At 41.9% G+C, this 139,053-nt stretch overlaps 17 protein-coding genes and 1 pseudogene across 21 annotated transcripts; 7 read left to right on the forward strand and 11 right to left on the reverse strand.

Annotated features, from left to right (window-relative positions):
- Positions 1–4,896: 4,896 nt before the first annotated feature.
- LOC115665860 (cytochrome P450 81Q32-like) lies at positions 4,897–7,488 on the reverse strand. Its single transcript, XM_030587683.1, has 3 exons — positions 7,028–7,488; positions 6,077–6,536; positions 4,897–5,532 (listed from the first exon to the last, which is right to left on the reverse strand). Exons 1-3 carry the CDS (start codon positions 7,486–7,488, stop codon positions 4,897–4,899), a joined length of 1,557 nt encoding a protein of 518 aa, XP_030443543.1.
- Positions 7,489–8,523: 1,035 nt separating this feature from the next.
- On the reverse strand, positions 8,524–31,984 carry LOC115686375 (cytochrome P450 81Q32-like; annotated as a pseudogene).
- A 288-nt stretch (positions 31,985–32,272) lies between these two features.
- Positions 32,273–34,907, reverse strand: LOC115686416 (cytochrome P450 81Q32-like). Its single transcript, XM_030611699.2, has 3 exons — positions 34,447–34,907; positions 33,665–34,124; positions 32,273–32,914 (listed from the first exon to the last, which is right to left on the reverse strand). The coding sequence occupies exons 1-3, from the start codon at positions 34,905–34,907 to the stop codon at positions 32,273–32,275; spliced, it is 1,563 nt and encodes a 520-aa protein (XP_030467559.1).
- Positions 34,908–37,852: 2,945 nt separating this feature from the next.
- Positions 37,853–40,590, forward strand: LOC115686376 (transcription factor bHLH91-like). Its single transcript, XM_030611644.2, has 3 exons — positions 37,853–38,838; positions 39,766–40,206; positions 40,314–40,590. The coding sequence occupies exons 1-3, from the start codon at positions 37,966–37,968 to the stop codon at positions 40,422–40,424; spliced, it is 1,425 nt and encodes a 474-aa protein (XP_030467504.1). The 5' UTR covers positions 37,853–37,965; the 3' UTR covers positions 40,425–40,590.
- Positions 40,591–48,684: 8,094 nt separating this feature from the next.
- On the forward strand, positions 48,685–51,210 carry LOC115686415 (transcription factor bHLH91-like). The gene is made up of 3 exons (XM_030611698.2): positions 48,685–49,828; positions 50,510–50,926; positions 51,079–51,210. Exons 1-3 carry the CDS (start codon positions 48,797–48,799, stop codon positions 51,184–51,186), a joined length of 1,557 nt encoding a protein of 518 aa, XP_030467558.2. The 5' UTR covers positions 48,685–48,796; the 3' UTR covers positions 51,187–51,210.
- A 2,009-nt stretch (positions 51,211–53,219) lies between these two features.
- LOC115686424 (transcription factor bHLH91-like) lies at positions 53,220–56,075 on the forward strand. Its single transcript, XM_030611711.2, has 3 exons — positions 53,220–54,484; positions 55,166–55,582; positions 55,740–56,075. The coding sequence occupies exons 1-3, from the start codon at positions 53,453–53,455 to the stop codon at positions 55,845–55,847; spliced, it is 1,557 nt and encodes a 518-aa protein (XP_030467571.2). The 5' UTR covers positions 53,220–53,452; the 3' UTR covers positions 55,848–56,075.
- Positions 56,076–56,836: 761 nt separating this feature from the next.
- On the reverse strand, positions 56,837–58,793 carry LOC115686350 (uncharacterized). Its single transcript, XM_030611607.2, has 3 exons — positions 58,614–58,793; positions 57,875–58,156; positions 56,837–57,040 (listed from the first exon to the last, which is right to left on the reverse strand). Exon 2 carries the CDS (start codon positions 58,145–58,147, stop codon positions 57,875–57,877), a length of 273 nt encoding a protein of 90 aa, XP_030467467.1. The 5' UTR covers positions 58,148–58,156; positions 58,614–58,793; the 3' UTR covers positions 56,837–57,040.
- A 1,729-nt stretch (positions 58,794–60,522) lies between these two features.
- Positions 60,523–62,936, forward strand: LOC115686419 (glycine cleavage system H protein 2, mitochondrial-like). Its single transcript, XM_030611703.2, has 3 exons — positions 60,523–60,773; positions 62,191–62,450; positions 62,680–62,936. The coding sequence occupies exons 1-3, from the start codon at positions 60,695–60,697 to the stop codon at positions 62,806–62,808; spliced, it is 468 nt and encodes a 155-aa protein (XP_030467563.1). The 5' UTR covers positions 60,523–60,694; the 3' UTR covers positions 62,809–62,936.
- Positions 62,937–63,475: 539 nt separating this feature from the next.
- LOC115686420 (sulfiredoxin, chloroplastic/mitochondrial) lies at positions 63,476–64,886 on the reverse strand. 2 transcript variants are annotated; one of them, XM_056307502.1, is made up of 5 exons: positions 64,747–64,886; positions 64,405–64,574; positions 63,978–64,011; positions 63,779–63,872; positions 63,476–63,633 (listed from the first exon to the last, which is right to left on the reverse strand). In XM_056307502.1, the coding sequence occupies exons 1-5, from the start codon at positions 64,829–64,831 to the stop codon at positions 63,630–63,632; spliced, it is 387 nt and encodes a 128-aa protein (XP_056163477.1). In that variant the 5' UTR covers positions 64,832–64,886; the 3' UTR covers positions 63,476–63,629. The 2 variants fall into 2 exon arrangements, with proteins under 2 accessions (XP_056163477.1, XP_030467564.1); XM_030611704.2 differs by having other exon boundaries at positions 63,476–63,682.
- A 512-nt stretch (positions 64,887–65,398) lies between these two features.
- LOC115686341 (14 kDa zinc-binding protein) lies at positions 65,399–68,147 on the forward strand. The gene is made up of 6 exons (XM_030611598.2): positions 65,399–65,547; positions 65,663–65,770; positions 66,263–66,346; positions 66,462–66,609; positions 67,569–67,686; positions 67,839–68,147. The coding sequence occupies exons 1-6, from the start codon at positions 65,513–65,515 to the stop codon at positions 67,904–67,906; spliced, it is 561 nt and encodes a 186-aa protein (XP_030467458.1). The 5' UTR covers positions 65,399–65,512; the 3' UTR covers positions 67,907–68,147.
- Positions 68,148–68,757: 610 nt separating this feature from the next.
- LOC115686417 (probable arabinosyltransferase ARAD1) lies at positions 68,758–72,490 on the reverse strand. Its single transcript, XM_030611700.2, has 3 exons — positions 71,505–72,490; positions 69,710–70,075; positions 68,758–69,336 (listed from the first exon to the last, which is right to left on the reverse strand). Exons 1-3 carry the CDS (start codon positions 72,450–72,452, stop codon positions 69,148–69,150), a joined length of 1,503 nt encoding a protein of 500 aa, XP_030467560.1. The 5' UTR covers positions 72,453–72,490; the 3' UTR covers positions 68,758–69,147.
- Positions 72,491–75,673: 3,183 nt separating this feature from the next.
- LOC115686349 (ankyrin repeat-containing protein NPR4-like) lies at positions 75,674–79,191 on the reverse strand. Its single transcript, XM_030611606.2, has 6 exons — positions 79,097–79,191; positions 78,562–78,718; positions 78,023–78,475; positions 77,652–77,801; positions 76,987–77,423; positions 75,674–76,550 (listed from the first exon to the last, which is right to left on the reverse strand). The coding sequence occupies exons 1-6, from the start codon at positions 79,133–79,135 to the stop codon at positions 76,077–76,079; spliced, it is 1,710 nt and encodes a 569-aa protein (XP_030467466.1). The 5' UTR covers positions 79,136–79,191; the 3' UTR covers positions 75,674–76,076.
- Positions 79,192–89,243: 10,052 nt separating this feature from the next.
- Positions 89,244–92,153, reverse strand: LOC115664486 (ankyrin repeat-containing protein At5g02620-like). The gene is made up of 6 exons (XM_056307480.1): positions 92,115–92,153; positions 91,588–91,735; positions 91,049–91,501; positions 90,685–90,834; positions 90,014–90,456; positions 89,244–89,858 (listed from the first exon to the last, which is right to left on the reverse strand). Exons 1-6 carry the CDS (start codon positions 92,151–92,153, stop codon positions 89,244–89,246), a joined length of 1,848 nt encoding a protein of 615 aa, XP_056163455.1.
- Positions 92,154–97,312: 5,159 nt separating this feature from the next.
- Positions 97,313–98,449, forward strand: LOC130136904 (UPF0481 protein At3g47200-like). The gene has a single exon (XM_056307481.1). It carries the CDS (start codon positions 97,313–97,315, stop codon positions 98,447–98,449), a length of 1,137 nt encoding a protein of 378 aa, XP_056163456.1.
- A 2,796-nt stretch (positions 98,450–101,245) lies between these two features.
- LOC115686436 (ankyrin repeat-containing protein NPR4-like) lies at positions 101,246–105,100 on the reverse strand. Of its 3 annotated transcripts, none has more exons than XM_056307500.1 (7): positions 104,595–105,100; positions 103,488–103,967; positions 103,253–103,402; positions 103,002–103,079; positions 102,820–102,867; positions 102,303–102,742; positions 101,246–101,997 (listed from the first exon to the last, which is right to left on the reverse strand). In XM_056307500.1, exons 1-7 carry the CDS (start codon positions 104,998–105,000, stop codon positions 101,380–101,382), a joined length of 2,220 nt encoding a protein of 739 aa, XP_056163475.1. In that variant the 5' UTR covers positions 105,001–105,100; the 3' UTR covers positions 101,246–101,379. The 3 variants fall into 3 exon arrangements, with proteins under 3 accessions (XP_056163475.1, XP_030467594.1, XP_030467595.1); XM_030611734.2 differs by having other exon boundaries at positions 102,303–102,748; XM_030611735.2 differs by having other exon boundaries at positions 102,303–102,748; positions 104,604–105,099.
- Positions 105,101–106,163: 1,063 nt separating this feature from the next.
- Positions 106,164–107,657, forward strand: LOC115686344 (UPF0481 protein At3g47200-like). Its single transcript, XM_056307482.1, has one exon. The coding sequence runs from the start codon at positions 106,164–106,166 to the stop codon at positions 107,655–107,657; it is 1,494 nt and encodes a 497-aa protein (XP_056163457.1).
- A 542-nt stretch (positions 107,658–108,199) lies between these two features.
- LOC115686393 (coatomer subunit delta) lies at positions 108,200–113,955 on the reverse strand. Its single transcript, XM_030611664.2, has 12 exons — positions 113,856–113,955; positions 113,350–113,414; positions 112,554–112,593; positions 112,115–112,338; positions 111,637–111,879; positions 111,365–111,539; positions 110,264–110,568; positions 109,399–109,597; positions 109,172–109,325; positions 108,892–108,954; positions 108,687–108,783; positions 108,200–108,563 (listed from the first exon to the last, which is right to left on the reverse strand). Exons 2-12 carry the CDS (start codon positions 113,350–113,352, stop codon positions 108,474–108,476), a joined length of 1,593 nt encoding a protein of 530 aa, XP_030467524.1. The 5' UTR covers positions 113,353–113,414; positions 113,856–113,955; the 3' UTR covers positions 108,200–108,473.
- Positions 113,956–134,614: 20,659 nt separating this feature from the next.
- Positions 134,615–138,392, reverse strand: LOC115686377 (MADS-box protein FBP24-like). 2 transcript variants are annotated; one of them, XM_056307517.1, is made up of 8 exons: positions 138,244–138,392; positions 137,658–137,949; positions 136,612–136,678; positions 136,351–136,509; positions 135,793–135,834; positions 135,635–135,676; positions 135,026–135,245; positions 134,615–134,915 (listed from the first exon to the last, which is right to left on the reverse strand). In XM_056307517.1, the coding sequence occupies exons 2-8, from the start codon at positions 137,843–137,845 to the stop codon at positions 134,911–134,913; spliced, it is 723 nt and encodes a 240-aa protein (XP_056163492.1). In that variant the 5' UTR covers positions 137,846–137,949; positions 138,244–138,392; the 3' UTR covers positions 134,615–134,910. The 2 variants fall into 2 exon arrangements, with proteins under 2 accessions (XP_056163492.1, XP_030467505.2); XM_030611645.2 differs by having other exon boundaries at positions 136,351–136,515; positions 138,244–138,391.
- Positions 138,393–139,053: the final 661 nt, after the last annotated feature.

Below are 139,053 nucleotides of genomic sequence, written 5' to 3' on the forward strand. Positions count from 1 at the left end.
ACATAGGCAAAGGGAGTGGCATGCACTGTTTTTTGTTATTTTGCCTTTGGGGTGGAGGGATACCGGGTTTGTATTGTTCACGTTGCATGAACTTTGGGCATAGGGTGCTCAATTCCTTAGGATCAGGGGACTTGTGGACATTGTCAACTATGACATCTTTACCCTTCTGGTTGACACTGGATGGCTCCATTTGAATCATCACCCCTGGTCTTGGATTGCGAAGCGGAGTCATGGTGAGTTGGTCTAAGCGGACCGACAGATGTTCCACTTGTTTTGAGAGTCGTTGAAGAAAGGCGAAGACCTGCTTCATTTCGGTTTCCATGTTATTGAGACGGACGTTTTCTTCGGCCATTTTTGTAACTACCTGAGAAAACGCTGATATGAATGAGTATAATGCCCAATAAAGAATCATTCTATGACTTATTCATATTATTATTGCATATTTTCTTTATTTGCAAAAAAAAAATAAGCAAAAAAGGTTTTTATTAATATTAACATTACAGGCGGCGTCCCCGGGGTTCGAACCCCGGTCGCCTCGGACCGTGACTGCTCATCCCCGGATACCACTGGGCCGAAGGCCGCGATGGTGTCATTAAGGGGCAAAAAATTTTATTTAAAGCATAAAAAACGGCCCGAGTTATATTAACATTTGTACAACCCAAAAACATTTTTACAGGAGATAACCAAAATCCCTGAACATAAATACAGGGAAATATAAAAGACGGGGTTTTTAACAAAAGGGTGTCTTTCCCGGATACTCATTTTATAAACGATGGGGAAATCACGGTCTCTCGGAGGCGCTTATTTTTACGGACAAGCTCCGCAATAAGCGTATCCCTGGTATATAGACTGCAATCAACGGGTGGCCTAACAGTAACAAATCAATTGAATAAGTAGGCCGTATATATATAAAAAAAATGAGAAGGGATAGAATATATACCTTTCCTTGAACCATGGCAATCACAACGACATACACATGAGGAGTGAGGTTCGATTTCTATCTAGACTGGCTTAGCAACATGAAGTTAAAAGAGTGCCTGACCGTCGCAGTCTCGCGTTGGTGTCAAGTCCTTTTAACCTCGGCCAAATCGAAAGGAATATCTTATAGTCACGCGAATAGCGGCTAAAGATACTTCTTTACGATTTTTTAGAAATAAATTTCGGGGAAAAGAAAGGCAACCTCTACATCGCGGGCTCGCGTTCGAGGTCGTATCTTTCTTAACACCATCCTAACATGCCCTATCGCGGCCCAGGTCCGGCAGCGTGGCTGTGTGTGCAACGGTGTAGTGCTAAATCATTAAAGCATGCACAACAAATTATAAACAATCAATTCGAACCTGCAAGCACAAATAACACCTTAATGTTAGTATCGTACCTGGAGTCCTTGCTGCCAAACAAAAATTATTTTGAACAGGATAAAATTTTTGGCCTAAGCCCACTTTTTTTTAAAAAACAACAAGTCCCCAGCGGAGTCGCCAGTCTGTCGCGACCGAACTCCCGAGCCCTTTTTTAAACAACATGCAAAAAAGGGGGGCTCGCCTGGTACGTGCTAAGTCTAGGTTCGGGACTTAACTCGGGCTCTCCCAAGCCCATACCATATCGCGACTTAGGGTTTAAGTGTTTAACATGCAAGTGGTTTATATCAAGGAGTCGCCACTAATCGATTTGGGGTGGGTCGATTAGAAACCCAAATAGGGTGATGGGAGAATCACCCTATTCCTACGAACCAGAGATTAAATGAGTTCGGGGACTTGGTTACACTAGTTGGATAACTAATGCCCTTTCGGTACCATTTTACCCTGTTCATTTCTGAAAACATTTGTCAGGCAATTTGGATTGATTTTAGGACCTTTCTCCTAACATGTGAGGTGATCAAGCGAGTGCATAATCAGGAACGATCAGCAGTCAGGAACACAACAATTCATGCAGCCTAAGGTTCTAACTTTAACTAAGTCAGATGACATTCAAAAACACAACGCTCATGCAATTGTATTAAAAACATGCATAACAATACAGCGATAATAAACATAACATGCAAAATATTACCGCGCAATCTCAGGTTTGTCTAATTTAAACAAGACAAAAATATGCATAACAATACAGCGATAATAAACATAACATGCAAAATATTACCGCGCAATCTCAGGTTTGTCTAATTTAAATAAGACAAAAATATGCATAATAATACTACAATAAATTAAGCATTTAGAATATATCACACAAATTTTTAAAAAAAAAATTTTGGAATTTTTTTTTTAAAAAAATAATAATAAATAAATAAATACGGAGAAAAAAAAAGAAAAATTTTTTTTTTAAAAAAAAATTTTTTTTGGGAAAAAAAATAATATAATAATAACCGGGTCGGGTCGGGTCCGACCGGGTCATGATCCGACCCGGGCGTTGACCGGGTTGGATCGATCAATCCGGTCGGTCATAACCGACCGGGTCAACGGATCGACCCGGGCGTTGACCGGGTCGGGCTGATATCCGGGTCGGTCGGAACCGCACCCGGGTCAACGGATCCGGCCGGGCGTTGACCGGGTCGGATCTGTTGATTGGGTCGAATCCGACCCAGAACAAACGGACCCGTGGGGAGGCGCCGCGAGGCCAAAATTGGCCGTCCGCCGGCTGACCCAGGCCAGCGCCGCCCCCAAGTCGCCCGACTAGGACCGCCTGTGGGCTGTGCCACTCACCTGAGCCGCCGTCGGACCACCGTTCGCCGGCCGGCGATGAAACAAAAACCGGCGTGGTTGAGGCATTTCGTCGAACGCTTGGCGGGCGCGTGAAAAACGGGGGATTCCGGCCTCCTCCGGCGATCCCGGTCGACTCCGGCGGCTTGGGTTCACCTCAGAGACGGCGACTAGGAGTTGGGACCGACGACGGTATGGGCCGGGATTCGCGCGAAACGGCCGGCGCGGGTCTCGGCCAAACCGAGCCAAAAATCAGGGGAAAACAGGGGAGCTTCGCGGCCGAGGGGGGCTCACCGGTCGACGGCGCGTCTGGGCGGCTTCCGGCAGGTCTGGCGGCGTCGACGACCGCTGCTGGTTCTTCTTTAGCTCCGGCGGACCTCGGTTTACTCTCTCTCCCTCTCTATTCTCTCTCTCCTCTCTTGGTTTCTCCGTTTTCTCTCTCAAAATTGGTCGACCCACTCTCTCTCTCTCTGTGTCGTCGCTGTCGGCTCGGCGATGGGGTTGGATGGCTGAGGCGCGGTGGCTGCCGGAGGCTTCCTGTTTCTGCCGGCTCACGCTCTCACGCTCTCTCTGTGTTTTCCTCTAAAATGGCCGACCGTCTCTGTTTTTTTGAAAAATCACCGACCTCGGCTCTCTCTCTCTCTGGCTTTTATAGGCGGCGACGACGTGTCTCTCTGCCTCTCTGTGTCGGCGTGACGACGGCCTGCACCGGCCTACGCCACGCCACGACTTTCGTGGCCATTATAGGCCGGTGCAGAGCAGAGCAGAGCAGGGGGGCCGGTTCAACACAAACGCAGAGAGGAAGGAGGAGAGGATAAGGGAGCCGGGGAAACGGGGAGGACGGGACTGGCAATTAATGCCAGTCCCGTCGGCGTGCTCCTTCGGCCTTCCTCTGGCCGGACAGCGACGGCGAGAAGCGGCGCCGCCGTGCGTCACGCTTCCGTCGAGCACAGAGGCGAACAAGGGCGGCGAGAGCGATGGGGGGGGAAGAAGGAAGGAGGAGGGCCGGGCCGGGCCAGGCCCAACCGGCGTGGGGAGAAGGAGAAAAGGAGAAGAAGGCGGGCCGGGCCCTCGTGGGGGGAAAAAACGAAAAGAAAAAGGGCCGGGCCCGGGGGGAAAAAGGAAAAAGGAAATGGGCCGGGTCGGCCCAGCTCCGACCCGGCCCGACTCGAAATTTTTTTTTTTTTTAAATTTTTGTTTAAAATATAAGAAAATATGCTCTAATAGGCCATATTAATGCACATATGCCTAATGTCTATATGCAATGCATTTAAATAGAAATATTTTTGTTTTAGGAATTAAAGAAAATTAATTCCTAAATTTTGTGCAATTAATTTTGGGCAAATTAAAAATAGGTGTCAACACTGAGCTTTTTCTTGTAGTTGTGCTCGAGCTTCTGAAGATTTTGCTCCCTATAATCTATCATTTTCTAAGATAATAGTTCTTATATGTTAAGACTTTCTTGGGTCTCAATTTAGATATCTTCTTTGGTTATGTAGCTGTTTGTGATTTAGCTCAGCAGAATGGAGAGGTTAAGCGGGAAACAATTGCTTATTAGCTGGTTAAGGGAATAAATACTAGATGGAGGTATAGGAAGAGCTAACTATTTCCTTCAATATGGTCAGGCAGATTGGAGAGATGCCCTATTGGAGGCGCCAATAGCACATTGAACTTAGTATTGTTTGCCATTCATGTACATATAAGCGAGATAACTTTAGAGGACAATCAAGAAAACCAATCAAATTAGCCAAAATCGATTAATGGGTAAAAAACCATGAATTTTCTTCGCTTTGTATCCTTAGACAAAGTGCTAATTCTGAAATAACACCTTACATCCTAAAACGAAACCTTATTTCTAAAACTATTGCTTTGCACCCTGAGCCAAAAACTCCGTGGGGACGTCGTACAGCCTCAGGTTGTTATGGCGGACGATGATAACGGTGGCTGCAACCACTTCGACTTTTGTGGCTGAAGCTTCGGTTAGCTAATTCTTTTAATTGGTATCCAATATCGAAAGTTAGGATGCAAACTTGTGATTAGAAACAGAGGATGCAAAAAAAGTAGTAGAAGTAAAAAGTGAGGACTTGCTTTTTGTTATGTTCTCAAAGGTATATATCAACGGTCAACCGCTTTATTTAATTGCTTTAACCCTTGTACATTTTATTCGATAAAGAATCAAGTTTAAGTGAATCTTACATCCATAGAATCAACTCTCATACATTCTGGAGAGCACATGAGTCATGGATTCACTCGATCTGCAGAGAACCTCAAGAGGATCCTTTTTCGGCATCGAGAGCCCTGTCCCTCCATCCATGTTGATCTCCTCTTCCCCAATCCTCTTCCACTCAAAGCACTGGATCAATGCCCCCAATCCCAGTTCAATCATTCTTCTTCCCAAATTAGCTCCAGGGCAGGCTCTCCTTCCGGAACCGAATGGAAGAAACTTGAACGTACCATTGTAACCTTCTCCTTGATCACCTCCAAATCTCTCTGGTATAAATATTGTTGGCTCCTCCCACAGCTTAGGGTCTCTCTGAATAGTCCACAGGTTCACCAGTAACATGGTGCCTTTGGGCACGTGATACCCCAGAACATTGCAATCACTTGATGATAGATGGGGTACTAAAAGTGGCGTTGGTGGAAACAACCGCAATGTCTCATGGAGAATGTTTTGGAGGTAACTAAGGTTTGGTAGGTCTTGTTCGGTGATAAGGTGGTCTGGTTGGACGTGAGCTTTAATCTCATCTTGAGCTTTTTCAAGTTTTTCTGGGTTGTTCGCGAGAAGAGACATTGCCCATTCAAGGGTGGCTGATGAAGTCTCGGTGCCGGCAACAAGCAATTCCTGCATACTTATAGAAATTGAATCTTTAAGACGACCTGTATCTCTATGATACATTACTCTATAGAATCGCAAAGTCCGATATTCAACAATAAAATGAACAACACGAATCACAATCTAAAAAAGGCTTTTGAAAATTTCTTATGTATCGTTAATCCACAATATTAGTTAGTAGACTGAGCTGACCTTGGTTAGGCAGAATTCACTATGTACTTCTCACCTAGGAAGTGCAAATCATATGCACTGATTTTCAATAAGAAACTGAAGTTTCATTATAGCATCTGGTTGGAAAAGGAAAAATCAAAAGTTAACCTTAACTAGACTCATCTATCGACTTCGTGATACGTGTTGCAACGTAATAGCAATTGATAGTTGTTTAAAAAGTACAGTTTGTTTTGCTTCTGATAATGAAGCAGTACCTTGAAAAAGAAACCTAAAATGAAGTTAATTATCTGCCATTTAAATATTATTTAGCTTATGCAATGGAGATGCCTTTATAAAACATATGCTACCAAATTGCAGACAATGGAAAGGAAGCATGTATTACCACTATGGCACCCTTTAATATTTGGTCAGTGTAGATATGCGGTTCCTTCTCTTGCAAGGATAACATAACATCAATCAATGTGGTCATCTTCCTGTCTTTCTGGGTACACTCTTTCATTTTTCCTCTACCTTCGTCAACCAAATACTGGCAAAATCGATCCATTCGCTTCGCCACTTTGATCACCCGCTTCTCCAAACCCTGACAATCTATCCATTGGAAGATTGGCAAATAGTCGCCAATGTTCGCGCTGCCTTGAAGCTCCAGGGAATCTGACATGATACGGCGAAATTCTGTGGCTTCTTCGCTGATGACATCTTTCCCGCAGTACCTCTTTCCTGCGATCATTCTCATCATGATATTAAAGGTGAATGAGCTTAATTTTGTTTTCATTTCCACCTTCGTCCACCTTTGCTTCGACTCTTGAAATAGTTCTTTCACCAATCTGCTAACTTCATCATGCCTGACAAGATGAGTTTTGTGAATAACCGTATCTATTAATCAATCAGTACTTACCATAGATTATAAACTCATCATGTACTAGAAATGGGCGAAGAATACACTCCATATCTGCATTTGCATGGCCGTGTGAATATTTAAGAGAAAGACGTGGAGTTTTAGGCATCAGCCCCGTTAGGTGTTTTGCTTCACCGTCTCTTATGAGTGAAAAAAGGAAGAAAAAGCACTGTGGCATGAATTTCATGTAAGGGGTGAGACATGCGCTTATGGCATTTAGTTCGTAATGCTTGTTTCAAGTTGTGAAATCGATTTTCTTTTTTCGTCTCAATGATGGAAAAAAGATTATGGATTTGTGAATTGGAGCTCAATGGTCATGCTGCATTTCACAAAATCACAATTACCCCGTATCCAATTCATTCAATCTAAATTTAAAACCTTTTATAGCATTCCAAATGATCTGGAAAAGCTCGCTCCAATTCCTCAAATTTATCATACCTAACATGGGACAACATCGCGACACGGGCCGAGGAGAACATTTCCATTGTGGTGAAACGTCGGAGGTTGCGCCAGTGGTTGCCGTAAGACGAAAACCCCATGGTGGTCCAATTGTAGTTCAAGTGTTTCGCAGCGATGGTGCGAGGGCGGTTGGCAAAGATGATGTCGTTCTTCGTGAAACACTCTTCGGCTGCCAATGGGTTGGAGACCAGGAGGACGTTGCGCACGCCAAATTTGAGGAGCAAGACGGCGCCGTACTTCTCCGAGAGGTTGTGCAGGGTGAGGTGAAGTGGTTCTTTGAGTAGGTGGAGATGACCTAAAATGGGAAGAGAAGGAGGAGTTGGTGGGAGTTTCCGGCTTTTAGGGCTTGCATGGTTTCGAGCGACTAACTTCAAGATGAAGAGAAGGAGAAAAGCGAAGGAACAGAAGAGCAACGCTCGGAAACTTATTGACTCCTCCATGGATTATGTCTTTTGCTCTTGATTATTGTGTAAGCCTGATATTTATATTGCTCTTGGACGGAAGCTAATCATGCATCGCGTTGATGTGGTCCCTTTGCCTCTTCTTTCACGTATCCCATTTAATTAAGCTTTTCCACATAACATGCTAAAATTAAGAGAAATAAACACTATAAGTGTCATAACTTTCGTACAACGTTCACTTTAGTGTCATAATTCTTTTTTCTGATCACTTAAGTGCTATCATTTATGCATGTCGCTCACTCAAGTGTCATAACTTCTTTTTTTTTTTTGATCACTTGAGTGTCATATAATTTTTCAATCGTTCCCTTGAATGCCATAAGTTTTGAAAAACGTTTTTCACAAGTACCATGCCATGTCGGATTTCCAGCACTTGGGCGAACGTTCTTAAAAAGTGATGGCACTCGGGTGATCGATTAAATATTTTGACACTCGGATGAACGTTTTTTAGAAGTTGTAGCACTCAAGTGGTAGAAAAATTGCTCAATTACACCTCAAACTCTCCATTGTTTTCTTCAAGCTTCAGCCATGGGGGAGGGTTTGAGTTAGTCTCACCCTCCCCTCCCTCTCTTGTTGATTTTGTTTGAGCATTCTTGTTTTTTTTTTTTAATTTTTCTTCTCTATCTAAATCTGGCAGCTCTCTTCTCCTGGTCTAGTTCTAGATATAAGAGTTTGAACTCTCCTAATTTAATTCTAGATCTAGGAGTTCTCTTGATTTAAATTTGGGAGTTTAATAATAATTTCGGAGATTTGATACCGTCGTGCGCTGCTTGTGTACAGGTTCTCTGCCTCCAGTTTCAATGGTGACCGCTAAATTTTTGACGACTCGCTTAACTATGATGATTTGCTCTTCCAAAAGTTAGATTTGTGTTTATTTAACTTGTTTTGGTTGCCTTTGTACGACGATGGTGTAGAGGAAGCCGAACCTAGACGTGCGCCGCCACTACCAACACCGTAGTTATTGGATAAAAAACTTTCGACATGTGCTCATCACTGATGATGATATGAGATTAATGATCAGCCGTTGATTATTTTGGTTAACATACTTGTTTTTAAGGAACGTGTATGTACACCAAACAAAAGAAACTCGAAATTATTATTATACTTTTCTCTTTGATCACCCCCATTTTCAAATCGCTCTGGTATGAATTTAGTTGGTTCCTCCCAAAGCTTAGGGTCCCTATGGATGGTCCATGAATTCACTAATAACGTGGTGCCTTTGGCCACATGATACCCAGGAACATTGCAATCACTTCATTATTCATACGCAAAATTTAACGTGCGATGAAACACGATATGATGTTCGGGGATAGTAAGTTTGCACTACATTGAATCATTCGAAGTTCCTAATGATTATTCTAATTAATGTCTTGGTCTCCTGGTGGAACCTATGCAGTTCACTTTGCATCTTAAAGGTTATAGTTGAGATTAATATTAATAAATTGCTTCCAAGTTTCTTGCTTGTTTTGTTGGCAAAAGAACCCCTTAAAATATGACTTCTAAGCTAATTCGGGTCTCGACGATTAATTAGCATATAGAATCACTTGTTCGACATTCAAAAGTAACGTGAGCTATACATCATTCTGAACCAATAAAAAGACTTTTATAAGTTCATGTCCTTGTTTATTAGTCAAGTTGACCTTATTATATTAAGATATTTAAGGAGAAAAGCAACCATGGGTACCGGTATGATACCCTTGGGCCATGTTTGGTAGCCGGGATAAAAGTCGGAATATAATATAATTTATCCTATCCCGTATTTGGTTCCTGTCCAAGATAGGTTAAAGTAGGATATAAGCAGGATATAGCATGAATAAAAATATCCCATGGGGAGGTGGGATAAATGTGAATATGATTTCTTATATTCATGGCATAAAATCTATTTATCTCGAATAACAAACTTTTTAAATTTAAAAAAATTAAAATAATAATTAAATATAAAATAAGAAATTCTTACCATAGTTTTTTGTTCACGTCAAAGATTCCACGAAAACGACGAGAGAGTTGAAGTTCCTTTTCACGCCAAATATCCACAAAAGCAGCAAAAGAGTCGAAATGCCTCTTTTCCATAATTTTGTGGTTCATGTTGAAGTTTAATGAAAGTGACGAGAGAGACAAAGCATTGAACTTTTTGGAATCGTGAAGGTGAATAATCATGTTTTCTCTCTTTTACTAGATTTGGTTCATTAGTTGATTTACCTTGTCAATGTTGGTATAACCCGTTTACATTTCTCGTCATCGTCGAACTTGTTTAACATGTAGATTGTACAATAATTATGAATTTATTGATTGAGGTTGTTTCCATTTGTGCATTTGTAATTTCTTAAGCACTAAATCATAAGAAATTCTAACCATCTCCGTTTTGCATTTTCGAATCCATTTACATCGATATGTCGTTCATACCGAATAATGGATATGATAAAAAATATGAAAATATCCGGCTTAATTACTTCGATTCATCAAACAGTCGATATAGTATAACAAAATCCCTAAATTTCATATCATATCATTTCCATTCCTATCCTGACTAGAAATTCATATGACCAAACGTAGCTCTCAAGATTTGGTCGGTATAACATTGCGATTCCTTCTCTTGAAGGGAGAACATAACCGTTGAATAAATGACCCATTTTTGTGTAGACTTCTCTAATCTCACGTGAAAAGCAAGAAATGACAGCCGTAAAAAGTCTTAGGCGGTGAAGGGAAGACGAGAAACGAAACCTTTCAAGTTAAGGAAAGCTGCAAGTTGTGAGTAAACATTTCGAAGTCAGAAACTTGATCAAGAAGAATATCCAGCAAGCTTGTACTGTAGTGAAAGAGATGACCAACTTAAATAACTAGAGTCTACTTGTCAAAGTCCGTCAGTCATGCTTGTCTTCGAATTCATAGGCAGTGGATCATGCCGGTAATTAGGCTTCTTTGCATCATACATGATCCATGGAATTGTACGGATAACTAGAAACTCCAACCACAAGTACGAAGAAAGCTTCTCCGCTCTCTATAAACTATCCTATAAGATCCCCTTTCTTCTCCACTTTGTCTGTCGTTTGCCATTTCTCATCTCCTTGCCGTGATAGCACACGTATAATTCACATCCACTTGCACACATGCTTCCGCAAAATCCGACATGATCTACCCAATAGGATCAAGGGTTCTTTCTTTTGTTCTTTTTCCTACAACTCTTAGAATAGAGGACAAGTAACATTGAGTTTGTCACTGATGTATATAACAACATGGGGATTGCGCATCTATCTTTTTTCCACCCTATGACCAAAGAAAAACACACTTCTAATTGTGTAAAAGACTCAAAAACCCTAACCTCACACCATCTACACATGCAAACTTTCAATCCAAGTGAGCGGTCGCCTTCCCCTGCTGTGGCCACCACCTCCACCAACTTGGACAGCCTGTCCAACGCCAATTCGATGCCCACTCACAGCCAATTCCCAACGCCTCAGCCCCTCTCTTCTTCCTCAGGTCAAGAGGAGATGGATCATGGATTCGCGTGGTCTATACAAAACCTCTAAGGGCTCCATTTTCGGCATCGAAAGTCGCGTCCCTCCTTCATGTTGATCGCCTCTTCTCCATCCCTTTTTCCGCTCAAAGCACCGAATCATCGCCCCTAACCCTAATTCAATCACTCATCTTCAATTCATCTGGGTTGTTTAGGAGAACAGACATTGCCCATTCTAGGGAAGTTGCTGTAGCCTCCGTGCCAGCACTAACCGATGCCTGTATAAACATGTGAACATGAATTGGACATAGTCATGTAAAATTCGAAAAATTTAAGGTAGAATGAAACATGATATGATGTTCGCACATAATGAACTTAGTACTATTCTGAATCATTTGAAGTCCTAATGATAATTGTATTTAATGTTTTGATTTCCGGGTGGAACCTATGCAGTTCACTTTGCATTAGAAAGGTTATAACTGAGATTAAGGGTGCGTTTATTTCACGGAAAACGTAACTTTTTTGAAAAATACTTTTCGGAAAATCATTTTTCAGGAAAATAGTTCGTTTTCCTTTATTTGGTGATATGTGATCGACAACGTTTTCTGGTGTTTGGATCTTATTTGGAAAATGATTTCAATCTCATGATTTTATCTCGGGCAAAAAAATAATTTCGAATTTTTTAATATTTTTATTTTAAAAATAAAAAAGAAAAGAAAAGAAGAAAGAAAAGAAAGAAAATAATAAAATATTAAAAAAAGTCAAGGGAAGTAATTCCGAAAAGTGTTTTCACCTTCTTAGATTAGGAAATTCACTTTCCTAATTTTATACATGAATGTTTTCCTTAATCGAAAAGTGTTTTCAATTGACTAATTATTTTCGGTGAACCAAATGGGTGAAAGTCCGGAAAACGGATTCCCGAAAAATATTTTCCCTCAACCAAACGCACCTTAATATTGACATATTACTAAGAAGTTGGTTGCTTGTTTTATTGGCAAAAGAACCTCTTCAAATTTGACTTAAGATAACCCGTGTCACTACGATTAATTAGCATATAGAATTAAGTGTTTGGCATTGAATAGTAACGTGAGTTATACATTATTCTAAACCAACAAAAAGACTTTTATAAGGGTGCGTTTGGTACAGCATTTGGAATGCTACTTTGGGAATGCAAATGCCTTTGGGTGGAAGCCCTTTAGGAAAAATGCAAATGGCGTTTGGTAAAAACTCATTTGCAAAGCTATTTTGACCCAAGTGGTGTTTGGTTAATTTTTTTTACAAATGGGCTTTGAGGGGGTTTTTTTAAAAAAAAGGCAAAAATACCCTTCGCCGGCTCCGGCGAAGGGCTACGGCTCCGGCGAAGGGCTACGGCCGCCGGCGAGCCAGATCTGGCGCCGGCAGCCGTCGCCCGTCGCCGAGCGACCCCCGGCGAGGGACGCCGACCTCGGGCGACGAGGCCCGAGGTCGCACGACCTACCAGCCGACGGCCGCCCGGGTCGCGCGACCCAGCCGACGGGCCGCCGGGTCGCGCGACCCTGTGCCGACGGCTCACCGGGTCGCATGCGACCCAAGCCGACGGCCGCCCGGGTCGCGCGACCCCAGCCGACGGCCGCCCGGGTCGCGCGACCTCAGCCGACGGCCGCCGGGTCGCGCGACCCCAGCCGACGGCCGCCGGGTCGCGCGACCCCAGCCGACGGCCGCCCTGGTCGCGCGACCCAGCCGACGGCCGCCCGGGTCAGCTGACCCCAGCCGACGGCCGCCTGGTCGCTGCGACCTCAGCCGACGGCCAGCTGGGTCGCGCGACCCCAGCCGACGGCCAACCGGGTCGCGCGACCCCAGCCGACGCCGCCCTGGGTCGCGCGACCCCAGCCGACGGCCGCCCGGGTCGCGCGACCCCAGCCGACGGCCCCGGGTCGCGCGACCCAGCCGACGGCCGCCCGTGGTCGCGGGACCTGTGCGGCCGCACCTAAGGCGGTCGCCCAGACCCCGAGCGGCCGCGCCTCGGGCGATCGCTCGACCCCGGGCGGCCGTCGCCTGGGTCGGGCGACCTCGCCGGACCTCGTCGCTAGCTGCCCTTTGCTTCCGCCGTGAGTCCCTTTGGTGAAGAAGATGGACAGTAACGAGAGGGCAAAGCCGGAATATTGAAATTTGAGTGAGGGTAGTTTGGGAAGTATAAAAATGATTTTGGCATTTGGTTCAAAGGTGAAAGTCCAAAGCTAGTCCCGATCAAGCATTGGGCTTTCAAGCATTGAAAATGCTAGTTTTGAGCATTTTCAATGCTCAATGCTAACCGTTTGGTTCAGCATTTTTGGGAAGGGGCTTTCGGGGCTGAAAGCCCCTTCCCAATGCTGTACCAAACGCAGCCTAAGTTCAAGTCCTCGTTTATTAGTCAAGTTGACCTCATTATATTATGACATTTATGGAGAAAACCAAGCATGAGTACCAGTATGTTATGACCATTTAACATAGAGACTAAGGCCGCGCATGACAACTTGCCAAATAGTGTTTGATTCTGTTCTTTTGTTCCCAGAATCAGTTTGAGAATAGAAATCCGTTTGTTTAATTTTTTGATTCTAGGCACAAATTCTTCCAAATTTGTGCCCAGAATCAGTTTTGGAGCAGAATCAAGAATAAAAAAACAATAGCTTCTTGATTCTGGGAACAAAAATGAGAATCAGTTTTTTTTTTCTTCTTCTTTTTCTTGGTTTTTAATATAGCTTCTAATGTCCGGGGCGAGGGCCACCCTCGCCGTATCTGGCGAGATTAAAATATTTTAATAAAAAAATTTTACCGGCCATGGCCAGCGACCAGGCCATGGCGAAAAAAATAAAAAAAATATTATTAATAAAATTTTTTTTTACCTGCCATGGCGAAAAAAATATTATTAATAAAAAAATTTACCGTCCATGGCCAGCGACCAGGCCATGGCGAAAAAAATAAAAAAATATTTTCAATAAAAATATTTTTTATTAAAATTTTATTAATAAAAAAATTATTTTACCGGCCATGACCAGCGATCAGGCCATAGCAAAAAAATAAAAAAATAATTTCATAAAAATATTTTTTATTAAAATATTATTAATAAAAAAATATTTATAATAAAAATATTTTACTGGCCTTGGCCAGCGACTAGGCCATGGCGAAAAAAATGAAAAAATAAAAATATTTTTTAGTAAAATATTTTTTTTAAAAATTATTAATAAAAAAATTATTTATAAGAAATTTTTTTACCGGCCATGGCCAAAAAAAATAAAAAAATTTATTTTTAATAAAAGTATTATTAATTAAAAAATATTTTACCGCCCATGGCCAAGGAGGAAAAGAAAAAAAGAAAAGAAAGAAATATTAAAATATTTAAAATGTTATTAAAATATTATTAATAAAAAGAAATTTTATGCCGTTACCAAACGCATTTATGTTCTTTTACTATTTTAGGAATAGAAATTTTGGGTCGTTACCAAACACCTTAAAATGCTCAGAATGAGTTCCCGGGCATAAAATAAAAAAGAATCATTTCTGACCAGAATCTGTTCCCGGGCACAGAATGGTTGCCATGCGCAGCCTAAACTTGCGTGGTTTCCTGAACACTCGGTTATAGGCTCTTTCTATTTATTTTCTCAGGAGCCTAAACTTGTCATACCTAATATCTGAAAACATGGCCATGCGGGTTGAGGAGAAACATTACAACGTCACGAGACGCCACAGATTGCGCCAGTGATCACCATATGAGGCATGTTCCATGGTGGTGGAGTTGTAGTTGAGGTGCTTCCCTGCAGAGGTGCACCGGCGGTTGGTGAAAATAATGTCGTTCAATCCTCGACTGTATATGGGTTCGAGATCACAAAGACTTTACGCATGCTGAATTCAAGGAACAAGACATCGCTGTAACTCTCCGTGAGACTTTGTAGGGTTCGGTGAACGGTGAACCGGTTCTTTAAGTAGATGGAGATGACCTAAAATAGGAAGACCACGAGGACTTAATGGAAGGTGGTTCTTGCTTTTACAGCTTACATGCTTTTGAATAGTTATTTCTGTAAGAATTTCCTAATGTGGGCTTCATTAATTGAAATTTACTGAATTAGTTTGGTCTAATAAAGATAAGATATATGGGTTTTTAATAAGTCTAATATGGGGCTGGCTGGTGTGGGCCGAGTACGGCCCGGCCCGTAATGAGAGGGCCCGTGGTCGAAGACTCTATAAATAACGCTCAAGTCCCTCCCCTAACTTGATGATACACAATTTGACTCACATACGGATTTAGAGAGAACTTTCTTCTCGTGAGTGGCAATCTCATTAGGCCAATGTTCTAACGAAGGGTATAGGGGAGAAGCACTTGAGTTCGTGTTCGGAAACCGTCGCAAATTCTGCATCAAGTTCGATGGATTCCAAACCAGATACGTGAATCGATAATTTCTCCATTAGTGTGTTTCGATTTTTGATTATGGTGATCCTGGGCGTGCCATTTTCGTAGCCAACATGTGGTATCATAGCCTGCCATAGATTAGAACTAAAATATGCGGATTAGGATCATTTTCGTTATCTCCGAGAGGTTTTTCCCATTTTCGGAATTTTTTGTCGGATGAATGTAAAATTTTATTACATATTCGGAATCTACTCGTCGAGACGAGAAGATTGATGGGCGTCATGTCACCGGACGAGGCCACACGCGCCCTCACACGCCGTGGGCGTGGTGGCGCGTGACGGCCACGTGCGGTCGTGCCGAACCGGCGCGTTTTTCCGCCAGTAACCGCAGGCTGACGTCAGCATGACATCAGCGAGGGCGCGGATCCGGGTTGACCTGACTCGGTTGTTGACCCGATTCGGATCCTAACCCAACTCGGTCGTTGACCCGACCCAACCGTTGACCCGACCCGAGTTTCGACCCGACCCGATTGTTGACCCAACCGGTCAACTGGTCGGACCGGTCCGTTGACCGTTGACCAGTCGGATCGGTCAACCGGTCGGACCAGCTGTTCAGACCAGTTTGACCGGCTAAACATGCGCGCACGCGCTGCGCCTTCCGGCGGCGCGTGAGGGCGCGTCCGACGTCCGTTTTGGACGTTCTTGGTACCGACGCGCTCGTATCGAGATTCTCTACATTGTAGTGTATTTATTTTACATGTTCGAAGCTTTTACAGATGTGAAAATACGTATAGAACCCTATATACACGTATTTTTAGGGTATTTTTACGTATTTTCTTGTATTTCTCTATGGTTTCAAAAATACATATGGTAGCTCACATGTATATCACCACATAAGGATTGTGTAGAGTATAATTCATTGTCTATCAATGAATGGAATAGTATAATTAGCATGACATGTAATTTCAGAGACATACGCCCCTGTCTTTACGTCTAACATTACATATATATATAGTGAATGTGATACATAAAGCTCATATCCCTGGTATGAGAGATTTTCAAAGATTCAGTTGAGTAGTGACCGCCAAAGCGGCACACTTGACTGGGTTTGAGAAATATCGATCTCATATTGTGGTTGGATGTCTCATGTTCTATTGCGTGATCATACTCCCAAAGGAGGTGATCTTGTATTGGTTCATGGAGGGGCACATGTATAGCATGTGCTTGAGAAATGACTGATCTTAGTGGTTCATACACCCAAAGGTGGTGATTTCACGAAAGATTCGAATATGTTCTCATGGCCGCTGTCATGTGGAGAGTGTACAATTGCATGTTATATTTTCTGCCCAAAGGTGATTATGTGATGATGTATGTAACTCTCTGAATAAGTACTCACATAATGCTGATTATATTGTTTGTTTGTCAAACTAGTCATTTTTTCTGTAAATGGCAATTTCATTTCCATTGAGGTCCTTACTGGGTTGAACTTTAAGAAATGGAAAGAGGATTTTTTTATTTGGAATGGAGCTGGCGGATGTTCACATTGCTCTTACAAAGGATATGCCGGCTGATATCATGACCACCAGTACTGAAGCTGAGAAAACGGACTATGCTGCCTGGGAAAAGAGCAATCGAATTTGCTTATTGACAATGAAGAAATCCATTCAAGAACACTTGAAAAGTGGTTTACCAGCTGACTGTACTACTAAGGAAATGATGGCAGCCTTAGAAGCTAGAAACCGCATTTCATCTAATGCTGAGGTTGGTACACTTCTTCAAAAGCTCTTCAATATGAAGTATGATGGTACTGCTGGGGTTAGAGATTATGTCCTTAGCATGGTAGATCTAAAGACGAAGCTTCAAGCTCTTAATGTTTCCATTCTTGATGCTTGTATTGTGCATCAAGCCCTGAACACCCTTCCACCTGATTTTGGGATTATAAAGATAAATTATAATTCCCAAGATGAAACTTGATCAGTTAGGCTGCACATGACAACTTGCCAAATAGTGTTTGATTATGTTCTTTTATTCCCAAAATCAGTTTGGGAATAGAAATCCGTTTGTTTAATTTTTTTATTCTAGGCACAAATTCTTAAATTCTTGCAAATTTGTGCCCAAAATCAGTTTTGGAGCAGAATCAAGAATAAAAAAAAGTAGCTTTTTGATTCTGGGAAAAAAAATGAGAATCAGTTTTTTTTTCTTCTTCTTTTTCTCGGTTTTTAATATAGTTTCTAATGTCCGGCGCGAGGGCCACCCTCGCAGTATCTGGCGAGATTAAAATATTATTAATAAAAAAATTTTACGGGCCATGGCGAAAAAAATATTATTAATAAAAAAAAATTTACCGGTCGTGGCTAGCGACTAGGCCATGGCGAAAAAAATATTATTAATAAAAAAATTTACCGGCCATGGCAAAAAAAATAAAAAAATATTTTCAATAAAAATATTTTTTATTAAAATATTATTAATAAAAAAATTATTTTACTGGCCATGGCCAGCGACCAAGCCATGGTAAAAAAAGAAAAAAATAATTTCAATAAAAATATTTTTTATTAAAATATTATTAATAAAAAAATATTTATGATAAAAATATTTTACTGGCCATGGCCAGCGACCAGGCCATGGCGAAAAAAAAGAAAAAAAGTATTTTCAATAAAAATATTTTTTAGTAAAATATTTTTTTTAAAAATTATTAATAAAAAAATTATTTATAAGAAAATTTTTTACCTGCCATGGCAAAAAAAAATAAAAAAATTATTTTTAATAAAATTATTATTAATTAAAAAATATTTTACCGGCCATAGCCAAGAAGGAGGAGAAGAAAAAAAGAAAAGAAAGAAATATTTAAATATTTAAAATGTTATTAAAATATTATTAATAAAAAGAAATTTTATGCCGTTACCAAACACATTTCTATTCTTTTACTATTTCAGGAATAGAAATTTTGGGCCGTTACTAAACGCCTTCAAATGCTCAGAATTAGTTCCCGGGCACAGAATAAAAAAGAATCATTTCTGACCAGAATCTGTTCCCGGGCACAGAATGGTTGCCATGCGCAGCCTTAATGACTTGATAGCAAGGGTGGTGGCAGAGGAAGAGAAACTTAAGAAAAAAAAAGGGCATCTAGCCTTATATGTTTCTGGTTCCCACAAAAGGAAGGATAAGAAGACCAGAAATCGTACTCATAAAGGTACTCATGACACTACTGGTCACTTTGACAATATGGATCTAAAGAAAACATCCTTCAAAAGGGATGGTGACTGCTGCTTCTTTTGTAAGAAGAAAGGTCACATAAAGAAGGACTGTGAATAGTTTAAAGCTTGGTTGTCCAAACGTGAGCCTACAGGTAATGATTATTTGACACTTATTTGTGAATCCAACCTATCAGAAGCACCATCCAGTTTTTGGTGGCTCGATAGCGGTGCAACTAATCATGTTGCGTTTACCATATAGGGATTCATAAACCTGAGGAAGCCAAATCAGGATGAGTCAAGACTCATTGTGGAAAACAACGAGAAAGTCGATGTTGTGTTTCTGGGAGATGTTATCTTGATTCTAGACTCTGGTTTTAGATTGATGTTGAAAGACACCTTTTATGTACCTTCTTTTAGACGGAACTTAGTTTCCGTATCGTGTTTGGACATGTATGGCTACTCTTTTGAAATCAAGAACAGTGTTATTTCTTTGTTTCTTAATTCAAATAAGGTTGGGTGCTGTAATATGTCCAACGGATTGTACAGATTGTGTTTGTCTCCCAATGACATATACGTCGCTTATACGGCTGAAAATGTTATTTCCAAGAGACCACTACCTAAGGAACAGTCTTATGCATTGTGGCATAAACGGCTTGGTCATATCTCTAAGGATAGAGTAGAAAGGCTGATAAAGACTAACATCCTGCATACTCTTAAAAATGACCTAGAGACATGCGTAAACTATTGTAGAGGTAAAATGACCAAGACAAGGAAGAAAACTGCAGTTCGAAGTTCTGACCTGTTAGAGGTCATTTACACTGATATAAGTGGACCCTATACAGCAACCTTGTGTATAAATTTTTATTTCATCACATTTATTGATGACTATTCTCGATATGGCTATCTGTACTTGATTAAAGAAAAGTCTGAGTCTCTTGACAATTCAAGATTTTTCAGACTGAAGTCGAGAAACAGTTGGGAAAAGTCATAAAGGTTGTTAGATCTGACCGAGGTGGAGAGTATTATGGCAAGCATGTCGATGCTGGACAGCTTAAGGGGCCATTTGCCAAATACTTAGAGGATTCTGGGATAGTGACTCAGTTTACTATGCTTGGAAGTCCTAAGCAAAATGGTGTAGCCAAAAGGCGCAATCGCACCCTTATGGAAATGGTGAGGAGTATGATTAGTAGGACAAATTTACCTAATTTTCTGTGGGATGAAGCTTTGAAAATAGCTTTGTACATTTTGAATCATGTACCTACTAAAGCTATTCCATTGACTCCTTTTGAGTTATGGACTGGACGTAAGTCTAGCATGCTTTTCGGCCTCTACTCAGGCAATTTGGCTCCGGAACCTCATTAACGAGTTGACCGTATTTGATTTTGTGGATAGGCCCATACAGTTGTATTGTGACAATAACTCTGCAGTGTTGTTTGTTAACAACAACAGAGGTCTCAATGGGTCTAAGCATATGGAGGTCAAGTACCTGATTATAAAGGAAAAAGTTCAAACTGGTGACATTGCAGTAGAGCACATTTCAACAGATGATATGATTGCAGATCCGATAACTAAAGGCCTTCGCCCTTGTGTATTTGATCGACATGTCATGAACATGGGCTCAGGAGTATCATGAGATACTGTTAATTAGTGGGAGCTGTTTAGTTTTATGTTGCTCTTATGAAGTTTGTATCTGATTTTGTTACATTTTGTAATATTTGAATATGTATCAACTCTTTTGCATTCAATGAGGTATTTGTGAATATAGATTTATCAAGTTGAGTACACATATTTGATGAGAATCTCGAGGCATTATGTAAACCTTGATTACAGGCTATGGGGCATTCTTGGTATTAGCCTTAACGATAAATCTTGTTACACATAAAGTACAGTTAACTATCAAGGTAAGACATATGAAGGTTCGTTGGAACCATGAAGGACATTCTCTGGTGGCACATTAGGTTTTGTGACACTTAAGGAGAGAGAATTTGGACTAATAAAATGGATAACACATGAAGTATCACTCATTATGAGGTATTATCCATTTGACACACTACCATATTGAATTCATATCAGTAAAGTTGAAAGCACTCGTGACCATGAAAGGCTCTGCGTGAGTACATGCAGTTACCGCCATGATTCAGTGTTCGAGACTTTATGGGATCGGATTGACTATTAAGAATAATCTCTAGACCAATATAAGGGTGTGCACATAGTTCTGTTTCAATTAATATCGCCCAAGTGGGAAAATGTAAGAATTTCCTAATGTGGGCTTCATTAATTGAAATTAACTGAATTAGTTTGGTCTAATAAAGGTAAGATATATGGATTCTTAATAAGTCTAATATGGGGCTGGCTGGTGTGGGCCGAGTATGGCTCGGCCCGTAATGAGAGGGCCCGTGGTCGAAAACTCTATAAATAGCGCTCAAGTCTCTCCCCTAACCTGATGATGCACAATTTGACTCACATACGGATTTAGAGAGAACTTTCTTCTCGTGATTGGCAATCTCATTAGGCCAGTGTTATAACGAAGGGTATAGGGGAGAAGCACTTGAGTTCGTGTTCGGAAACCGTTGCAAATTCCGCATCAAGTTCGATGAATTCCAAACCATGTACGCGAATCGATAATTTCTCCATTAACGTGTTTCGATTTCTAATTATGGTGATCCTGGGCGTGCCATTTTCGTGGCCAACAATTTCAAGATAAAATAGAAGGATGAAAGAAAAGAAAAAGAAGAACACGAATTTGAAACTACTCCTCCATGATGTATTTTGGAAATGCTCTGGTCCCAAAGATTTATATTGCTCTCCGAACACAACCTCTTATCGGAAATTTGTCATATCTTCGTTAGTCGCAAAGCATTTGGGCTTGTAAGAGTATATCCGACCGGTTGTCTTTGTACTTGCTTCACTGCCAACATATATCATCCTTATTATGGGTGCCTTCAATTGAATGATTGTATTTTTAGTAAATACAGACTGATGTTGATAGGATGTAATGTGGGGATAATGCTGTGCTTAACTTTTGTTTCCTTCTTGTTTTTGGTGTTCATAAAACATGAACAATTTAAAGATTCAACCAAACTTAGGTGGCCATTAAAGTATTGCTTGTTGAGAGCGCACAGTAGAAGCTCAATACCTTCATATGGGGAAATCGCTAAGAGGGAGCTCAAGTCCAAGCCCGTCAACATATCTAGTTGGACCTACTTTTATTCAAAAGCTTAAGCCAATAATTTATGAGCCAACTAGGATATATTATCTGTTATGCTCCACAACACACAAATTCTCCAATGTGGGTTTTTCTAACATAACTCGCACGTGCAATTCAATACCATTTCAATCACGGAGCAGCATAATATATATCGGTAAGAGGTTAAGTACTTTATGTTGAAGAAAGCACCGTCCTCTCTCTCTTCCAAAATCCTCTCTCTCATTCCTAGAATCCATGTGCAGATTTTTCCAAAGAAAAATCAACCAACAAGTTATAAAGAATACTTCTATGCCACTCTAGAGTTCTCTAAAGATAAAATGAGCCAAAGCAAGTTGTAATGTAATGATTACTTTAGGAGATATTTAGAAGAGTGTGGACCTCGCACTAGTGTAAATAGGCAACAAACTCTCCCATTTGTATTAGGTATAGAGGGCGTTGTAATAAGTGGTGTGAGCAAAGAGTGGTGTGCGTATAAAGTAAAGAGTATGCAGTTATGAATAGAGCGAATTGTGCATTATAAAGTAGTGGGTGTAAGTTTAAGAGTGGTGTTATGTATTTGCTCTTGTAATAATAAAAGATAGCGTTTATTGTAATTGGCAATTACTTGATTATCAACAAGAGGCATGATAACCCAAGGGATCGGGGACGGTGTAATATTTATACTTTGACTGGTCTAAAAGAAGAAAAAAGTGCTGACTAGTCAACAAAGAAGAAAGAGGAACGCTCAGGTTGTTATGAGACCGAGAGCACATAGGAACGAAAAAGAAAAAGAGAAAGAAGAAAATAAAGGAAATGGAAAGAAGTGAAAGAAAGGAAAAGAGGGCTTTGCGTGGATATGCAACGGGGGCCTCGCCAATCCAGATTTTCGCCAATCCAGATTTACTTTGATTCGCAATGCTCGGTAAGAATTTAAATGATTTATTCGTTTAATCGGCATAGTTTTTGGAATTAGGGGACAAATTCAAAATTACGCGAAATTGAAATTGTAGAGTCCGATTTAGGAGTTGTTAGGCTGAGAAATTATGAGGGATTGCTAGTTTAGGGTCGTGGAGCTGAAGGATTTTACAGACCTTGATTCGAGTTTACGATTTGTGTTAAACAAATTTTCGAAATTGGGTGCACGTGCTAGACAAAAACGACCAGCAGTTTTTGCCGAATTTTGTCAGTTGCCCACTAGATTTTGGGTTAGCCAAGCTATGGGTTTTCTAGTACTTCGAAATGGCTTTCTTTGACAGTAAGCACACTTGATTTAGAGTTCGGTAGAGAGAGTTATGGCGTGAGAAAGTTTGTCGTGTGAGTGATTATTCTTTGCATTAGTGGTTTTTTGCCATGGTTGGCTGTTCTTGAGGTCTTTTGTCGACCCGTAGTGAGCGTTTTGACTATGAAATAGCGTAGTTTAGTTGAGTCATTAGTTAAAGTGGTGTTTTACTTGGTTTTGACGTTGATTCTTTTTTAATTGATAGGATTACGGATCATCGGCTCGTATAACTATGTCGATTGGTTTTGGGCAATCCCAGATGAGTGGTGATGATCTCTTCTTTGGCTTTGTAAAACTCATGTTTAAGAAAAATATGTTTGTTGCATAAAGCTAGATCTAGCGTTTACTTTTTTTTGGTTATTGTGAGATTGTTTGATAAACCTTTCTTAAAAGGTTATGTGTATTATTTTGTGCATTTGATTTATGAGATAATTTTTGAAAATATTTGAGAAATATTTTACAGAAGGGGATTCTGGCAATGAACTGAGTTGCAAAAGATTATATATTTTGATTTGTGAAACCTATTGTGATATGGACTAGTCAAGAAATAAGTGCTACACGGTGATACGAGTCTCGTGGGAACCACCTGTAGGGGCTTTGTACTATTGAAATATGTTAGTTAAGGGCTAAGTGTTATATGGTGATACGAGTTTCGTGAGAGCTACCTCTAATACTTTGTATTATTGATATATGTTGGTCAAGGACTAAGTGCTACACAATAACGTAAATATTGTGAGAATCACTTTTAGGGCTTTGAACTATTGATATGTATTGGTCAAAGGCTAAGTGGTACAAAGTGATGCGACTCTCATGGAATCTACCTCTAGAACTTTGTATTATTGATATATGTTGGTCAAGGACTAAGTATTACATGATAACGTAAGTTTCGTGGGAACCACCTCTAGAGCCTTGAGTTGGATATTGAGCATGGAATTGATCATTGATGTGTGTTTTGAAATTTGTTAATGGATTAACATGTGATTTGATGAGATCGATCAATAGACTTCATCATTGATGTTTGAATTGTGGTGATGGATTAAATGAGTATTTGTATAAAAGTTTGTTGAAATGAAACAACTTATTTTTTATTTGATATATGTTGGGAAAACATCCCTATAGAATTTTGATGATCCCAACACTATCTTTGGTACTAACGTTTACTATGATGGGTGTAGATTGTTAAGTTTGAGAACATCGCCAATGATCCTCTTATATCAACAAGGACGAAAAACTAGGTTTTGACATTTAGGAGAATAAGTACGAAATAAGTGGTATCTCATGATAGCTTGGAAGGACTAGTTGAGTTAGTGTTCTTGATGGTTCTTGATACTGATAAAGATAGAAAAATCGTTGACTATACCATCACGTGTCATTTAGTTGGTACCATCACTGAAGATTGTCAACCATATCACTCATAATTTGCACTAGTGATAATGTGTATTGGATCGTGATGGTGATGCATTGGAAGGGGCGATCGGTTCCCGGTCCGATCCGGTCCCACCTAAGAATCGAGAACTAGTTCCTAGAAACTAGGAACCGAGGACAGGACCGACCGGTCCTGTCCAGTATGATGGAATTAGTGACTATAACGTTCTCATTCCAAACAAAAGTACAATACAAAGCAGAAGAAATCTAGATAGGAGAAGCTCTGATATGCAAAAGGTAAACACCAACAATTGCAAAGCTTAACACTATGGATGACATGGTGAGATAAGAAAGAGAAGTCTGAAGAATAGAGATTACTCATATTACGGTTTACTTTAGGTTATTCTTTGAGAAATTAAACAAATTTTAACAAAATGTAACCGATCTGGTTTGTCGATCCGATTCCCACCTTAGAATCGGGAACTAGACTGATAACCTCTGAAATCGTCCAGAATCGGCTGGTCAGGTTTGATCCAATCTGGTGTAGGCAGTTTCCAATTCAAGTGGTTCCCGTTGCACACCCTTATGCATTAGCTTTGATGATGGTGAGATATACTCTAGAAGATGTCTATTGATGGTATAGAAAATAGCCGTTGCAAGACTGGACTCCGTCTTTGGAAAACCAGGGAAGAAATAAAAAAAAATAGCAAACAATTTTTCTACTAGGATAGTGCAGTAGACTCAATTTTAGGAAACCTGTGACAATCAAACAAAGGGACTACAAGAGCAGTCCCGATTCTATCAAAAGGTCTCCAACGACTCTCAAACGGCTAGTTGAGTGTCTTTGAAGGTCTCCAACGGATATATTGTAGACTTCAGTATATAAGGAGCAGCATAAGTGAAGAAGAGGGTTAGACACATTGAATACTGCTTGTACAATCTAAGTTAGAAGTCGTCTATGATATTGTTCTGCATTTTTCTCTATATCTGTTTAGTACTGTAATAGCTGATAGTCAAATGTATAAGTGTAAGTGCAGTGAGTATGTCCTGATAACGTGATCCATCAAGTGAAAAGAACATCACTAGCCAATTGTAACTTGCTTTACTAATTACTAGTGGAATCCAGCCGCTATTAAGGTTGTTAGTTGGAAAGTGGACGTAGGTTTGAGTGTAAAGCCGAACTACTATATATTGCTGTGTGATCTTCGTACTACACTTCATTTACGTACTAGCATCACAGATGTTGACCTATATCTGTCACTATCTTAAGCGGTGATTGCTTGATATTCTATGAAACTTTTTTGTATCACCACACACAACCTATTTAACTCCCATTTTAGGTTGTATTGTTAGCCCTAATAATATAATATATTATATCTTAGGCTTGGAGTATGAGTTTCTAGTATTGCTTTATATATATGCATGGTGGTTGTTTAATCTACTTAAAAGAGATGTATTACTCATTCGGTTGCCATTGCTCATACCATTTGCCTTAAATGCTTTTCAGGTTCGTCAGTTAGTAACAAATGGAACGAGAGTGTTCATGTTATCGCCGAGGCATTTTGATTGAGGGATTTTTGGCTAGGAGCTTAGTTAGTTATACAACTCACTAGGCTGTCGTTATTGATACCATTCATCTTAAATGCTTTTTAGGATGGAATGAGAGTGTTCGCGTTATCACTAAGGCAATTTGATAGAGGAATTTTTGGTTAGGAGCTTAGTAAGTTGTATATTTCTAAGCTGTATATGACTGATGACTGAGATGAGTTTGCTAGGTTTATTTGTTAGTTAGAGATGTATATATTCTTTTTTATGAATTATAGAAAATTTGATGTTATAACCAACCTGTTGGTTTATCATATAGATATATATGTGGATATTATTATATATTTTGATAACATGTTGTTGGTTTTTGTTTAAAACTACGTCTTTTGGGTGGAAAGATGGCTGTGCCATCCCCTATTCTTGTTGCTTTTGGGTTGTGACAGACCATATCAAAGCAAGGTGGTCGAGGACCGTGAACCTAGTGATCCGAAGCATGGTACGCAAAGACAGTGGTTATTGCACGTGAGCAGGTGGTCAAGGACTAGAGAGTACGCTAAAATTCTGCCAATGTGTAGTTAGAAACTGTGATCGATTGTTTTGGGACCAAGCTTACTTGGTGTAGTGTCAGACATTATATTCAAGTTAGATGGGAGACATTTCAAGTTCAGTGAATGGTGCCAAGAAGCTCAACAACTCAAATTATAATAATTGGAGTATTCGCAAGCAATTTTACTTGATGGGTCAAGATGTGGGATATTGCTAGCGGTAGCAACACCACAGCACCCATGAACGATGGCGAGTTAAGTAAATGGAACATCAAAATGGGTAAGGCTCTTTACGTTCTTGCTGTGATTGTTGAAAATGAGTTGTTATAGCACATCAAGAGCGCGAACGCCCTAAAGGTGGCATGGGATAACTTGGGGGCATTGTTCGCGAGGACAAATGATGCCAAGTTGCAAAGGTTGGAAAACGAGCTATTGTCGGTGTCGTAACAAAATATGACAGTGAGTCAATACTTTTCTAAAGTTAAATCTATTTATGAAGAATTTCAAAGTTAGTCTCAAAATGCCATCTTCGAGACATGGATGAGAAGAATTATCATTTAAGGCTTAAAGTCGGAATATAATGGCATTGTTATGACCACCTGTGTATGGGCAAAATAGCCAACTCTGACTGAGTAGGAGAATATATTGACCAACCAAAAGGCTTTAAACAGAAAAATGTCTAAGGTTAATAACAAAAGAGGGTTCAAGGGTCAGAGGAGAAATTGTACAAGCATTAAAGATGGCAAATTGGAAAAGTCATGAAGAGTAGCAAAAGAGACCAAAAGGGACGACCCTTCGACCAGGTGGAGCTCTGCGAGATTGTGACGAGGACGACGATGGAGATGAGAGCAATAAAAGGTGTAGTAGACGATGCTACATATGTGGCAAGGTAGGACACATTGCTAGAGTTTATTAGTTTAGGCGGGAAGAAGGAAATGTTGTAACTTGCTTAAAGAAGGAGATTGAAAACAAAGAACAATTGGACTTCCAAGCTCCTGTTGTAGTGAATGAACAAGAAGAGCTTGCAACTGCTTGTATAATTGAGTCAAATTATTCGACAGCTCCTGTCGCGTCCCAGAAGAAGAGCAAGCCAAGGAAAAACTCGAAGAAGCAAGTAACAACACCAACAAGCAATCGTGTGCAAGAGATGTTAAAGTAGAGGGACAGGTAGAAGGACAACGAGCTCAAGATCAAAGAAAGAGAGAAGGAGAAGCTCCAATATGAGCTCAAGAAGTTGCAAAAGTTCAAAGATTTCGAGCAACGGAGAGACAAGAAAAATGATTAAAAGAAAAAGAAATGTTGCTTAAAGAAAAATTACCATTAGTATAAGGGTCAATGGAATGAGATTAAGAAGAAAAACCAGGAAGTAGCAATTAAAGAGGCCTCAAACATCTTGGAAGCAAAATGGAAGAGTAAGGAGAAGAAGCCCAAAGAGAGGAAGGACCAAGGTCTTTACATCAAAGTGCTTCAGATGGACTTAAATCAGTTGAAACACGAAATGAAAATCACAAACGAGAGGTTTGACCACATGAGTTGCAATCTCAGAACTCCTACAAGAGATTTGAGTATGGAAACTGAGACAAAGGAAAAGAAGACCAAAGCACAAGACAGACTGGCGTTGCCCAAATCCAAGCTTCACAAAGTTCAGACAAAAGTCGTAGCCACAGAGGCATCAAAAGTTAGAGCATATAGTGCTAAATCGGGTACCCATCTTGCACTTCCTCAGTCGGCACTAGAAGTGGCGAAGCCAAGGAGGAGTACGAGAGATTAAAGGAAGAAGATGACAAGGCAGCCAACGGAAAGCAACCTGGCATGGTTGCTAGATCCGCATTGAGAGAGAGTAGTCGGTGAGGAAGAATGTTGAAGAAAGTGCCGCCTTCTCTCTCTTCCAGAATCCTCTCTCTCATTCCCAGTAGCCATGTGTAGATTCTTCCAAAGAAAAATCAACCAAAAAGTTGTTAAGAAGACTTTTACGCCACTCTAGAGTTCTCTAAAAATAAAATCAGCCAAAACAAGTTACAATGTAATGATTGCTTTAGAAGATATTTAGAATAGTGTGGAGACTTCCTCCACCGACCTAGCGCTAGTATAAATAGGCAAGACCCTCTCCCATTTGTATCAAACGTGGAGTGTGGTGTAGTTACTGGCGTGAGCAAAGAGTTAGCGTGTGCGTAGAGTAATGAGTGTAGTTAGTAGGCAGTTGTATATTTGCTCTAGTAATAATAAAAGATGGTACCTATTGTAATCGGCAATCCCTTGATTCTCAACACTTCCGTTTTATATAATGGTCTTGCTGTTCTCAACCCTTAGAAAGGAAGCATATGTATCATATCCTTGTCCTCAATTAAGCATATCGTTGATGCTCACCTAAAAAACTGTCCATATTATAATTATTTTTCCGGGATTTGGATCCTCCCAGTTCGAAGGATTTGGTTCCACGTCCAATTAGAGCATATAAAAAAAACCAATGAAAACATGCTGAGAATCATGTCATAATCAAACAGAAAAATCGAGTCATATTCTCAGCATTTCATGTTCTACAATGCTTATTTTTAACATCAGTAGATCATTCAATTGTCCATCAATCATGTCTCCGTCATTTTCGAGAGGGGATGGATCATGGATTCACGTGATTTATATAAAACCTCTAGAGGCTCCATTTTCGGCATCGAAAGTCCCGTCCCTTCATTCATGTCGATCTCCTCTTCTCCATCCCTTTTCCACTCAAAGCACTGGGCACTTGATACCCAAGAACATTGCAATCACCTGATGATTCATGTGGTACTAAATGTGGGGTTGGTGGAAACAACCCCATTGTCTCACTGACAATTTCTTGGAAGTAACCCAGGTTCGGTAGGTCTTGTTCGGTGATGAGGCGGTCTTACTCGATGTTGGCCTCGATCTCGACTTGACCTTTCTTCAATTTATCTGGGTTGTTTAGGAGAACAGACATTGCCCGTTCTAGGGCAGTTGCTGTAGCCTCCAGGCCAGCACTAACTAATGCCTATATGGACATGTGAGCATGAATTGGACATAGTTATGTAAAACTCAAAAAATGTAGATGTAGAACGAAACACGATATGATGTTCGCAGATAATAAGCTTAGAACTATTCTGAATCATTCAAAGTTCCTAATGATAATTGTAATTAATGTCCTGATCTTCGTGTGGAACCTATGCAGTTCACTTTGCATCAGCAAGGTTGTAACTGAGATTAATAATAATAAATTGCTAAGAAGTTTCTTGCTTGTTTTATCGGCAAAAGAACCTCTTAAAATTTGACTTGAAAGATAATTCGCATGTTCGACATTCAATTGCTACGTGAGTTATACATCATTCCGAACTAATACAAAGACTTGTATAAGTTCATGTCCTCGTTTATTAGTCAAGTTGACCTAATTATATTGAGACATTTAAGGAGAAAGCAAGAATGAGTACCAGTATAATACCCTTGAGGGTTTGGTCAGTATAAGATTCTGGTTCCTTCGCTTGCAGGGATAACATAACAGGGTTAATTCCAAAAAAAAGCACCAACTTTAGGTCAAGGGACAATTTTGGCCCGAACTTTTTTTTGTTCCATAAAAAAGCATCAACTTTAGGTCGAGGGACAATTATGGCCCGAACTTTTTTTTGTCCCGTAAAAAAGCACCAACTTTAGGTCGAGGGACAATTCTGGCCCGAACTTTTTTTTGTCTCGTAAAAAAGCACCAACTTTCACTTAAATCCCAAATCTGGCCCTTATTGACTTAAAATAATTAATTTTCCAATTTGACTATTCCACCTTAGCAATAAATCCAAGTGACTTGCTGACTGGATTTAAAGCATTATTCATTGTCTTATTCTCTGAACCACAGCTTGAAGAATAACAGTGAAACTGTTCGTCTCCTTCACTTCACGGGCAAGTAAAAAATATCTCCAGATTGAATCTTTCTGGCCAAACTTCGTCGTTTTGTTGTAATCTGAAGCTGTAGACCACCGTCCGTCGACAGACGCCATGGAAGAGATTCGCCAGGCTCACCACCATAACTTTTTTTCTCAAACAAGGGTAACTTTCAGACAGAAAGTCAATGGGGGGCCAAATTTGGGATTCAAATGAAAGTTTGTGCTTTTTTCGAGACAAAAAAAAATTCGGGCCAGAATTGTCCCTCGACCTAAAGTTGATGCTTTTTTATGGAACAAAAAAAAGTTCGGGCCAGAATTGTTCATCGACCTAAAGTTGGTACTTTTTTATTGAACAAAAAAAAGTTCGGGCACAGAATTGTCCATCGACCAAAAGTTGGTGCTTTTTTTTGGAATTAACCCTAACATAACATCAGTCAGTGTCATCATCTTCCCGTTTTTCCAGGTCAACTCCTTTCTCATTCCTCTAATTTCATCAATCAAATTCTGGCAGAATCGGTCCGTTTTCCTCTTCAGCCTAACCAACCTCTTCTCCACGCCTGAAAATCGACCCACTGTAAGATTGGTAAATAATCACCTAAATTTACAATCCCGTGAAGCTCCCCGTGCTCTTTGATGATGCGGCAAAATTCTGCGGCTTCTTCGCCGACAGCATATTCACCGCAGTACCTCTTTCCTGAGATCATTCTCATCACAATGTTAAAGGATAGTTCTCTGAGCTTTGAGCTCATTTCGATCTTAGTCCACCTTCGGTTCAATTCATGAAATAGTCCTTTTCGCAGCAACCTCGCTTCATCTTGCCTGACAATAGGAACGTATATTGTGAATAATAGTGCATGTCGGATAGACCGGCTAGGTAAGCGCCAGTATAAATTGAATTATTCAAGCTCTACATACGCAAGTGCTATCTATTCAATCCAGATCTCATAATGACACCCTCTTTTCGTATAAGTGAGACAATAGATTTGTTCATTGTACTTGTTCTGAGTTGTGACATGTGGCTTAGTAGGTATCCAATTCTACTCTTAATTAACTTGAAGAGCAACATCTAGTAGTTTCCTGCCATATGGAATTAACAAAGAAACTCCCCACAAGCTTGCGTGGGGTAATCACTTCTTAGATTTTCCTGAACATCGGTGATAGGCTCTTTCTATTTATTTTCCTAGAAGCCTATAACTTGTCATACCTTACATCTGATAACATGGCCATGCAGGTTGAGGAGAACAATTCCAATGTCACGAGGCGCCAGAGATTGCGCCAGTGATCTCCATACGAGGCGTGTCCCATGGTGGTGGAATTGTAGTTGAGGTGCTTCCCCGCAAGGGTATGTGGGCGGTTGGCAAAAATAATGTCGTTCCTCTTGAAACATTCCTCGACTGCAGATGAGTTCAAGATCACTAGGACTTTACACACGCCGATTTTAAGGAAAAAGACATGGCCGTATCTCTCCGTGAGACTGTAGGGTTCAGTGAACTGATTCTTTAAGTAGATGGAGATGATCTAATACTATAGGAAGACCAGGAGGATTTAGTGGAAGATGGTTCTTGCTTTTACGGTTTACATGCTTTTGAATGATTAGTTTCAAGATAAAGAGAAGGATGAAAGAAAAGAAAAGGAAGAGCGCGACTTTGAAACTAAACTCCTCCATGATGTATTTTGGAAATACTCTCATCCCAAAGATTTATATTGGTCTACGAACCCAACCTCTTATATGAAATTTGTCATAAATTCTATTGTCGCAAACCATTTTGGCCTGCAAGAGTATATTCGGCCGGTTGATTTTGTATTTGCTTCACTGCCAACATATATTTTCAGACTGATGTTGACAGAATGTTATGTTGGGACAATCAAACAGAAAAACAGAATCATATTCTCAGCATTTCATGTTTTACAATGCATATATTTAACATCACTAGATCATTAATTTGTCGACCGATCATGTCTCCATCATTTTCGAGAGCGGGTGGATCATGGATTCACGTGGTTTACACAAAACCTCTAGAGGCTCCAATTTCGGCATCGAAAGTCCCGTCCCTTCATTCATATCGATCTCCTCTTCTCCATCCCTTTTCCACTCAAAGCACTGAATCAACGCCCCTAGCCCTAGTTCAATCACTCTTCTTCCCAGATTAGCCCCGGGACAAGCTCTCCTTCCAGCACCAAAAGGAAGGAACTTGAAATTATCATCCTTCTCTTCTCTTTGATCACCTCTGTTTCCAAATCTCTCTGGTATGAATTTTGTTGGTTCCTCCCAAAGCTTAGGGTCCCTATGGATGCTCCATAAGTTAACTAATAACATGGTGCCTCTGGGCACATGATACCCAAGAACATTGCAATCACTTGATGACTCATGCGGTACCAAAAGTGGGGTTGGTGGAAACAACCTCAATGTCTCATTGACAATTGCTTGGAGGTAATTCAGGTTCGGTAGGTCGTGCTCGGTGATGAGGCGGTCTTGCTCAACGTTGGCCTCGATCTCAATTTGAGCTTTCTTCAATGTATCTAGATTGTTTACAAGAAGAGACATTGCCCATTCTAGGGTAGTTGATGCAGTCTCCGTGCCAGCACCAAGCAATGTCTACATTACCACGTGAACATCAATTGGACGTAGTTATGTAAAATTCGAAAAAAGTTAAAGTAGAATAAAACCCGATATGACGTTCGCAGATAGTAAAGCTTCGTATTATAATGAATCATTCAAAATTCCTGATGAGGGTTGTAATTAATGTCATGATCTACTGGTGAAACCTATGCAATTCATCTGTCCATCAGAAAGGATATAATTGGGTTTAATCTTAAATAAAGACAAGAATACCCATCTTAAATAAAGACAAGAATACCCTAGAATTTCTTGCTTGTTTTATGGGCAAGTCACGATTCTAAACCTATAAAACGGCTTTTATAAGATCGTATCCTTCTTTATTAGTCTGAGTTGACCTAATTACATTAAGGCATTTACCCCTTCAGCTATTGTCATAACTTATTCAATTTGCTCTGCTTGCTTGTTAGATGCTAGTCAATGATGGCATGCCTGCACCTTCCAATATAATATATCAAAATTTAATATGGAATCCAATGTCTAAACGGTTCTTGGCAGAAAGGAACAATCATAAGTTTCCCATTAGTTAGATTCCATCAATCGGCTTCACAGTTTATACTGAAAGTGAAAATACACGTAATCGCTTGTCTTATTTAATATGCAGCATGCTTTATCTAAGAAAAGTCAAGCGATAGGTGACGTGAAGTAGTTCATTGATGAAATGAAGATGACCTCGATAAACACTAATATATTCCTGCTTAATGTAAGGACAAAAGCAAGCAAGAGTACCATGATGACACCCTTGAGGGTCTGGTCAGTATAAGATTCTGGTTCCTTCTCTTGCAAGGATAACATAACATCGATCAATGTCATCATCTTCCTTTCTTTCCGGGTCAACTCCTTCCTCATTCCTCTGATCTCATCAATCAAATTCTGGCAAAACCTATCCATTTTCCCCATCAACCTTATCATCCTCTTCTCGACGCCCTGAAAATCAACCCACTGAAAGATCGGCAAGTAATCGCCTAAGTTTGCAGTTCCGTGAAGCTCCACAACCTCTTTGATGATGCGGCGGAACTCCGCAGCTTCTTCACCAACGGCGTCCTTGCCGTAGTACCTCTTTCCCGCGATCATTCTTATCACAATGTTAAATGAAAGTTCTCTGAATTTCGATCTCATTTCGATCTTTGTCCACCGTTCGTTCGATTCATGAAATAGTCCTTTCAGTAGCAACCTCACTTCGTCGTGCCTAACAATAGTGAAACACATGGTGAATACACGTATATATCCGATAAGCCGACTAGTTAAGCACCGCCATAAATTGAACTCTTCAATATTTACCTACAAAAAGCCTCTAACATTTAGTATGTGTCCAATTCTACTTGTAATTAATTCGAAGAGAAACATCTAATAGTTTCATGCCATACAAAAATAACAATATGACCCCCTACAAGCTTGTGTGGGTAATCACATCTTAAGCTTTCCTGAATACAATAACGAAATTTGTATGTTTGATAGTCGGCGAGATGCTCTTTTTATTTATAGTCCCAAAAGCCTAAGACTTGTCATACCTAACATCCGATAACATGGCCATGCGGGTTGAGGAGAACATTTCCACTGTCGTGAGACGCCGGAGATTGCGCCAGTGATCGCCATACGAGGCGAGTCCCATGGTGGTGGAGTTGTAGTTGAGGTGTTTCCCGGCAAGGGTGTGCGGCCGGTTGGCGAAAATAATGTCGTTCCTCGTGAAACATTCCTCGACCGCAGATGGGTTGGAGGTCACGAGGATTTTACGCACGCCGAATTTGAGCAACAAGACGTCGCCGTATCTCTCCATGAGACCGTGCAGGGTCCGGTGAACCGGCTCTTTAAGCAGATGAAGATGGCCTAAGATTGGAAGACCAGGAGGACTTGGTGGAAGCCGGTTCTTGCTTTTAGGGTTTGCATGCTTTTGGATGATTAGTTTCAAGATAAAGAGAAGGGAAAAAGTAAAGAAAGAGAAGAGCACCACTTTGAAACTTAACTCCTCCATGATGTACTTTGGATGCGCTCATTTCCCAAAGATTTATATTGCTCTCCGAGCACAACCTCCTGTATAGAAATCGTCATAAATTTGTGTTTATTATAGCTATTGTCGGGTAGCATTTTGGCCGGCAAGAGTATATTCGACCGGTTGATTTTGTATTCGTTGGTGATTGTTATTGGTGCTCATAAGGATCGCCATATGACATAAGATAGAAAGAAACCCAATAAAGAGTATATTCGACCGGTTGATTTTGTATTCGGTGGTGATTGTTATTGGTGTTCATAAGGATCGCTATATGACATGAGATAGAAAGAAACCAAATAAATACGAACATTTCAAAGAGTCAACCGAACTCAGGTGACAAGGTCAAAAGAATGTGTGCACATCAAGGGACCACACCAGTGAAGGCACCGTTTCACTCTTGGAGCAGCAGAAACTATTCCATTACATGGATGCTATAGAAGGCACCATTCTTGTGTTTCGCTAGACCTGCAAAAGTGGGACATATACCAAAATCTTAACCCATATATAATGGACTGAATTGTTACATGAGTTAGTTCTATTCAATAAATAGGTCGTAAATATGTTTAAACATAATATAGGTATTAAATGGATCATAAACGGGTGATAAATGGGTTTACAACTTACTTAGATCCAACCCACTTCTTTGACTCTCTTCTCATTCTCTGTCGCCCTCACTTCATCTCATGCTCATTCACCTCGCAATCTCACCTCAGTTTGGATATAAGTTTTCGTAAATTGAGTTGGATATGAAAGTATTTTAACAATATGAGTCGGATAAGGTACGAATCGAATTGTGTATGGGTCAGTAGATTTGCATTGCATAGAAATTGATCTATTTCGGTCAGACCATATTCTACCCGATCCATCCGTTTGACGGGTCCATGTTTCACCAAGCCATTGATTTGCTATTCTAGACCAAACCCTTCATGATGAAAGGCAGAACATGTATAGGCAACAGGTTAGGTATATAACGGCCTTGCTCATATCCTTTTCCTCAATTTACATTAATGCTCACCTCAATAATTGTCCATATCATTGTTAGTTTCCTGGGGTTTGGATCCACTCAATTTAAAAGGAGGGCTTCAAATTCTTTTACGAGCATATGCCATGACAAGAAAAATCTTGTAACCCTGTTCATCTGGAGTGGATCACGGTGTTCCCGTCGGTGTGCAAGGCAGAGGATCCACGTCTGCTTTTATGGCGAGCTCTTTACAGCGTCGATACATCAAATAAAAGTCCATAAATTAAAAGACAGACGAAATTCTTAATGATTTCAGTGTGTTTTAGTTCCTATTCTCCGATGATTGTATTGTTTAGAAAGTACAAGAAGAAATTGTGTGCAGCACTCAATCGTCAAGCGAGCGGTTAACCGCTTGATATGCATGTGACAGACCATGTATTAGCTTCTTTCTTTGGCTAGCTTCGACCTCGAAACATTCTCAGTAAAACTATAATAATATGACACCAGACGAAAGACAAAATTGTAATTTAGAAGTAAACTGAATTTCTAGCACTTTAAATCCCGCATAATTTCTTAAATGTTTAGCACTTTCCAAACTTGAATTTTTCTATTTCTTATTTTTGTAAGTCAGTCTTTCATGTTTTACAAAAAATCTAAATCCATTTTCCAAATTAGACCAATTTTTTAATACATAAAAAAACCTAGACCAAAAGGCTTAGACTGCTTATTAGTTTGGCAATATTACATGAAAATTCTTATTTTTTCTAGTGAAATTCGATGTCAATTTTTTTTCTCCTTAAAATGTCATCAATTATTACACGATTACTTCTCTTGGTTAGGTGGGAGTGGGAGTGGGAGTTTCCATGGAGAGAGATTTAATGAAGAAGTGGGGACCTCCAAATTACAAGAAAGAAAGTATGCATCTCCAACCTAATCTAACCACCCAAGTCCCACGAAGAGAAACCTCAGATTGCGTGAGTGCATGAGACTCTGTCCTAAATTACACCTCAATTACCACTCCCATCTTTGCATTTTGGTTGAATTCTTGGTAAGGCTGTGGAAGCTTATTGCATTTGCGCATTTTCTTAGAACCGCCTCGGGAGCAAACGACATCGAAACGAAAAAAAAAATAACCACACCCAATAGATATTAGTCAAAATGTATGTATTCTATGAATTTCAAGAATTTCATTGACGAAAGAGAAAGACGGAGAGAAACTAAGAGAGTAGAGTAAGGTAAGTTGTAGTTGGGAAACAATCTCACCTCATGTGGAAAATTATGTTCAATATCGGTGAAGTAATTCTTTGTGGAAGGGGCGAGTACGACAGCCGTGGGGAGGCGAGGGGTTTGACGACGACGATGTAGGGGCGGCGCGACTGAGGCGGGTCTAGGGAGGGGAAGAGAGAGAGGGGGAGGGGTCTAAGGTTGGGTGTGGTTTTTCTGTAAATTCCTTCACAAAACAAGGACATTTTGGTTTAGAGTTAATAATATCGCCAAAAACCTCAAATTATACTCACTGTGGCACCAATACCAAAAACTTTTTTTGTGTCACTAAAACCCTAAACTTGCAGATTGTATATTTGCTTTCTAAAAATTTGTATTAATGGTTGAAACTACATATGTAATTTACATATATGATTGTATATGATTTTTCACCCAACCCATGTTCATCTCACTGATTGGGGTCATATTTTTGTAAAATTGACGAAGTATCCATATCAATGTAATATATATGAGTTATGTATATGAAACAAAAAACTTACACAAAATTTTACCTTTTGTCCTCCTTTCTCTCTCCTAATTTCTAACTACAAACTCTCTCTCTCTCTCTCTCTCTCTCTCTCTCTCTCTGTGAAAGATTAAGTTCATCATCCACGGCTTCGGTAGATAGATTTTTCATGATGTACAGTCTCATATGTGCACGCACATTACATGAGTCACCTGTCTCCATGTCTTCTTAAATGGGAACTGGTTCGCCAATTTGCATGTTTTAGCCCTTCACTCAATAGTTACTTAGTTCATCTCGCTTCTCTTCTCTGTTTTTTGCATTACTTGATCAGGTCTGACGGAGATCGAGGAATGATCATCGACCTGGATACCTCGCGCTTCGACCCGAACACCATCGCCGTACCAGAAGGTCCAGATGCCGAGTTTGCTCAAACCCAAAATCATCCTCACAATTATCATCCTCACCATCAAATGCAAGAGAACGTTCCAGCTTATTTCACCAACGAAAACATCTACAGCTGCAACACCAACAACAATCACATGACTGTAGAAGAAGCCATTGATGGAGATCCCAGCAATACTGACAATAATCAGGTGATGCCTTGTTACGGTAATAGTCAAGCTTCAAATTGGAATAGTAATCAACCTGGACTACTGCAAGATATGTTCGAGCAACTCGTTGCCGACCACGCGCAAACGCAGAATGGCATCACTGCCCAAAATTCGAGCGATGAAGTCCTCCCGATGCCGCCTCCAGATCACCTAGGCTTCTTCCATCTATTCGACTTGGCCAGATCCTCCTCATCCTCCTCGTTGCCGTGGCCTTCGTCCTCCTTGCTCCCAAAACCGCCGCTCTCATACACAAACCCTAACGCATCCACAACATCGTCGGTGCTGTATGACCCGCTCTTCCACCTGAGAAACTTGCAACCAAAACCTCCACCAATGGGCGAACTATTGTTCCCGTACGTGGGCTTGCCCAATGAGGATGACGGAGGGGAAATCATCGTCGACGGAGAAGGAGGGACGACGGCAGCGATGATGATGATGTATGGGGAGGATGAAGGGGTGTTGGAGATGATGGAGGGTGGCAATAGGGTTAAGATTGGCAAGAGAAGGGGAGGGAATAAGTTGACCAAGCACTTTGCCACTGAGAGGGACAGGAGGACTCAGTTGAATGAGAAGTATGCCGCTTTGAGGGACTTGATCCCCAACCCCACCAAGGTAACGCATATATTGATTGTATATTTACTTTCTAATACCTTGCATTAATGATTTGAACTCCATCTAAAATGTACGTGTATGTATATAAGGCGAAAAAAGTTCATTTCACTAGCTTAATCAAGTTTGCTGATTTTCATGGATGAACCCTCATTGCAAAAGCTTTAATTCATTGATGAGTTGAGATGATCTTTTCTTCTACCAGTTTCATTGTCTTCTTTCTCTAGCCCCTACCTTTACGAACAAGTCACACAGCCTTATACATTTCATTTTTATGACTTATAGCTGCAAGAAATATCTTGCATTTTTCTCCCTTCACAAATGGGAGCTTTGTGATATACATTCCTTGGCATTAGTTAAGACCAAAGATATCCATTTCCCATGTAGTAATCGTAATCGAATCATATTATCTCATCTTTCTGTATAGCACTGATCAAGTGATCATGAAGCTTAGACTTACTCTTTCCCATTAATGGGCACATAATCTTCGTTTCAAATGATTGTTGAGTAATGCTAGGTCTAGCTCCTTTTGGTCCTTCATAAACAGGATCTAGTAGTTGTAATCAGCTGTATACATACATAGTCTTCATTCTATGTGACACTGCTTATGGGACTTAGCATTTTTACTGGCGATACACATGCTTTGTTGCAAATGATGCTTGTTGAGTAATGTCAGGCTTATTTAGACTGATTTACACATTTGGTATACACCAGATAGTGATGGACAAGCTACAAATGGGCATAGTAAGACATATTCAACACCCACTAAGAGTCTATATCGCATTTCTCAGTAAAACTGATTTATCTCAGTATACCTAACATTATCTTCAATTGTACTGGAAAGGATGGCATTTAATACCTTAATAATATATGTTTATATTGACTATTTCTTGGTGGCGAAAACGAATTGTTTGTTCTGTGTATGTGAAGTTTGATCGGGCATCCATTGTGGGAGATGCCATTGAGTACATCAAGGAGCTCTTGATAACTGTGAGCGAGCTGAACCTACTCTTGGAGAGGAAAAGATGGGGAAGAGAGAGGAAATGGAGACAAAGGGTTGCCGTCGACGAAGACAACAATGATGAGGCTGTAGATGGAGAGAGCTCCGTAACCGCGGTCACTCCATCGGGCGACCCGGCCAATCGGTCCTTCAGTGGGACACTGAGGAACTCTTGTCTCCAGAGGAAGTCGAAGGCGACCGAGGTCGATGTGCGCATTGTCAACGACGAGGTCGTGATCAAGCTCGTGCAGCGGAAGAAGATCAATTGCTTGCTGCATGTGACGCGGCTCCTCGACAAGCTTCAGTTGGACCTCCAACACATTTCGGGCGGCCACATTGGTGAACACTACAGCTTCTTGCTCAACTCCAAGGTTGTGAACTTAGATTTGATGCTCTCTCTTAGAAAATTCTCAAAGCTCTTTCTATTTATTTGATTTCAATACTATACCTAACTAACTCGATCATTGCTGCATTTCAGATCTGTGAAGGTTCGACGGTGTACGCGAGCGGGATCGCAAGCAAGGTCATAGAGGTTGTGGACAGGCAGTACTATGCTGCCACACCACCACCGAGTTGCTGCAGCTACTAGGGCTTGAGGAGGAGATGGAGGAGGAGACGATGATGAAGCCCCTTTAGTCCCTTTATTTCTAGTCATTTAAATTTTCACTACCTAGATATGGAAAAATAATTAAAGTCTATATAGCTACATTATGTCACCTTATTCCAAATGCAGACATGTTCTTCGGTATTGCTTCTTTGAATGCCTCTCGAGATGATAACGTGATGTGTGCTTTCCAAGTCATTTAATTAACGCAGTGAGCCAATAGGCATGCGGTCCTACTGGTAAATGGATTGAGGGTTGGGGACGCTAGTATCATAAGTACGGGATTCGAGTCCCGCGCTCTGCAAGAAGCAGAGTAAAAAGTCAACGAGTGAGAAGAGTTAGAGATAGGATAGATAAAAAAAAATAACGCAATGATGCTATGGAGAAATATTTAGAACGTCTCTTTCGGATGGGGATTAAAGTTCCACCCACATTTTCTATGTGCCTAAGTAATTTTTCAAAGTTCAAATATGCCATTCAAAATGTCATTCCACGTGAATGGAGTGACATTTCTGGATCAGTTCACTCGAGGTATTGTTCATCAGATTCGTTCAACACCTTGTCCCCACGAGGTCCTCATCCCAATAGTGCTCTCAACTAAGAGAGCACTCTTAAAATTGAAGTTCAAATGTTAAATGTCGTCGTTACGTGAAAATGCGCCTCTTCGTCGTTCGGTATGTAATTCAGGAACGTAATGTAACAGCCCGAATTTCGATGTAATTCCGGGATCAATAAAATTGACAATATTTCGCATTTCATTTTTGTAAGTCTCGCTCGGAGCTGGTCACTCTTGGGATACTAACCAATGGGGTATGGCTAACTAGGAAACGGTACGTGGACCAGGGACTCGATAGTGAACAGGACACCGATCTCGAGATATGATGAGGGAATATTTTGGGCCAACGTGGGCCGATCTTAGGAAAGGTGATGGATTTGGTTTGGCCAAGGCCAACGATGTACAATCGGATCACAGGTGATTCTGCAAGACCGAAAGTGCACGTGACCAACCAGTCCTGAACCTAAACCGAACGATCGCGACCTCTGGAACTAGTGATGATTTCTCATTCTCTCAATGATCGGAACCGTCGTAAGTCGAATAACCCTAGGTCGATACGCGTAGATCCTAAACAGCCACCCGTTAGTGAGAAACCCTGAAATTGAAAGTTTAGCGAGTTTTGTTCACGGAATTGGGCCCGGATTTCGATGCCGATTTTCGAAGGCTTAAGAGACTATTTTTGGGAATCTGACGTCGTATTACGCTGGCCACACACGTTTGGAGTTAGTACGAGTAAAAATTGGAATTTCGGTCCGGGGGTGAAAAATTACGATTTTGCCCATCGGGATGCCAGCGTTGCTTTTCGAGGCCAAATAAGGTTATTTTTCGAGGCCGACGCCATTTTTTGGTGGCCACGCATACCAGGAGTAGTTATGGCAAAAAATTGGAATTTCGACAAAAATTGGAAAATAATATTATTTTATTCCCGAAACTTCGCAGTCGATTTTCGAGGGCTTAGAAAGTGAATTTCGCGAATCCAACGCCATATTATGTTGGCCACGCACATATGAAACACGTATGTGCGAAAATTGGAATTTCGCCCCGAGACCGGAAAAATGACGATTTTGCCCCTGGGCTATTTTCGGGTCCGAATTTTTGGGAAAGTATTTGGGACAGTTAAAGATAATTATCAGCTGCATTATTGGCCCCATTTACCCTTTTGCCCCTCAATTATTTGGATAGGATTGTTTAGAAACCGTTAGATTAGCGGTATTTTCGTCAAAACCGCCGGATTTACGACATGTGTCGCCCTAGGCTGCCTTTTTTTGACCAGGTCTGACCTTTATCTCTCTCCTCACTCACCCTCATGCCAGAACTCCCCGAGAACAGCAGCCCCTTCAGTTTTCTCCCCCATTTTTCTCTCTTTTCCTCTCTTGTTTGGCTCGCCGGAGCTCGTCGCCGGCCACCGGAGCGCCGCCGCCGGCCACCGTGCCTCCCCGTCGACCACCACAGCCCCCAGCCTCAGTCTTGCCCCTGTCCGACCCCTTTCTCTCTCCCTTTCTCTCTCTTTCTCCCTCTTTTTCTCTTTCCCGTCCGGCAAAAAGGGCCGCCGGAGCTTCGCCGAAGCTCGGATCGCTGTTCCGTCACCACCCAGCCGTCCAGCCTCGCCGTACGACGCCGGCCGTACCCATCCGTACAGTGTCCGTACGGAAGTACTGTTCATCTCGTCCCCGTACGCGTCACTGTTCACGCCGTCGCCGGGAATTCCGCCGCCGGTTTTACTGTTCATCAGTGATCGGTCGCCGTTCCCCGTCGTCGTGACCTTGGATTAAGTGAGTAAAATTTCTAAACCCGGATTAGGACTGATAGTGCATTTTTCTGGACTGGTTTAGGAATGCTAGTACTGGCAGAGGAAAATTAGTATACTGTTTGATAGAAATTGTTATCAGGAAAAATGTAGTAGATCAATGAGAAATTATTGGGGAGGATAATAGGGTTTAATGACCAATTTAGGAGCTCGTTAGTGAAATTGCCGGGTATGCCCGGGTTGACTGATTGTACGTCAATTGTGCTTAATTGTGGTTGATTTCGTACTGCTATGTCGTATGTGGTGTGGCTGATTTTATGGAGTGCGATTGGCCATTGTTTGGTTTACAATGAATTACTGATTTGTGAATCGCACGTTAGGCCACACGGTATTAATTGGGCCAATTAAGCACGTGTTGTGACATTGGGTGTCTGAATTATATTGGTGCTCGTGGTGCATTGCATTGCATAACATGGACACGCATTGCGTATGCCAAGAGTGAGGCATGTGATGAAATTGTGCAAGAATGCGTGTCTGCCATGAGCATGTGATCACCTAAAATACCCTGAAGTGTTATACGCTGGGTTTAGATAATAATAAGTTGTGTGATCACCTAAGGACCTTCGGGTCGATACCGTCCTCATGTACTTTGAAGCAGGACGATGCCCGGTACGTCCGGAAGGCGACCATCCTCATGCACTTTGAAGCAGGCTCTGGTTCGCAAGGAGAACAGTGTTGCGCCTCATGCACTTTGAAGCAGGCTAGAGACACTGGGCCAGATCGGTTGCTGCGCCTCATGCACTTTGAAGCAGGCTAGACGCACCGGGCCGTGAAAAATTGATGACTCGAGTCGTAATAATAATTAATTGGGCAAGTGTGCCAGTGTGGGCCGGGAAATACACGTGACATGTCGACGACATTTGCATGCATGAACATGCATGGACTGGCATGCGAGTGAGTGAGACTCGGTGCATGAGCATGTGATTGGCGTACGTGTGATAATGTGTGCCACGTACGTGCCGTGATTATTATATATCGAACTGCCTAACCTGCAGGGTCAGAGAATTATTTGATTGTTGTTGCATTATGGTTTCAAATATTCATTTCCGGTCAGGAGATTGCATGCTAGCCTAGCCTAGGTTTAGGGGTTGAACTCATTGAGATTCGTCTCACAGTTGTGTAAACCGAAACATTTCACACCCATAGCCGTAGAATGCCGAGGGCATCACCTCTTTTTGGGATACCGCACAATATTCAGCGGTCGTCAAGCGTGCACCCCTGTGGTGATGGAGCAGCCTATGTGAGATATTATGCTGTTTTGTTTGTAAATGTGGGAGAGGCGTACTACCACACCCAAGAATATGTGGCTTGGTGCTATAGAGGAGCCGATGGAGTAATCGGACCCCCGCTCAGGACCTTTGATGTCCCGGTAGACGTGAATAATGTCATGATCCCACAGATGGTAAGTGGTGAGATTTCCGATCCTCCAACTACGCCTGATTGGAGCAGCCAGGGCGAAACCGTGGACGGACCTGCTGCTATGGTCGAGGAGGCTGAGGAACCTGAAGTGTTGTATGCTGATCCGGAACCCTTGGACCACCAGAATGAAGAAGAGCCGGTAGCCATGGAAGTAGATCACGAACATGATGGAGAGGTTGAGGAACTGGGATCCGATCAAGAAATAGGAGCCGAGGACGAGCTGGGATTATACTTAGACCCTGAGTTAGAACCGGATTCGGAGGACGAGAGTGATGCAGTAGAGGACATGGATTCCGAGGAGTCCGAGTCCCAGGAGAGCTCGATAGAGGAGTCCTCAGGGTCCGACCCGGACTGGGGTCCCTAGGTTAGCAATACTCCTAAGTAAAGCGGGTTACACCTTTTTGACTGAAGCTCGTCTTAGTCCCGTCCAGTACCCCTAGCCACTGACCCTTTTGACCTAGAGGCTGCTATTATGAGTGTTGACTACTGTTGTTGTATAAACGAATATTGTAAAAAGGTTTTTATAGTAATGTAAGTATGTACCTATTTTCTGCTGCGATCGTGTTTATTGCTTGGCTATCCTTGGCTCGTATTTTATAATTGTCAGGATTGTTTATTTAATCGCTTCCGCTTGTGCTTGTTCTCTGTTGGGCGTTGGGTCGGCGACGCTTCCTGGAAGCTTGCACCATAATCGACCGCGACGGGATGTTGCGTTCCAGTGGGGTACGGGGCGTGACACGTAATGCAGCTCATTTTTGCCCCCATTCGCCGTTCTAAAACCCTGTCGAAACCCGTTTCTTGTTTGGGCCCATCTCGCCCTGACGATCATTTCTCGCCCTCTTTGGACTAGGTCGTTACAAACATACATATACAAACATACATATATATATATATGTATATATATACACTAAATTCCTATGAACTTTGTCCATATGTACGTGCATCGATGACTCCTTTTCAGTTTCGAGACTTGGTAAGCCGTCAAAGGTGAGCAAGTGATGGGACCACATCTTCATAGAGAGAGAGAGAGAGAGAGAGAGAGAGAGAGAGAGAGAGAGAGAGAGAGAGAGAGAGAGAGAAGGTACGACTCCAAGAATAACAGCAGACAATCTGCACATATGCAAGCACACAACATGATTGTCAGCCGTGCCAGCATTTGCTATTTCAGACCAGGCATTCTTCAGGACTGTGCTTATCCCGTACGTTCTTGCTGTTTCTGTCAACTTTTATGATTGTTTCGGACCACCCTCCTTATGCAGATGCCATTATTAACACCGAAAAGGATGATACTCATTCGATTGGACAGGAGCATCAAATGATTATCAATGGAAGTTACATATGGTCAGGTTTTTACTTATCCTGCCTGCATGCTGTATCGTGGATTTCAGCATACGGTGCTGTTGTCACAATGCAAGAATGCAAAAGGTGCCACTGGACTGTTTTAATGATAGAAAGATGTATATTGTTTCTTTCGTATCGCCTGGCCGATTCAATCTGGAATCATTCCGAGCTGAGCTATAATGAAAAGTATCAAAAAGGTACTAAACCTATTGGATTGGTCTAATTCAGTTCTAAACCTTTCAATTGAACCAATTTAGTCCTAAATATTTTCCACATTTGTACCAATTGAGTCCATTCGACCAATTTAAGTCGAAAATTACTGACGTGGATGCCGGTCGACCGTCCGTCTTACGTGGCACGATCGGCGCTGACGTGGACATTTTTTTAGTATCTAAATACATTTTTGAAATTTTTTTTCTTTTTCTATTTATTTTTCTTCAACGGGTTGGCACAGGGCAGTTGAACTCAACGTCAGCTGTGCCATGTAGGACGACTAGCACTTCAGTATTTCCGGCCTAAATTGGCCGGTTGAACTCAATTGGTACCAATGTAAAAAATTTTATGACTAAATTGATATAATTGAAAGGTTTATTACTGAATCAGTATAATGCAATTAGGTTTATTATTCTCTTGAGTTATGTAATGCAAACCAAAGGTATATATATATTCGGAATGGCAAAACAATAGCATAGCTCAATTCTTACTCTTTGTGGACTTTTTTTATTTATTTACTTTCTCGGTAACTTCGTCGCCCATGATTCCATATGCTTTTCCCAGGATTCGAACATTAGACCTCGCCCAAATCCCTTCCCTCCTTTCTATTACATCATTCGGGATCGCAACTTCGCAGGTACACAGGACTACGTCCTCTTTTCGGATAAATAGTAAATGCCATCATATTAACGAGCTTGCAGCTTGAAATCGTCGAAGGAGAACTTATAATCCCATAATTCGTATGGAAGGAAAGATCGGCAATCAAATATCGATTTCGGTATAAAATACTAAATTTGGTCGATTATATCATGAGACCTTTGCAAAATAATCCATAACCGCTCATTGAATCATTCTAGGGCCTCACTGCCGATGGAATAGGATGGCAACTCGCTTTGCATGACCTCTCTTACATTAGTGAATCTCTTCCCATGCAAACTAACGTTAAACAAAAAATAAAAAAAAAAACCTAATTCTTGGGGTCTGTGCCGAAGCATCACCGAACTTTGTCAACTTTTTTTCTTTGGGATAACGGCGCGAATGATCCCTAAACTTTAACCCAATAAACAATATGGTCCATGAACTTTTTAATTTATTTAATTTGGTCCATGAACTTTACCCTGATGTTCAATGTAGTTTCTAAACTTTTAATTTGTTCGATGGGATCCCTGGACTTTTGGTACATGTTCAGTTTGGTCCCTGAATTATATGAAAAGGTCCAACACTGTCCTTCCTTTAATTCAGGTTCAGGGACAACACTGAACATTTTCCATATAGTCCGGGGATCAGATTGTTAAGGGACCATATCGAACAATTCAAAAGTCCGGGGATCGCATTGCACGTTGAGCTTAAAGTTCAGGACCACATCGAATTGAAAGATCGGGAATCACATTACACATTCGACTAAAGTTCGAGGATCGTTTGTATCGGTTTTTCCTTTTCTCTTCTTACCTTTCCAATTGAATGTATGGTAACGTGAAATTGAAGGGGGTGTGTGCGCGCGCGCGCGTACGGTTTGCATGAGGTTCCGGGCGGTTTGCATGGGGAGAATATCGGTGGTGAAGTGGGGCCCACGGAGAGGTAGAGGAAGAGGAAGGGAGGTCTTCTTCTTTTAACTACTTCAAAAAAAAGACGAAAAAAAAGAAAGAAAGAAAAAGAAAAGGGAGGGGGTTAAAAAGGGGAATTCGCAATCTCCGACCTAAACTGCCGTTCTTGGAGAACCGCCCCAATTCGCATGACTTCACCAAAGCTCCCTCCCCCCCAATTTTTTACACATTGTGCCACTCCCCCTCCCCCATTCTTAAACATAGTAAGAATTTTTTTTTTTTATAAAAAAAAAATTCTTACTATATACTTTTTGCAATTTGATTTCCATTTCCATAACTATTTCCATCCCTTATATAGCTAAGCTAATCGATCTTCTTCTTCTTCTTCTTCTTTTCTCGAGACTACACGTGTAAAAAAAAAAAGAAAACGAAAGAGGTTTCTCGTGCCGGAATCCACGATAAACATGAGCACAAGAGGGTGGTACTTTTGTTATGCTGAGAAATCGAGGTTTACGTGTCGACGTCGGCTGCTCGAGTAGGGGATTCTTCGGCCTACCTACCGATCCGGGGCCTTCTCTTTTGAGGTCATGGTTCGGGAGGAAGGTTTGTTGGTATCTCGTTGTGCATACTAGGGTTTTGTACGTTGGTTAATCCTAGATACCAGTCTCTATGAACATTTTATATGCTCTTGCATTTTCTCAGCAAGGTGAGTAACAAAATTTAGAAGATTTTCCTAAACTTTTTACCCCTCAATGATTCTCTTGACAGAGAAAAAATAAAAGTGCGAGAGAGAGAAGGAATTCGATCCAAATACGGAGATTATGAGCGGGGCCCACATGACGGGAATCTCAGTAACAACCAACCTCCTCTCCCCCAATTGCAATCTCATTCAAGAAAAATGGGCAAAAAAAAAAATATTTTCTTCTTCTCGAGAACCCAAAATAAAAATAAATGAAAATAATCTTTAAATATGTCGAGATCAGTCTACTAAATTGAAAGGAAAAGAACAAGGTGATAACGAGCTTTCTCAAGATATTAAATCAAGACTCAATACCCAATAAAAAAATATGCGAAATTTCTCGTATAACTATTTTAAAAATATCAGCGTTGAATTTTTGAATTTTTCCTATTTTTCTCTCTCTGTCTTTTCTCCATCATTTCCTTTTCTTACAACACATATCTTCCTGCGCAGCTTTTGTCCCTCCTAACCTCCCACTGCAACTCCCCCCCCATCTCTCTCTCTCTCTCTCTCGGAGCTGATCAAGAAGAGTTCGGACGATCACAGTAAGCTCTCCCTCGCCATCGCCATAGCTAACGTGTAGCTCCATGTCCAACATCACTTCCCACTCTTCTTCCTCCTCATCCTCCTCCTCTTCTCCTTCTCCTCCTTCTTTGGCTTGAGCTGTTCATGTTGCATATGCATTCACGTGCGGTTCTCGCTTCCTGACGAGTCTCTGCGAGGTCTAGTCTTGATTACATGCTGTTCTTGCTTCTGTTCATGGCAGCCGGACAATACCCACCTGAGGAAATGATGGGGGAGACGACCCAGTGCTTCGATCCGAACGGGGTACCCGTGGAGGCGGAGGGCGTGGCGTTTCCGCAGGCGGGCCACCGTCTTCGGCCGCAGAACGTCGCGGCGGAAGATGTCGATCTCCATGGTCATTATCAACAGCAGCAGCAGGAGCTGATGGGGTTCGCGGCCGGAGAGGACGACGGCGGGTTTCATCGGGTCGGCTCGGGCGACGGTGGCTATGGCAATACGAATCAGGTGTTGCCTTACGATGGTAGTCACTCTTCCTCGGACTGGAACTACGCTGCTCCTGGAGCGGAGGGTTTGAGTCACCATCATGACGGCGGCCACCATGGCATCATCGGCCAGCAAGTCGCCGATCCCTTGCAATTCCTGCAGAGCCAAGCCCCTCTGAGCTTCGGCGATGACGGCGCTTCCGACATCTTCGCTCCGGCGGCGCCGCCGGACCTCCTCAATCTCTTCCGCTTGGCCCGATGCTCCTCGTCCTCTTTGCTCCCCAGCTCGTCGCTGTCCTTCGCGAGCCCTAACTCGCCCGCGCCGCCCCTTCTCCTCGATCCGCTCGTCCATCTGACCAATCTGCAGCCGCAGCCCCCGTTCATGAGGGAGTTGTTCCAGTCTCTGCCGAGCGGGGGAGTCTGTGGGTACGACAACTTGCCCATTGCCGGCTCGTCGTCATTGTTCGGCAGCGGCAACGACATTGAGAGAGGGGAGACTGAAGGAGATGAGGGAAACAATCTAGGGATGACGATGATGTACTGCGATGAGGACGGGGGTCATCAGTTCGTGGAGAACGATAATGGGGTTTTCAAGTTTGGGAGCGAAATGATGGCGGACATGGAGGGTTGCCATGGCAAGGTTAAGATGGGGAAGAGGAGGAGAGGGAAGGTGACCAAGCCTTACACCACTGAGAGGGACAGGAGGTCCCAGATCAATCACAAGTACGACGCCTTGAAGGAGCTGATCCCAAGCCCCACCAAGGTATTGTGCTCATTCGAATGCTTTGCTTCTTTGTTTGATTGCCATTTATAGATACGGTATCGAATTCGGTTGTTGCTGTCTTTGTCGTTCTTACATTCTATGCCTGAAAATGTTGTGGAACTTGGGAGTTCAACTTGTGGGTCGAAATGGGGGAAAGTGATGGCTGATCATGGAACTGAAATGGAGCTCTCTCACTAGCTCAAGTTTCCGGTTCTGTGGGTGGACCCTAACGCTGAAATCTTACTAAAGAAGGGGGAGAAGGGAATGACAAAAAGAGCATGCTTCTTTCTTGATTTTGGACTTTTGCTGGAGAAGATGGTTTGGCCCTATCTTGCCGTGCTCTTCTCCTCTTCAGTTTTTTTCCCCTATCATCTTCAGTCCATTCCAAACCAGGCCCACAGCAAATGTACCTGTTACCTTTTATAGCTGTCATATTGTACCCAGAATCATTCTCTCCTCTCTTTAAATGGGATATTTTTAGTACTTGTTATGCCCTATTTAGTTAGCTTGTCCTATTTAATTTATCGTGTATCCTGTGTAGAGTGTTAATCATGATTATTTAGGTCTAAACTATAAGAGTGCTTATGGAAGTTAGTTTTCCTCCCAATGCAAAATTGTTTATGCTTGCTTTTTTGGCAAATTTATTGTGTTGTGCCATTGCTTGTGTTTGTGTACATGAAGGGTGATAGGGCATCCATTGTGGGAGATGCCATTGAGTACATCAAGGAGCTCTTGAGAACTGTCAACGAGCTGAAACTGCTTGTGGAGAAGAAAAGATGGGGTACAGAGAGAAGCAAGAGGCAGAAGGCCGATGAGGAAGGCTTTGATGGGGAGATCTCCATAACCCGACCCCTGGGCAACCCGGCGGATCAGTCCTGCAACGGGACTCTGAGGAGCTCTTGGCTCCAGAGGAAGTCGAAGGTGACCGAGGTGGATGTCCGCATAATCGACGACGAGGTCACGATCAAGCTCGTGCAGCGTAAGAAGATTAATTGCCTGCTGCATGTGTCTAGGGTTCTTGATGAGCTCCAGTTGGATCTCCATCATGTTGCTGGTGGCCACATTGGTGAACACTACAGCTTCCTGCTCAATACCAAGGTCGGTGGGGATTTCCTTTGTCCGAACAAATTCTCAAAGCTACTTTTTTTTTTTTTTCAATTTGACAAGAAAAAGTTAACTTTGGAAGGATCTCCTCCACGTTTAGCCGGTGTAACACAAATCTTTGTCCCCTTCTAATGTTCAAATTTCAGATCTATGAAGGTTCAACTGTGTATGCGAGCGCGATTGCGAGCAAGCTCATAGAGGTTGTTGACCGGCAGTATGCAGCCACGCCGCCGCCACCGTGCAGCAGCTACTAGGGTTTGACGAGGCGGAGAGGAGAAGGAGATAATGGTATTTGATGAATGATGCTGCTTTGTTATCTTTAGATACTTAACACTAATACGTAATTCTGGAATAAATATAGTAGGAATCAAGTACTGCTGTTCGGCCATAAAAATACAAGCATTGCTGCGATGTCCCTTCCCTGTCTCTTGTGGTGATTTCTTATTAGATACTTGCTGGATTGCTTTGTCGACTATTTTCTGAAATCTTATTTGGGTCATTTTCATTTCGTTAGCATCCACTGATCTTGGAGTTTACAGTTTACACTAGCTGCGGTGGTCATATTCATAAAAAACAGCTAGGTTTCATGACTTTGCTCGGATTTGGACTCGCTTTTTTCTGTTCAATCCATCGTCGAAATTAGATTTCATGGGCACATACGATGAGATCTTTTCGCCTATATAGGCGGCTGCGTCTGAAGTTGCAAAAATGAGATGGAAGTAATCTTATAAAACCCTAGACACATGAGTTGGATAATGCCGAGTCTGTCCTCCTAAGCTGCAGCCTAAGTATTGAGGTTTACGCAACCTTCTATGTTTCTTCGACTATGAATATGGGGAGAGAGATTTGCGCCAATAAAATTGTTAACAGAAGAAAGTTTAATGAACCCCCAAATCGTTTACAGTTGTTAATTTGTTTTATGTCGGTGGCCCTATCAGCATTTCGATCAATTACGTATCAGCAGATTCTCTTGAACTCGGCCAATCTACCACGAACAAGCCTGCTTCATCATTTTCTTGACCAAAGCTGGTTTCATCCTTTAGCCAGGCTCGAATGGAACGTGTTGTTTGCTGATCCACACAATCCCGAGTCTCGTGTGATCATCTTTAATTCGCCAACTGAATGTTAACGAAAACAAAATTCCTTGACTACCTATGTAGGCGATGAACCGAATAGGCGAAGGTAAAGTTAATCAATCTGACGAGACACAGAGGAACAAAGATAGAGCGTGTAGAGCTCATCGCCACGCCAGTTTCAAAAGACTAGTCGAGTGGTCGTGGGAAGTAGGCGAATGCGACCCTTGCGATTGATTCTGTCCAATACAGTGAAAGGAGTTCCTTTATTAATGAGAACTTAGAGATGTGAAAAGAGGATTTCTCGCGATTTTATCAATTTAAGCACAGAGTCGGGTACACTATTAAGACTTCAATTACAAATCCCCATCGATCGCTTAAACCCTTCTAAGGAAACAGTCGCACCTAATGCCTAACAAATGATGTCGAGCATACAAAGTAATCACAGAGACTCGACCCAAAATCTTATAAAATCATATAATTACTTATCGCGCTCGACGTAAATTATTAATAAATAATATTCGACTTATATATATATATGTAATCCTAGATACCAGTCTCTATGAACATTTTGTATGCTCTTGCATTTTCTCAGCAAGGTGAGTAACAAAATCTAGAAGATTTTCCTAAACTTTTTTACCCCTCAATGATTCTCTTGACAGAGAAAAAATAAAAGTGCAAGAGAGGGAAGGAATTCGATCCAAATACGGAGATTATGAGCGGGGCCCACATGACGGGAATCTCAGTAACAACCAACCTCCTCTCCCCCAATTGCAATCTCATTCAAGAAAAATGGGCAAAAAAAATAAATAAATATTTTCTTCTTCTCGAGAACCCAAAAATAAAAATAAATGAGAATAATCTTTAAATATGTCGAAATCAGTCTACTAAATTGAAATGAAAAGAACAAGGTGATAACGAGCTTTCTCAAGATATTAAATCAATACTCAATACCCAATAAAAAAATATGCGAAATTTCTCGTATAACTATTTTAAAAATATCAGCGTTAATATACGGAAATATCAATGATAAAATGAATTTTTGAATTTTTTCTATTTTTCTCTCTCTGTCTTTTCTCCATCATTTCCTTTTCTTACAACAACATATCTTCCTGCGCAGCTTTTGTCCCTCCTAACCTCCCACTGCAACTCCCCCCTCTCTCTCTCTCTCTCTCTCTCTCTCTCTCTCTCTCTCTCTCTCTCTCTCTCTCTCTCTCTCTCTCTCGGAGCTGATCAAGAAGAGTTCGGACGATCACAGTAAGCTCTCCCTCGCCATCGCCATAGCTAACGTGTAGCTCCATGTCCAACATCACTTCCCACTCTTCTTCTTCCTCATCCTCCTCTTCTCCTTCTCCTCCTTCTTTGGCTTGAGCTGTTCATGTTGCATATGCATTCACGTGCGGTTCTCGCTTCCTGACGAATCTCTGCGAGGTCTAGTCTTGATTACATGCTGTTCTTGCTTCTGTTCATGGCAGCCGGACAATACCCACCTGAGGAAATGATGGGGGAGACGACCCAGTGCTTCGGTCCGAGCGGGGTACCCGTGGAGGCGGAGGGCGTGGCGTTTGCGCAGGCGGGCCACCGTCTTCGGCCGCAGAACGTCGCGGCAGAAGAGGTCGATCTCCATGGCCATTATCAAGAGCAGCAGCAGGAGCTGATGGGGTTCGCGGCCGGAGAGGACGACGGCGGGTTTCATCGGGTCGGCTCGGGCGACGGTGGCTATGGCAATACGAATCAGGTGTTGCCTTACGATGGTAGTCACTCTTCCTCGGACTGGAACTATGCTGCTCCTGGAGCGGAGGGTTTGAGTCACCATCATGACGGCGGCCACCATGGCATCATCGGCCAGCAAGTCGCCGATCCCTTGCAATTCCTGCAGAGCCAAGCCCCTCTGAGCTTCGGCGATGACGGCCCTTCCGACATCTTCGCTCCGGCGGCGCCGCCGGACCTCCTCAATCTCTTCCGCTTGGCCCGATGCTCCTCGTCCTCTTTGCTCCCCAGCTCGTCGCTGTCCTTCGCGAGCCCTAACTCGCCCGCGCCGCCCCTTCTCCTCGATCCGCTCGTCCATCTGAGCAATCTGCAGCCGCAGCCCCCGTTCATGAGGGAGTTGTTCCAGTCTCTGCCGAGCGGGGGAGTCTGTGGGTACGACAACTTGCCCATTGCCGGCTCGTCGTCATTGTTCGGCAGCGGCAACGACATTGAGAGAGGGGAGACTGAAGGAGATGAGGGAAACAATCTAGGGATGACGATGATGTACTGCGATGAGGACGGGGGTCATCAGTTCGTGGAGAACGATAATGGGGTTTTCAAGTTTGGGAGCGAAATGATGGCGGACATGGAGGGTTGCCATGGCAAGGTTAAGATGGGGAAGAGGAGGAGAGGGAAGATGACCAAGCCTTACACCACTGAGAGGGACAGGAGGTCCCAGATCAATCACAAGTACGACGCCTTGAAGGAGCTGATCCCAAGCCCCACCAAGGTATTGTGCTCATTCGAATGCTTTGCTTCTTTGTTTGATTGCCATTTATAGATACGGTATCGAATTGGGTTGTTGCTGTCTTTGTCGTTCTTACATTCTATGCCTGAAAATGTTGTGGAACTTGGGAGTTCAACTTGTGGGTCGAAATGGGGGAAAGTGATGGCTGATCATGGAACTGAAATGGAGCTCTCTCACTAGCTCAAGTTTCCGATTCTGTGGGTGGACCCTAACGCTGAAATCTTACTAAAGAAGGGGGAGAAGGGAATGACAAAAAGAGCATGCTTCTTTCTTGATTTTGGACTTTTGCTGGAGAAGATGGTTTGGCCCTATCTTGCCGTGCTCTTCTCCTCTTCAGTTTTTTTCCCCTATCATCTTCAGTCCATTCCAAACCAGGCCCACAGCAAATGTACCTGTTACCTTTTATAGCTGTCATATTGTACCCAGAATCATTTTCTCCTCTCTTTAAATGGGATATTTTTAGTACTTGTTATGCCCTATTTAATTAGCTTGTCCTATTTAATTTATCGTGTATCCTGTGTAGAGAGTTAATCATGATTATTTAGGTCTAAACTATAAGAGTGCTTATGGAAGTTAGTTTTCCTCCCAATGCAAAATTGTTTATGCTTGCTTTTTTGGCAAATTTATTGTGTTGTGCCATTGCTTGTGTTTGTGTACATGAAGGGTGATAGGGCATCCATTGTGGGAGATGCCATTGAGTACATCAAGGAGCTCTTGAGAACCGTCAACGAGCTGAAACTGCTTGTGGAGAAGAAAAGATGGGGGACAGAGAGAAGCAAGAGGCAGAAGGCCGACGAGGAAGGCTTTGATGGGGAGATCTCCATAACCCGACCCCTGGGCAACCCGGCGGGTCAGTCCTGCAACGGGACTCTGAGGAGCTCTTGGCTCCAGAGGAAATCAAAGGTGACCGAGGTGGATGTCCGCATAATCGACGACGAGGTCACGATCAAGCTCGTGCAGCGTAAGAAGATTAATTGCTTGCTGCATGTGTCTAGGGTTCTTGATGAGCTCCAGTTGGATCTCCACCATGTTGCTGGTGGCCACATTGGTGAACACTACAGCTTCCTGCTCAATACCAAGGTCGGTGGGGCTTTCCTTTGTCCGAACAAATTCTCAAAGCTACTTTTTTTTTTTTTTTTTTTCAATTTGACAGGAAAAAGTTAACTTTTGAAGGATCTCCTCCGCGTTTAGCCGGTGTAACACAAATCTTTGTCTCCTTCTAATGTTCAAATTTCAGATCTATGACGGTTCAACTGTGTATGCGAGCGCGATTGCGAGCAAGCTCATAGAGGTTGTTGACCGGCAGTATGCAGCCACGCCGCCCCCACCGTGCAGCAGCTACTAGGGTTTGACGAGGCGGAGAGGAGAAGAAGATAATGGTATTTGATGAATGATGCTGCTTTGTTATCTTTAGATACTTAACACTAATACGTAATTCTGGAATAAATATAGTAGGAATCAAGTACTGCTGTTCGGCCATAAAAAAACAAGTATTGCTGCGATGTCCCTTCCCAGTCTCTTGTGGTGATTTCTTTGATACTTGCTGGATTGCTTTGTCGACTATTTTCTGAAATCTTATTTGGGTCATTTTCATTTCGTTAGCATCCACTGATCTTGGAGTTTACAGTTTACACTAGCTGCGGTGGTCATATTCATAAAAAACAACTAGGTTTCATGACTTTGCTCGGATTTGGACTCGCTTTTTTCTGTTCAATCCATCGTCGGAATTAGATTTCATGGGCACATACGATGAGATCTTTTCGCCTATATAAGCGGCTGCGTCTGAAGTTGCAAAAATGAGATGGAAGTAATCTTATAAAACCCTAGACACATGAGTTGGATAATGCCGAGTCTGTCCTCCTAAGCTGCAGCCTAAGTATTGAGGTTTACGCAACCTTCTATGTTTCTTCGACTATGAATATGGGGAGAGAGATTTGCGCCAATAAAATTGTTAACAGAAGAAAGTTCAATGAACCCCGAATCGTTTACAGCAGTTAATTTGTTTTATGTCGGTGGCCCTATCAGCATTTCGATCAATTACGTATCAGCAGATTCTCTTGAACTTGGCCAATCTACCACGAACAAGCCTGCTTCATCATTTTCTTGACCAAAGCTGGTTTCATCATTTAGCCACGCTCAAATGGAACCTGTTGTTTGCTGATCCACACAGTCCCGAGTCTCGTGTGATCATCTTTAATTCTCGTGTGATCATCTTTAATTCGCCAACCGAATGTTAAAGAAAACAAAATTCCTTGACTACCTATGTAGGCGATGAACCGAACAAAGATAAAGAAGAATGGCTTCTGTGTTTAAGCTTCATCAGGAACCTGATCGTGAAGAATCTTCTTTTCGTGCTAATAATAATGTTTAAAAGCAAGTAACAAGACGTCAATACAACCATCCTATTCCAGCTGTTTCAAGAAAGCGGAACCAACTTCTCTATTATCTAAATTGCCCTCTAACCACCCAGAGACAACAACTTGAGAAAGTTGCGTCACGGGCATTCGATACTTGTCCCATTTACTTGCAGCATGTTTTCTGCCAGAAAGGAGAAAGATATTAGACAAACGTGTTTGGACAAGTAAAAGATAGCTAGATGAACTTAAATCAAGGACACCAAAATGGCAAAGCACGTCCTTTTGTTTTATATACTTTCAGTTCTACTCACGGCTTCAACCCTATTGACTGCTTATGGAGAGGAAAATCTATGTGAAATTCTAGTAGTATAAACTAACACAAGATGCATGTTACAAGCAATCAAAGCAGTGTGAAACCCAGACCCCATCTGTCAAAGCATCAGAAATCACTTGAAACTGCATTGAGGAAATTCAAAAACTGGCAAAAGACTGCCTTGCAAAAAAACTAATAATAATCAAGCATATCTTGTTTGGCATAGTTTGCGAAAGAGATGTTGGAACGCTCTGAGAATGGTTAAAGCTCCCTTTGTATCAGCCTACAATGATACTTTCCTTCTGTTGTCTCCAATTATCTCATCTGATTAAATTGTGAGAAATCCTAAGGAAGGCAGAACTCCTTCACTTCTCTGCCCCTTCACATTTTGAATGCCCCACCCAACTATAGAAACAGTCTGTAGTCATCGAACACCCACTCAAAACATTTCCTCAAGTAGTGATTTCTTGGAATACCCATAAATAATCACTTCCTTGAACATATTAAGTCACCCATTTATGCCTGTGCAAGGAATTTCGCTAACTACAAATTATCATCGTCACACTGATTTAGATGGGCAAGAGCAAAATTTAAGATGACTACAATGTGCATCCCATAAAAAAGACCTAAATGCATCAAGCGAGAAAACAAACGAGGATAAGAAAGAGCATCTGAGTCATAGCAGCTGGACAAGTAGCTCACCTATTGTATGTATTTGGGGATTTCACCTTTTTGCAACAGGGAGAGAGAATACTCCGCAACATCTATGAGGTCTTCAATGTTGTGAAGGGATCTCTCTTCGGCAGCCAGCATGAAGATGGCTTTCGCCTCGGCCTTCTTGGATAGCCTAGCAGCTAAAGTAAGAGGCAGGTTCGACGAATTCAGGCTCCGCAAGATTTGGCGATAAAGAGAGAGAACCCGTCCCCTGTTCCTCGCAAGATCCTCAGCCGTCGCCCATATTAGACCTTTCGCCATTTCTCAGCACTGACCAACAAACAAAGAGAAAATAAGAACACTCAATGCTTGTGGGTGAGGCAACAAGTTCTTGTCAAAACACCAACAAACTCTCAATTACTAATCACTAGATGCAAACGACATGACCATCCAATTGGACACGTTCCAGCGATCATTTCAGTGATGAAAGACACAACCTTTCCGAAGAAAGCGATAAAGTAACTCCTTCAACTATGAACCAATAATACCGGTAAGAATTGTCTCACGGGACTTTTGTCGAACACTTGTCAGACAGCAAATTCATTACGGCGTCCACATCTACAGGACAACCACCCACGAAACCGAAGGGTACGAGGAAATGGGTTCAAGAAAGCCGACGAGGAAAAGATAACAATGAGACTTCACGATCAATATCATGTCGAATTCAGTAAAGAAAGTATGAGAAATTGCGAAACTGTAAAGAGCAGCATTGGGCGAAGTGATTTACGCGAAAAGCAAGAAGGTGCCGGTTCGGGAGCGATCGCCGGACTTCAATCGCCGGTGAGCGACGCGGCGGGCTGCTCGCGGCGGCCGGCGACGGAGCTGCGACCGGCAGTTGGTGCACCGGAAAAATTCTAGAGCTGCCCGGTCCAGGATTTTAGGAGGAGGTTCCTATAAAGTGTATATTAGTCTTCATGACTCTTGATTATAATTGCACAAATTTTAAAAGTTATTTTCTAGCAAGAACTTTTCCATTAATATATTCAATTAATGTTGGCTTCATCCATATTTTTTAATGATGGAATATTTATCTAAATATATAGATTGCCATTTGAGACGTGTAAATAATGCCACTATCATAATTTCTTTAAAAAGTTACAAAAAAAAGGAGATAATGGACGAGAATTGTCAACATATATAAGGTAAGATCTAGAAGAATATAGTATCAAATGAATACTTTATCAGACACATAAATATAATTTAAGTTCATTTTTAATTTGCATCTTTCAAATTAAATACAAGCGTATCTTTTCATAACTTCTAAATTGAGCATATATATATATATATATATATATATATATATATACATAGGAAACATTTGTTCTAGTTATTAGTATCTTCATCCACTCAAAAATCGACGAAGAAGCAAGCACCCTATGGATGCAATGAAGATGAAATAACAAAAACATTTATGCAGTAATTTAGAGGAAGAAAATCTATGAATTTCGATCTTTACTTTTTTATGGATGAGAGAGCTCTCATTGTGTTTTAGATTTGAGAGATTTTTATTCTTATTTAATCAATTGCCATCTTTGTTCATTGAATAAAACTCCTAATTGTTATTCACCAAAAGTAAATTGGCATGAACTTTAATCGAATGCTTTGAAAAAAAATTGAATTTAAAACTAAAGGTGAGATTACTCTCTATATAAAGATATTAATATTCTTTTGGGGGAGGGGGCCGATTCACTCATAACTAATCTTTTACCCTATACTAATTAGCAACGACAACAGTGCTATCACTAACTAATAAGCATACACCGGTCCTTAGATCGACTTGACCAATGTAGATTATAAAGCCATTGTAGAGCATGCTTATTGCTAATTGTCACCCAAATCACTACCTATCAATCTCGACTTGACAACCCACTAAGAAAAACGCCTTATAGGGGAAGGATATAATCAAGTAAGGATTGGATTTTCTTGAACCCAAATTCGTACTCTTCGTCTCTTCAAATTAATGGCTTAAAGCTCGAATGATTGTTTCAGATCCTAAGCCTGAGCGTCTTAACATGGATTTTGTATTGCAGATTAACTCTTGAAGTTAAGCTTCGGTTGCAAGGCGATCCCTAAGTTGAAGATAGCGATCACTAGATAGAGTAGGGATCACTAAATAGAGTAGGTATATATGTATTTGGTTCGACTAATCTAAAAGATTTTATATCCTATTCAATTCAAAAGTTCGGAAGACTAAATTAACATTTATGTCTTCTTCTTTTTTTCGGGAATTGAGTTCCTATCCTCAACATCATCACGGTGATTAGATCATATTGTAATGAAATATGAGGATTTTGTCATTGTCACTAATGGCTATGATTGATATAGATCAAATTCACCTCGAGCATAGAGTGATGAACACATCAACATCACCTTGAAAACACGAAGGGACCAAATTCTTTTTTACTGCCCACTTTCTCCGAAAACAATCATAGGTTGGCAAACGTAGCCACCAATGGCCACGTGACATGACATGACTAGCACAAGCCACCACCAACTTCTACACCGACAACCCTGTATTGACCCAACACCTCCACCTCGGCCTCCTCCTCCTCGCGCCTTTCTTGAACCCTCTCTCTCTCTGTCTCTCTCTCTCTCTCTCTCTCTCTCTCTCTCCCCTTTTCAATACCAACAAGCCCCGAATTGTCGTGGTGTTAGGGGGGTATTTAACAAAAAGAAAACAAACCCACCAACCCTCGTCCCCACCCACTGAATCCCTGCGCTTGAACAGCACTAAATAACTCATAAAGGCGTGTCCCTTGACGTCCGTGAGCACCGTAAAGGTCCAGCCTTTGTTGGGTTTCGCGAGTAATGGCTTCGAGGTTGTTGTGGGCTTCCAGGGCTGCTTCTCATCTCAGGATCTCTGTTTCCCACAGGGGATTCGCTACCGGTGAGATGATGACACTTTCTGTCTTCTTTTGATCCTCTGTTGTTATTATGTTCTGGACATAAGCTGATTCGTAGATCCGAAAAGAGGTGGTTTTGATTGTGCGTGGCAGTGAAGATCTTGTTTTCTGAAATATTGAGAATGATGATGGTTCTGCCTGTGTTTTTCTTTGTGAAAAAGGACCGATTTTGAGGAGGATCTCGTGTCGTGCTTGATTTGATTTGCTGTGTTGTTGGGTTTTTTCACTGCAGAGACCTGTAGATTCTGGGTTAAATTTGTTGAGTTATCTCTGAATGAGATTCATAATAGTCATGTCATGCTTATTTGCAAGATGTATGGACAAGCAAAGCATTGGCAGATCCCAACATTCGAAAAGTGGTTTCCTTTCTAATGACATTTGGTTTAGTATGTTGGAAGATAACAATTTTTGGTGTTTATTAATTGGGCTTTGATTTTATCTTCTTTTTTTAAGGAAAAGTATTGAGGAGCACTCTCCCTTATTGTGATAGGCAATGTTTGATCCTGAAGGATTGTCAATGGTTAATTAAGATGAGCAATGTTGGATCCTGGAGGTGATTGTCAATGGTCGGTAGTTATCAAACAATAATTGGCATAAGAAGATGCTTATGGTTTTATGTATAGCAAAATCAATCCAATCGATGGGCATTAAAATTGAAAAAAAGGTGATAGTTGGCGCGAACACGTTAATTGATATCAATATATGGGATATAACCCTGGTTTAGATCAGGATCATCCTAAGGGTGATGATCTGCTCGTAGCCTACTTGATGAGCAGTTTCAGCAGATACAGAATCACAGATTAGTCACGACTGCATAGTAGTTGTGGATCAAGGTAAATTAGTTTTTTTTTTTTTAAATCACGAGGTTGTTCTAAAAACCGATTCATTTTAGAAGCACCATAGTGCTTTGTGTAATTTAAGTTCAATTGATTGACATACTAGGAAGGCTATACCGTTATTTTTACTCTTTGTAAATGCCCTTTCTTTGCCAGTTGTTTTTGCAATGGAATGCAGGCTTTTCATACTACTATTGACTTGGCAACTTGCAGAATGTAGATTTCTGTTTTTGTCTTTTGGTAGACTATTAACGTGCACCTGCCTTGACAAAGTTCAAATAAATGCTTTTGGTCTGAACTTTTAACATCATTTATGTGTATGCTGGGAGTGCTCGCACAAATTTGATACTCCAACATTTCATGGCTTCCTATTTACTGAATTCTTTTCTGCCCTATTCCAGCTTGTTTTACAATTTCCCAAAAAAAATTCTTAAGGTCAAATGTGAGAGAAAGTGCAATTCATGTTTTGATCATCTTGTGGCAACAATGACAATCTTTGCCGGATTCTTTATGGTGGTTCTTCACTTCCTAGTTCTGTCACTCATCCATTTTCCTTGTACACCAGTTCTGAAAGATCTGAAGTATTGTGACTCCCATGAGTGGGTGAAAGTTGAAGGCAGTTCTGCGACAGTTGGCATCACCGATCATGCTCAAGATCATTTGGGTGATGTCGTGTACGTCGAATTACCTGAAGTTGGGGCACCTGTGACCCAAGGTGAAGGCTTTGGCGCGGTTGAAAGTGTGAAGGCCACCAGTGATATAAACTCCCCCGTTTCAGGGAAAGTTGTTGAAGTCAATGAAGAACTCAGCAATTCTCCTGGCTTGGTAAGTCTTCTAATGCTCTTCCTCTACTCATGACACTCTGGAGTTTCGAAACTCCCTCGTTCTATAAGATGGAATGCTAGTTGGACATAAAGGTCGAACTAAATTTAATTTCTCTCTGTTTATATGTCTTCCGAGTTCTACATCTGTTTACACTCCATGGAAGTTCTGACCTTTCTCATTAGTAATTCTGTTTTGACCTCTTTGCTGATGCGAGTTTACTGACCTTTAGGTTAACTCGAGCCCATATGAGCAAGGATGGATCATAAAGGTTGAAATAAGCGACGCAGGCGAACTAAACAACCTGATGGATGCTGACAAGTACTCCAAGTTCTGTGAAGAGGAGGATGCGAAGCACTGAGCAAATTCTTGACCCAAGTTGTGTACTGATGTCAAGTTCCGCAATGACTTGTTTTTCGTCCGACGCCTTTTCGTTTCTTTCCTGACATTTACATCTGAATGCATCTTTTCTTGAGTTTCTTTAACGCATCTATTCTGAGAGATTTATTAGTCTAATTTGGATTTCAATTTGGGCTAAGCAGGTAGAGTCCATTCACTTCATGCCAAAAGTCTTGCTAATTGGAGAGAGAGACATTAGCTTATGCTGCAAATGAGTACTATCGATATGAATTACGAGCTTGTCACTAACTTAATACTTCGAGTATGAAATGACTGATCCGGTTCGAGAAATAACCAAAAAAAGGATTCTATCTTTGATAAAAAAAAATCTTCAGTGTGTCGATGCTGCAGACTTGATCTAGTTCTGAGAGGTCCTGGGAGCGAAATTGGCATGTCCATTGCCTTCTTCTTTTAAGGTGCATCCTCAGTTGATGAAGCACAGAACACAATAGGCTATCTGCGAGTGCAGCGTCATCGTGTCGTGTTGGTTATTCGCGCAATTCCATATCAATGTTCCCAGTCATGTCATTTCTGTATTAATTGTAGGTTTTCTCAAATCGTGTTCTCCTGTTACCGATCACAATATAAACATTGTAATGTTATAGGTAGATGAAAGGGAACTTCTGAGGTAAACTTAATCAAGACCCGTTTCTTTATTATTCAAATGCTTGTAATACAAGAGAGCTAAAAGCCTCATTACATCCAAAGGGACTTGAGGCAATCATTACAAAGGCAGTATCTCGTATCCATTAACTGCAACGCCACACTCATTGAGCTGAGAAATCATCTGTCCAACCCAGAAAATGGCTTTATTGCGAACTCAGCGAAGATGATGCCTGGTAAAATATAAACAGGTCCTTCTGTGAGTGACAGGGAGATGCAGTAGAAGCAAACAGAGAAGTGACTCAGCATGAAGGATGACATGAATAAACCTTAGTGTTTCTTTCGTCGCTTTCCGAACTTTACAGCGGATCGTTGGTAGGCCGAGGCGCTGATGAGCTTCGTAGCGATGACAACCGGAGAAGCCTGCAAAGATGCATGCAGAGAGCAAAATAATCTTTCCAACCGAAACAACAGCCCTTATAGTTCATGTATGCCAAAAGTGCGAGGATGATGAAATTAGCTACGCACCATAGTAAACTCCATCGACATCGAGCACATCAATCTGCAATGAAATTTCGGCGGAAACATCACAAAGTAGTAAATGAAGGTGCGAAATATCTTTTAACAACAAAACATGCCGGGGGCGACATCGATGGCGATTAATTCAGCACGGCGATGTGCTAATGCAGCTAGTTCTCCAAACACATGAAAACTCCACGTCAATCGGAGCTTCTACTTCGGTCAGATTACTTCTGTACTGGTCCGATTGGTCCAGGATCACATATGCTAAAACAGAGTAGACACGCGCACACGCACATTGGATCAATGAAATTTCCCATAATGTCTTCACCCTGATCAATCTTGTCCACCCCCAGAGTCTATGCTGCATAGATTCTCCGGAAGAACACGAAATCTCAAAAGAAAGGAAAACGAGCGGTGTCGGATCATTACGTACAGGGACTTGGAGGCCGATCTCTTGGATGCTGTCCATGAGGTCCTTCACTTTGACCGGATCATTCGCCCTCGTTCGCATCAGTGGCCTCCTGATCTTGTCCAGCGGCAGCTCCACTATCACCGGCCCGCCTTTCCCTTGGCCAACGCTTTGACTCTGACCCGGAGCAGCCCCTTCAAAATCCCAACACACCCAGAAGAGAAAAATCGACACTTTCAGCATAAACACACTGACCCAGTTCAATTCACGGGCTCAAACCAATCAAAAACTCGTCCACAAGAGTCTGTAATCCATCTCAGCAGAAGCAGACGGCGGCCCGAGAGAGGGCGATGATCGCAGATTTACCGTTCGAGGAGGCGGAGGCGGAGACGGAGAAGCTTCTCCATCTGCTCGTCGTCGTCGTCGGGAGCTGAAGCACGAAGCTCGCCATTCAACACTGCACTGAACCTGACCAAGAAGACACTCTGTACTTAAAATATCATACAAAGACGAGAGGACTAGGATTAGGCAAACAAAATTTGTGTAGGACTCGTGGGTCTTCTCACGTGTGCAATGTTGGACTTGCGGGAGTGTCGTGCGCGCACGTGAAAGTTGTGGACAGAGTGATCTTGTCCTGGGCAATCATTCTTGACATTGTTCGAGAACACGATTCGAAAGTGAAGTAAGGATCTATCGAGTGAAATCGGAATTCGACTTGGTACGATTTGATAACTTCGAAATCGACCCAAATATGCACGCTTCTCACTCACGTTTTTGGTAAATGGTATACTTTTTTCTTGTCACGCTAGAACATTTTGACGATGAGGCAAAATGATGCGAGCACCTCTGCATCAAGTTGAGTTCGAGCTAGGTACTGAGAAATCAAGCTCGAGCTTTCCCTCGTCTTTATATGGGTTTGGGACTAGCTGTGTATGATAAAAAACGCCCTATTTGAGCCTTAGTTAAAATTTGAGGGACTAAAGTGATACAAAATTTTCTTCAGGGGGCGAGAAATAAGAAGTAGATGAAACTTCAAGGGGCCTAAAAAAATTAACCGACGCCGATATCGGCCATTGCTGGTGAAGCCGCTACAGTTACAAACACCTCCACGGCCTCGCACACCAGTCCATCAATGGCCGCCGCTCTCTACTCCTTAGCTCTGCTTCGGTACTCTCTCTCTCTCTCTCTATACCCTTTTCAATCTCCATTGCAATGATGAGGAAGCTCCTCTTGTTCTCTGCTTCTGAATGCGATGGTTTCTCTGCAACTTTTTCCGTTTCAGGAGCTGTGGAGCTGGCGGCGTCAGGGCATTTGCGATTCCCAGGAGCTCCTCACGAGCTCTCGCTTCCGTCAAGTTCGTTCCTCCGCTTCGGTTTCAGCCCCGTCGCAGGTACTCTCGTCGTTCTTGGTATTGGGTGCCGCGAAATTTCTGCCGTTTCTTCCCTTGTTTCTTGGTTCTTGGCTGTGTGTGGGAAGCGGCAAAGATGGCTGCTTTTTGAAAAGTTAGGGGTAGAGGCATGATCGTCCTTAGAAATTCTTTTAATTGGGTTGTTTCTCGTATTGTTATGATAATTCGGTCTGGCAAGAGGACTCACGAGGAAAAAAAAGACGATCTTGTCGTGTCTGTTGGGCTTTTCTGGAGAAGCATGTTGCTCTGTCCTCAGCTGAGACTTCAAGAAATCTATGTTGTTTTACTTTTCCATTTCAATTTGCCGAGGCGATTTTTCCCATTGCGGGTCGATAGGATTTTATCTCGTGGCAATCCTGTCTTTGCTTAAGCTGTAGACTGTAGTCTCTTGCTTGTCCCGGGTGTCGGAAAATTTGTTTCTTGCTACTGATGGAAATACCCTTGCTGACCCTCTCAAATGGGCTGTATTCCTAGATCTTTTTGCGTCAAAGCGACAAGCAGCGAAGAAGATGCTGCCAAAGCAGCTGCTGCGGTTGCTGACACAGGAGCTCCGACCATGTATGATGTGCTCTGTGCTGACTGATTCAAATTGGTTTATTTTGATATTTATGATAACTTTTTCATGCTTAATTTGGGAGCCGATCCTGAGTTTGCCTCTACCTTTCTTTTTTAGATTCGACAAGATCATAGCTAAGGAGATTCCGTCAACCATTGTGTATGAGGATGAAAAAGTCCTAGCTTTTCGAGACGTTAGTCCTCAGGCTCCGGTTCATGTTCTTGTTATTCCAAAACTCAGAGATGGCCTTACGCAACTCGGAAAGGTTAGCTATGGTTCTGTTGTTTACCTATGGCTATCTCTGATGTTATCTGTGCATATTGGGACGTGTGCTTACTTAGCTTACATGGACTTACAGTATCCAACATAAGATGTCCGGCAATCGCATCAATAGGAACTTTTGCCATCTTGGGATTTCACCCAGAGTTATGAAGTAGATTCTGTCTCAAGGCATTCTAATAGTAAGATCACCAAAAGTTCCAGTCTAGAGAGGGAGAGGGAGAGGGAGAGGGAGATGCTAGAAGACACTTTATATCATTTGAGATGGTAGGGCTATTCTTGAGATAAATCGTGATTCATATCGAAGGCATGTCTACGGGTCTCTCCGCATGTTTCAATTATTGTGCTAAATGTTAATCATTCTTTTATCATTGGTTCTTATAAATATTGTTAATCTGCATCAGTTTATTCATGTTGCCAGCCTAGTGATCTTTCAACATAGGATAGATGAGGCAGCCTGCTGCTGAGATTGATTCTGTTGGTATAGATCCTATAGAAGGTGAATAGACACAGAAACATAACCAGTTCGATCATGGCTTAATTACTCTCAATACTGCTAGGTAGTGTGGGGCTGTGAGTTTAACATAAACCTAAGCGAAAGTTTTATAGCTGATGAAGTTACCTGACTCAACGAGAATCTCTCACATTTTCCTTCTGATTTTCTTATGAAGTGAACAATTGGTCTACTCACTCATACGGTGCCTTCAAGAACATCAAAGATTTAAGTTTGAGATTTTCTCCTCGAAGAATCATCAAATTTCATGTTGAGAGGCTTTATTTCTCCTTTGTCCTCTATAACCCATTTATGCATGTAAAAGGTCAATTAATACGTTCCAATGGTGCAACCTGCTACGTCATAGCTGCACAATACATCCTACTTAGTTTAGTTTGTTTCTTCTTTTTTAGGAGATTGTGAGGTTTTGATTTTCCATTGCTTCTCTGCAGGCTGAAGAAAAGCATTCTGAGATACTGGGTCATCTTCTCTATGCTGCCAAAGTGGTGGCTGAAAAAGAAGGCATTCTCGATGGATTTCGTGTTGTCATCAACAGCGGACCAAGTGCCTGTAAGTTTTTCGTCATTCCCTTTTCTGTTGGATAAAACATTTTCATCTTATGTTGATTATCTGTGCAACCTTAAGTTACTTAAGAAAGCATGTAAACCCTCTCTCTCTCTCTCTCTCTCTCTCTCTCTCTCTCTCTCTCTCTCTCTCTCCAGGTCAATCTGTTTATCATCTTCACTTACATGTCCTGGGTGGTAGACAAATGAAGTGGCCTCCTGGTTGAAGTTGAACTACGCCCTATATATCATCACCATTTTGTGACCTATTGAGATGTATTCTCACGATGATTCTGTTCTTTTTTGGCTCACTCATCATGTAACTATGCTTTCGAGGTTTTCCTTTGATCAAAAAAATTGTTGCTGGATCCGTATCTTAATGTTGTCATGTTTATGTCCATCTGAGCAACATGTGGCTTATTGATGCTATGAAAGGATGGACAGTATTACAATCTCCTCGTTTTTGTGGATATGACTATCTGGCTCGTGTTAAGCTTTAGTTGTATCAGCTTAACAGAAGGCGCATAAACATCAGCTGATTGTGCCACTAAAAGAATTACTGAAACTATGATGGAGAGGAAAGGAGAGGAGATGAGAACCCACGCAAAACTAGAACGTAGACAAAATCCTTTCTTTTGGGTTTAAATCTAGGGTTGGTAATTCATATTAGCGTGTCATAATCAATTTGAGTTGGACTAAAACATCTTGACTTTAATTCTATATGGAAAATAATTTAATTACGGTTAAAACATGTAAATTTCTGTCGAATCGTGTCAACATATAAAGCTAACATGTCACGACAGATTTGGGGTTTCTCTCTGTAATTCGTGTTTTACTTCATTGTCGGGTTCATTCGTGCAAAAAGGTCGTGTTAATCATTGCCAATCCTATTGAAATCCCATCAAATCATTAGCGAATGATTAGGTGAAGCATAATAACCATGGGAATGTATGATCTCCAAACAAAGGAAGGAAAAATTAGACGGTAGACACATCTGAAAGAATAGAAAAAACGTACAGAACTTAGCTAATTTTTGTAAGAAGCAGCCTAGAAAGATGTCAACTTTAAGCATCCAACATATGAAAAAGAATAAGGTATACTCTCAGATCTTCTGTACAATGTATATTAAGTGAAAACAATTACAGGCAGTAATCAATAACTTAATTTTCCTTTTCTACATCATCACAAGTACCAGAATCTTTAATGATCTACCCCCTACACTGCCTATCAAACCCTGAAAAATCCTCTGCCAAGGGCGTGGTATAAAGGGGGAGTGTCAATTGGTGTTCTAGCAAGAAATGAGGATGAATTAAATGCACCAACGCTCATGAATATTTCTAAGCTCAGCCTTGAAGGGTGTCGTACAGATCATGGTATAGTTGCTGAATCCAACACGAGCAATTCCAACACCAACTGGCCAGCACCCAAGCAGGCATATCGGAGATCAAAGTTACAAATAGTGCTCACGTCATAGAGTAGAAATGACCCCGGTCTGGTTCGTACACATACAGGAACAGTCCGGTTCACTCATGTCCCTCTTGACAATCCTCTTGTCACGGTTAATCATCAATTTAATAAGGGGTAGCTTCTGCGAAATTTGCCGCCAAATTTCATTGACTGTTCCGTTTGGATCACCATATTCGAAAAATCGCTTCACCTGGTTAAATATGAAACAAATAGGAAGAAAATCAGTGTAATCCAACTTTTCTCAGCTTTAAGCATTTAATGATCTGTCACAAGTTCAATCATCAATGCGACCACAGCACATAGATAGAACATGTGCTACACCACTAAATTTTTCTAAATGCAAATTGAAGTGAGGGAAATTAGCAACAAAGCACATTGATACAGCAGCATAACCAAATCTAACAAAAGTGATGCCAAAAGTCACTGCTGAGGATGAGGCATAATCTGTCCTGTTCAACAATGATTAAAATAACAAATTCACCATATAGCATTGTCAAGGAAGTTAGGCATAGCTACAACAGAAGAATCATGAAAAGTTATGAGATTGTGCAAGAGGAGCTTACCTCTTTTATCTCTTTCTGATATTCCAGAATCCTTTCTGTCGGTACTTGTCTCAGAAGTTTCACCAAAAACCCTCGCTTCAGTGAAGAGGCAGTATCTACAAATATTGCAATTTTCCGATAGTCTATGACATCTTCAAATGGCAACTCAATGCTGTCACTGACGATAACAGGTACACACAAGCTAACTATAGCATCAAACAGACGGCAGGCTGATGGGGTATCACCAGCAGGGTTGAGGCAGAACTTGGATGTATGCATCCCCTGTGATGCTGCACGTCGACTCTCTCTAGATTGTGCACCATGTTTCATTACGACATCCTCTTCATCTTCAAGTAGTTGAAACAGCAAATCACGAATTTTTCCTCCCTATAAATCATAAAGAAATCAACAAAGGGTCCAAAGATTTAAAAGATAAAAAGAACATACTAAGCTGATCCCAATTAGTGGGAAAAGGTTGAGTTCATTTTAATGATTCAAATTGATTGTCATCAGGATGAATCTCAATATCTGAGTGATAAGATGAAAACCACCAAATTAACTAGACTTCGTGGATGTTGCTAGGGTTTTGTAGGTTAAGTATGTGCTTCGTGTTCTAGACTTGGATCCTAAATGAATTCGGTAGCATGTGTTTACGGATTGTTCATTGTTGTAGAGCTACAAAATATGTCTCAGAGATCGAGCTCCAAAAGCAAGTCATGGTAGCTTTCCAAAGGCTGCCATAGGGTGCTTGTATTTTGAGTTGCTCTAAGATGCTTGCCAACGCTGTATGGAAGCTGAAGCACCTCTTTTGAATGCAGCACTCTCAAACTCTCATCAAGTTTCTCTTAGAGGGGATCAAGAATTGTGAAGAAATTATGCAGCAGTCGTGAACTAGGATCCTTGTGAGAAGGTAAACTATTACAAGAGATAAGGTTGATCAGAGCGGTTTTAAGAAGAAACAATTGATCTAACCATTGGGAAGGAATCAGAAGCCTCTCTAAAAGAATCCTTCAACATGTAAATCCCACAAAACTGCCAATTCGATGTGAAGGTGAAAGAGCCTAGACCCTAGACTCAAGAAATGTCCTATCTGTGAAACTAAGAATAGAAACATTCATCAGATCAATCAATATCTGAGAATTAAACAAGGCAGCCTTTGTGTTTATCTATATAATCATATTTAAGGAAGTGTTGCGACAAAAACCAACTCTTATTCCATTTAGTGATTGGAACAATAATGAGGGAAGGCAGAAGGAAACCTGATGCACATGAATTTTGTTTGGAAATCTAAAGTAAAGACTGAAACAATCCAGAGATTTGAAAAACTGTCCATCATTCGTGTTACATGACAATCAATTCTTGTCAAGAGGAGAGTGGTGCAACCTTACAGTGATTTAAGACATTGCAGCATTCAAACATGAGAGACGCAAAATGAGCACAGATGTTTAAAACTACAAAAACACGCACAGCAGAAGGTTTGGCAAGATGTTCACAGCGAATTGGACCCAATTAATTTAAGTACTGCAATGCTCACTGATACAGAAGCTAAACTAACACTTAACATTCAACCGATAGCTCCAACATTTGATAATTAACTGAATACTAAAATTCCCTGTATCGAATTTGCTAACAAATCTTTAACATGTACTTAGCTAGCTTTGCTAACACATACAACAGCATCAGCACCGACAGATTCTACTTGAGTAAAATTCCCAAAGAGAATGTGCAGATTTCCAATTCCTGAATGGACAATCTAATTTTCACAACTAAACAATCCATTCAATTGCGAAACTGATCGACAAAACTTCAAATTTACCTCTTTCCGGAAACGGTTTCCCATAAAGAACAACAAAGTCTTGCGTTTCTCAATCCCAATATCACCATTGTAAGTGTTGATCCGATGCGAATACGGCAATATCACATCCTTCACCAGTGAGGCCTGGTCCGGCTTCAACCGCCCAAAATCCGACACCAACAGAATCGCATTCTTAATGCGATCCACAACTCGGTACAGCGCATTCGGGTCCTGAGCAATGATAACGTGATCCCGCCCATTGTTCCTCTTCCAATACGCCTGACCCTCCAACCACTTCACCAGCTCCTCCTGCATCTCCTCGTCGCTGTACACCGGATCCGTCCCCGGGGGCCTGCCCTGATTCACAATCAAGCTCAACGAGGAGAACACGGGCAGGTAGAAGAGATCGGCCTCCTCGGGATCAGTCACCCGGGCGATCGGCGAGCTGGCCCGAGCCCTCTCCTGCTCGGGCCGCCTCAGGTCCGCGAAGAGGTACCACTCCGCCATGTGCTGGTGACCCGGGTACTTGAGGGCCGACACGTCGGCGGCGGGGGCACCGCCGCGCGCGGCCGAGTGCTCCCGGATGACCCCATAGGTGAACCTCTCCGGGAGCTCGTACAAGAAGACCTTGGCAGGTAAAGGCGGCGACTTTCCGGTCGAATCCGATGGGTTTTCCCCGGAAAGGCGGTGACTTCGGAAGGAGGGGTCGGTTTTGGGATCTGGGTTGTTGAGGAAGGAGGTGAAGAAGGCGTAGAGGGCGAGGAGGAGGAGGACGAAGATCAGGGCTTGCTTGAGGAGGGACGACTTGCGGGCCATGGGGATCAAGAGGGAGGATGGTTGGGGAGGGAAGATCGCATTGGCGGGAGGCGAAGCGGGTCTGGGTTTTCTTGATTTCGCGGATCGCTCGCTCATCGGCTCAGCAGCTGAATTGCAGAGACGGACGGACGGACGGACAGACACCACCACCATACGAGGACGCAGACGACGAGGAAGAAGAAGAAGGAGATGGAGTGTCGTTGGCGTTGTGTGTCATTATATACGTTTGGAAGGACATTCATTGGGAATTATGGGAAGGTAGATTGTGAGCCTTTTTGTCTCTTTCATTCGTGCAAATAAAATATGGCATTTTGATCTTTTTTTGAATGTTATTTTTTTTCCTTTTTTTGGCTTGGAGTTGATTTATTTACATCAATTAGTGACGTAGCTGAATTCAAATTGTATAATTAGAAAATCACTGTCCGATGACCAACGAACTCAATGATCGGATATCGATATCATTACTCACTAGTCATTCTTCGAATTTTTCTTATTCATCTAGTTAATATATTTCTAACGACATTGGGAAATCGATACGAATTGAAATAGACAAATTTGTTTTGAATATAAAAAGTTACTAACTTCAGTGATAAAATAGTTAATATATCACTAACTTACATTATGTGAAAAGTTACTTTCCATGTAGAGAAGTTATTCACCACTTTGAGTAGTTAACTAATTTGTAACACTTCAATGAGATTTACTAATTGTTTGAAAAAAAAAATTTTGGTCGAGAATTTGTTTGAAAAGTTTATCAAGTGCAAAATCATGGGGAGTAGACTATGGCAAAGGAAACCACAGAGGTTGATGACTCTGAAAGTTCAGTGGCAAATGCAGTCAATGCCATTCTCTCTTCTTCATGCCTCATTGATTGTCTCCTTTTCTCCATTTTTGTTCCTCATGCCAAAACAAAACAGGAGAATCTATCGTTAGCCAAGAGACATCCTTCATTCCTACAAAACCATGACCCAGAAAACATCATAGTCCTCTCCTAACTTGTGTTCTTTCCAAATATTCATCTCTCAAGAAGGAGAAGAAGTCAGCTCAAGAAACGCCGAGCGCTTGCTGTCTCTGTCTCTCTCCGCTCGTGCTGAAACCATCTGCCGTCGCTATCCAGATTGATTTCAGAGCCTCACAAGACCAAACAATGTCATCACCACAAACTGATAAACTCAAAATCCAAAGCTCCAGAAGGGAAGTATCTGTCAGGTTGCTAGTTTTCTACTGGTAGTTAGGAATGTGCTGTTGATGACAGTTGGATCGAATGCAGATCAGATGAAATTTGCTTGAATTCACTTGAGATTTGGAAGTGGGTTCATGTGTGAGAGCCCAGCATCGCGCACGAGATCATCCCGAGAGATCAAGTCACATATCTTCTACTCTCCCAATTCTCCTCCTCTGTTCTTCCACTGTTGTGCCACTGCTCCAATTTGAATTCTTCCCCTATTACTTACTTTTGAATTCTGTTAGGATTGGCCACACATCACCTCTTTCTAAAGCTACATTTTTCCTCACTCTTGTAGCCTCCTTGCTCTCTGCTTTGCTTTCCCTTTCTCGTATATTACCGTCAAAACTGCGTAGCACTCTGCAAGTGGTATTGAGTCTAAATGGACGAATTGAGGAGAATCCATCAATACACAGTCTAAGACCGTGAAGGTGGTTGGTCAGGGACCAAACTTGGTTGAAAAAGGATAAGGCGTCGTCGAGTCACCATGGCGGATAACGATGTCAAAAAGCTCAACCACAGCAACTATAACAATGGGAGCAGAGTGTTGCAATTGTGCTTACTCTGGAGGACATCATTGGCGGTAGTAACACTACACCTCAAGCTAATGACGATGAGTTTTGAGAAGTGGAAAGTTATGTTGGGATTTTGGAACCAAAATCCCATAGAATTGAATGAGAAGTGTGTGGGTGAAAGTGTCCCACATAGGGTAGAAGAGAGATGGGAGATGGGTTCAAATAGTTGAGCCTCACAAATGGGTTTGGGCCCCAAGGGGTACCCCACTTTTGTGGAAGAGAGAGGACCTACGTCAAGCTAGGTCGGTCCACCTCCCGCGCGCGCCGCCGCCGCCGTCCGTCCGGGTCCACTCTCTATCGGTTTTTATTTTTTTCGAACAGACACGTTGTTTAGAATTTATTTATTTATTTATTTATTTTTGGACAAATAAACATGTATGTTCGTGAGGTTCGGTTCGCCCGAACAGAAAACCGAAGCCCTTCTCGCGACTGTTCATGAACCGAACCGGTTCAAGCGAACCTTCGCTACTATTCACGAAAACTCGCGACTCTTCATTTTTCGTCACTTGAATAAGACCGAACAGTTTAGTTCGGAATATAAATATCACTTCGTGGCATTCATTTTTTCCCGACGCACTCTACGCATATTCACTTCATCATTGTCATTTGGTGCGATTGTTCCGCAAAATTGCGTTCGTTGGAGTCCTCCGAATACGTACCGCCGGAGGAACGAGATCCGTTCTATCCTGGGAGACGATTGTCCAATATCCTCAGTGCGATTGAGGGCCAAATTCGTCTTAAGGACACGACGTTAATTCGTTGGGCTCGGATCAACATTCTGCTTATTTGGTTGTACTGCTTTCAGGTTAGTTTTTTCCTAACGTTTGATTTTAATTTCTGATATACGAACTTAGCCGACTACAAGTTAAAGCCGACAAATTTTGAGAATGAGTTCCTGCATCGCATTAAGACTGCAAAAGTACAGAACGATGCATGGAACACCCTCACAGATCTCATTGGCTCATTGCACACGCGAATGATGCAAAGTTCCAGAGGTTAGAAGATGAGCTCATATCCATCCCCCAGCTGGATATGATGGTGAGTCTTTGCAAAGCCTAAAATAAACCGTACTTTGAAATTACAAAAGTAGATCCTCCACATCCTAGAAAAGCACAAGTTGAGAGGATTATTGTGCATAGCCCAAGTCCAGAATACAACGGTCTTTATTACCGCTGTAGGAGGATGGGCCACGGGAAAAAGAAAAACTTGCAATTTTCTGAAGCTCCTAGACTTCCCTTAGATCGCTCTCTAGTGCTAGTATTTCTACACTGAGATGTTCATCTTTCCATCAAAATGTCTGCTCCATAAGCAAATTACTTCACTGAAATTGTGGAAGAATCTAAGGATTTTGAGGATTTATGTTTGTAATATTTATGCAGAAAGCCAGTACTATGGCGTTATAACTCTTCACTTTTGCCCACCTTGGTGTTTGATGTTTGTTTTATGGTAGTAAATGCTGTCAATGCTTTTTGTTTCGCAGTAATATTACTCAATACACGAGATAGTAGAAAAAGGAATCCGTACTATTTTGCGATTCAATCCTTACAACACTGAGCGATGAGAATTGCGCCAACACAAGCATTCCTTCAACATAACACTTCTCTTTCCAAGTTGGAAAGGTCACCAAGTTGTAACTTGAGCTATTTGCTTGACTAGACAAAAATTTGCACTTCACTAGCAGTTAAAAGCGTAAGATACAATCATATAAAAAGGCTCCATTAGATTCAACGCACAATACAAACAAAAGTTCAGCTCAATCATCTGTTCCAGCTAGCAAAATGGTTTGTGTTGATGCAATGCAAACTTCCAGCAAGTCTCATGTGCTGGTCGTTAATGGTCGGAACAACGGACAGTCTTCTGGATGAGAAAGCAAACCGTGGATGTATAAGTGTTCGATCATATCAGATAAAAGGGAAATTGGAGCAAAGCAAAAAAGGTCACGGTCACAGAAGCAAAAGCACCAATTGGAATAGTGATTCAAGCATAATCGTCACCATGACGGATAAAAAGGGTGGCCCCAAAGACCACTGCCGTGGTGGCTAAGGAGACAAAGAGGCTTCCGCGTCCTAACACCAGCCTGTTTGGCAAGGAATGCAGAAAATCTTCCTCCGCAAAGCGTGATGTCAAGATGGAAAGGAACATCAAGATTGAAGTTGCAGAGGAAAAGATACCCAACGCAGTTGATAAGGCAAAAACCATGAACGACTTGTGATGTAGGAAAATAGGCTTCCCCGTGTCATTATTATTGCCACCGAGAACAGTAAAGATGGCAGCAAACATCACAGTTGCAATGAGTGTCGCAACAACCATGCAAGTAGACGCCGTGTCCTTCAGCCATTTTTCTTCTTCTTGTCTGAGTTCTTTGTGCTCCTCGGTGAAAAGAAGATAAGGTGTTTTTCCCTCGGAATTTTTCATTTCTCGATAAGAAGGTTGCACAACCTTTTCTACCTCCTATACCATTAAACAGATATTATCATTCTGAAAATGGTACACTAAATTGACTTATCTAAGTTTTACCAGTGCCAGTCATTGACTCATGTCATGATTGGGATGGAATTTTCTACATCTCCTTCTTTCTTGGACAGACCAGGATGCGACATGCATGGTTCATTCCTGATGATTCTCATTTCTTTCCTTTTAGTCCATATAATATTACTACAGCTATTTCGCAGAAAAAACATGAAAGATAAAAGGAAAACTTCAACTCAGACAAGCTAGACATGCCTACAAGTTGGTGATAGTAAAACTAGTGAGACCCCAATCTGCAAAACATTTGGAGATTAAGCATGTAGATAAAAGTCGTGCAATGGCCCAGGAATGCTGCTAGCAAACTTTAAACTGTAGAATCCAAATTATGTAGCATGCAAAAATTTAAGATCTAACTAACCTTGAACATCGATAGCTCTCGCCGCATTAGTAGATCTTCCCGGGAGTCAATTTTGAGTAGACTTGGAGGACCCCTTCCAGCCAAATGCAATATGTTATTGTCATTTTCATCTTTGTAAGCTGCAATCATATCTTTGTGAGCACCAATATCATATATTAGTCTAAAGATCTTCTCGTGACGATGTGCAACTGCAACATGAAATATGCTCTGCTTCGGATCATCAAATTTCCAAAGTTCAGGATGGAGACGGATCAGCACAGTTAAGAAGCCGTAGTTTCCTAATTCTGCAGCAGTTAACAGCAGTCGCGATGGTTCCCTGAGAAGTTCTCCGATACCTCCATCATCGAGCAAAGAAACCTCTCTCCATATAAGCTCCAACAGCTTAACTGCTGGCATATGCGCCCATTTCAGATCGCGCATCTCCTGCGTACCTGTAACTGTATTTTCTGTCAGCCCAACTTGTGAAGGAGCTGTGGATGAACTTCAGTTTGGACTAACTACAACTTAAAATGTTAAAGTTTCCTTCACAATATTCCAGAACCGATGTCAACTGCATCTTAAGGTGAATCCATAAACAAGAAATGAAGATAATATCAACATACTGAGCAAGCTGAGAACCTCAACAACCATTGCCAAAAGAAAATGGCTACGAGAGTGATACCTACATGAAAAGAGGCACCTCAGCCGGATCGCTAGCTGACTCCCACTCGAGAATGCCAAGGGCATCTGCGCTAGCACATGGAGAGCCGTTTCTCCGTTTCGCATCCGAGCCAAAGCTAAATTGGGATGTTGACCAATCAGTCTCAAAGCCACATCTGGCAAAAGGGAATGACAATTAACAATAATAATGAAAACACTTTGTCCAGAAATAATCTAGCTACGGATTCTTTCTGAGATGCGCAGAAAACAGAACAGAAAACAGATAGTTTTGTTTTGGGAAATATATATATGTATATATTGTTGGTCTGGATTTGAGCTGACAATAGTAGTAGTATCCATGGTACATTCACATTAGAACTAGAGTGGATGCACTAACCAAAGAAATTGGAACTGATGGTGGCACCAAGGATGTCAATGCGATCCAAGTCAGTTAGATATCTGTCATCTGTGACTGACAACAGATACCGCACCATGTCTTGTTTCCCTAACAGGGCTGCAATGTACAAGGGCGTTGCCTCATTGTTGCCCCGAATCAGCGGAAGCCGAGGATTCTTATCGACCAGCGCCTTGGCTATCTCTCTATCTCCGGATGCAGCGGCAAAGTAGAGAGCAGTGTCCCCATCCTTGTTCTGCAATTCCAAGTCCTCGGGCAACATCATCTTCACCAGTTCCTCAACAAATTCCCTGTGTCCCTCGCCTACCGCAATATGGAGAGCGGTCTCCATATTTCTCGTGATCCTGGCACGTACAGCTGATGGATTGCCATATAGGAATTCCTTTCCTGCTTTCCAGTTGCCTCTCAGTACCGCATCAAGCAATGCAATGCACCCTGTCAATTATATACAATTGAAGATCAGCAGGAGAGGAGGACAGAGGACTAAGTGACCAGGACAACGCTTCATATTTTTCAGATACCGTGTGGGAACTGTTTGTCTATGGAAACCTCCGGTGCACAGAAGCATGCTTGATATGTTTCCACAGAAAGCACCGGTGCAGGGAAACATGCTTCGAAGGAGACGGTGCTCATGGACGGACGAGGAGAAATCTCGCCTCTCATTATGTTCTCTGAAGACTACAATGTTCAAAACTTTTGTAAGTAGAATTCACACATTAACAATAGTCATGCAATGTATTTTATGACAAGTTTCATGAGCCTGGGACTTGGCATTTCCTCAACAGTAAGAAGAAGCAACACTTGCATAATTAGTAGGCGCGGAAGTCTAAGTGTCAAAGTCCAAATCACTGAACTGAACAATTACAAAATTCCATCATTCATTAGCAGGGGTGATATAATTATCAATCATATTGGAATGAGAATAGTATTAGTTTAGACTGTAGGTACTGCATGATGTATGTGAACTAATTCAACCTTCACCGTAATGCGGGACAGTTTCTTTGATCAGTCCGATTTTAAAAACATTTGAGGAAAGGGTTTGGTCTCTTCACAAACCTGCGCCAAAGTGGATCTTGGCTCGTACTCCTGCGACATTCTCGATTTGGAAAGTGTTTGAATTCTAATACGTTTGCGGGTCGAGCTCTCCAACGAGTTCTGGTTTTGGGCCACAAGGTATGAACAACAGAATCAGAAAGATGAAGTTCCACAGTGGTTCAACTAGATTTTCACAACTCGACCAATAAAAGAAAACTACATTTTCACAGGAAGAAAATACATATAACTAATGGAGACTTGATTTTAACGAAGAAAGAGAGAACGAGAAGCTGCCCTTTGAATCAAAACACTCACATTGTGAAAGAACTACCAAACTTTCCCTTATCAGCAGAATGTCCCGAAGGCGCACAAAGTTCTTACCATGTTGAAAGACATGACGATAGGTGCCAACATTTATAGTACGATTAGCATTAAATTGGCAAAATGTTAAAATCAAAATGGACAAGACAAACCCTCCAAGCAATGTTGTTGCATTGACTTGTATGCCTCGAAAGGGAAATTCATGAGAAACTGGCCAAGTACACGAACAAAAATCGATGGCTCATTAGTACAACGGTGCTTTTGTTCTTTACCCCAACCAAAAATTCTTAGTCTTATAGTCCAAAGTTACTCATGAACTCGTTTGATTTGTCCACACAACAACACCGGAGAAACTGTACAAGCTTTGTTTCTTTCATCATACAATGCTAGTCTAGGATACAATGAAAACATAGATACTGTATCAAGAGTTATATACAAATAAATATCACAATATAATCTGGTTTGGATGGACTTGCACACATAGTTTTTCGAAAAAGAATAGACCAGATTCAAGTAATAATCTATATGGGATTTTCCCAAGTTATTAATAGAAGGCAAGATGCGAAGTATCGAGGAATTACACATAGATGTACAAAAAGAACTTGTTTGTGTGAATCAAAAACTCCATATTCCGATTACAAGAATCACAAACACTTGTGGACACCTTGATATTCTTGCAGCATCCATAGCCGGACAATTCAAGAATAGTCTCATTTCAAAAGTGATGGAAAAAAGGGAATTGAATTAACGGAACATATAGACACAAAAAGGGATTTAAATGCACGTTGCAGGTCATGTCGACGGAAAAGAAATTGCACGTGTTGAATGGATTAGAGAAGGTAAGGTTCCTCTACAAACCATTCAAGCTAAAATTGCTTATTGTTCCTATGTGTCACAACCCTCCCGACGTGCATGTTGGGGAATGACAGTTTTAAAGGCAATATCGAGTTGGGGACCAAGGGTCCTCAATCGGCGTGAGTTCTCCTAAACCATACCTCAGGAATAAATTTATCTATGAAATTCAACTTAACCAGGAGCTGCCACTAGCCTATCAAAGGTCGGCTAGAAACCAAGTGAAGTACGAGAGCAAAGCAAAGCATACTTCACTTCCTTTGCAACCAGAGATGTAGGGTCGGAGACTTGATTATACTAATTGTCTAACTAGTGCCCTTTCGGTACCCTAACTTGATTGATTTGCTATCTAAATGATTCAGGCAATCTTTGACCATTTTATTAACCCAAGCCACTAAATGATGTCCATGCATGAGTGCGCAATCAAGGAAAAGTAGACAATCACAAACAATACAATAAAAGTAAAGTGCAAGACAGTAAACCCAATTGCGTTTCAAGCAAATGATACACATGGCCTCGTTATTAAACCCCAAGACAGCAACTCCCATGAGCTAACTTCAAGCTGAGTTTAATTTCTTTTCTAAAAGATCAATTTATCTAAACCTAAGCTATATCAAAGGTCACCACTAAAACCCCTAAACTAAAGGTTATGCTAACTAAATAAAACTAAACTACATCTAGTGCTAATAATAAAAAAATATTTTTTATTTTTTTTTTATATTTCAGAAACCGGACACGGGCTGGGCTGCTGAGGCCAGTCCGAATATGGGTCACACAAACGCCATATGGGTCTGGACCCAGGTTGGGCTCTTATCACAAGCCTATTCAAAACAAAGCTAAATGAAACCCAATCTAATTAAATCGAATTAAGACCAACTTCATCTAAAACAAATCTGGCCCAAACTAACCTAGACCAAGCAAGTCTGAATCCCCTAGAGCTAAAGCAATCCCAGACTCATCAAACCAAATAAAACCCAAATTCACTAAACCTATTCAAGCCCAAAGTTCACCAAGCCTAAATAAGCCCAATTGAACTAAAGTCCAGTACACTACAACCACTCTAAACCATTTTCTGATGTAACCAATACTGAGTCCATTTTTCATCATCATAATATCATCCTCCTCCTTCTTCTTTTTCATCATTTTTTATGGTCTTCCCCAGATGCCCAGAAACCAACATTAAAGTATGAATTTTGTATACTCCACCATTAATCCACACATATTCATCACTATAATCACCGCCGCCGTTTGCCTCAAGTCAGCGGGCTACACCACCGTCGGCCACCACCTCGAATCACCGGTTACAACCAACATTCCAAACATTCACAGCGCACCAGTAACGGAAACAGACAGAAGCAAACCGATGCGAACACCCCAAAGGATCAACGCCACCCAAATCCAGAAATCCGAATCCATTCGTTCTCCTTAAACAGCCATTGACCACCGCAACGAGGGTGCACATGACGATTCGAAAGCGCAGCGGAAAAACAGAGCGTGTTGATTCGAAAAGACATTTTTCAAAACGCGAGCGCAGTTTCGCATTCAGGCATTTGTACAAACACCGGGTGGCCAGTTCAGAACACACTGCACAGAAGCATCAGCGAAGCACCCATTTCAGTCCATATACTCACGACAACATCCACACACACATCCTCCATTGTTGACAGGTTCTTAGCCATCGTTTGATCCTCGTTCGAGCGCTTTTTTACTCAAGACTTTCCAATGTTTCTCAAACTAAAACAGAGCAAGGAGGTTCGTACCTCGACAGAAGGGGGAGAATGTGGTGATTCCGGCGACGGGAAGACACTCCTGGAGACCTCTCTTCTCTTCTCTGTGACGTGCTTCTGCTCCTCCTCCATGAACGTCCCCAAAAAAATAACACTCCCTCTGCCGTAAAGGAGGGACCTTTACTTTTCTTACCTTGGTGCCGCTTGATATTTTCACCCCCGGAAGAGATGAGTTAAAAAAAAAAAAGGTGAGGGTTTTGTTTTTGGGTTAATACTACCAAAAACCCTAAACTAGTACGTGCGTGACAATTTTCCCCCGAACTTTTTTTTTTACCATAAAAAACCCCAAACTGATACACCTGTGATAATTTTACCCCAAACTTTTTTTTTTACCACCAAAAACCCCAAACTAGTACACCCGTGACAATTTTACTCAAAACTGATAAACCCGTGACAAATTTACCCTAAATTATTTTTTTGACCACAAAAAACCTCAAACTAGTACACCTGTGACAATTTTATCCCGAACTAATACTTTTTTAATTTTATTTTTTATTTTTTCGAACTTTTTTATTTTTTCTTTTCTTTTTTTTTCTTTATCTTCAACTTTTGGCCGGTCGCCCTCGCCTAGGCAGGGGAGGACAACTCTCGCCCGATGCCGGCGAGGGCCGCCCGATGCCGGCGAGGGCCGCCCGATGCCGGCATCGAGCGAGGGCTGTCCTCGCCCGCCCAGGCGAGGGCTGGCCTCGCCCGACGCCGGCAAGGGCAACCCTCGCCCGACGCAGGTGAGGGTCGCCCTCGCCAGATCCGGCGAGGGCAGCCCTCGCCCGACTCAGGCGAGGGCAGCCCTCGCCCGACTCAGGCGAGGGCAGCCCTCGCTCGACGCCGGCGAGGGCGGCCCTCGCCAGCAGCCGACAAGGCCGACCTCGCCGGCTTCCGCCTTTGGCCGGTTGCTGGTCCGGCGACCGGCCAGAGGTTGAAGATGAAAAAAAAAAAACAAAAAAACAATATTAAAATTTTAGTTCAGGGTAAAATTGTCACATGTATACTAGTTTGGGGTTTTTTGTGGTATGATCAAGGTAAAATTGTCACAAGTGTACCAGTTTGGGGTTTTTTGGGGTATGTTCGGAGTAAAATTGTCACATGTGTACCAGTTTGGGGTTTTCGGTGGTATTAACCCTTTGTTTTTTGCCTATTTTACCTTTCAGGGTTTTATGTTGTCGCGCCAAGTGGCGCGATCTTGAGGGGTGTGAGATTAAAAGTAAACCCAAATTCTACCGTGCCAAGTATGTGTTGCTCTAAATGGTTGATCCCTCCATGGGTTGGAATTTCTTTTACCGGGTGTCTAAATTTTACAGTCTCTTAATCAAATATTTGACAAAAAAAATTAAAGACTAATGAAATTCTAATCTATCCACCAAAGGATTTGGCCAAAAAGTCAAACCATTTTTATGAAAATTCGAAACCGAAATGCATTCTACACGCCTATGCTAAATGGAAACATATACGCGATATCTTTTTTACGTTTTTTTGGTCACTTTTGATCTAGAAGTTAAAGTCAACCCAAAACGTGAACTCTCAGTTTAAAATGATGCCTAATTACTAAAGAAATACAATACTCTTCGTTTCTACAAGCAATTGACATAATAAGGACGCTTAGCTTAGCTGATTTTTTTTTCAAGAAACAATACTCGCCGCGATTTGGGATCTTGAATTTTCTATCTTAATCCGTCTAGGAAAATTTAGATATCATCACTATGGAGTTTAAATGATCTCAAAGGAGGAAAGATAAAGCTGACAATTTTTACGTTGAGTTATTGCATCAACATCAAAAGATGCAAAAGTACATAACGATGCATGAAATAATTAGCTCATTGCAAACGCAATTCATGGAAAGTCCTAGAGGTTAGAAGATGAACTCTTATCGGTGCCTCAACGAGATATGACGGTGATTGGTATTTCGCAAAGCGGTATAAAAAAAAAAAGTTCGATGCAATTACAACACTAGATCTTTGAAATCCTATAAAAACGCAAGTTGAGAGGATTATAGTTCATGGGTCAAGACCAGAATATAATGGTCTTCTTACTGTGACGGGAGGATGGGCCATGGAATAGAAAAACTTAGCAATTTTCTAAAGCTCCCAGACTTCCCTTGAATCTGAACCCGAACAGGTCCTTAGAAAGCTCAATCTCGAAGGTCTCTCCCTTGGGCTTTTAGGGATGTAAGACCTTTAAGGGATATTCCCTCCAGGTGGGGAAGAAAAATAACCAGGTGAAACTTAGAGAAGCTAAACGTACGTGAACCGGCATATTGAAATAAGGAAAATGGTCATGTCAGCTTACCAGGTATATACACCTAGACAGGCAAAGCAGCCTCAGTCGGAAGTTTCGGCACCAAGAATCCAAAGCAGGCATCTGGTATTACCGAGGCTAGTATTTCTCCACTGGGAGGTGTTCATCTTACTATCGAAATGCCTGCTCCACGAGGAAATGACTTCACTGAAAATGTGGAAGAACCGGAGGATTTAGGCTTGTAATTTTTCTGCAAAGATGTTTTACCTTTGCAAAATTGTAACTTGCGGTCATTATCATAATCCCATTCGTCAATCTTTGGAGCTTCGTACCAATGTTTGCGAAGAGGATGTGAGTGTGTCCCATGCGTCCTTCGGTCCTTCTGCATCCTCTATGTGATCCCATAGCTCATCCTCGATTGTTACCACCAACATACGTAGCTTTTCCGGCTTTGACTTTCCACTTCTTGAACTTTTCATGTTTGGTTGGAGGTGCGGTGTCACTAGATCCATTGATGTCCTACATCTTCCGCAAGCGAGTATAACCGTAACCAGATGCTCCTATTGTTAAGGAAACTTCCTAATAGACTTTGAAGTCGGCAAAACTGTAACGTCCTTACCTCGAGGTTATTAGTGCGACATCCCGTTCGGTATTATCTTTGACTAAGCACAAGCGGACGCAATTAATTCGGGACAATCACAATCAGAACAAACAACGGGGTTATGACAAGCATCATGAGCAAACCTTATATTAATATGTAACATCCTTATCTTACCCTCGGAAACCAGGGAAAACATAACCGGCAAGATACAATATTGCCATTTTACTTAGACATATTTTACAAGCCTTTTTCTACGGACCGCTCCTACGTACAAATCATATCACAAGTGAAGGCTGAGGTTAATCCTAGCTCCTCTATGTCATCCTCCATCTTACGGACCTGAAAAGGAAAAGCAACGGGGAATAAGTCGGGGAGACTCAATGAGTAAATTCACTAATACTCGTGCAGGATGATGCCTCGCCGCTGTACTAAGGCATACAAATACTTTCCCACCTTATGTCAATGGCAAATCAATAGCAAAGACTTTGACCTTGCCCTTGCTATGTTCACATGGAAACTCACATTTATCCGGTCACATAATTGCGGCTTATCAATAAACACATATACCGGCACACATATAAGATTCATGTATCATCATCCTGGCTCAACCAGGGCATCCAGCTTCATGCTAGGCATCCTGGCTCAACTAAAGCATCCCGGCTCAACCGAGGCATCTCGGGGCTAGCTCACCCGAGGCATCCGAGTTCAACCAAGGCATCCTAGCTCAACTAGGGCATCCCGGCACTAGTTTACCGAGGCATCCGGGCTCAACTCAGGTATCCTAGCTCAACTATGGCATCTTGGTGCTAGTTTATCGAGGCATCGCCGCCAATGTTATGTGACGACTGTCTTCTTCTTTCATTTAATGATCACACATCATGGGTCACACAAGCTGGTTTATTATCTTGATTTCATTAGTCTATGCAATCAAGCCCAAAGGCATGCCGTGCTTGTGTAATCATAATCTCTAGAACATTCGCCTGATATGCGGGTCGCGGTTAAGGTCACGTGGTTCGATCCGCCATGTCGAGCGCCGGCTCGGAGCCGAACTTGGTCTGAATCTACATATCCCAATGTAAACTCGCACCAAGCTGAACTCGTCCCGTGACGCCACAACATGAGTACGAGACTATATGACACCCCATTTCGTGACTCATACGTGCCTTGACTTACGATTATGAAGCAAAACAAAAAGCATTCATGCAAACATTGAGCATCACAGTCACGGTCACTACTCGAGCCAAACTCGTAGCACCACGTCCTATCCTCTTACAACAAGCATGGATGAGAACATCAAGCATGGTAACAAGCGATGTGTGCAACATCGAGACAAACAACAACATGCAAGTCTCAACAAAGGGTCGAGTGAGAACTCAAGCCAACAACGTATCATAACTTCCTATCCCGAAATTAGGGAATCCACTTACATGCCACGTTCCAATCACGTAACACACCGCCCTATCCAAGTGTTAGGGAATTCACTCACCTATAAGCTCAAGACAATAAAACGTCTACAGCGGTCGGCGGGGGTCAACGGCGAGAGAGAGAGATGATTGGAGTGATGGTGAGGGAGAGAGAGAGACGTGAGAGTGAGAGATGAGAGGAAGAAGAGGTGAGGTGTGGAAGCTAAAGGGAGGAACTAAGCCTATTTATAGGCAAGCCAACTTGTTCCCCAAGTTCTTGCTCCCCAAGCTTTGACCACTTGCTCACCAAGCTTTGCCAACTTGTTCACCAAGCTTTGACTTTCTAGAACCCTCCTTTTTGTCTCTCGGCTTCCTCTCGGTTTCCTCCTTCGTGTGACCTCCAATCAAAGCTTAGAATAGCTCATTTGAAAGCTCAGAATGAGCACATTAAATCACCAGAAGACATCAAGTCAAGATTCAAACGTTCTCATATAGAAAAAGATGAATCTTTAAAATCTGACAAAACCGGCAGTTTTTGCACTGTTCTAGAAGTCCGACTTAAAAACATAGTAAATGAACTCAGAAAATTCCCAAATTTTAATATGTCATAAAGAAGACCATAAAAAAACATTTTTCATGAAGAACACGAAATTTGAATCTTTCTGTAAACACAACTTTTAATAGCTCAAAGACAGACTAAAAACAATTCGCTGGAACAGAATTCTTGCTTCTCAAAAGTAAGCTCTTTCCAGAATCCAAATCATTTTCAAAAATTCCCAAATTTTTATATATTATAGAGAAAGAAATTCTCAACAAATTTTATGAAGGAATTTTGTTCAAAATTTGCCCACAAAATTTTGTAGAAAATCAAGAAAGCGTGAATGTCACAGAAATACCCATTCCGGGCAGTTTTACATGGTCCGAAATTAGGCTATTGTACTAATCATATCAAGTCCAAAAATTATGAAATTAAAGTATGTAAAACTTCAAGATGTTTGGAGAAACTTTTAATAAGGAAGTGTTTGGAAATTCGGAACACAAAAGTCTCCACAAAAATAACAAAACGAAGGGGTACCGAGGATCCGAATCTAGGTTTTCCAGAACAAGACTAAAATTAGTTTCGATTGGGGAAAACCTCCAAACTTAACCCATAGCCATTTCCCTGGGACTGAAATTGAGGAAATTACAAAAACTATCCATGTGAATTTTGTAAGTCTGGTGCATGCTCTGAAATTTTTTGATCCAGGTAGATATATTATGGAAATGGCAATTCCAATACTTCGAGAGAATTAGACTTTCTTGATACTCAGACTTTACGAGGACCAGAAGGAAGGCTTCAGACTTTACTGTAAAAGTCACTCAGACTTTATATTAAGCAGTTGAAAAGCTTCAGACTTTACTTCTAAAGGCCTTAGACCTTACTAAAGGCCCACACTGACTTAAGTTCTGGATGTGAAGCAAGAACCAGAAGATATCCGGACTCTGAAACTACTCAGAACGAACATAACGGCTAGTGATCTGGCGTGTATTTCACATAAGGAAAGTTTTGATTGACTCAATCTTAAAAAGCTATAATTGATTGACAATTAAACATTAAAGCAAGTATATATCACAACGGATAAAGCTCTACTTATAGAAACCAAGATTCTGGTTGTATGGGTAATCAAATTCAGTAGGATTCATATTTTGTCTACCAACGGCTACTAAATCGATTTTATACAAATCTATCCAAGTTGAAGATTGGAAGATGATCCTCTGAAGACTGTCCAACGGCTAGTTTGAAAGTGGAGGAGTATAAAAGAAGATTAATGAGGAGCAGAAGATACAAAACGAAATTTAGAATCAACAAATCCAAAGTCTGAGCATACTCCGATTCTACTATTTATCTTTCTTGAACCAAATACTGAGATCTTGAGAGACATTTTGTAAGATTGATTTTGTGAGATACAGAGTTCTATCATTCACAAAGTGATACCACTCACAGCTTGTAATCTCTTTTGATCAGATAGTGGAATCTAGCCAGTTGACTGTTAGTATGAGAGAGTAGACATAGGCTTGATTTAAGCCAAACCATTATAATTTCTTGTGTGCAGTTTTCTATCCCTAAACTTTTATTCTATATTACATACTGCACACTAGCACATTTGTTACAAAGTCTGCTCAAAACCTGAATGTCTTTCAGACTTTAATATTGATCATTTGTTTCCGCTTTAAAAATTGATCAAAAGTTTTAAATCGCCTATTCACTCCCCTCTAGGTGATGAGTGATCCTTGCTAGCTACATCACCTATTAGTGTAGCTGTTGTGGTTGAGATTTTGGAGCAGGCTACGTGGTACAAGTATCACCAAGATTTGTTCTGCTCATGCACTCGGCTTAATGGCAGTTGGTTAGTTTATGTACCATCCTCTCCTTCATTGAGTTTAGCAGTGACCAGCCTCCAGGGTACTATTCATTTTGTCTTGAGGTATGTGAGCTGAGTACGAGAAAGTCAGTACTACAATGTTATAACCCTTCACTTGTGCTAGCCTTGCTGTTTGATGTTTGTTTTATGGTAGTGAAATGCTGTCGATGGTTTGTAATTCACCGAAAAAATATTCGATTACATTTGATAGTACAAAATGGAATCTGGGTTTTTTCTCTCTTTCTAAACTGATGATTCAGGGGAATCAGCATTTTCACTGTGAAGCCTCCCATGGAAATGTGCTCCAAGTTGTAACTTGAAATGCACCAGCATTTAGATTGTAAGGTACAATAAAATAAGCTTGCTCCATTTGTTTCGATGCATAACACAAACAAAAATTTCATCTCAATCATCCATTCCCACCTTGTGGAATGGTTTATGCGGATGCGATGCAAACTTCCAGCAAATCTTGATATCATTCAAGATACAACAAGAAACTACCAATCATGATATGTGACTAATGACAATCACATCACGTTGTTTTATCACTCATGTACTAGTCGCTAATGATCAGAACAACGGGCGGTCTTCTGGATGAGAGAGTAAACCCTTGCTGCACATGTGTCTGATCATATCAGACAAAAGGGGGAATTGTAGCAAAGCAAACAAGGTCACTGTCCCAGAAACAAAAGCAGCAATTGGAACAGTGATTAGAGCGTAACTGTGACCAAGGAGGATAATAAGGGTGGCCCCAAAGGCCACCATCATGGTAGCTATGGAGACAAAGAGGCTTCCAAGTCCTAACACCAGCCTGTTTGGCAACGAATGCAGAAAATCTTCCTCCAAATAGCGTGACGTCAAAATGGAAAGGAACATCAAGATTGATGTCGCAGAGGAAAAGATAGCCAATGCAGTTGCTAAGGCAAAAATAATAAATGACCTGTGATGTAGGAATATGGGCTTCCCCGTGTCATTATTATTGCCGCCTGGAACAGTAAAGGTAGCAGCAAACATCACGGTGGCAATGAGTGTCGCAACGACCATGCATGAAGATGCAGTGTCCCTCATCCATTTTTCTGCTTCTTGTCTGAGCTCCTTGTGCTTCTCAGTGAAAAGAAGAAACGGAGTTTTCCCCTCGGAATTTTTCATTTCTCGATAAGAAGGCTGGACAATCTTTTCTACCTCCTATACCAGAAAACAGATATTATCATTCAGAAAATGGTCCATTAAAATGACATTGAACAGACTTACGCTTTCAAGCTCAAAAGATGTGGAGGGTAACTCCAATGCTGTTAAACCGTATAATTCAAATTGTGTAGTATGAAAAAATAAAAACTAACCTTGAACCACAGTAGCTCTCGCCGCATTTGTAGAGCTGCCCCAGAGTCAATTTTGAGTCGACTCGAAGGAGCCAGGTTTCCAGCCAAATGCAACATGTTATTGTCATTTTCGTCTTTGTAAGCTGCAATCATGTCTTTATGAGCACCAATGTCATAAATTAGTCTAAAGATCTTCTCGTGACGATGTGCAACTGCAACATGAAATATGCTTCGCTTCTGATCATCGACTTTCCACAGAAGTTCAGGATGGAGACGGATCAGCACAGTTAAGAAGCCATAGTTTCCTAACTCTGCAGCAGTAAACAACAGCCGCGATGGTTCCCTGAGAAGTTTTCCGATGCCTCCATCATCGAGCAAAGAAACCTCTCTCCATATAAGCTCCAACAGCTTAACTGCCGGCATAAGCGCCCGTTTCGGATCAAGCATTTCCTGCGTACCTGCAACTGTATTTTCTGTCAGCCCAACTTTTGAAGGAGCTGTGGACAAACTTCGGTCCGAACTGACTACAACTTAAAATATTAAAGTTTCCTCCACAACATTCCTGAACGGATGTCAACTGCATCTTAAAGTAAATCCATAAGCAAGAAATGAAGACAACATCAACATAGGGAGCAAGCTGATAACCTCAACAACCACTGTTAAAGGAAAATGGCTGCGATAGTGATACCTACATGAAAAGAAGCACCTCAGCTGAATCGCTAGCTGACTCCTACACGAGAATGCTGACGGCATCCGCGCTAGCACATGGAGAGCCGTCTCTCCGTTTCCCATCCGAGCCAAAGCTAACTTGGGATGTCGACCAATCAGTTGCAAAGCCACATCTGGCAAAAGGAGAAAAACAATTAACAGTAATAATGGAAAAAAAATTTGTCCTCAAGTAAACTAACTACCAGATTCTCTCGGGGGCGCAGAAAAGAGAACAGAAAACAGATTGTTTGGTTTTGGAAAGAGTATATATTTTGGTCTGGATTTGAGCTGACAATAAAAGCTGTATCCAGGGTACATTCATATCAGAACTAGAGTGGATGCACTAACCAAAGAGATTGGAACTGATGGTGGCGACAAGGATGTCCATGAGATCCGACTCAGTTAAACATGTGTCATCCGTGACTGACAATAGATACCTCACCATGTCTTGTTTCCCTAACAGGGCTGCAATGTACAAGGGCGTTGCCTCGTTGCTGCCTTTAATCAGTGGAAGCTGTGGATTCTTATCGACCATCGCCTTGGCAATCTCTCTAACTCCGGATGCAGCAGCAAAGCAGAGGGCGGTGTTCCCATCCTTGTTCTGCATTGCCAAGTCGTCAGGCGTCATCATTGTCACCAGCTCCTCAATGAATTCCCTGTGTCCCGCGCCTGCCGCGATATGGAGAGCAGTCTCCATTTTCCTCGTGATCCTGGCAATTTCTGCTGATGGATTGTGAGATATAAATTCGATTCCTTCTTTCCAGTCGCCTCTCAGCGCTGCATCGAGCAATGGAATGTACCCTGTCATTTATATAGAATTCAGGATCAGAAGGAGAGGAGGACAGAGGACTGAGTGACCAGGACGGCGCTTCATATTTTTCAGATACCGCGGGGGAATGGTTGGCCTACAGAAACCTGCAGTGCAGAGAAAAATGATTCTATGGAAGCCTCCGGTGCAGGGAAACATGCTTCGAAGGAGAGGCTGCTCATGGATGGGCGGGGAGAAATGTCGCCTCTGATGATGTCCTCTGAAGTCTACAATGTTTAAAACTTCCGTAAGTGGAATTCACTCACTGACATGAGTTACCAATTTCTTGGACAACAAATTTCATGAACCCGGGGCTTAGCCGTTTTACAACATTAAAAAGAAGCAACACTTGCATAATTAGCAGGCGCGGGAGTCCAAGTGTCAAAGTATAAATCCATGCGCTGAAAGACTACAAAAATTTCCACCATTAATTAGGAGGGTTGATATAATCAATCATAATAGTGGGACCAGAATAATATTAGATTGGACTATAGGAACTGCATGATGCATGTGAACTAATTCAACCTTCACCCTAATGCAGGACGGTATCTTTGATCGGTCCGATTTTAGAAACATTTGAGGAAAGGGTTTGTTCTCTTCACAAACCTGCGCCAAAGTGGATCTTGGTTCGTGTTCCTGCGACATTCTCGATTAGGAAAGGGTTTGAATTCTAATACGTTTGCAGGTCAAGCTCTCCACGAGTTCCTGTTCCAGGCCACAAGGTATGGACGGCAGGATCAGAAAGATGAAGTTCCACAGTGGTTCAACTAGATTTTCACAGAGAGAAAATCCATGTAACTGACGGAGACTTGATTTTAACGAAGAAAAAGGAGAACCAGAAGCTGCCCTTCGAATCGAAACACTCGTATTGTGAAAGAACTACCAACCTTTCCCTTATCAGCTGAATGTCCCGAAGGCGCACAAAGTTCTTACCAGTTTGAAGACATGAAGATAGGTGCCGACATTTATAGTAAGATTAGCATCAAATTGGCACAATGTCGAAATCAAAACGAGCAAGAAAAACCCTCCAAGCAATGTTGTCGTTTTGACTCGTATGCCTCGAAAGGGAAATTCTTCATGAGAAACTGCCCAAGTACACAAACAAAAATCGATGGCTCATTAGTACGACGGTGCCTTTGTTCTTTACCCCCAACCAAAAATTCTGTCTAATAGTATAAAGTTACAAATGAATTCGTTTGATCTGTTCACACGACCGCATCGAAGAGCCCGTACAAACGTTGTTTCTTTCATCATACAAGCTAGTCTAGGATACAATAAAAAACATAGATATTGTATCAAGAATTATATGCGAACAAATATCACAATATCCTCTAGTTTGGAAGGACTTGCACGCATAGTATTTCGAAAAAGAATTGACCCGATTCAAGTCAGAGTATGGGATTTCCAAAGTTATTAATAGAAGGCGGGACACGAAATGTCGAGGAATTACGCATAAATGTACAAAAAGAACTTATTTTGTAGGAACCGAAAACTCCGTATTGCTATTACAAGAAAACCTTGATATTCTCGTAGCACTATAGCCGGACAATTAAAGAATAGAGTCTCATTTTGAAAAGCAATGGAAATGGCTATTGAATCAAAGATACAAAAGGAATATAAAGGCATATTACATGTCGCCTCGACGAAAAAGAAATTGCACATGTCGAAAGGATCAAAGAAGGAACAGTTCCTCTGCAAACCATTCGAGCTAAAACTGACACTTGGCCCTATGGAGTCCCAACGATCTATTGAGTAATTGGCATCAAAATTTGGATACGTGGGGAAAGAAGAATACTTTCCTTATCTTCTCTCTTTACACTATATCCATTGATAAAATAAATAAAACAGAAAAAAAAACGACAAACTTTTCTTTTCATGTTTTTCCTCTTAATAGAAAAATAAGCAATTCTATAGGTTTAAATAAAAATTTGATTGACGATTTCATATAATTGTTATGCTTAGTGTGTGATTTGGTTGATTTTGTTCTATAGGATAGAATTCTAAAAAAAATGGACGTCCTAGAATAAACCGTACTGGGAATGAATAATGCGAGGTAGAGGTCGAAATCCTCTCCCCGTTTCAAAACTTGCAGCCTTGTTTTGCACAGTACAAACTGCTCGTAGTTGCATATTCAGAGAAACTTTGATTGGCAGTAAAACTTTTGTCGCAAGTTATTGATGGTTTTTTTCCTTCATTTTTCTTTATAAATGAAGAAAAATTACCTGCTTGCAAGAAGCCGGACGACACTGGCGACTGGCGAGTCTTACGAAGATGTGGGTTGGTTTTCTCTGAGTAAAAGGACATTATAAGTGCCATAAGTTGTGTACGGAGATCACTTTGGTGCCATAACTTTTTTTCGGATCACTTTGGTGCCAAGTCGGAAGAAAAGAAATCACTTTAGTGACTCCGGCCAAAATTCTGGCAAAAAAAAGAGCCACGTCAGATTTCCGGCGAGCCACGTCAGATTTCCGGTGAGCCATGTCAGCATCGGAAATTAATAAAAAAAGAGCCACGTCAGATTTCCGGCGGCCATGTCAGCATTGGCACTAAAGTGATCGTTTTTCAAAAAAGTTGGCACCAAAGTGATCCGAAAAAAAGTTATGGCACCAAAATGATCTCCGTACACAACTTATGGCACTTATAGTGTCCTTTTGCCGTTTTCTCTGCTTGTGAATGACAGATTACTCAGAAGTGACTTAGACCTGGAACATCGGTGGAAGTGGTCGACGTTTTAGTCAGGTGGAAAGAGTGAATGTTATGTGCCTCCAAGAAACCGAGTGGTTGGCTCTGAGGCAAAGGATCTAGAGAACTCGGGTTCCAAGATTGGGCATTCGGGGCAACCAGAGACTTAGAAATGGAGTTGGAATCATTGCGGGTGAAACTCTCAGGGAGGATGTCGTGCGCGTTAGAAGGTTTGGGTACTTGTCTAGAGCACTTACACTGAAAGCTTGCATCCAAGCAGTGGCAAGGATCCTGAACGAAGAATTCCAACAGACCAAAGATGATTCAAGCAATTTATAGGACACCCCACGTAAGATAATGGGGATGGCCAGCCTGGATTTAACAAGCTCAGACAACGGGCCATGGGAACGAAAAAAAGAAATGCAATCAGCTAGCATCTTTACTCTACAATCTTGACCCTCAACAGCATTGGACCAAAAAATTAGAAAACCAGCATTCTATCTATTCCACATATTCATTTTACTCCTGCTGCTATCACTTTCTGACAGATTCAACATGAAAATAGCATTGGTTTACTCATCAAAGCAAATATAATGAACTTGGTAACTGGTAAAAGAGCGTGTTCAGCAAGTTATTTTACAATAGGAACTGCGCATTCCACTGAAGGAACTGCCAGTATATGGCACTGTTGACCATAGATTCACCCACTGTTGGCCAGTATATGGCACTTTTGGCAGAGAGAGACAAGAGAGAGTACAAATGAGATGGACCGAAGAAGACTTCTTTGGTTGCTGAAACAAGGTCAATGGGATGGTGGCGATTTGCCATGCAACAAGGAAGCTTCTGAAAGCGCGGTTAAAACTGGCTCACCTGAGCAAACAAATATGCCAAGAATTGTATACAGTTCTTAGGTTCACACTGCTGTATGATGTGGGGTGCCAAAAATTGTATAAAGTTCTTAGCCCCGCTAATTTGCCAAAAATTGTCAAGGTCAATGTAACTTTTCTTATTGTAATCTGCCTGATTCCATTAAAAAAAATCGAATTTAGCTCGGGCTCCAGTTTTGACCCAAAATCAATACAGAGCTCTTTTCGCTACTGTATGCTGTGATTTCTCGTCTCTTGATCTGACGCATTTCAATTTTGTTATGCCATACTTATGGACAAAGGCTTGGTTACAACATCAAAAGTTCAAGAAGCTCCCTGCAATTGAGCAAAAACTAGGGGAATTTTCAAACGCAATTTTACCAATTATAGTTTTTTCTTTTCTAGAAAATAAAGTTTTTTATACAAATTCAACTCTTCGAAATCCGAGAACTAGTACAGGCCTTGTCAATGGGCCTAATTCCAAAAAAAAACCCCAACTTTACACTTTGTCCTAATTATACCCTGAACTTTTTTTTGTCTCAAGAAAAACCTCAAACTTTTCTCCGAGTTCCAAATCTACCCTACCGTTATAACTCCGTCCAATTAACGTAAGAAAAAACAAAAAACAAAAAAACAGAACCAATAGCTGCGGCGTGGCCAAGCCTTTGCCGGTGGCCGCCGCCACAGCCGCCGGGAAGGAGCGGCGGCCCTCGCCCGGGCCTTCCCGAAGGCCCAGGCAAGGGCCGCCGACCCCAAGCGAGGCCGCCGACCCCGAGGCGAGGCCTCGCCTAGGGTCGCGGCCCTCGCCCGGGCCTTCCCGAAGGCCGGCGACCCTCGCCCGGCCGGGCGAGGGCCTGCAGCCCCGATCTAGGGGAGGCGCGACCCTTGCCCCCGGATCGGGGTTGCGAGGCCCTCGCCGGCGACTCGCCCGGGGCCGGCGAGGGTCGCCGGCCTTCGGGAAGGCCCAGGCGAGGGCTGCCGCTCCTTCCCGGTGGCTATGGCGGCGGCGGCCACCGGCGAAGGCTTGGCCACGCCGCAGCTGCTGGTTCTGTTTTTTTTTTTTTTTTTTTCTGACGTTAATTGGACGGAGTTATAACGGTAGGGTAGATTTGGGACTCGCAAAAAAGTTTTAGGTTTTTCTTGAGACAAAAAAAAGTTCAGGATATAATTGGGACAAAACGTAAAGTTTGGGGTTTTTTTTGGAATTAGGCCCTTGTCAATGTTAGTTTCTTAGCCCTTTTACCAACAAAAGAGGACCTTTCGAAAGTACTGAAAATCCCTGCAATCATTTCAGTTTTGTTACCTTTTGTTGGTCAACCTTAACATGACACTCCCGAGCGGTCCTAGCAATGGGATTTGGCTTATACGCGAAGCACACAGTGAAGTTCGGGTATCTTATTGATCGTAACCACAAAGTCGAAGGAGGGTGGAAAGTGATTGCCGTGCAAGAGGGTCCAGATAAAAAGCGACTCAAGGTAAGCTTTTAAATAGACGAAGGAAATAGGAATAAACTAAATTATAGAACGATTCATGGATTATATATAAAACTAGAATTAATTCGCAAAGAGTTATCTTTTAACGTAATGTCAATGTTTAGCATTGGAACTACAATGTTAAGCGTACTTAAATAGATGACTTCAGAGAAAACTGCTTACCTGTACACCAAAGGATAAATGACACAATCAATCGTCTAGGCAACGGGGCCCAAACAAGGAGTGCCTCCAAACAAATTTCTGGAATGGCAAAGGGGGTAAGAAAATCGAAATGCACACCGAACAAGGAGACAGCATTAATCGATTATATACTTGGAACAGGAATTTAACTCACAAGAGACATCCTTTGACATGACAACATGGGTAACTTTTCGGAAAAGTGCCTATCTGTATGCCAAAAGACAAAACCTTAAATATCTATATAAAACGGGCCAAAGTGGACAATATTTCGAGTGAGTTAAATCTAGGGGTGTCACGTTCATTGAATTAAAATGGGACTGAAGCAAGAACTAGAAAAGAGTCGAGCCAAAAATGAGTTAGGTATGGGATTAATTTAGTAATTTGTGAATCCCGGATCTAGATTCTGGGCTTCTTGTTTAAAATCATGCTCTCATTGACTTTGGGAAGTCTAGTGCAGGAAGTAACGAACAATTGATATCCTGCATTTCTCTCGGTTACCAGAAATAAAAAGAAGAGAAAGAATTGACCTGTTGCTTAGGAGTCCTTCCCACCTCCCTCCAAACCCAAGCACCCATTGTTGCAGATGGCAAGTAGAAACAGTTGGAGGTTGAAGCAGTTGTATCTGCAGATGCCATGCAAAGGAAGAAACTTTGAGGCTATCTTCAGGAGATTTGCCTTAACCTCATCACAAGCGCATGAGAATTGCAAAACGTCCCTGCTAGACAAATTGAATGCCGAGATTCCTGAAGAGAGTGACAACGTCTGCATCTACCGAGTCCCCGCGAAACTGTGTCAAGTAGAGGAAAAGGCGTATGATCCGAGCATTGTATCGATCGGCCCATATCATTGCGGAGATCGACATTTGAAAAAAATGGAGGAGCTAAAGCTAAAATTCTTCCACAGGGTTTTCAGGTCAAAACAAGAACGTGAAGTTGAACTCGAGAGAGTGATTTCGACGATGGAGGAACTAGAACCGAAGGCTAGGAGTTGTTATGCAGACGATGTTAAGCTGGGCAGAGACGAGTTCATTGAGATGATGACCATGGATGGCTGCTTCATCCTGCAGCTCCTGACGGAGGTCGGCGGCCATCGTTCTTCTTCATCCCTCATTCAAAGGTGGATGTTGCCGACGCTGCGCCATGATTCAATCAAGCTCGAAAACCGGCTCCCGATGTCAGTTGTACACAAATTGTTCGATTTGAGCAATGACAGTTCTCAATGTGAATATGCGCCTCTTTCCCTCCAGGACCTCGCTTTAAAGTTCGTTAAGCCATTATTGAAGAGGGATTTAAATATGAATGCTGCCGGTGCCACCACTATGATGAATACTCTGAAGGAAGAAATTAGGACCTGTCACTTTCATGATCTTTTTCGATCCAGCATTCTCCCGGAGATACAGGATCAGGACCGGAAAAGGCAAGCGTTCATGATCCAATATACAACCGAGTTGAAAGAAGCCGGAGTGATCCTCAAAAATCACGAGTCTGACAAGGCATTAGACATAAGATCGAAGGGGAGGGTCCTGAAGATCCCACCACTCCACATAGACGATCACAGAGGCACGTTGTTCCGCAACATGATGGCCTTCGAGCAATGCCACAAGAAATGCAAACCCGATGCAACAGCATATCTGTTCTTCTTCAACAGGCTCGTGAACTCGGCCGACGATGTGGAGATTCTCCATTACAAAGGCATAGTCCACCACTCCCTCGGAAGTTAAAAGGAGGCGACGAATTTGGTGAACAGGCTGTGTAAAGAAGTGGACTGAGACGGAGAAGAGTCATATCTGCACAAAGTGGTGTGTGAAGACATTGGTGTCTACTTCATGAGCTCGTGCGCGAAGCTCAGAGCGCGCCTTGTTCATTACTATTTCAGCAACTGGGCGGTCGGGATTTCGACCGTTGCAGGATTGTTCGTGCTTTATCTGTCGCTAATCCAAACAGGCTGTAGCGTCGCCGATACACTAAAAGCTCTGCAGGAGAAAAGCTTCTGGTCATGCCTAAGCGTATCCTTTTCTCTGCTCTACTGTCACCCCCTCCACGCCACTCGATCAAAAGGATCCGAACAAGGATGAAGTTTGAGGATATGCAGTTAGTTATTAAGAACAAATTTGCAGCCTTTTCTGGATGTACCGTGGGCGGTGATCCCACATTTCTTTAAGTCTTATTCCTTTGTTTCATGATGAGTTACCAATGATCTTTCTTTAGAATTCTAATGCATTAGAGGATCGCTTGTACAAGATTTGGAAAATCACCCGAAACGCCTCAATTTCATCTACTCTATGTTGTAATTATGGGTTAATAGATCAACAAAAGTGAGCAAAACTGGCACATGTCACTTCAGTTCGCATGTCTTTTCAGTTCACATGTCTCTTGCGTTCATGTATCAACTTTAGTTAATGCATCTCTTCAGTACATGAACTTTCAAACTCTATAAATTGAATTGAACTATTCTTCATTAAGAAGAAGAAGGAAAAAAATCAATGTGTCTCTTCACTTCAATTTTTCTGTAATTAGTTCGATTAAGGTGTTATATTTTGAAAGGCATAGTTTGTAAATCTACGAAGCACCAATGGCAGAAAGTAACAGTCTTAAGGAGATTCGCTAATCCGTACCTTACCTCCTATTTAATTCTGTTACAAATTTATAGCAATTGCGCAAGTACTTTTTTGGTTTATAATTTTGTCCTCTTTACTTATTATATTTATTCATTGACTTGGTCATTATTAAATTTGTTATTGCTTTCTCAAAGTTATTATTTCAGTTTAATTTTACTATACTACAAACAATATTGTATTATAGAGACAATAATCTTAATGTAATTATTTTCTTACTGTTTGTTGGGTTCATCAGAAAATCGAGATGGTTGATAAGTACCCAATAATGTCTAGGACATTTCTAGAGAAGTTCCTATGGTCGATTCGATCACTGCTGTTGGAGAGGTTCAAACCTTCGAGCCTGGTTTTGTGGCGGGCCGAGACCATCTACGGTGGTACAGGTATAAGTCACGTGGCTAATATACCAAAGACTGGTTTTCAGAACAATGCAGGCCAAATGGCATATGATTCCGTTTATGAAGAGATGGTCCGAAAGACTTTTCCTACTTTGATGGTACCACCTCTAGTTACACCAAATGAGAAACCGGAGAAATTCACCAATGTGGGCTTTAAGCAGTGAATCAAAAGATTTTCTTCTATCTGACCACGCTTAATCTGGTCAGGTACTTATTAGAGACGTGCCCGGTAATTAGTCCATATAAGCAAGATGTCACGACGCTTGAGGCATTGGAGGCTTGAAAGCACAGGGACTTCTTATGCTTAAATTATGTCCTTAACTATTTAGTAAATTCCACATATAATATTTATTGTAACATTGGAACTACCAATATGGAAGTCTTTAGAAAAGAATTACAAGACATAGGACGCTTGGCGGTTGCCAAATTTTGGGACTTCAAGATGGTGAATACTAAATTTGTCATGAGTAAGGTTCAGGAATTGCAAATAATTCTAAATGACATCTTTGCTAGCCATGCAAATTGTCGCACTGAAGTGATCGATTTTCAACAAAAGTGGCACTCAAATGATCAAAAAAAATTTGGCACGAAGTCATATGAAAGTTATGCAACTTGTAGTGTCCTTTTTCACATTTGAAATAGAAAGTACACCAAAAAATTTATGTAATTCAACCGGTGTAACTAGTATCCATAGGAAGAGTAAGCAGTCCTTCGGCCAATCCATTTGCCTTTAGATCTATGAGCCTTTCAAGGGTGATCCATCAGACAGTCCTTTGGCCGATCCTTCAGCCTGCAGGTCTTTTTACACGAAACCAGTAATAGCTACCCAACGTAAGATATGCAATCCGATCAAGGTAATGTACCTTTTTCAGGGTACCTGTCTAGAGCACTTACACTGGAAGGTTGCATCCAAGCAGTGGCAAGAATCCTGAACAAAGAATTCTACCAGACCAAAGATGATTCAAGCAATTTATAGGACACCCCACATAAGATGATGTGGATGGCCAGCCTAGATTTAACAAGTTCAGACAACGGCCATAGGAACGAAAAAGAAATACAATCAGCTAGCATCTTTACTCTACAATCTTGACCCTCAACAGCATTGGACCAAAAAATTAGAAAAGCAGCATTCTGTCTATTCTACAACTCCTGCTGCTATCACTTTCTGACAGATTCAACAGGAAAATAGCATTGGTTTACTGATCAAAGCAAATGTAATGAACTTGGTAACCGGTAAAAGAGTGTGTTCAGCAAGTTATTTTACAATAGGAACAGCGCATTCCACTGAAGGAACTGTCAGTATATGGCACTGTTGACCATAGATTCACCCATCCCCCCCACCCTCCCCACCAGGTGAGGCTGGATCTCACCTGGGTTGTGTGACCAAACGTGCTGGACCCTGACGAGAGACGTGGTTCCAGGGCCAGTGGTTGTCACAGTGATTAGAGGTGGCAGTGGGGAGGTTGTAGTTTTTTCTTGGCCATGTGGTGGTTGAAGTTGAAGGTGGAGAGTTCAGAGAGATGGGGGCAGCAAAACCCATGACTGACCTTTCATCAATAAAGGCTTGAATCAACTTGATCTCTAGACGGATCGTTCATGCTTCCATTTGATACAGCTATTTGCAGTTCAATGCAAGCTTTATGAACAAAGGGTGATTGTGGATTCTCTTGCGAAAATGCCAGTTCCATAAGGCGAACTAAGCATATCGGTCAGAAGGGGAAAATGAAGAAAGGCAAATAAGGTGATCGGTATGCACGAAGCTAAGGCAATCGGTACAAGAATCCAAGCCAATCGGCATCCAAGTACTATGAAAAGGGTCGCACTAAATGCAATAAGCATGGAGGCTATAGAAAGAAACAGAGTCGTAAGGCCGATGATTAGTCTTTTTGGTAAGGATTCGAGAAAATCTTCCTCGGCATAGCGCGAGGTGAGGATGGACAAGAACATGAGTATGGATGTGACCGAAGAGAACAGCGCAAATGCATCTGATATGGCGAAGGTTACGAAGGCATTTGATTTCAATAAAATAGGAACACCCGTATTATTGTCTGTTCCTCCCGGAACTGTGAAGATCGCTGCGAACATCACAGTGGTGATTAGCGTGGCAACAAGCATGCAGGATGAAGCGGTGCTTTTCATCCAGTCCTCTCCTTCTTTGACCAGAGCCCTATGCTCTTCCGTGAATAACATCCTCGGTGTCCGGCCATTTTTGTCCCTCATCTGCTTTGATAAAGGGTGTACAGTTTTCTCCACTTCCTAGAATGGAGGCACAGAAGAAAAAACCATCACATACCCAGTTAAGAATTGCTCCCATGTTATGTTCCTGTTCGTAGATTAGATTGGATGGCTCCTTTTTCAATATTATAATATGAAACCAACCAATACTAATGTAAAAGGAAATGTTGGAGCAATCACGACAAAGATCTAATAGAAACAAATACCAGACAGGTTTAGAACAGGACAGCATGGCTGCAACAAGACGTCATGAAACAATCTGAATCCTGGAGATGACAATCTCTCAAGAAAATAGCTAAGAACTGAGATAAAGAGTGTGAAGATACCTTGAACCATAGAAGTTCTCGCTGCATCTGAAGAGCTGCCCCAGACACTCTGTTAAGTTGGTCCAGAGGTGCCAGCTTTCCTGCCAAATGCAACAAGTTGTGATTGTTGTCGGGGTCTTTGTAAGTAGTGATCATATCTTTATGCGCCCCAAGATCATGAATGAGGCCAAATATCTTTTCTCGGCGGTACATAACTGCAACGTGAAAAATGTTACGGCTTTGCTCATCAACTTTCCATATCAAATCAGGATGAGACCGAACAAGCTCAGTCACAAGCTCAACTATGCCGAACCCTGCTGCAATGAGCAATGGCTGTGAGGGATGCATTAAAAGATCCTCAATATTGGAGTCCTCCAGTGATGAAACCTGCTCGCACAACAGTTTCACCAATTGCAGCACTTGCAACTGCATTGTCTTTTTCTCATGAACTGCCTTGATTCCTGGCACTATAGATCAAATTCAATAAAAGAAGTGCGGTATTCCAGGAAAGACACAAACATTTTTTTGTGCCACCTACCTATTAACTCTACTGCACACCAAAGCTTCTCGAGTAAGTAGAGGGACACTGCACAAGTTTCACAAAGAAATAGACTTGTCATGACCTCGCCTGAACCGACTGCCTCTCAGTAGATATTTGGCTAGGCATCATAAGTTTCTCATGCGAATTAGCATGTCTAAAAGTGAAGGTGGAGAAAAAACCTTTTTTTGTTTGGCTAATGTCACTCATGACGAGTCCCGAAGGGAATCCCACCTTATATTCTTCTTTTACGCAAATCACTGAAAGGATATTCGAGCAAGATCATTTGAGGGAGGTGAAAAAAGCGAAGTTCATAAAAGTACGGCCATCTCCTAAACAAAAATGCAAATATCGGACATACACACATAAAATTTGTATGTATAGGTAGGAGAATATTATATATGAATATTTCAACGTAATGAGATTTGCCTACATGCATAAAGTATCCTCTGCCAGGATTCTAATGAACTTGTGCTGGCAAATGCCAAAGGCTTCTGAGCTAAAATATGCAGTGCGGTCCTTCCATCATGATCTCGAAGCGTAGCTAACTCTGGTTTTCTCCGGAGTATGGTAAGGGCTAGGTCTGTGAGTATTAATAGGACAGATGTTATTCAAAAAAGTGATATCCAAGCAATTCTCGAGCGTGAATTAAATTGAATGTTTCTCACCGAACAAATCCATATTGATTGTGGCATGGAGTAGATTGACGTGGTCCTCTTCAGTTAGATGCTCATCATCTGTCACTCTGAACAGATAGGAAACCATGTTCCTGTGTCCAAACAATGCAGCAATATAAAGAGGTGTCATACCCTTATTGCCCCTCATTCCCGGTAAGTCCCTATTCTTATTCACCATTGACTCTGCAATTTTGACAACACCAGATGCGGCAGCATAACAAAGAGCCGTATTATTGCTCTTGTTCCGCAATGCTAAATCTGCAGGACTCATCATCTTGACCACTTCCTCCACGAACTTGGTGTGTTTGGCCCCGGCAGCAATGTGGAGAACCGTGTCCATTTCCTTTCTGATCCTGACATTTATAGCGCCTGGATGTGATCTTAAGAACTTCTCTGCACTTTCCCAATGGCCTTTCATCGCAGCATTATACAACGGCGTGTATAAACTCGTTCTCATTGCGATATTTTTCCCTGTCATTAAGCACTTCAGATGTTAAGAGATGATTTCTGCAAGCTCTAAAGAGCAGAGAGACAGAAATTTTCCCGAGACTGAAATGAATGTGTCAAATGATGCTACCATCAATCCAAACAAGGTTTGAGTGGGGTTCTCTGATTCCTGAAGTATTCCACGCTTCGAGACACCATTCACACTAGTCTCACATCAGTCTTCCAATTAATAACAGAAGGCATAACAACATCGGATAATCAGCGGCATAGCTCTATAAAACAACTAGACCACTTAAAAAGTGTCAAAAACAGCTAACTCAGGTAGGAGGACTAAGAGCAGAGTAAGGCCAGGATGGACAAGACTCAAAAATGCTCGAACCCTCTCATTCAATTGCAACATTAATCTAGTGCTAGAAAGAAAAAGGGACAGACTTTAACATTTGAGACATCATGTTAACAAAGTTAGCGCACTTCCTAAATAGCCGAAAGTACAGAAATATCGAATCATGCCCTGAGTCTAATAATTTGAACTTCTACTAGGATTGGTTAGCGATGGTCTAAGTAAGAGAGATTTTTGCAATCTTATATCCTGTCCTCTCCCTCCTTTTTCATCAATTCAAACACGTGAGTATCAGAGAAATTATGACTAACCTTTGTTACCAAAGCGGGGAATCGAAGGAATTGGCGGAAGAGGAATCGAAACAGGTTGATGATCAGGTTTGTCGGGCACAGCTGCTCCATTCGACCCGCTGCTAGACGGCGGCACATTGTGATGAGGAGGAGAAGCAGAAGATGATGAGGGTTGTGCATGGTGGGGTTGAAGTTTCTCATCCACGATGAGATGCTTATCAACTGGAGCTTTGAATGGTACTGGGGGCTGAGGAAGGGCATGAAGAGCAGTTCTTTTCATGGGCCACTGGTGATGGTGTTGTTGCTTCTCAGGCTCATTGTCATGGTCGTGCTCATGCTCATATCTTGGTGAAACACTGGAAAATCTCTCTGGGAAGCAGGATGAAATGGAAGGAGCTCTCTGCATCACCTTGTTTTGCTGATCCATTGCTCGGTGAAGTCACAAATTATCGTCTCTTCTTTTTTCTGCTAACTGGTATCTTCATCAAGAAAGAAGATGAAGATCATAAAGTTGCTTGTATAATGCTTTTGGCGGAGAGAGACAAGAGAAAGAGTATAAATGAGATGGACCCAAGAAGACTTGTATGGTCGCTGAAACAAGGTCAATGGGATGGTGGCTATTTGCCAGGCGACTAGGAAGCTTCCGAAGGCGCGGTTACCCCACTTGAGCAAACAGACATGCCAAAAATTGTATATAGTTCTTAGACTCACACTACGGTATGATGTGATGCGCCAAAAATTGCATAAAGTTCTTAGCCCCACTTTGGCAATTTGCCAAAAATTGTAATGTGATATTTATTTTTCAGATCCGCTTAATTCCGTTAAAAAGCACAAACTTTAGCCCGGATCTCAATTCTGGCCCAAAATCAACGTAGAGCTCTTTCCGCGCTATTGTATGCTGCGATTTCTTGTCTCCTGATCTGACACATTTCAATTTCGTTATGCCATACTTATGGACAAAGGCTAGATTTCAACATCAAAAGTTCAAGAAAGCTCCCCACAATTGGGCAAAAACTGGGGGAAATTTCACAGGCAATTTACCAACTATAGTTTTTCCTTTTCTAGAAAGAGTGTTTTTTTATGATTGCCATACAACAAATTCAACTCCTGGAAATCCGAGACTAGTACAGGCCTTGCCAATGTTAGTCTCTTTAGCCCTTTTCCCAGCAAAAGAACTTTCAAAGTACCGAAAATCCCACCAACCATTCCATTTTTGTTGCCTTTTGCTGGTCAACCTTGACATGACACTCCCGAATGGTTCTAGCAATAGGATTCAGCCCACACGCGAAGCACACGATGAAATTCGGGTATCGTATTAATTGAATTAAACTAGGACCGAAGCAAGAACTATAAAGAAAAGAGACAGCAGCGAACGATAAAGAAACTTCTTGGTACAAGCCAAAAGTGAGTTAGGTGTGGGATTAATGGGATCTTTCTTGTTTAAAAAACATGCTCTCATTGACTCGAGAAGTCAACCGCAGGAAGTAACAAACAATTCCTCTCCTAGGAAAAATGAATTGACCTGTTGACTTCCCAGTGCTTAAGAGTCCTTCCCACCTCCCTTCAAACCCAAGAACTCAAATTTTGCAGATGGCAGGTAGAAACATTTGGGGGTTGAAGCAGCTTTATCGGCATCTGCCATGCAAAAGAAGAAACTTTGAAGCTATTTTCAGGAGATGTGCCTCAACCTCATCACAAGTGCATGAGAATTGCAAGGTGTCCCTGCTGAAGAAATTGAATGCCAAGATTCCTGAAGAGAGTGACAATGTCTGCATCTACCGAGTCCCTGCGAAATTGCGTCAAGTAGAGGCAAAGGCGTATGATCCGAGCATTGTATCGATCGGCCCTTATCATCGCGGAGATCAGCACTTGAAAGAAATGGAGGAGCTAAAGCTAAAATTCTTCCACAGAGTTTTCAAGTCAAAACAAAAACATGAAGTTGAAGTAGAGAGAGTGATTTCGGCAATGGAGGAACTAGAACCAAAGGCTAGGAGTTGTTATGCAGACGATGTTAAGCTGAGCAGAGACGAGTTTGTTGAGATGATGATCATCGATGGCTGCTTTGTCCTGCAGCTCATGAGGGAGGTCAGCGGCTGTTGTTCTTCTTCATCCCTCGTTCAAAGGTGGATGTTGCCAACCCTTCGCCGTGATTTGATCAAGCTCGAAAACCAGCTCCCGATGTTAGTTCTACACAAATTGTTCGATTTGATCGATGACGGTTCTCAATGTGAGTATTCGACTCTTTCCCTACAGGACCTCGCTTTAAAGTTCTTCAAGCCATTATTGCAGAGGGACTCAAACATGAATGCTGCCGGTGCCACCACTAAGATGAATACTCTGAAGGAAGAAATAAGGACCTGTCACTTTCTTGATCTTTTCCGATCCAGTATTCTCCCGGAGATACAGGATCAGGACCGGAAAAGGCAAGCGCACATGATCCAATCTATAACTGAGTTGAAAGAAGCCGGTGTGATGCTCAAGAAATCAGAGTCTGACAGGGCATTAGATGTACGATCCAAGGGGAAGGTCCTGACGATCCCACCACTCCACATAGACGATCACAGAGGCACGTTGTTCCGCAACATGGTGGCCTTCGAGCAATGCCACAAGAATTGCAAACCCGATGCAACAGCATATCTGTTCTTCTTCAATGGGCTCGTGAACTCGGCCAATGATGTGGAGATTCTCCATTACAAGGGCATAGTCCACCACTCCCTTGGAAGTAACAAGGAGGCAGCGAAGTTGGTGAACAAGCTGTGTAAAGAAGTGGACTGGGATGGAGAAGAGTCATATCTGCACAAAGTGGTGTGCGATGACATTGACGTCTACTTCAAGAGCACGCGCGCAAAGCTCAGAGCTCGCCTTGTTCATTACTACTTCAGCAACTGGGTGGTTGGGATTTCGACGGTGGCCGGATTGTTCGCGCTTTATCTGACATTAATCCAAACGGGTTGTGGAGTCGCTGGCACACTGATGCCTCTGAAGGAGCATAGCTTCTGGTGGTACCTAAGTGATTCCTTTTCTCTGCTCTTCTCTCGTCCCTCAACCCCTCTACAAGATTCAAAGGTTTCGAACCAGGAATGAAGTTTGAGGATATACTATTAGTTCTCGAGTACAACTTTGCAGGCTCTTCTGGATGTATCGTGAGCTGTAATCCCCCATTTCATAAGTCTTATTCCTTCGTTACATGATGAGTTACCATTGATGTTTCTTTAGAATTCTAATGCGTTGCACGATCGCTTGTAAAAGATATGGAAAATCACCAGAATCGCCTTAGATTCATCTGCTCTATAGGCAGCTAATTATGTTCCTGCTCGTTGAATTGAAATAAGACATATCTTGTATGTGGAGGCAGCTAATTAAGTTCCTGCTCGTTGAATTGAAGTAAGACATCTCTTGTATGTGGAAAATTTTTAACCGGCTAAACGTTAGAGTCAAGAACTTCGATACCATTTCGAGATGACAAGTGCCATATCTACCTACAAAATGCACATCGGACCCTGAGGAATAACTTGGTTGCAATGGTCCCAAACTAATTCTAAGCAGCTTTTAATAAAAATCAGATACCATAGACACAGAGGACAAGTCTAGGTGGAAAACAAGACATTGATCTACGCATTATTCCATGCAACAACACAAACTACCGTGTATATCATTCATTTATATGTCCCAGAAATGCTCAAGACAGACGTAAAAGGATATTTCTATGACATCTAAACTCGAGAGTCGATAAATTCTCATGAAAGAATTCAAGGTTCCGCCACAGGTCAGAGGCAGCATTAAACTATCAATCAAAGATCTTAACAAAACTCGAATACAGATAAATGTACGCAGCACAGGAATTCACAAAACCAAAAAGTGTGCAGAAGCAGACGTTCAGGTGAACGAATTATCTTTCATTCAGACAACTTGATAGTTCTCGGTGATCAATTGCGTTCTCTGAGAAAACTTCGGAGGCGATCCACCTCGCAGAGGCAAGATATTCACGACCTGAGGAGATAAGAATATATTACGGTCAAATCAGTTCATGAGAAGTAAATGAACTAAAAGCAAGAGACAAAAAGGAACAAACTGAAGAATATTTTCAGAAGAAACAGAACTATTACAACAAACCTTTAAGTCACTGAATGTGCTAGTAGCTGAGAACTGCACAGATATGGGGAAAAATACAGAAGAATCTACCGGGGGAACAACAAACTCCATTGAGCCACTGCAGACAGTCCAAGAGTGTTTAGTGAAAGGTCAAACGACTGACGAGAATGGCAATGCTTGAGCACAGAAATAGAAGAAAGCTATAGAGCAGAAAATTAGGCCGGACCTGCGGTTTGAATTGTCAATAAGAACGATGGACCACTCCAAGATGGAATTTCTAGAGTCATATCTGCAAGATATTAAAAACGCCTCTGTAACTACTAAAAGAACATAACAAAGGTCAAGTATGAATATAGTACAAAATGAAGGGAGTGACACTTCATTTTTTAAAAGATCACAGACTAAAATAAGTAAGGGTTCCCCCAAAATTCTTGTTCTTTCTTCTGAACTATTATCTATGCTATGCGAGGATATTAAAAAAGAACGTAAATAGTTCAGAAAATCACCTCCACTCGCCATCAATCTGCCTCACATTCGGGGCTTCTCTAAGAGCTGGAAGTGGTACGGAAATCGCAACATTTCTCAGATCAAACATTGACGAAGCCTCATATTCAATGCTTACATAAGTTTCATTTCCAGAAACAGAAGGCCAGCAATTTACTGCAACGATAATTGCATGTTAGTAACAGAACCACAGATTTGATATTTATAAACACCAGGGATATAAACCTACTTGACAGAGGCACCATAGACTCATCAGTAGTTTGCATTCTCCACTTCAGAAGACCTACACCTGCGGCATCACCAGCTTGACCAGTTGGAAAAGGCCGGTTTGGATCTTTTAGGCTTAGAATACTCTCACTGTTGAATAACTCTTTGTTGATGTTAGGATGTGTCTTGAAAAAGATGTTTGGATTACCCCTGGTTTCAATCTGAAAAGGATGAAAAACTCAGAATATGGAAAAGAGGCCATAAAACACCTGGAACAGTGTACATCACATGTTAAATAGCATTTTGCGAAACTTTCACACATATGAACATCAGAGCTTAAATCCCCAATGCACTCTATGAATAGAAAGCCACCGGTCGTGCACACTTGGGTTTATTTGTATTAAACAGAGCCATTACACGCAGCTTGAGTGATGAAACTTTATTTTCCTTCTTTCTGAACAAGACTGTGTTTCTAGAGTCAGTTCAACCTAAAAGATGCAGGCTGCTATTCATCAATGATGACGAAAATCAAAAGAAACCTATTCTTTAGCCAGTTCACCATGAGTTGGGACTCGTCAAAGATACCAGTTTAAGTGCAACAAAATGTTGCGAGATAACTATAAAGTGAATGCCACCTTTAATTATGTGCAATTATAAGTAGATTGGTCAAGTCACCTGACTTGTGACATACATAGGGGTACATTCTAAGACAAAACTCCCGCAGTGAAATGCTTCCACTCAATCCAGAAAATGAATGACTGGTGACTTTACCAAATTTGGCAGCGTCATTTTAAATGAATGACCTAGCTGTTCTTGGAAATTGCTTCTCAAGGAATATCAGCTTCTGCTTATACAGGCATGGAAAAGACAAGGGAAGGGGAGAGTACCTGAACCTGGATAAGCCCATCCTCTTGGTTTAGAATTTGAAGTGACAATGTTCCCTGGACATCAAAACTGCTCATTCCACCATCACGTTTGAGTGTCACGTTGATTTTCTCCTCAACAGTCAAAGTGATGGGATCAGTTAGCGGAGCAGCAGCCAATTTAGATGCAGCAGCTTTTGGCTGGACATCTTCCAGAATTACTTCACCTTCTGCCTTCAAGCTTTCTAAGAACTGATTTGTCCGTTGGCTCTTACCAAGCTGCATACCCAGACCTTTGGGAGGAGCAGTGGCAGATGAAGGTGGACGACCTGTAAAACAATAGTCAGAACAAAGTTAGGGTCGTGTAGGATACTACCTTCATCTTATCATAGCCAGAAATATTGGAATTAATCCAAGCATCGATGTGAACATGACAAATTTCTAATTGAGGGAAATTCAATGAAAAACGTATTGGATGGATGTACATTTAGAAAATTGAGTCTAGAGAATGACAATTAGACTTGCTGGCTCCTTCTGCGAAATGAAATCGCATCAACAACAATTTTTCCCTCTATGAACTAAAGGTTGATTGATTTTCAAACTGCTTTGGCCCCATATACCATGTACTTCTATTATATCTTTTCAAACTTTCCATAATTGTAAAAGGTTAAAGAACCATGCAATCCAATATATTTTGCTTGAATAATGACACTTCCAGATGGTTAAGACTTCCGAGTGAGCTATGATTGACATTATTGTCCGGAAATATTTCCGACCAGGATTCGATCAAACACATAAATCAGACTACAGATTGCATGGCAATCAGACCATAAAACATTCAAAAACGGTTTCTTCTTCTCATAATTAACACTCTCTAGATTTATAAACATCTTTAGGCTAGAAATCTCTGAACATTTTGAGAAAGAGCCGGAAAACACTAAATAAAGTGGATAACTTTTTGGAGCAACTGAAATTTGACTGCCCCAAGTCATAATCAAAGTTACCAACAGATACACTTTCCACTTGAAAGCTTAAGAGAAGCTAACATTGATTCAAAGGAGTAGCAACCCATGAGACATAACCAAATGATGATTACTGCCTAAGCGAATGTGAGGAGCCACTAACCTTTAGGCTTAGTAGAAAAGGAATCAACATCAGTGCTCAATCCAAATCCAGACCCACTTCCAAAGCCACTTCCACTGCTAGAAATGCTCATCTCACTAAAGCCACTCTCAAGTCTTCCAGACCCCATTCCTTGTAGACCCTTAAACCCTCCTTTGTCACCTCTAGACTTCTCGATCTGCAAAAAATGGAAACATTTGTCTTGACGGCGGTTCATAACACGGGACAGCCATGGAAGGAAAAAGCATGAGTCTTCTACGGTCCCAAAAACGTACCTTGCTTTTGTCAATCTCACTAGCTTTACGCTTCATAACATCCTTGGTTTCATTAATCTTACTTTGCCTAACTAGCTTGTGCAACTTTTCTTCGTGACTCTCCATCTCACAGTATTGCTTGACTTGCGCAACGGTGACATTTTCCTTGTGCCCGAGAGATATAACTTCATCAAAGGCAAAAATCAGCTCGAAGGCTGTTTTGCCTATCCCCTCTTCATCAAGAGATAAAGAATACTCAGGTACCTAAGAATTTTTAAGGAATTAACCAGATTGAATACTCATATATTAGGTCGACAGTCTCAAAAAAAGAGTTACAATATTCCTTGTCATCATGACAAGCTCAAATAATAAAGTTTTGAAAACAATTAACTCGATTTTCGGCATTCAGGAACCACAGATCGAGAAAAGTCAAGAGAGGAAAGGGAAAAAAAAAAAAAGACGATAAAGATAATCTTAGACAATCCACCAAGAAGGATACAAGCTTGGAGAGAAGCCTAAGGGTTTCCAGATCTTCAAGAATGTTGCTTTGCTTGTTGGTTACGAGAAGCAAGTACAGAGCTTCTATTGGCTGGTAAACATAGCGAACATTCTCGGTTTCGACATATGTGTGCTGCTTTCCAGTACCAACTAATTTCGGGAAAGCAGCAAGAAGACCCTCGATTCTAATTCGAGACATGTCAACAAACTGCCGGGAAACAAGCACTGCAAAAGAATTTAGAAACATCAAATGATTATCTCAGGAGAATGAGGACATCAAAACATGAAGAAAATGAAATTGCTCCGAGGGGCCGAGCAAAATGGATTTATTGCTTTCCTCTTCTATATAACTATATAAAGGATGAGATAAAAATAATCAAAGAAATAATCCTGTCAATCATTTTCTTCAAAGATAATAATATCGAAACCGAATGACTCACCTTTCCCAGACTTGCTCACTATAGAAGCTGCAAGAACCACCTGTACAGACACAAACACAGTACACGAAAACACTCAAAAACAGTATCTAAGCAAACATTGTAATCAACTCTGCACATGACTATAGAGTGTACACTTCCCTAATAAAAAGCAATAGTAAGTACACTCAAAAACAGTATCTAAGCAAACGTTGTAATCAACTCTGCACATGCCTATAGAGAGTACACTTCCCTAATAACAAGCAATAGTAAGTTTTAGACTGTATAAAATAGAAAGAAACAGGACGCAAGTTCTCTTACGCCTCAAGCCGCATATTCCTAAATGTAGGCATTAAACCTCACGCCATAGCCTAGTCCTAGTCCTAGTCCGATAAATCATTAGTAGGTTATGAAAATTCCAATTGCTAAAACCTCAAACACAGATCTAACATTTAAGTCATCAAACATATGACTTCAACAGTGAGGAATCTCTTTGTGATTAATCTGAAATGCAAAAATGCTACCCCGCGTGTTCTTTTAACACGGACATGTACCAGGGCATCATTAAACAGCCGATAATCGATTCAACTCCAACATGATCAATGTTTCGTTCATCACAGTTCCATTGAAACAAGTGCACGCGAGTTATTCAAAATTGCTTTCAGTGTAGTGGATTCGGACGCAACAGCAAATCAGCCTGATCTCACCAGCACGCGGACTTCTGATGCGAAACGAAGAGATCAGATCAAAGACCATAGAACCTAAAAGCACGTAATTGCGGAACGAGAAGCGCCGAGGATAAAAGAAACTGAAACCTCACCATCTTGGCCTTCCGACAAGCAACCACTTTGCCGCCGCTGAACACAGCTTAAAAACAGGCCGTACCTACACACGACACAAGGGAACAAAAAAAAAAAAAGACCTGTCAATCGAGAACCACGGACACTCGATCCTCGATCCCAATGCTGTATCACGCCCCCAGATTAAACCGATCACGCACGACCCAATCCAATCCAAAACCACCCCTCACCAAAACATCCAGCGCAGAAGGATCAAACACGTTCCCGGATCAACCGCATGCGATGCAATCGCCCAGAAAACAAAGCAAGCTAAGCAAACGTCAGATCTGACGACGAACAACACCCCCGCTCGCCAGAGCTTCCAATGCGATCCCAACTGACGGGTCTTTTGCTCCTGCGGCGAACAACACCCTCCCGCGCTCCCCCCTAGAGATCTGGGCGAGAGACGAAGGCCCGAAGGCGGCGACGGGAATTCGCGCGACGGGATCGACGAAGATCTGAGGGGAGCAGAGTCGAAGGTGTGTACCTGCTCGTCCCGCGACGTCGGCGCGATGGGATTCGATCGAGGGAGAAGCGCGGAGGAATTCCGGTGAACTGAGCGAGATTGCTCCTTTGGTAGGGGGGAGGACGAACCGATTTTTATGTGCGTTTCGGAGAGACTCTCTGATCAGATTCGTGCTCGTGCAGTGAGAGAGTCGAGATCGCTTGATGGGCCTGGACATGCCCTTCCGTTACGGCCCATTTCCATCGTGGGCTTTTCTGGCCCGTTCGTAGATTGTTTATAGAAAGGGGGTTGTTAACTAGCACGCTCGAGACACACGATCTGATAAGGCTAGTCATGGCCACGGTTCAGAACCGACCGGTTCCGGTTCTGAACCGGCGGTTCCGGTTCGTGGCCAAGTATGAACCGGAACCGGAACTGCCCATGGCGGTTCTGGTTCCGGGCCGGTTCCGGTTCCGGTTCAGGTTCAGAACCGGTCGGTTCGGAACCGGTTCCGGTTCAGGTTCAGAACCGGTCGGTTCGGAACCGGTTACGGGCCGGTTCATAATTTTTCTTTTCTGTTTTTTTTTCTTTTTCTTTTCCTTTTCTTTTTTTTTTTCTTTTCTTCCTCCGCCGACCATAGCCGGGCCGGCGGAGGTCGCCGGCCTCGAGCGAGGCCGCCTCGCCGGCGTCGGGCGAGGCCGCCCTCGCCTAGGCCGGGCGAGGCCGGCCTCGCCGGATCGGGCGAGGGCTCGACCTCGCCGGCGCGGGCGAGGCCGACCTCGCCGCAATGCGGCAAGGCCGGCCTCGCCGACGCCGGCGAGGCTCGACCTCGCGAGGCGCGAGGTCGAACCCTCGCCGGATCTGGTGAGGCTCGACCTCGCCAGGCGGCGGCGAGGCGGCCTCCCACGAGGTCGGCGAGGTCGAACCCTCGCCGGATCTCGGCGAGGCTCGACCTCGCCGGCGCCGGCGAGGCCGGCCTCGCCGGTGCCGGCGAGGTCGAGCCCTCGCCCGATCCGGCGAGCCGGCCTCGCCCAGCCCAGGCGAGGGCGGCCCTCGCCCGACGCCGGCGAGGGCGGCCTCGCCTGAGGCCGGCGACCTCCGCCGGCCCCGGCTATGGCCGGCGGAGGAAGAAAAGAAAAAAAAAAGAAAAGGAAAAGGAAAAGAAAAAAAAAAAAACAGAAAAGAAAATAATTAAAAAAATTACTGTTCCAGTGACGGAACATTATTCAATATAAATTGTAATCAAATTTGGGGACAAAAAGACAAGAGAGAAAGAGAGGGCTTGAACTTAATAAATTATCATTAAGCACATTACAATTCGTTACAACGATCTATAAAAAACAAGGAGCACAATATATATGCCCTAAAATGATCCCAAAACCTAAGCATTCCGTGCGCAGGGGACCAGAGGTCACATGTCGTCGGATTATACTTCGGTTTCCCTAATCTCACGTGGGCGTACCCGGTATGAGAAACAAGAGTTCCCGAAATATTTGCCAACTCCAATAGTTCTTTTACCCTCAATCGTCACTACCCGTTCCAGTACCGGTACCGGTAGTATCTCCGTCGTTAAAGAATTCGGATTCATTATTCCAATCTATCTCTTGTTGCCAGTATTGAGCCTTCGTCCAATCAGCAACACAAGCTTGAATCTCCACTGATTCTGGAGCTAATCTTGAACGATGTTCGTCCAAAATATTACCTCCGGCACTGCATGCTTGTTCGACCGCAACTGTGGAACAAGGGGTTGAAAAAATCTGTTTTGCAATAATAGAAAGGATTGGGTATTGGCTTGCGTGCCTCTTCAACCAATCCAAAATTAAAAAATCTGTACCACCTTCGGATTCAGTAAACTCAAATGAAATGGTTAAATAAATCTCTAATTCAGAAATATTTCCTATTACTCCCTTTTGTTTTTTTTGTCTATGTAATAAAAGTTGGTACCCTCTACTAATTTTACCTGTACTGTCATTTTGTATCTCCGTAGATTGAGAAGATCCAATATCACCTAAATTATATTTAGTATAAAATTCATTATATATTTTTATTACTACGTTTTTAACCTCACGTACTATGGTTGTAACATTTATCGCATCATAATGTAAACATTGATAATACGTACGCAAAAAATCATTTAAGCCATCCAATTTGCAACGCGGATCAAAAACACAAGCAACTAAATAAATAATGGGAATTTCGCTATAATAATGTAGCCACTTCATTTTCATTGCAACTATAGTATGTTGTAATTCAACATCATTTTCATATTCATCAAAAATTCCGACAATATTAGTACACTCTACTAAAAATAAATGTGTAGTAGGATAATAAACACCGGACAAAGTATAAGTTGCATCATTAAAAACCTTTAAAACATCTAAAATTTTTTGGCAAATATCCCACTCTTGTGGGTATAAATTAATCTGAGGTATATTATTAGAAATGAATGCACATAATAAATCTTTATATGCTAAAGATTCACTAAGCAAGTGGAAAGTAGAATTCCAACGAGTTGGAACATCTCTTGAAAATCTTTTTGGCTATTTGCCATTTTCTCTACAAAATCTATCACATTCTTTCATTTTTTGGGGATGTTTCCATAAAAATTGAATCGCCGTTTTTATTGATTGAAGAAAAATATCAAGAGTTTTCAAACCATCTTGTACACATAAATTTAAAATATCACAAGCACATCTAACGTGAAAAAATTTTCCGCCAAAAGCGGGTTTACAAATATTTTCTAAATCGGAAAATTGAAGCGGTATTTGCTGCGGCATTATCAAAACCAATTGAAAAAATTTTGTTAAGCAAATAATATTCTTCTAAAACTTGCATAATTATTCTATAAATATTATTTGCCATATGCTTATCATCGAAAACTCTAAATGCAATAACTCTTTTTTGAATACTCCACTCGTCATCTATCCAATGACATGTTATGCCCATGTAAGAATGAATTTGCCAATGATCACTCCAAATATCACTACCTATATGCACGCATCCATTAAATTGCATAAAAAAGTTTTGTAAATCTTTTTTTCCATTTTTGTAAAAATCTTTAATTACTCGTTTAGTTGAATTTCTAGGAACACGTTTTGCTTGTGGAGCATATGCTTTTTGTACAAATTCATTAAAACCAAATCTTTCTCCAAAATTAAATGCTAAATGCTCAACGGAAATAAATTTGCCTAATTCTTCCTTATAAGTTTTTTCATTAAAACGAAATAAAGGGGAAGTGTTAGGATTGACGTACCCGGAAATTTGTTATTGCCTGATATCGATTCCCGTTTCGGTTGGATGTTTGCTCCCAAGATGTCGTTTAAATGTTCCATATCCTTGTCCACCTGTATATTTATATATTTTCCCACAATATTTACAAATTATATCATACCTTTTTTTACCAATATCAAACCTTTCCATTTTCGTGAAGTGATTCCAAATGTCAGATGTAAATTTCCGTTCCGCTTCCTTTGTTGTAGATATTTCGGCAGGAGGATGAAAACTTGCTTGCATCGGGACGCGCTCCACGTCGGGAAAAATGTTGATTTCATCATCTTGAAAATCTGCATATTCACGAGGATCAAAAGAATGATGGGATTCCGTTATGATATTTTTACCTTTGCCAGTTGGCACTCGACTTCCACTTGCCATTTTTTGAGTGGATTGAGAGAATTGAGCGGATTAATTGGGAGAATTAAGAAAGAATTGCGTGGATTGAGAAAATTGAGAGAATTTAAGAGAATTTGAGATAATTTCGAGTATTGAGAAAATTTGAGACTTGAGAGAAGATAAATTGAGAGAATTTGAGAGAATTGTGAGTATTGAGAGAATTTAAGAGAATTTATAAGAAACAAATGAGAAGAAAATTTAGGATTAAAAAAAAAGAAAAGATAACCGTTGCAATTTTGCAACGGTTATCTTTTCTTTTTTTTTATAAATTTTTGCCCGTTTGGGCGTTGGCCTTGGCCGTTGCCAGGGCAGCCTAAAGGCTGCCCTGGCAACGGGCCGCAAGGCGCAAGCCCGCTGCCCGCAGTAGGGCCTGCAGACGTGCAGGCCCTGCAGATGTGCAGGCCCTGCTGCTGGGGGTTTTTTTTTTTTTTTTAAAAAAAATTTTGCCCGTTGCCAGGGGCTGCCTTGGCAACAGGCCGCAGCAGCAGAAGCATGGCTTGCACCTGCAGGCTGTGCTGCAGGTTTTTTTTTTTTTTTTTTGGAACCGGAACCGGGCCCGTAGGGCACGGGCTGGTTTGTAACATCCTGAATTTTGACCAGCTATCGGAACCAGTAAAGCGTATATTAATTCTCGTGTGATTTTAGTGAGTCTCGCCCGGACTTGATCAATCACGGGATACTAACCAAATGGGAAAGGCTAAATAGGAACAGGTACGTGGACCGAGAAAGACGATCGCGATTGGACACTGATTTCGAGAAACGTCGAGGGAATATCTTGAGCCAATATGGGCCGATCTTAGGAAGATAATAGATTTGATATAGTTAGTAACGTACGATTGGATCGCGGGTGATTCCGCACGACCGAAAGTACGCCTGACAAACAAATCCCAAATTATATCCGAACGATCGCGACCCCCGGTACTAGTGATAATCTCTCACCTTCTCTCGAGATTTGAGACTATCGAGACTCGGACAGTCTTAGGTCGATACGCGTAACACCTAAATGGCCACCCGTTAGTGAGAGATCCTAAGATTTCAAAACGAGCTATTTTGATCGCGATATTGAGCCGAACTCCGATATCAAAATTTCAAGGGTAATTATGACTATTTTGTAGGACGGACGTCATTTTATAGTGGCCAAGTAAGTTTGGGACAAGACCGGCTGAAAATAGGAATTTCGACAAAAATTGGGAAAATTACGGTTTTGCCCCCCGTGGGCACCGGGGCGGGATTCGGAGGCCGTTTGAGGTTATTTTTCGCGGCCAAGGTCATTTTGGAGTGGCCACGTACATTTAGAGTGGTTTTGGACAAAAACGGGAATTTCGGCAAAAATTGGAAAAATAATATTATTTTATTCCCGGAACTTCGCAGGCGATTTTCGAAGGCGTAGAAAGTGAATTCCGCGAATCCGACACCGTATTAAGTCTCCCATGAACATATAGGACCGGTATGGACAAAAATTGAAATTTCGGTCCGGGATCGGAAAATTACGAAAATGCCCCTAGGCCATTTTAATTTATTCCGAAATTTGGATAAATTTTGGGGACTAACTAAGGTTAAGTAGACCATACCAGACCTGGTCAGCCTTGGTTAGGGGCATTTGTCCATTATACCCTTGAATTATTGGAGAGGAGTGAACCTAAGCCATTGGATTCAAGGGCAAATTGTCCAAACCCTTGGATTGTTGACACTTGGACTCCACTCACCCAAGTTTAACCACTTTTGACCTTCTTCTTCTCTCTCCTCAGTCCTCTCAGCTCACGTTCTCTCTCTCCCGAGCAGCTTCGATCGTCCTCTTCACGCCGCTCCTCGGTCATTCTGCTCCGCCGGCCACTGTTCACGCCGGAACACCGCACCGCCGGAGCCGGCGACCTCCCGGCCGCCGCACAAACACCCACGGCGCCCGCCTCCGTCGACCCGGCCCCACCCCTCGCATTGTTCGCCCCACAGCAGCTGTTCCAGGCGAGAGAGAGAGAGAGACACCGCCGGTCTTCACCTCGCCGGCACCGCGCCGCCGTCCACCGCCGTGCGCCGCCCTCGTCGACCACCTCACCCTCACCGTCTCTCTCTCCACCATCCTCAGCCCGTACGCCCAGCAGCTCCCCTGTTCCGGTTGGGTGTGTGGCCGTGAATCACACCGGGCGCCGCCGTGACCGCCGGCTTGCCACCGGAGCGCCGCCGTCGATTCTCACCGCGTGTCGGTAATCGGCCGCCCGCTCCCGTCGCCTCGAGTCGATTTTAGGCGAGTATAAACCCCTAAACCCTTAATTAGTTTATTTGTGCATTTTAGAGGGTAATTAGGGGGTTAATTAAGCCTAATCATGGTCTAGATATGCCTAATGTTGTGTGGGGTGATTAGGGGACCTAATTAGTGCCTAATGAGATGATTTAATGGTGGATTAAGGCCCAAAACAGCCCTTGTTCAGTATTGTTCACAAAGCACCGAAAATGTGCATATTTGTCTAAGTTTTGCACAAATTGAATTCAATGATTCAAGGCTTGGAATTAGATAATTAAGGTGTTAATTAGGCTCATTTGAGGCTTAATTAGGTGTATTTGGTGGTTGGATGTTTAGAGTAAGTGATTAGGCCCTAATGAGATGGTTTAAAGGTGGTTTAGTACCTAAATGTGAATTATTCCTGGTAATCTGTTCATGGGGCTCCGAAATTGTGTAAAATTGTCTAAGTGTGGCACTAATTAAGTTCAAGTACTAATGACTTGGAAGTGGACATTTTGGGGATTATTTAGGCTTATTTGAAGCTTAAGTAAGTGTATTTGGTTGTTGGGTGATTGAGGTTAAGATTAGAGCCTAATGAGGGTGTTTAATTGTGGTTTAGTGGGCAAAATGTGTCCTCCCTGGTGCTTGTTCATTGAGTACCGAATTTGTGCAATTTATCCAAGTTGAATACTTAGTTGAGTCATTGGTTGATGACAAGGAATTAGGCATTTTTAGAGGTTACTTAGGACTTATATAAATCCTATCTTGTGACCCCGTACCAATGAGAATGAGGACTAAGTTTGATTTACCCAAGGCGGGCCTTAGGTGCATTACATTGAATTGTAATAAAGGTGCGAATCAATGTCGAGTGGATTGGGTGAGAACGGAAGTAAATTGATTGTCTTGAGGATGAGTTGAATGCGTCTAAGTCGAGAATGAGTATGCTTGGTATATTAGTGTGGGCGATTAACCTTGAGTGCCTTGGCTTGTATTCATCTCTCGTGACGTTGATTGATCAACATTGGACGCATTGATGTACATGTTTGAAGTGATTGAAATTGTGGCCTTCGGGTCGGGCCTTCGGGTCGAGATAAATAGTGGCCTTCGGGTCGGGCCTTCGGGTCGAGATAAATAGTGGCCTTCGGGTCGGGCCTTCGGGTCGAGATAAATTGTGGCCTTCGGGTCGGGCCTTCGGGTCGGGAGAAATTGTGGCCTTCGGGTCGGGCCTTCGGGTCGGGATAAATTATGGCCTTCGGGTCGAGGTAAATTGTGGCCTTCGGGTCGTGGCCTTCGGGTCGATTTAAGTGAATATGTTTAATATTGATATCAAAAGTCTAACCTGCAGGGCAGAGTAGTGAATTGGGCTGTGGGCCCGGGTGAGCTTATATTGATTGTTATACTGGTTTATTTATCTGTTTATGTGTTTTATTTACCCTCTGGAGGTGCACATTAGCCTAGTTTAGGATTAGTGGTTTTTACTTGCTGAGTTTTCTCACGGTTGTGGTAAAACCGACTTTTCAGATCTCCCGCCATGAACTTCGACGACGCACCGTTACGCTTTGGGATTCCCCACCATATAGAGCGTACGCTGACCGTGCACCCCGTGGGGAACGGGGAGAAGTACTATAGACACTATGCTTTAGTATGGGTAGACGTAGGCTTAGCTCACTTTGAGACTCACGAGTATCTAGCCTGGTGTTTCCGGGATCGTTTTGGAGTAGAGTTCGGTCCCATCAGGTCCGCCGACGTTCCGTTTGTGGGAGAGGGTCTGCTAGATATTCAATGTCCAGACGGTGATATAGTAGATGTCGATATGGAGGGCAATCCTGATTCTGAGGTTGAGTACGAGATTGTGGAAGAAGAGGAAGAGCACGAGGAGCTTGGTGGATTAGCTTTTGAGCCGGAGATAGTCGATCCAGCTCCAGAGCAGGTGGACGCAGAAGCCCCTGAGCCTATGGACGTAGACGAGTACGAAGAACAAGACCCTGAGCCAGAGATAGAGTTGGAAGCCATGAGTTCTGAGGAGGATCAAGAGCGACTCGAGAGTTCTTCGGAGTCGTCGGGTTCTGATCCTGACTGGGTACCGTAGGTTAGATATCAGCATAGGAGTGAGGGTCGACACTTTTTGACCGTACCCCTCCGGTAGTTAGTTTGATACCCCTAGGTCACCGATCCCTTTTTGTTCGTGGCCTTTTGATGTACCTTTTTGTTTATAGACGGATAATGTATATGGGGGTTTAATCAATCGTAATTTATTTTTCTCTTGCCACTCGTGGTTGCTTTTAAATTGTCTGGGTGTATATGTATATTTATTACATATACGTCGTTTCTGCATGTGGCGTGTTTTCTCTGATTTGGGTTTTCGGGTCGGTGCCGTAACCTGGGAGCGTCGCGCTACTATTTCGACCTATAAGCGGGATGCTCATGCTTCGTGGGGTACGGGGCGTGACAACCCGGTAGGAAGTGGTATCAGAGCAAGGACAGCTCGGTCCATTCTGGTCGAGCCCTGGAGTGATAAGGAGGAGTGACCATGGGTAGCCATAGGGTGACCTAGTGTGCTAAGTGTACCTCCAGATTGTTTGTGTTTGAATGTTGTGGTGGTTATTTGAACCAGTATTATGCAGGTGCGGCAGGATCCAAGGTAAATGTGTGAATTCTTGGGTGAAAATTATGTGCCGTTATGCTAGTTGCATGCTGAGTGTTTCATTGTTTTTGTATTGATACCTGCCTAGGACTTAGACCGGATTGTTTGGTTTAGGTCTCTAATTCCTGGACGGAATTATATTAGGTAGTTGAGCACTCAGATTTGGAAGGATGAGCAGCGAAGGAGGAAGTGTGAGAAGAGTCCCAAGGAGGGGCACAGGAAGAGGAACTAGAGGTGGAGGTCGTGCTCGAGTGAGAGCTGTAGAAGACCTCGAGACGGGTGTTAGAGCGGCAGGAAACCCCGGAGTCAATGCTGGAGCTGCAGTAGACCCCAGAATGGAACAAGTGATTGAAACCCTAAGAGAAATAGGGAATGTCATGGGTAGACAGGCCCAAGATAGAGCAACAGTCATTGCTGAGGCTGCTGGGGCTGCAGCAGCCGCTGCCATCAATGGGAATCAAGCCCAAGCCCGGCAAGCTCGGGCTCAACCAATGGTAGCGGCTAGACCAATACACCGGTTGGTGGAACAGGTTTCTTAAGTGAAACCGCCCAAGTTCACGGGCGAGGTGACCCAGAAACCGCCCCACGTTGGGTGGAGGAGTTAGAGAAAGCATTCGACTTGTTAGGATGTACTGAGACAGAAAAGATTTCGTTGGCGACCTACCAGCTGCAAGATAATGCGCACGACTGGTGGAAGGCAGTTAAGGATAGAGTATTTCCAGAAAATATGGAACAGACCTGGGCAATTTTTGTCGAGCATTTCTATGGACAGTTTTTCTCAGAGAGTGCCCAGGAGAAGAAGATGGCGGAGTTCATGAGACTTCGTCAGGGGTCGATGACAGTAGTTCAGTACGAAGCAGAGTTCACAAGACTGTCCAGATTCGCCCCAAGGATGGTTGAGAATCCGCTGGATAAAGCTCGAAGATTCCGGGATGGACTGAAGTCGGATCTTCGTACCCAGATGCTTTTACTGAATATCAAAGATTACAGAGAATTGTATGAGCGAGCCCAAACGATGGAGCGAGATCAGATGGAAAGGACAGCAGCATCGGGTTCAAGGTTTAATCAGAATCGGGACAATCGTCGCTTTGGCAAGAAGCCGATGGCTAACAGTAGACGGTTTGTTCCACTTCCGAGAAGGAATATAGGGAAACCCAGCCAGACGCCAAATAAATTCGGGGCTTGTTTTCGTTGCGGGAGTTTGGGACACCAGATAAAGGATTGTCCCCAACAACGACCTTTAGGACCCCCAGGACAACATCAGCAGCCCAGAGTAGGAAATCATGCCAGAAATCCCCCACCGGCTATTCAAGGCAGACCACCTGCACAAGGACGGGTATACGCAATGGCGCGTAAGGATGTGGAGGACGCGCCAGGCGTGGTCACAGGTACCATCTCTCTCTGTGATCATGCTGCCTATGCGTTATTTGATCCCGGGGCAACCCATTCGTTTATTTCAGAACAGTTTGTTAGATTGGTTGGTCTGGAGCCTATATTACTTGCAAGCATGTTATGTGTGACGACCCCATTGCATGATAGGGTGTTAGTATCATTGGGGTGCTTGGACTGTAAAATCGTGATTGAGAATGTAGAGGAAAGGATTGATTTGGCTGTGTTAGCCATGTATGATTTCGATGTGATCATCGGTATGGATTGGCTAACGAAACAGAAAGCCGTTATGGATTGCGGCAATATGACAGTCCAATTTAATCCGATTGGACATCCTAGGTTTGAATTTCAGGGAAACCGAGGAGGAACCTCAATCCCTTGGATCTCCTCAGTAGAGGCAACTGAGATGCTCGAAGAAGGTTGTGAGGGATATTTGGTTAATGTTAAGGATCCGACCTTAGCGGAATCCAAGTTGGAAGAAATCCCTATTGTGTGCAATTTCCCCAAGGTTTTCCCTCAGGAATTGCCAGGCTTACCGCCAGAACGGGAAGTGGAGTTCGTAATAGAATTGGCCCCAGGTACTGAACCGATTTCTAAGGCCCCATATCGGATGTCCCTATCGGAGTTAAAGGAGTTGAAAGTCCAAATGCAGTGCTGCTGGATAAAGGGTTCATTCGTCCTAGTGCGTCTCCATGGGGAGCGCCGACCCTATTTGTAAGGAAAAAGGACGGGACGTTGAGATTATGTATAGACTATCGGCAGTTGAATCAGGTGACTATAAAGAATAAGTATCCACTGCCCAGAATTGACGACTTGTTCGATCAATTGCAAGGAGCGTCAGTGTTCTCCAAGATTGATCTACGGACCGGGTATCATCAGTTAAGAATTCGGAAGGAGGATATACCCAAGACTGCATTTAGGACGAGGTATGGGCATTACGAGTTTACAGTCATGCCATTCGGTTTGACGAATGCCCCTGCAGCTTTCATGGATCTGATGAACAGAGTTTTTAAGGAATTCCTGGACCAGTTCGTCATTGTGTTCATCGACGATATTCTAGTATACTCGAGGAGTCCAGAAGAACATGAAGTGCATTTGACTGAAGTATTACGGACGTTGAGGGAGCACGCACTTTATGCGAAGTTCAGCAAATGCGAGTTCTGGCTTAGCAAGGTAGCATTCCTTGGACATATTGTATCGGGAGAAGGAATATCCGTGGATCCAACTAAGATTGAAGCAGTGCTTAAGTGGCCCAGACCGACATCAGTGACGGAAATCAGGAGTTTCTTGGGATTGGCCGGTTATTATCGACGTTTCGTGGAAGGATTCTCGTCGCTAGCCATGCCATTAACGCGATTACTGAAAAAGGAGGTTAAGTTTGAGTGGGATGACAAGTGCGAACGAAGCTTTCAGGAACTTAAGCACAGACTGACAACAGCTCCAGTCTTAACTATTCCATCTGGACCTGGTGGATTTGAGGTCTACAGTGATGCTTCACTCAGAGGACTCGGTTGTGTACTAATGCAGCATGGAAAAGTAGTTGCATATGCGTCACGTCAGTTGAGACCACACGAGTCGAACTATCCGACGCATGACCTAGAGTTGGCTGCCATTGTTTTTGCACTTAAAATCTGGAGGCATTATTTGTGTGGGGAAAAGTTCCAGATTTATACGGATCATCAGAGCCTCAAGTATCTGTTTTCGCAAAAAGAGCTAAATATGAGGCGGCGTAGATGGATGGAACTTCGAAAGATTATGATTGCGACATCATGTACCACCCTGGGAAGGCGAATCGAGTGGCGGATGCGCTAAGTCGCAAATCAAGTATGGCGCATATGATGATCAAGGAGTGGACGTTACTAGAAAAGCTTCGAGACTCAGAATTTAAATTTGAATTAGGCCGTGTGTCAAATCTGCTGGCTACTTTGAGAATCGAGCCGGAGATCCGAGCCAAGATTAAGGCGCCGTCCACGGATCGAAATTCGTAAAATCGTGGAAATGGATGCCGCTACAAGGAAGCCGATTTCCAAGTATTAGAGGATGGAATCCTGAAATTTAGAGGGCGATGGTGTGTACGATGATACCGAGCTTAAGGAAGAGATACTAAGAGAAGCTCATCGCAAGAATTACAGTATCCACCCCGGCGCACGAAAATGTACGAATCTACGCCAATATTATTGGTGGAATGGAATGAAGACGGATGTGGCCAGGTATGTAGCTAAGTGTTTGACATGTCAGCAGGTAAAGGCGCAACACTGTAAACCTGGAGGACTGCTGCGACCGTTGGAGATTCCCGAGTGGAAATGGGAACACATCACCATGGACTTTGTAACCGGATTGCCGAAGAGCCAAAGAGGGCATGATTCCATTTGGGTGATTGTGGATCGACTTACGAAGTCGGCACATTTCTTAGCTGTACGAAAGGATTTCGAGTGGAAAGGTATGCGTAACCGTATGTGAGACGATCGTTAGGATCGCATGGAGTGCCAGAACAATTACATCGGATCGTGACCCGAGGTTTACGGCGAATTTTTGGAAAAGTCTCGAGACGGCCTTGGGAACAAAAGTGCAGTTCAGTACAGCTTACCATCCACAGACTGACGGTCAATCAGAAAGGACGATTCAAACCCTCGAGGATATGTTAAGAGCTTGTGTACTGGACTTCCTAGGTAAATGGGAAGAACACCTGCATTTGGTAGAGTTTGCGTATAATAACAGCTATCAGCAGAGTATCCAGATGGCCCCATTTGAAGCCTTATACGGCAGAGCATATAGGACTCCTGTGTGCTGGGATGAAGTAGGTGAACGGAGTATTACTGGCCCCGAGTTGATCCAGCAGACAGTGGAAGTCGTCAAGATTATCCGAGAAAGGCTAAAGACAGCCCAAAGTCGCCAGAAAAGCTATGCCGATCGGAGACGACGACATTTGGAATTCCAAGTTGGAGACCATGTATTCCTCAAGGTGTCACCTATGAAAGGGTTATCCCGATTTGGCAAGAAAGGGAAGCTGAGTCCGAGGTTTGTCGGACCGTTCGAGATCTTAGAAAAGATTGGCGATATGGCGTATAGGCTTGCCCTGCCACCTAACTTGTCCCAGGTACACAATGTCTTCCACGTGTCGATGTTAAGAAAGTATGAACCAGACCCGACACACGTTCTAAGATATGAAGAAATAGACGTGGACGACAGGGTGTCGTACGTGGAGAGACCAGTCAGAATTGAAGATCGGAAGGATCGAGTACTACGGAATAAGACGATTTCGATGGTCAAGGTAGTCTGGGAACACCATGGGATGGAAGGCGCTACATGGGAAAGCGAGGAGGCCATGCGACGTCAACACCCCCAGTTGTTCGAGGAACAAGTTTAGAGTACAAATTTCGGGGACGAAATTTTTGTAAGGGGGGAAGAGTTGTAACATCCTGAATTTTGACCCGCTATCGGAACCAGTAAAGCGTATATTAATTCTCGTGTGATTTTAGTGAGTCTCGCCCGGACTTGATCAATCACGGGATACTAACCAAATGGGAAAGGCTAAATAGGAACAGGTACGTGGACCGAGAAAGACGATCGCGATTGGACACTGATTTCGAGAAACGTCGAGGGAATATCTTGAGCCAATATGGGCCGATCTTAGGAAGATAATAGATTTGATATAGTTAGTAACGTACGATTGGATCGCGGGTGATTCCGCACGACCGAAAGTACGCCTGACAAACAAATCCCAAATTATATCCGAACGATCGCGACCCCCGGTACTAGTGATAATCTCTCACCTTCTCTCGAGATTTGAGACTATCGAGACTCGGACAGTCTTAGGTCGATACGCGTAACACCTAAATGGCCACCCGTTAGTGAGAGATCCTAAGATTTCAAAACGAGCTATTTTGATCGCGATATTGAGCCGAACTCCGATATCAAAATTTCAAGGGTAATTATGACTATTTTGTAGGACGGACGTCATTTTATAGTGGCCAAGTAAGTTTGGGACAAGACCGGCTGAAAATAGGAATTTCGACAAAAATTGGGAAAATTACGGTTTTGCCCCCGTGGGCACCGGGGCGGGATTCGGAGGCCGTTTGAGGTTATTTTTCGCGGCCAAGGTCATTTTGGAGTGGCCACGTACATTTAGAGTGGTTTTGGACAAAAACGGGAATTTCGGCAAAAATTGGAAAAATAATATTATTTTATTCCCGGAACTTCGCAGGCGATTTTCGAAGGCGTAGAAAGTGAATTCCGCGAATCCGACACCGTATTAAGTCTCCCATGAACATATAGGACCGGTATGGACAAAAATTGAAATTTCGGTCCGGGATCGGAAAATTACGAAAATGCCCCTAGGCCATTTTAATTTATTCCGAAATTTGGATAAATTTTGGGGACTAACTAAGGTTAAGTAGACCAAACCAGACCTGGTCAGCCTTGGTTAGGGGCATTTGTCCATTATACCCTTGAATTATTGGAGAGGAGTGAACCTAAGCCATTGGATTCAAGGGCAAATTGTCCAAACCCTTGGATTGTTGACACTTGGACTCCACTCACCCAAGTTTGACCACTTTTGACCTTCTTCTTCTCTCTCCTCAGTCCTCTCAGCTCACGTTCTCTCTCTCCCGAGCAGCTTCGATCGTCCTCTTCACGCCGCTCCTCGGTCATTCTCTGCCCGCCGCCACCGTTCACGCCGACAGCCGCACCGCCGGAGCCGCGACCTCTCGCCGCCGCACAAGACCCCCGGCACCGCCCCCACCCTCCGTCGACCAGCCCCACCCCCTGCATTGTTCGCCCCACAGCAGCTGTTCCAGGCGAGAGAGAGAGAGAGACACCGCCGGTCTTCACCTCGCCGGCACCGCGCCGCCGTCCACCGCCGTGCGCCGCCCTCGTCGACCACCTCACCCTCACCGTCTCTCTCTCCACCATCCTCAGCCCGTACGCCCAGCAGCTCCCCTGTTCCGGTTGGGTGTGTGGCCGTGAATCACACCGGCGCCGCCGTGACCGCCGGCTTGCCACCGGAGCGCCGCCGTCGATTCTCACCGCGTGTCGGTAATCGGCCGCCCGCTCCCGTCGCCTCGAGTCGATTTTAGGCGAGTATAAACCCCTAAACCCTTAATTAGTTTATTTGTGCATTTTAGAGGGTAATTAGGGGGTTAATTAAGCCTAATCATGGTCTAGATATGCCTAATGTTGTGTGGGGTGATTAGGGGACCTAATTAGTGCCTAATGAGATGATTTAATGGTGGATTAAGGCCCAAAACAGCCCTTGTTCTGGTACTGTTCACAAAGCACCGAAAATGTGCATATTTGTCTAAGTTTTGCACAAATTGAATTCAATGATTCAAGGCTTGGAATTAGATAATTAAGGTGTTAATTAGGCTCATTTGAGGCTTAATTAGGTGTATTTGGTGGTTGGATGTTTAGAGTAAGTGATTAGGCCCTAATGAGATGGTTTAAAGGTGGTTTAGTACCTAAATGTGAATTATTCCTGGTACTGTTCATGGGGCTCCGAAATTGTGTAAAATTGTCTAAGTGTGGCACTAATTAAGTTCAAGTACTAATGACTTGGAAGTGGACATTTTGGGGATTATTTAGGCTTATTTGAAGCTTAAGTAAGTGTATTTGGTTGTTGGGTGATTGAGGTTAAGATTAGAGCCTAATGAGGGTGTTTAATTGTGGTTTAGTGGGCAAAATGTGTCCTCCCCTGGTACTGTTCATTGAGTACCGAATTTGTGCAATTTATCCAAGTTGAATACTTAGTTGAGTCATTGGTTGATGACAAGGAATTAGGCATTTTTAGAGGTTACTTAGGACTTATATAAATCCTATCTTGTGACCCCGTACCAATGAGAATGAGGACTAAGTTTGATTTACCCAAGGCGGGCCTTAGGTGCATTACATTGAATTGTAATAAAGGTGCGAATCAATGTCGAGTGGATTGGGTGAGAACGGAAGTAAATTGATTGTCTTGAGGATGAGTTGAATGCGTCTAAGTCGAGAATGAGTATGCTTGGTATATTAGTGTGGGCGATTAACCTTGAGTGCCTTGGCTTGTATTCATCTCTCGTGACGTTGATTGATCAACATTGGACGCATTGATGTACATGTTTGAAGTGATTGAAATTGTGGCCTTCGGGTCGGGCCTTCGGGTCGAGATAAATAGTGGCCTTCGGGTCGGGCCTTCGGGTCGAGATAAATAGTGGCCTTCGGGTCGGGCCTTCGGGTCGAGATAAATTGTGGCCTTCGGGTCGGGCCTTCGGGTCGGGAGAAATTGTGGCCTTCGGGTCGGGCCTTCGGGTCGGGATAAATTATGGCCTTCGGGTCGAGGTAAATTGTGGCCTTCGGGTCGTGGCCTTCGGGTCGATTTAAGTGAATATGTTTAATATTGATATCAAAAGTCTAACCTGCAGGGCAGAGTAGTGAATTGGGCTGTGGGCCCGGGTGAGCTTATATTGATTGTTATACTGGTTTATTTATCTGTTTATGTGTTTTATTTACCCTCTGGAGGTGCACATTAGCCTAGTTTAGGATTAGTGGTTTTTACTTGCTGAGTTTTCTCACGGTTGTGGTAAAACCGACTTTTCAGATCTCCCGCCATGAACTTCGACGACGCACCGTTACGCTTTGGGATTCCCCACCATATAGAGCGTACGCTGACCGTGCACCCGTGGGGAACGGGGAGAAGTACTATAGACACTATGCTTTAGTATGGGTAGACGTAGGCTTAGCTCACTTTGAGACTCACGAGTATCTAGCCTGGTGTTTCCGGGATCGTTTTGGAGTAGAGTTCGGTCCCATCAGTCCGCCGACGCCGTTTGTGGGAGAGGTCCGCTAGATATTCAATGTCCAGACGGTGATATAGTAGATGTCGATATGGAGGGCAATCCTGATTCTGAGGTTGAGTACGAGATTGTGGAAGAAGAGGAAGAGCACGAGGAGCTTGGTGGATTAGCTTTTAGAGCCGGAGATAGTCGATCCGGCTCCAGAGCGGGTGGACGCAGAAGCCCCCGAGCCTATGGACGTAGACGAGTACGAAGAACAAGACCCCGAGCGAGAGATAGAGTTGGAGGCCATGAGTTCGAGGAGGATCAAGAGCGACTCGAGAGTTCTTCTGAGTCGTCGGGTTCGATCCCGACCGGGTACCGTAGGTTAGATATCAGCATAGGAGTGAGGGTCGACACTTTTTGACCGTACCCCTCCGGTAGTTAGTTTGACACCCCTAGGTCACCGATCCCTTTTTGTTCGTTGCCTTTTGATGTACCTTTTTGTTTATAGACGGATAATGTATATGGGGGTTTAATCAATCGTAATTTATTTTTCTCTTGCCACTCGTGGTTGCTTTTAAATTGTCTGGGTGTATATGTATATTTATTATATATACGTCGTTTCTGCATGTGGCGTGTTTTCTCTGATTTGGGTTTTCGGGTCGGTGCCGTAACCTGGGAGCGTCGCGCTACTATTTCGACCTATAAGCGGGATGCTCATGCTTCGTGGGGTACGGGGCGTGACATGGTTTCCGTTCCAAACTGCGGGCCCGGTCAACGGGCCGGGCCCGGGTTTGACTAGGCCGGTTCCGGGCCGAAACCGGCCCGTGGCCATGACTAGATAAGGCTGCGCATGACAACTTGCCAAACAGTGTTTGATTCTGCTCTTTTGTTCCCAGAATCAATTTGGGAATAGAAATACGTTTGTTTAATTTTTTGATTCTGGGCACAATTTTGTCAAAAATTGTTCCCAGAATCAGTTTTCAAAAAAAAAAAAAAATAGCTTCTTGATTCTGGGAACTATTTTGACAATCAATTTTTCTTCTTCTTCCTTTTCTTGGTTTTTGATGTAGCTTCTAATGTCCGGCTCGAGGACCGCCCTCGCCGGATCTGACGAGAATAAAATATTTTAATAAAAAATATTATTAATAAAAAATATTTTACCGGCCATGGCCGGCAACCAGGCCATGGCCAAAAAAAAGAAAAAAATATTTTTTAATAAAAATATTTTAATAAAAAAAATATTTTACCTGTCATGGCCGGTGACCACGCCATGGCAAAAAAAGAAAAAATATATATTTTTAATAAAAAAATTTTAATAAAAAAATTTATTAATAAAAAAATATTTTACAGGCCATGGCCAAAAACAAGAAAAAAATATATTTTTAATAAAAATATTTTAATAAAAAAATATATTTTACCAACCATGGCCGGCGACCAGGCCATGGCAAAAAAAAATAAAAATATATATTTTTAATAATAATATTTTAATAAAAAAATTATTAATAAAAAAATATTTTATCGGCCATGGCCGGCGACCAGGCCATGGCCCAAAAAAATAAAAATGTATATTTTTAATAAAACTATTTTAATAAAAAAATGTATATTTTTAATAAAAATATTTTAATAAAAAATGTATATTTTTAATAAAAATATTATTAATAAAAAATATTATTAATAAAAAAATTATTTTACTGGCCATGGCCGGCAACCAGGCCAGGGCAAAAAAAAATAAAAATATATATTTTTAATAAAAATATTTTAATAAAAAATATTATTAATAAAAAAAATATTTTACCGGTCATGGCTGGCGACCAGGCCATGGCCAAAAAAAAGAAAAAATATTTTTAATAAAAATATTATTAATAAAAAAATATTTTACCGGTCATGGCCGGCGAGCAGGCCATGGCCAAGAAGGAGGAAAAGAAAAAAAGAAAAGAAAAAAAAGAAAGAAATATTAAAATATTTAAAAATATTATTAATAAAAAGAAATTTTGTGGCGTTACCAAACGCATTTATGTTCTTTTTCTATTCCAGGGATGGAATTTTGGGCCGTTAACAAACGCCTTAAAATGCTCAGAATCAATTCCAGGCACAGAATAAAAAAGAATCATTTCTGAGCAGAATCTGTTCCCGGGCACAGAATCGTTGTCATGCGCAGCCTAAGTAAACCTGCCGAGATGGGTTATTGACCCGTTTCTTATCTCTTATTTGATGGTTGAGTTTTTTTTTTATATAGGTCAATTGTATTCAATAAATGGGTCGTGAATTCAAATGGCAAGGCCCAAAATAATATTGGTATTAAATGAGTTCACAGCTTACTTAGATCTAACCCACCTTCATAATTGTCTCTCACACTCGCTCGCTTCGCCCTCTCACCTCTATTTGGGTGTGAGTTTTCTTATATTAGATTAAATATAGAAGTGTTTTAGCAATATGAGTTGAGGTCAAGTATGAGTCCCAAGATTTATATTGTATGAAAATTGATCGATTTAGGTTAGATCATTTTCGACCCGACCCACACTTGTTTGACTGGTTTACTTATAAAGAGATGTTTTTATTACAAATGCACTGATTATACATAACACGAGAAAGACAGTGCTTTGAAAACGACAAACTTTCTTTATGGTGATGTTTGACGAGCATGCTAAATCCTTCGTAAATTAGTGTGGAATATATGAACAAGTAGAAAAAAGTAAGTCATATTCAACGATCAATAACGATCTGACACGTTATTTAGTACACCGATTTCGTGAAAGAGTCTCCTGGGTCATTAGTTTCCCGAAGAAAACTTAATGTTGAAGGAAAACCTTTGGCAAGAACTAGTTTTTCAAAGAAAGTGGGTAATTTTGCTTTGTCCCAATTAGTAAAATGTTGATATTTTAGCATAGGATGCACATGCCTGTGTGATTCTTGATGAAACTTTTGTCTCTAGCACTTTTCCTAACTCATGGAATTATACTTTGGTCTTTTGGAACTAGACAAATTATACTTGTATAAAACACATACCATATTATACTAGTGAAAGAATATTTCGACTTTCGATGAGCTTATATTAATTATATCTTTTCGTTAGCCGGTTAATGATATAACACATCGATTAATATTTAAATACCAAAGATATGATTTATCATATTATAGTCACGGGAGTAAATAGATTATTCTTTTGATTTATCGTTAGATAGCACAAATACTATCAAAATCAATATTCATATACCATATTTTTGTAATCTATTGTAATTGACATAGTTATTTTTTTCAATTACTTCATTTTATAGTACAATTGATGTACAGCCCGTGATAACATCCTTTTTAGGCTTTTTTTTTAACAATTAATGTCAAACATTTTTCACATTCTTTTAAGGTGAATGATGATATATACCTCTCCATATCCCGTTCCGTATAATTTCTTCTCATGTAATACTAAAAGAGAGTTTTCTTTAGAAAATGAGATGAAATAATTTTTCTGGCCTTAGAATTTTACTCGAGAAAATATTCATGTTAATGTTGAGCAAACTATGAAGAGACGATAGACAACAAATAAATGGAATATGAATTTGCATATTGGGCTAATGGTCGAGCGACCGTGTAAATCAAGTTAATGAATAAGAAAAGAAATGGCGACAAGAAAAATATAAGTATGAGGCGAAAAATCGGAGTAAATATTTGTAAATGAAAGAAAGGGTTGATGCGTGTGAAGACCGAACTCATTAGTAATTAGAGTTCAGTTGAGTGCGTCATTAGTGTTAGAGATATTGTTATCTTTCAGAGATACTGTTATCCTCATAAATTGATTTGTTATCTTCTAGAGATATTATTATCTTCCTAGATTGATTCTAATTGATTGTATTTGATATTGTAATATTTTATTGCTTTAGATAGTCATCTAGAATAGCCTATAAATAGGCTCATGTTTCATCAGTAATATGTACAGAGAAATATACGGAAATTCTCTAATTCTCTTTTTCGCTTATTCTTGACTATTAGTAAATGTTCACAATTTTGATTCTTCTAATTTTCTCAGCTTTTGAGCAGCATGCAGTAAGGCCCCTCTTAAAGAGGTCAAAGATTTGGGTGCATGGTCCAGAAATGGCAAAAATAATCTGTACCAGTAAAGAGATGCAGTAAGGAAAACCCAGACAAACATCATGTGATTACACACCATAAAATTGACCATCTGGGCAGTAGTTTGTTCCGTAAACTCCATGTATATACCCAGAAGCAGATAATTAAGCTAGACATATACTGTAATCAACCATTTGCAGTAAGTAAACAAACCAGGACATAAACATAAACTAATTGTAAGCACGTTGCTTGTTTTCAAGTATCTGGCAAGAAAAAACACAATCAAAAGCTAGCATCCAGCAACATATAGTATCCTTCCTCGAAGCATGGCATCCTCAAACACTGCTCTCTTCTTCCATCTTCCTACTCTGTAATGGCCACAAGAAAGCCAGCAAAAGGGTCACGCTGGATCAACAAATCAGTGGCAAGTATTTCGCGCAATTAATATAAAACATAGCCGAAACGTTTTACTGATTACCGCCATAGTTCGAGGGCTGGAGAAAGTCCTGCAGATTTGGCTGAGTCGGTTGGAGGCGGTATGGCTGGAACTGTGAAGGGAGGATCGCGAGCTGAAGGACACTGCTCGGCTGTTCTTCTCCGTAGAAAGGGAATTGCTCCAGCACGTGCTGCGCTTCCTCCGGCTTCGGCACTGCTCCCCCCACCTGTTGATGCTCCATCGCCATCTGTTGCTGCTTAATCTATCGTCCGCATCAGTGTCGACATTGACCATAGTCAGTCTTATTAAATTGCAATGAGAAACATGATTCGATACGTTTTCAGTTTTTCATGACAAGATTACTGTCCAAAAGGAAAAACAACTCATAACAATATCTGGAACACTCCAATATACAAGCTAAAATTGGTTTGAAACATTTTTCAGAACATTTTTTTGCTTTTTTTTTACTTATAACTAGGAATGGGAAGAGGGCAAACTAGCTAGGGTTTCGGCTCAATACATATTTTGATGTTGCTTTTATGACATTTAATAAGAGTTTTTGGAAGTTAATCAACTGAACCAAACATCTTTTACTTTAGTTCTATTGCATAACAGCTGTGCAAGTATTTTGCTAGTGGCATTTTAACTCACCAGATGATATATTTGATCGTTTTCATCCTGCAGCATTTTCTCCTGGACATTGTAACCATGGTCACAAATGTATGAAACTTTGATTCCTTCTGGATACAAAACAAAAAGGAAATGCATGTAAACTTAAATTTACTTGGGAAGAGAGAGGACAGTCATACCTTTCTCCGCAGATTGTCTATTTGCTGTTGCATCAGCTCAAACTGAATAATACCCCGAAATCAGGGACACAGTTCGATTAGCATGTATACACACATGAATCAACAATTTGTACAACATCGTAAGTGGATCGCATGGACTGATTAAGTTAATAGCACTTTATAAGTAAGCACTTATAACCCGTCGAGTGATTAGCTTGTGCTAATTGAATGAAAATAGAAGAGAATGCAAATTCATTCATGAAAGTGTTGTGTGCGCCTTGACATAATGGAAAAACTGTGCCCTTGGAATAACGAGCAAATCTAATGCAAAAGCAGACAATTACATGTAGTTGTCAGTTATTATGCTACCCTTTTGGCATTGTGTACTGAGATCTTTCGAAGTTTAACCGTGATGTTCTTCCTCTAGATGTTAATTGCCAACGTGTCTTCCGAACAGCATAATTAATGCGAAAGGTGGTATGAAATGCTCGGCGTGTGCTATTTCTTCTAACTTACAAAAATAGTGGTTACATTAGAAAAATCAAGCAGGGATATTCGTCATTACGAAGCATCATTTACCTTCCTTGCGCGGACTTTGTTGATGGAGCACTCAAGTTGCTGCTCCATCTGATCAAAGTCCTCGAGTCGCATGTTGGTCAGATCACTGGCTGTGTATCGCTGCATGCTCAGTTGAAGGTTACGCGTTTCTCTTCGCATCCTCCTCAGCTCATTCTGAAGCTGTTCCTGCAAAACATCATTTGGTGATGTACGTAGGTGATTAACCATTGTCTTTTCCACAATTCTCTTTAGGGAGAGCAAGCTATTCCCATGGAAATATACCTGCTCATTGTGCTCCACAATTTGAGTCCCCTTATGGCCGTGATACTTGCTTATGATTTCTTGCATGCTGCAGGTTCAGATAACCGAATAATGTAAAAAAAATCCATCATTCACCATTATATATGGCCAATTTCTGAGTAAGTTTGTTGAATAAGATGAGCATCCATCCCTGCTCTAATTAAAATAAATTATTTACATAAACTTGATATGGAAATTATATCAAACTAACAATCCTAAAAAAGAAATTAAACAAAAGATTATTGTCATCGCTCAAATTGCGTGACGAATATCATCTAGAGAATCCACAATAAATTACTAAACAACTAGGTGTGCTAACTCAAGTTATGAATCTCAAAGCAATGAGAACACTTTGATACCTACTAAATATTTGCTTATTGTGTAAGCACTTTTATTAATAAATCAATGTAGGCAGAATAATATCCAATTTAGTGATTCTCCAGTTAAAACTAATCAATTTCTGAATATACTCTGTCCATTTAAATGTGAGTAGCTCGAACTGAAGAAGCACATATATGTACATAATTCAAGCTAAAATAGATACATATAGTGAATATTAAGGATGAAATTGAAGAGAGGTGTCCGACGAAGGAACCCTAGCTATGGCCTCCCGAAGAGAGAGTTTCAACAACTGGGTTTTATGCAAACACTAAATAAACACAGACAAAGCGCAGAGAGAGAGAGAGAGAGAGAGTAATCATCACATACTTGATGCAGGCCCTTCCCCCAAAAACCCCAATTCTCTCCGCAATAAAATGGATGAAAAACCAAAAACAAAAGAAAAACTAAGAATATGAAGAACATTCTGGGAAAAGAAAAGAAACAACCAAAAAAAGAACCTGGGAAAAGAAAACAAAAACCAGGTATGTATATATATATATATATAGATAGATACATCTATATTGCAAGTATCAATTACAGTTAAGGCCAAAGGGTTTTTATTAAACAACAATGATCTGAAAAGTATGGAAATTAAGTGACCAAACTAGGAATTTTAAGCTAGGCCATGAAAAAAAAAACAAATTCACCTCGTGGACTGACTGCAGTATTCGAAGAGCTTTCCCGAGCTGGAGAAGACGATGAGCCCGATCTGCGCATCGCAGAGGACGGCCAACTCGTGGGTCTTCTTCAACAGCCCTGCGCGGCGTTTCGCGAACGTCACTTGCCTTGTGGTCTTGTTCTCGATCCTTCGGATTTCTATCTTTCCTCGGCCCATTTTTGGTGGGAGGATTTCCCTCTTGTTTTCTTGCTTTGTCTTGCTGTAGGTTTGAAGCTGAAAAAAGAGAGAGATCTTTACCCGTTTTTAGCTCCCCCGAGTCTCTAGGATTATATATTGTTGCAAGAAGAAAAGCCAAAGATTAGGAGTATATAAAAGAGCAAATTCAGCAAATTAAGCATGAACATAATGCACTACTGCTTCAGCTCAGATTTAAAAGCGCATCTCCTTTTTTTGATACGCAAACAAGATTAAATGATGGAGTTGAAGAGACAAATTGAGGACTGTCATCAGAAGTGGAAACTCATAGCTTCCAAAAAACCCTAGTTTGCTTATACTTGCATATACCTATGCACAAAACAAGCAGAGACAGAGAGAGAGAGAGAGATTGGTATTACCTTCTTCTTCTCCTTCCCTTGCTTGTTGGATTGGAAGATGAGCCTGAAAGCTTGTCTTATGAAGTTATTGAGCTTGAGCAACTCTCTATAATTAGACCAACTTTAGTTTACTATTTACCAAAGAGCCTTTATGGCTTAGCCCCAAAATCATGCAAAGGGTCTAAAGGTTCACATGTGAGACTCTGATCGTGGATTTGAAATTTTATTTTTTTTGCCAATTAATTCATATGCAATAGAGAAGTAAAAAGCAATGATGATAAGAGTGTCATAACATGCATGTGGTTGGTGGCAAAGAGAAAAGAAAAATAGGTAGTTTCCATCTCATATACATAACACCAAGTCCCTTTTTTATTATCCTGGCTTTTAATTTACAGACAAGCTCTTGCAATTATACCCTTTCAAAGGAGAACATTAGATATATGGCCTTGAAATAAATGGAATTAGGAGACTAGTTTAGCTAGTTATGACAAGAGATTAACTCGAAAACTTGATCGATGCATTTCAATAGTAAACATGCTTCAGCATATAAAAAGTTTAGAGAACATGTCGTCCAAGGAAACATGGGACATCTCATTTCTAAATCAATCTTTATATTCGTATCATTCATATATATCAAACCCTTAAGTCACATTCCTTTTGATACCCTGTGAATTGGCTTCATCACAAGTTTATATAAATATCGTAGCCGCAAGATTTAAGTTTTAAAGGGGGAACTTGCATGCACATACGTTATTGGAAGGACTTAGGTCAGACCCAACATTGACTAATTCTACATAGATTTTTAAATCAGAAGAGGGAGGAAAATTTTAG

Source organism: Syzygium oleosum, unplaced genomic scaffold (assembly GCF_021117445.2).
Source record: "Syzygium oleosum isolate NSW1041296 unplaced genomic scaffold, Sole_v2.1 Sole_v2.54, whole genome shotgun sequence".
NCBI classification, from domain to species: Eukaryota; Viridiplantae; Streptophyta; class Magnoliopsida; order Myrtales; family Myrtaceae; genus Syzygium; species Syzygium oleosum.

Coding starts and splice junctions, on each gene's coding strand:
- LOC115686416 (XM_030611699.2), bottom strand. CDS start 34,907: ATGGAGGAGTTAAGTTTCAAAGTGGTGCTCTTCTCTTTCTTTACTTTT. Junction 34,125..34,446: donor GCCATGTTATCGGATGTTAG/GTATGACAAGTC, acceptor CACTATTGTTAG/GCACGACGAAGTGAGGTTGC. Junction 32,915..33,664: donor CCCTCAAGGGTGTCATCATG/GTACTCTTGCTT, acceptor GTGGTAATGTAG/ACATTGCTTGGTGCTGGCAC.
- LOC115686376 (XM_030611644.2), top strand. CDS start 37,966: ATGATCATCGACCTGGATACCTCGCGCTTCGACCCGAACACCATCGCC. Junction 38,839..39,765: donor TGATCCCCAACCCCACCAAG/GTAACGCATATA, acceptor GTGTATGTGAAG/TTTGATCGGGCATCCATTGT. Junction 40,207..40,313: donor GCTTCTTGCTCAACTCCAAG/GTTGTGAACTTA, acceptor GCTGCATTTCAG/ATCTGTGAAGGTTCGACGGT.
- LOC115686419 (XM_030611703.2), top strand. CDS start 60,695: ATGGCTTCGAGGTTGTTGTGGGCTTCCAGGGCTGCTTCTCATCTCAGG. Junction 60,774..62,190: donor CCACAGGGGATTCGCTACCG/GTGAGATGATGA, acceptor CTTGTACACCAG/TTCTGAAAGATCTGAAGTAT. Junction 62,451..62,679: donor TCAGCAATTCTCCTGGCTTG/GTAAGTCTTCTA, acceptor ACTGACCTTTAG/GTTAACTCGAGCCCATATGA.
- LOC115686341 (XM_030611598.2), top strand. CDS start 65,513: ATGGCCGCCGCTCTCTACTCCTTAGCTCTGCTTCG. Junction 66,610..67,568: donor GCCTTACGCAACTCGGAAAG/GTTAGCTATGGT, acceptor GCTTCTCTGCAG/GCTGAAGAAAAGCATTCTGA. Junction 67,687..67,838: donor CAACAGCGGACCAAGTGCCT/GTAAGTTTTTCG, acceptor CTCTCTCTCCAG/GTCAATCTGTTTATCATCTT.
- LOC115686377 (XM_030611645.2), bottom strand. CDS start 137,845: ATGGGCCGAGGAAAGATAGAAATCCGAAGGATCGAGAACAAGACCACA. Junction 136,679..137,657: donor TACTGCAGTCAGTCCACGAG/GTGAATTTGTTT, acceptor CTGAACCTGCAG/CATGCAAGAAATCATAAGCA. Junction 136,516..136,611: donor TTGTGGAGCACAATGAGCAG/GTATATTTCCAT, acceptor GATGTTTTGCAG/GAACAGCTTCAGAATGAGCT.
- LOC115686415 (XM_030611698.2), top strand. CDS start 48,797: ATGCTGTTCTTGCTTCTGTTCATGGCAGCCGGACAATACCCACCTGAG. Junction 49,829..50,509: donor TGATCCCAAGCCCCACCAAG/GTATTGTGCTCA, acceptor GTGTACATGAAG/GGTGATAGGGCATCCATTGT. Junction 50,927..51,078: donor GCTTCCTGCTCAATACCAAG/GTCGGTGGGGAT, acceptor TTCAAATTTCAG/ATCTATGAAGGTTCAACTGT.
- LOC115665860 (XM_030587683.1), bottom strand. CDS start 7,488: ATGGAGGAGTCAATAAGTTTCCGAGCGTTGCTCTTCTGTTCCTTCGCT. Junction 6,537..7,027: donor GCGATGTTGTCCCATGTTAG/GTATGATAAATT, acceptor TCATCTTGTCAG/GCATGATGAAGTTAGCAGAT. Junction 5,533..6,076: donor TATTAAAGGGTGCCATAGTG/GTAATACATGCT, acceptor ATAAGTATGCAG/GAATTGCTTGTTGCCGGCAC.
- LOC130136904 (XM_056307481.1), top strand. CDS start 97,313: ATGGCAAGTAGAAACAGTTGGAGGTTGAAGCAGTTGTATCTGCAGATG.
- LOC115686424 (XM_030611711.2), top strand. CDS start 53,453: ATGCTGTTCTTGCTTCTGTTCATGGCAGCCGGACAATACCCACCTGAG. Junction 54,485..55,165: donor TGATCCCAAGCCCCACCAAG/GTATTGTGCTCA, acceptor GTGTACATGAAG/GGTGATAGGGCATCCATTGT. Junction 55,583..55,739: donor GCTTCCTGCTCAATACCAAG/GTCGGTGGGGCT, acceptor TTCAAATTTCAG/ATCTATGACGGTTCAACTGT.
- LOC115686436 (XM_030611734.2), bottom strand. CDS start 105,000: ATGGATCAGCAAAACAAGGTGATGCAGAGAGCTCCTTCCATTTCATCC. Junction 103,968..104,594: donor TCCCCGCTTTGGTAACAAAG/GTTAGTCATAAT, acceptor GCTTAATGACAG/GGAAAAATATCGCAATGAGA. Junction 102,868..103,001: donor CATTAGCCAAACAAAAAAAG/GTTTTTTCTCCA, acceptor AAACTTGTGCAG/TGTCCCTCTACTTACTCGAG.
- LOC115686420 (XM_030611704.2), bottom strand. CDS start 64,831: ATGGCGAGCTTCGTGCTTCAGCTCCCGACGACGACGACGAGCAGATGG. Junction 64,012..64,404: donor AGATCGGCCTCCAAGTCCCT/GTACGTAATGAT, acceptor ATTTCATTGCAG/ATTGATGTGCTCGATGTCGA. Junction 63,873..63,977: donor TGTCGATGGAGTTTACTATG/GTGCGTAGCTAA, acceptor GCATCTTTGCAG/GCTTCTCCGGTTGTCATCGC.
- LOC115686349 (XM_030611606.2), bottom strand. CDS start 79,135: ATGTCGCAGGAGTACGAGCCAAGATCCACTTTGGCGCAG. Junction 78,476..78,561: donor AGACAAACAGTTCCCACACG/GTATCTGAAAAA, acceptor TATAATTGACAG/GGTGCATTGCATTGCTTGAT. Junction 77,802..78,022: donor CATCAGTTCCAATTTCTTTG/GTTAGTGCATCC, acceptor CCCTTTTGCCAG/ATGTGGCTTTGAGACTGATT.
- LOC115686417 (XM_030611700.2), bottom strand. CDS start 72,452: ATGGTGGTGGTGTCTGTCCGTCCGTCCGTCCGTCTCTGCAATTCAGCT. Junction 70,076..71,504: donor GAAACCGTTTCCGGAAAGAG/GTAAATTTGAAG, acceptor TATGATTTATAG/GGAGGAAAAATTCGTGATTT. Junction 69,337..69,709: donor ATCAGAAAGAGATAAAAGAG/GTAAGCTCCTCT, acceptor ATATTTAACCAG/GTGAAGCGATTTTTCGAATA.
- LOC115686350 (XM_030611607.2), bottom strand. CDS start 58,147: ATGGCGAAAGGTCTAATATGGGCGACGGCTGAGGATCTTGCGAGGAAC.
- LOC115686393 (XM_030611664.2), bottom strand. Junction 111,540..111,636: donor GTGAGATTGACAAAAGCAAG/GTACGTTTTTGG, acceptor CATTTTTTGCAG/ATCGAGAAGTCTAGAGGTGA. Junction 108,784..108,891: donor ATTGACAATTCAAACCGCAG/GTCCGGCCTAAT, acceptor GACTGTCTGCAG/TGGCTCAATGGAGTTTGTTG.
- LOC115664486 (XM_056307480.1), bottom strand. CDS start 92,153: ATGTCGCAGGAACACGAACCAAGATCCACTTTGGCGCAG. Junction 90,835..91,048: donor CATCAGTTCCAATCTCTTTG/GTTAGTGCATCC, acceptor TCCTTTTGCCAG/ATGTGGCTTTGCAACTGATT. Junction 89,859..90,013: donor GAGAGCTACTGTGGTTCAAG/GTTAGTTTTTAT, acceptor TTTCTGGTATAG/GAGGTAGAAAAGATTGTCCA.
- LOC115686344 (XM_056307482.1), top strand. CDS start 106,164: ATGGCAGGTAGAAACATTTGGGGGTTGAAGCAGCTTTATCGGCATCTG.